Source organism: Bombina bombina, chromosome 3 (assembly GCF_027579735.1).
Source record: "Bombina bombina isolate aBomBom1 chromosome 3, aBomBom1.pri, whole genome shotgun sequence".
In the NCBI taxonomy this organism is placed as follows: Eukaryota; Metazoa; Chordata; class Amphibia; order Anura; family Bombinatoridae; genus Bombina; species Bombina bombina.
Genome location: NC_069501.1, coordinates 789684901 through 789829079, shown reverse-complemented (window position 1 = coordinate 789829079; position 144179 = coordinate 789684901). Strand labels below are relative to the sequence as shown.

The 144179-nt window shown below is 39.1% G+C and overlaps 1 protein-coding gene across 1 annotated transcript; it reads right to left on the bottom strand.

Annotated features, from left to right (window-relative positions):
• Positions 1-32030: 32030 nt before the first annotated feature.
• On the bottom strand, positions 32031-143172 carry LOC128654040 (lysozyme g). The gene is made up of 4 exons (XM_053707690.1): positions 142882-143172; positions 56388-56584; positions 39406-39544; positions 32031-33343 (listed from the first exon to the last, which is right to left on the bottom strand). The coding sequence occupies exons 1-4, from the start codon at positions 142967-142969 to the stop codon at positions 33213-33215; spliced, it is 555 nt and encodes a 184-aa protein (XP_053563665.1). The 5' UTR covers positions 142970-143172; the 3' UTR covers positions 32031-33212.
• Positions 143173-144179: the final 1007 nt, after the last annotated feature.

Below are 144179 nucleotides of genomic sequence, written 5' to 3'. Positions count from 1 at the left end.
GGGTTAATATTTCTGACTGTGCAAATAAGAAAAGATGATTGACAGAGGGTGAGTGAGTAATCTTGAGAATGTAAAGGGTTATTATTTCTCACTGCAAATAAGAAAAGATGATTGACAGAGAGTGACTGAATGATCTTGAGAATGTAAAGGGTTAATATTTCTGACTGGGCAAATAAGAAAAGATGATTGACAGTGGGTGACTAAGTCATTTTGAGAATGTAAAGGGTTAATATTTCTGACTGTGCCAATAAGAAAAAATGATTGACAGAGGGTGAGTGAGTGATCTTGAGAATGTAAAGGGTTAGTATTTCTGACTGTGCAAATAAGAAAAGATGATTGACAGAGGGTGAGTGAGTGATCTTGTGAATGTAAAGGGTTAATATTTCTGACTGCAAATAACAAAAGATGATTGACAGACGGTGACTGAATGATCTTGAGTATGTAAAGGGTTAATATTTCTGACTGCAAATAAGAAAAATGATTGACAGAGGGTAACTGAGTGATCTTGTGAATGTAAAGGGTTAATATCTCTGACTGTGCAAATAAGAAAATATGATTGACAGAGGATGACTGAGTAATCTTGAGAATATAAAGGGTTCATTTTTCTGACTGTGCAAATAAGAAAAGATGATTGACAGATGGTTTATTGAATGATCTTGAGAATGTAAAGCGTTAATATTTCTAACTGTGCAAATAAGAAAAGATGATTGACAGAGGGTGACTGAGTGATCTTGAGAATGTAAAGGGTTAATATTTCTGACTGTGCAAATAAGAAAAGATGATTGACAGAGGGTGACTGAGTGATCTTGAGAATGTAAAGGGTTAATATTTCTGACTGCAAATAAGAAAATATGATTGACAGAGGGTGACTGAGTGATCTTGAGAATGTAAATGATTTATTGTTCTGACTGCAAATAAGAAAAGATGATTGACAGAGGGTGACTGAGTGATCTTGAGAATGTAAAGGGTTAATATTTCTGACTGTGCAAATAAGAAAAGACGATTGACATAGGGTGACTGAGTGATCTTGAGAATGTAAAGGGTTAATATTTCTGACTGGGCAAATAAGAAAAGATGATTGACAGTGGGTGACTTAGTCATCTTGAGAATGTAAAGGGTTAATATTTCTGACTGTGCAAATAAGAAAAAATGATTGACAGAGGGTGAGTGAGTGATCTTGAGACTGTAAAGGGTTAATATTTCTGACTGGGCAAATAAGAAAAGATCATTGACAGAGGGTGACTGAATGATCTTGAGCATGTAAAGGGTTAATATTTGTGACTGTGTAAATAAGAAAAGATGATTGACAGAGGGTGACTGGGTCATCTTGAGAATGTAAAGGGTTATTATTTCTGACTTTGCAAATAAGAAAAGAGAATTGACAGAGAGTGACTGAGCGATCTTGAGAATGTAAAGGGATAATATTTTTTACTGTGCAAATACGAAAAGATGATTGACAGAGGGTGACTGAGTAATTTTGAGAATATAAAGGGTTAATTTTTCTGACTGTGCAAATAAGAAAAGATGATTGACAGAGGGTTACTGAATGATCTTGAGAATGTAAAGGGTTAATATTTCTGACTGCAAATAGGAAAAGATGATTGACAGAGGGTGACTGTGATCTAGAGAATGTAAAGGGTTAATATTTCTGACTGGGCAAATAAGAAAATATGATTGACAGAGGGTAAGTGAGTGATCTTGAGAATGTAAAGGGTTAATATTTCTGACTGTGCAAATAAGAAAAGATGATTGACAGAGGGTGACTGAGTGATCTTGAGAATGTAAAGGGTTAATATTTCTGACTGTGCAAATAAGAAAAACTGATTGACAGATGGCGAGTGAGTGATCTTGAGAATGTAAAGGGTTAATATTTCTGACTGTTCAAATAAGAAAAGATGATTGACAGAGGGTGACTGAATGATCTTGAGAATGTAAAGGGTTAATATTCCTGACTGTGTAAAGAAGAAAAGATGATTGACAGAGGGTGACTGAGTCATCTTGAGAATGTAAATGGTTAATATTTATGACTGCAAATGAGAAAGGATGATTGACAGAGGGTGACTGTGATCTAGAGAATGTAAAGCGTTAATATTTCTGACTTTGCAAATAAGAAAAGATGATTGACAGAGGGTGACTGAATGATCTTCAGCATGTCAAGGATTCAAATTTATGACTGTAAAAAAGAAAAAATTATTGACAGAGGGTGACTGTGATCTTGAGAATGTAAAGGGTTAATATTTCTGAATGCAAATGAGAAAAGATGATTGACAGAGGGTGACTGAATGATCTTGAGAATGTAAAGGGTTAATATTTCTGACTGTGTACATAAGAAAAGATGATTGACAGAGGGTGACTGAGTCATCTTGAGAATGTAAAGGGTTAATATTTCTGACTGTGTACATAAGAAAAGATGATTGACAGAGGGTGACTGAGGCATCCTGAGAATGTAAAGGGTTAATATTTCTGACTGCAAATAAGAAAAGTTGATTGACAGAGGGTGACTGTGATCTTGAGAATGTAAAGGGTTAATATTTTTGACTTTGCAAATAAGAAAAGATGATTGACAGAGGATGAGTGAGTGATCTTGAGAATATAAAGGGTTAATATTTCTGACTGTGGAAATAAGAAAAGATGATTGACAGAGGGTGACTGAGTCATCTTGAGAATGTAAAGGGTTAATATTTCTGACTGCAAATAAGAAAAGATGATTGACAGAGGGTGACTGAGTCATCTTGAGCATGTAAATGGTTAATATTTTTGACAGTGTAAATAAGAAAAGATGATTGACAGAGGGTGACTGAGTGATCTTGAGAATGTAAAGGGTTAATATTTCTGACTGTGCAAATAAGAAAAGATGATTGACAGAGGGTGACTGAGTGATCTTGAGAATGTAAAGGGTTAATATTTCTGACCGGCAAATAAGAAAAGATGATTGACAGAGGGTGACTAAGTCATTTTGAGAATGTAAAGGGTTAATTTTTGTGACTGTGCAAATAAGAAAATATGATTGACAGAGGGTGTGAGTGATCTTGAGAATGTAAAGGGTTAATATTTCTGACTGCAAATAAGAAAGATGATTGACAGAGGGTTAGTGATCTTTTGAATGTAAAGGGTTAATATTTCTGACTGCAAATAAGAAAGATGATTGACAGAGGGTTAGTGATCTTTTGAATGTAAAGGGTTAATATTTCTGAGTGCAAATAAGAAAAGATGATTAACAGAGGGTGACAGAATCCTCTTGAGAATGTAAAGGGTTAATATTTCTGACTGTGCAAATAAGAAAAGATGATTGACAGAGGGTGACTGAATGATTTTGAGAATGTAAAGGGTTAATATTTGTGACTGTGTAAATAAGAAAAGATGATTGACAGAAGGTGACTGGGTCATCTTGAGAATGTAAAGGGTTAATATTTGTGAGTGTTCAAATAAGAAAAAATGATTGACAGAGGGTGACTGAGTGATCTTGAACCTGTGTACATTTGTGACTCTAAATGTGTGTCTGTGTGTCACTAAAAATGTAATGGCTTCTCCAGTTACAATTACATTGTTATTGAAATGTGAATGAGGGTTTGTCTATGGAGCGCATGTGAGTAAGGGAGTGTGTGCCAGAGGTCAGCAATACTTTGCAATGCAATAAGTTTAACCCCTTAAAGGGATAGTTGTTGGTATGAAACTATTTTACATTCTCTCACAGATAAGGTGATAACTTATTAACATTATTTTATTCCAAACATGTTATAGGGGTTTTAAATAAGGACTACCAACAATAGGGGAGCCATATTTTATGGTGTAAAATCCCTGTTTTAACCCCTTAATGACCACAATGTACCCTGTATGTCACTGGTCGTTAAGGGTTTTTTCAGGACATAATAGCACAAGTCTAGCAAGAACACGCTATTAATTCCTTCCCTCCAGCAGGCTTTGTGGAATAGAGCAGTCTCAACGCTGGTGGCAAGACTACGCTATAAAACAATCAAGTCCCAAAAAAAGGCCAGCGACATACAGGGTACGTCGCTGGTCCTTAAGGGGTTAACCATGGACTTTCCCAAGCCAGCACTTACACATGAGCTGTGCTCACCTACATGATACAATGTATAAACCTTGAGCCTACAAATCTGTATACATTTAGCATGTTTCATACGTGTGTAACTGTTTGTTTTAAACAGAGATGTATGTCGTCAGGGGTTTAAAGCAGATGGAAGCGATCCTGATTGCTTCCATCCGCTTTCAAGGTATTGCCGTGATGCCTTAATATTGAGTCATCACTGCAATACCTTTTCTGTGGCCCTCTTTGCATCGACCAACGATGGTGCCGATCGTTGGTGGGTGGGAGCAGCTGCAGGGAGGCGGGTGAGTGGCCCATCACTGGCTCATTTCTGGACATTAGTCCACGGTGCGTGCGTGTATATCTCGAAAGACAGTGCACATTTTGTTAATGTAAGTAAATTGTACATTTGTTTCAAATTGCTGCTGTCGGACACAATCAATTAGATTGATTTAGGCTAAGATACGCTCGAATTTCATCAGTATGTCTCATAACAATACATATTAAGTGCTAGTAGTGTCTGTAGTGCAGCTGCCCCCCCTCATTACCCTACCCCCCTCACAGATCCCTTTCCCATACCCTTTCCCCTCCCATATCCCTTTCTCACAATGGATCCAAGATAGGATACCCATCATTTCCCTTCCTCCTTCCTTCCCCCTCACTTACTTTTTTTTCCCCCCTTCTGTGTTGCATGGCATAGTGGTCCTGCCCTCCTCCCGCCCCCTCCAGCGATGGGCCGCCCACCGCCTCCCCTCTTACACTCCCACCCACTCATCTTCGGTAACTCTGCAAATCAAATTTGGCAGTGCCTCACTCGTGGGGCATGCAGAAATAGTGTCATCTCGCTATTTTGAGCAAGATCACGGCAGGGTACATCACTGGTCCTTAAGGGCATAACGGCCAGCGTTGTACATTGTACGGCACTGGTCGTTAAGGGGTGAAATATATAAAATATAAATAAATAAATTCTAGTGATGTTATCCGTTATTTGAATGAAATAGCCTCTACTTCTTAGAGTTTGAGCTCTCAATTATGTTTGCCTTTAAAAGATGTGCATTTTTTAAAATTAGGTTTATTGCGATGTGGGGGTTTGTCGGTTTATTGGTTAATAGGTTAATTAGTTTTTTTGCGATATGGGGGTTTGTCGGTGTAGGGGTTAATAGGTAAATTAGGTTTATTGCAATGTGGGTCATTGGCGGTTAAGGGGTTAATATTTTAATTATTTTATTTGCCGATTAGGGGTTAATTACTTTATTATTTTGCGATGTGGTGGTTTGCGGTTTAGGTGTTTGTTAATACTTCGTGCGGGAGGCTAGGTTTTTTTGTTATACTTCGTGCTGGCGGTTACGTGTTTTTTATTTATTTCATGTGGGCAGTTACATGTTTATTTATTTTGTGCGGGCGGTTGCTTGTTTTTGTTTTTTTAAGACGTTCAGTTTGCCTACGCTACATCCAGGTGGATTCTTTTGGCTGCCTTGCGTAGCCAACAATCATTTGAGGATGTGTGCGCCACTGGCGACGGCAACGGACGCATTACGAACGCGATTATAGTATAGATTGTTCATCAGGGTAATCCAGTTTTGAGAATTCCCCCCTGTGTTCCTATCTGGTACTTAAGTGGTAATGCTTTAGACTCTCCCCTGTAGTGTTGTCATAACAAAGGGGAAATCATGTTCCATAGTAATTTTTTCTAACTTTTTGCAGGTCTTAAACTTACATGCTTTAATGAATTATTAACATATAATTTATTCAACTATAATGGCATTTTAATCATTCTAATTATTTGTAAAATTGAACAAGAGTTAAACGTAGTGAGTTGTAAACAGTTTAGAAAAATAATTTGGTGCTTGAATATCAAAATTATTGCACACAAAATTGAATCTACCACAAAGAGAGAATGTTATAGGTGTGATTAGCATTTGTAGAATTTCATCATAAAATAGGGGACCTAACACTAAGGAGAAGGACTGAACAGACCAGGCAGACTTGGGAAGACTTCATATACGCTGCGGAATCTGTTGGCGCTCTACAAATAACCGATAATAATAATAATAATAATAATAATAATAATAATAATAATAATAATAATATACTCTACACAAAAGATGCAGATGGAGGAGATAACCCCTTCTTGGCTAGGTGTAACTTAAAGGGAAAGTGTACACCAATTTTCTTATAACTACATGTAATAGACACTACTATAAAGAAGAGTATGCACAGATACTGATTTTAAAAACTTACTTAGAAGTTCCCAGTTTAGCACCGTTGATGTGTTTAGGCTGGGACACCCAGTGAAAGGGGATGGGAAAGCAAAAAGTGCAGACATCCCCCCCTCCCTTCCTGCATATAAAAATATATATTACACAAACAATAACAGCAAGAATTTGTAGACCTGGGTCTACAATTGATACTTTGTGGCTTGGTTTGGAGTCTGAAAATCAGTACAATGTTATTAAAAAATAAGCAAAACAATACATGTTTACAAAAACACTCCGAGATGAGTTAATAAATGGATCTACAAAACATTTATGCAAAGAAAAATCTAGTGTACAATGTCCCTTTAAGCGGACTACAAAATCTCCAGCATCACACACAGACTTGGTAGCTGATTTATTAAGGGCCGAATGTACCTGTTTCCATGCGAGCCTTCAGGCTCGCCAGAAACAGGAGTAAAGGGGACAGTCAACGCCAGAATTTTTGTTAAAAGATAGATAATCCCTTAATTACTAATTCCCCAGTTTTACATATCCAATACAGTTATAATACACGTTTTACCTCTGCAATTACCTTGTATCTAAGCCTCTGCAAACTGCCCCCTTATTTCAGTTCTTTTGACATACTTGCATTTTAGCCAATCAGTGCTCATTCCTCTTTAAATTCACGTGATCAATGTTATCTATATGAAACACATGAACAAACAACCTCTAGTGGTGAAAATTTGTCAAAATGCATTTAGATTAGAGGCGGCCTTCAGGGTCTAAGAAATTAGCATATGAACCTCCTAGGTTTAGCTTTCAACTAAGAATACCAAGAGAACAAAGCAAAATTGGTGATAAAAGTAATTTGGAAAGTTGTTTAAAATTGCATGCCCTATTTGAATCATGAAAGGTTTTTTTGGACTTGACAGTCCCTTTAAGAAGCAGCGGTCTTACACTGCTACTCCGTAACTTGTACATCTCCTCTGAGGTGGGGGACATTAATCCGCACAATCACATAAAATCAGGTTAATTGACACCCCCTGCTAACGGCCAATTTGCCACAAATCTGCAGGGGGCAGCATTGCACAAGCAGTTCACCAGACATCAGCAATATCGGATGGACATGATCTGCTACAGCAGATCTTGTCCGTCCGACAAATGATTAATCAGCCCCTAAGTATATATCTTCCTATAAAAGACACAGTGTGGCCTATTTATTAAAGGTCTGTTAGACCTGATCCAACAGTGCGGATCAGGTCCGAGAGACCGCGCTGAATGCGGACAGCAATACGTTCTCCATATTCATCATTGCACCAGCAGCTCTTGTGAGCTGCTGGTGCAACACCGCCCCCTGCAGATTCGCGGCCAATCGGCCGCCAGCAGGGGAGTGTTAATCAACCCGATCGTACTCGATCGGGTTGAATTGTGGGTATCTCTGCTCACAGCAGGCGGACAGGGTTATGGAGCAGCGTTCTTTAGGCTCACCAGAAACACAAGCCCTCAAGCTCAATTTGGAGCTTGATAAATGGGCCTCATTGCTTTTTATATAATCCTACATATAACTTCTCACATGGGACTATTGCTGCAAACTAATATAAATACATTTATTTATTTTCTTTATTGCAATCTAAATAAGGACAATAATCTACATGTACACATATGTTTTCTACAGGGTCAAGGAAATAAACAAAATGTTTTTTTTTATTACAATGGGCGAGATTACATATACGGCGCCTCCCGTAATTTCACCTCGCACATTGTGGTATTACATATAGGGTGCCGACAGTTCATAAAGTGCCGTAAGTCAGATAAACTAGCGATGTCCAGAAATGTGTGTAAATACTAATTTCTGGAGTCGCTAGTGACTTACGGCACTTTAGAAACTGCCGGCGCCTAAGAAAAATAAAATATATATCAAATCTCCCGTAAACGTCTAACACGCCTCCCAAAAATAAACCTGAAATGTAAAACCCCTATATCCGCCATATTATTATTTTATTTTGTGGGGCTTTTTTATTTTCAAAGGGATTAGGTTTAAATTTTTTATTTTTAATAATTTGTTTTTTATTTTCTGTAATTTTAGCTTAATTTTATTTTTAAAGTAATGTTAGTTTTTTTATTTTAATTTTATTTTAGTTTTAGTTTAATTTATGTAATGGGGTTAGTTTAGGGCAGGGGTGGGCAAGAGGTAGATCGTGGTCTACCAGTGGAGCACGAGTGAATTTTGAGGTGACCGCCTGGAAGTTTTCAAAAGTCTGCATTATAAGAGAAACATTTGTCACACATCTAGATTCGCCACCGTAGATGTATGAGAAATGTTTCTCTTATGCAGACTTTTGAAATCGGCTTTGAGTCTATTATGGTGGTATGTGTACTTTAGCATGTGCAATGCGGCTGTAGTTGAATTCACTGCCCCAGCTTTGGTTACTGCCTGTCCCAAATTCTCCTACCTTTACAGACTCTTCATGCACCAGGCTGAGATGGGTTTGGCAGTTCCAGGTCCTCCTCGGTCTGATATTCTGCTGCTGCTGCTTTCTAGTTCTCTCCTCCGTTACTTGTCACCAGGCTATGCTGGGTGAATGGTCTGGTGTTGTTTTTTTCCCAGGGTCTGTTACTCCCCCTCAGGTTCTTTTACTTACTCTGTACAAGGCTTTGATGCTGCTCTCTGATACTTTCTCTGACACACTAATATTAGCTATACTTTGTGCTAGTTTCTGCAGCTTTCTGCCCCAGAATTTGTTGTCACCAAATTGTGCAGGTCAGTGCTTTTGCTACTATACCAGTCTCTGGTTGCTGTGTAAGGCGGTACAGAACCTGCAGGTCCTGCCGCTGTCACTGTCCCAACTATTTGCAGTAGTCTTCAGCTAGTAGCGGACGGATGGAGAGCAGCCAACAGGACCTGCCCCCTAATCAACCTGAAATGGCGTCCAGCCAATAAAATTACTTTGTAGAATGAGTCTGTCTATGATTGACGGAGAATACCTGAAATAAAATACAAACAACCCCCCCAACAGTAAAACCCACCACTCACACAACCAACCACACAAATAAAACCCTAACTAAAAAAACCTAAGCTCCCAATTGCCCTGAAAAGGGCATTTGTATGGGCATTGCCCTTAAAAGGGCATTTAGCTCTATTGCGGCCCAAAAACTAACCTAAAAATAAAACCCACCCAATAAACCCTTAAAAAAACCTAACACTAACCCCTGAAGATCCAATTACAGTTTTGAAGAGCCGTCATCCATCCTCATCAAAGCCGGGAGAAGTCCTCAATGAAGCAGCAAGAAGTCCTCAACGAAGCCGGGAGAAGTCTTCATCCAAGCCGGGAGAAGAGGTCCTCCAGACGGGCAGAAGTCTTCATCCGGACGGCATCTTCTATCTTCATCTTCTATCTTGATCTAATCAGCCAATAGGATTGAGCTTGCATTCTATTGGCTGTTCCAATCAGCCAATAGAATGCCAGCTCAATCATATTGGCTGATTGGATCAGCCAATAGGATTGAAGTTCAATCCTATTGGCTGATTGCATCAGTCAATAGGATTTTTTCAACCTTAATTCTAATTGGCTGATAGAAGTCTATCAGCCAATCGGAATCTAAGGGACGCCATCTTGGATGACGTCACTTAAAGAAACATACATTTGGGAAGAAGACTTCATTGGAAGAGGATGCTCCGTGCCGGATGTCTTGAAGATGGAGCCGCTCCACGCCGGATGCATGAAGATAGAAGATGCCGTCTGGATGAAGACTTCTGCCTGTCTGGAGGACCACTTCTCCCGGCTTGGATGAAGACTTCTCCCGGCTTTGTTGAGGACTTCTTGCCGCTTCGTTGAGGACTTTTCCCGGCTTCATTGAGGATGGATGTCGGCTCATCAAAACTGTAAGTGGATCTTAGGTTAGTGTTGGGTTTTTTAAGGGTTTATTGGGTGTGTTGTATTTTTAGGTTAGGATATGGGCCACAATAAAGCTAAATGCCTTTTAATGGCAATGCCCATACAAATGCCCTTTTCAGGGCAATGGGGAGCTTAGGTTTTTTTAGTTAGGGTTTTATTTGTGGGGTTGGTTGTGTGGGTGGTTGGTTTTACTGTTGGGGGGGTTGTTTGTAAAAGAGCTGATTTCTTTGGGGCAAAAGGTCCTTTTAAGGGCTAATGGTAGTTTAGATTAGGCTAGGGGTTTTTTATTGGGGGGGGCTTTTTATTAGACATGTGCGATTCGATTCGGTCCGAATCGAAATTCGGACGAATTTGTCGAATTCAGAGATTTGGATCGATTCAAATTTCTGAATTGCGGTAGTGCTGAAACTACCGAATAAATCTGAATCGATTCGAATTCATTCGGTAGATTTGGATGGATTCGGATGGCTGTGTATTACACTAGTATTGTACAGTATACTAGTGTAATACACAGCATATCCCCTTAACACTTACCGAAATCCTGAAATTCCGAATCGATTCGAACCGAATCGCACCAAATTTTTTACGAATCCAAAAGAATCCGAATGAATCCGAAACTAATTCATTCGATTTCTTCCGAATTCGAATCGATCCGAACTGAAATTCGAATCGGTCTGAATCGATCCGAACCGAACCAAATTTTTCGATGCTGCACATATCTATTTTTTATTTTGATAGGGCTATTAGATTAGCTGTAATTAGTTTAAATATCTTGAAATTTGTTTTTTATTTTGTGTAATTTAGTTTTGTTTTGTTTTTTTTGTAATTTAGGTAATTTATTTAATTGTAGTGTAAGGTTAGGTGTTAGTGTAACTCAGGTTAGGTTTTATTTTACAGGTAAATTTGGATTTATTTTAGCTAGGTAGTTAGTAAATAGTTAATAACTATTTAGTAACTATTCTATCTAGTTAAAATAAATAAAAAACTTGCCTGTAAAATAAAAATAAACACTAAGCTAGCTACAATGTAACTATTAGTTATACTGTAGCTAGCTTAGGGTTTATTTTATAGGTAAGTATTTAGTTTCAAAAAGGAATTATTTAGTTAATGATAAGAATTTTTAGTTAAATTTATTTTAATTATATTTAAGTTAGGGGGTGTTAGGGTTAGGCTTAGGTTTAGGGGTTAATAAATTTAATATAGTGGCGGCGACGTTGGGGACGGCAGATTAGGGGTGTATTGCGATGTGGGGGTTTTGCGGTTAAGGGCTTAATAGGATAATTAGGTTTATTGCGATGTGGTGGTTTTGCAGGTTAGGGGGTTAATAGGGTAATTAGGTGTATTGCGATGAGGGTGGTTGACGGTTAAGTGGTTATTAATTTTAGTTTTAATTGTGAATTTTTGGGAAAATATAGGTTAAGAAATGTTAGGTTTATTTTTGGGAGGCGGCTCAGTCTAAACATTATTTATACAGTCACAATGCATAGTGACTGTATAAATAATATAGACACTGACATTTTTATTAATGCTTATTTTTTCTGTGTCAGTGTCTACATTATAGCAAATTAATAACTGGAAGGGATGCCTGTTTTACTAAAAATGTTGTATATAAAGAAATATACTTAAAGTAGATATAATTTAAAGAGAAGAAATTTCGTATTTATTTAGGACAGTAGTTTGTCCAATTAGAGTATGTCTATATCTGTAGTTTATTATATAGAAAATATTTTTGATATATTTAAGTTAGTAGTCTAATAAAATTATAATATTGCTACACCTGTAGCTTACATTTTTATATAAAAGAAGATGTTTCTACTTTTGTAGTTTAAAAAATAATTAGACTGCCCTCTGGGCAGGCTTATCGACTAGTCTATACTGTAATTGTGTTTGTAAGCATCTGTCGCCGTCGGCAGTTGCGCATGCATCATTACAGATGGTGTGTCACCGTCTGTAATGATCTTCTGCTGGTGCCGGTTGGAGGTATGAGCGGGTGGCAGGTGGGCGGCTCAGCAGGAAAGGGGAGCAGTGGGGGTGCCCTAAAAATAAAATAGCGGCTCAGCATGGAAGGGAAGGCAGTGGGAGTGCCCCAATTAAAAAAAAAAGGACATGGGGAGAGAGAAAAGAGAAGGAGGGAGAGCAAAAGAGAAGGGGGAGGAAGAGCAAAATAGTGAGGAGAGAGAGCAAATGAGAGGGAAGAGGGAGAGCAAAAGAGAGGGGGAGAGAGCAAAAGAGAGAGGGGGAGATGGAGAGCAAAAGAGAGGTGAAGAGGGAGAGCAAAAGAGAGGGGGAGAGAGAGAGCAAAAGAGAGGGGGAGAGAGAGAGCAAAAGAGAGGGGGAGAGAGAGAGCAAAAGAGAGGGGGAGAGAGAGAGCAAAAGAGAGGGGGAGAGAGAGAGCAAAAGAGAGGGGGAGAGAGAGCGCAAAAGAGAGGAGGAGAGAGAGAGAGCAAATGAGAGCTGGAGAGAAAGAAAAAGTGAGGGGGAGAGAGAGCAAAAGAGAGGGGAGAGAAAGCAAAAAAGAAGGGGGAGGAAGAGCAAAATAGTGAGGAGAGAGAGCAAATGAGAGGGAAGAGGGAGAGCAAAAGAGAGGGGGGGGAGAGCAAAAGAGAGAGGGGGAGAGGGAGAGCAAAAGAGAGGAGGGAGAGCAAAAGAGAAGGGAAGAGGGAGAGCAAAAGAGAGGGGGGATAGAGAGCGCAAAAGAGAGGGGGAGAGAGAGAGAGAGAGCAAATGAGAGCTGGAGAGAGAGAAAAAGTGAGGGGGAGAGACAGAGCAAAAGAGAGGGGAGAGAGAGCAAAAGAGATGAGGGAGGAAGAGCAAAATAGTGAGGAGAGAGAGCAAATGAGAGGGAAGAGGGAGAGCAAAAGAGAGGGGAAGAGAGAGAGAGAGCAAATGAGAGCTGGAGAGAGAGAAAAAGTGAGGGGGAGAGACAGAGCAAAAGAGAGGGGAGAGAAAGCAAAAGAGAAGGGGGAGAGAGCAAAAGAGAAGGGGGTGAGAGCAAAAGAGAAGGGGGAGAGAGAGAAAAAAAGAAGTTTGAGAAAAGCAAAAGAGAAGGGGAGAGAGCAAAAGAGAGGGGGGAGAGAGCAAAAGAGAGGGGGGAGAGAGCAAAAGAGAGGGGGGAGAGAGCAAAAGAGAGGGGGGAGAGAGCAAAAGAGAGGGGGAGAGAACAAAAGAGAGGGGGAGAGAGCGCAAAAGAGAGGGGGAGAGAGCGCAAAAGAGAGGGTGAGAGAGCGCAAAAGAGAGGGGGAGAGAGAGCAAAAGAGAGGGGGAGAGAGAGCACAAAAGAGAGGGGGAGAGAGAGCACAAAAGAGAGGGGGAGAGAGCAAAAGAGAGGGGGAGAGAGCAAAAGAGAGGGGGAGAGAGCAAAAGAGAGGGGGAAAGAGAGTGCAAAAGAGAGGGGGAAAGAGAGCGAGCAAAAGAGAGTTACAAAATACGTTGTTTCTACATCTGTAGTTTAAAAAATAATTAGACTGCCCTCTGAGCAGGCTTATCGACTAGTCTATACTATAATTGTGTTTGTAAGCGTCCGTCGCCATCGGCAGTTGCGCATGCATCCTCAAAGGAATTTTGGATGCACGTGCAACCACCTTGCGGCGACAGACAGCTTCAGGAGCTCCAACTCTCAGCTGTAACATAACAGCTGAGAGCTGGAGCTGGAGCTGGAGCTTCAGGCATCTGCTGCATATGGAGCTGGAGCACCATCGGTGCTCCGCCTCCATATGAGGACAGATGCCTGATCGTTACAGACGGTGACACTGTGTGTGTCACCGTCTGTAATGATTTCTGCTGGTGCCGGTGGGAGGTATGAGCGGGTGGCGGGTGGGCGGCTCAGCAGGAAAGGAGAGCAGTGGGGGTGCCCTAAAAAAAAATAGCGGCTCAGCAGGGAAGGGGAGGCAGTGGGAGTGCCCCAATTAAAAAAAGGACATGGGGAGAGAGAAAAGAGAAGGGGGAGAGAGCAAAAGAGAAGGGAGGAGAGAGCAAAAGAGAAGGGAGGAGAGAGCAAAATAGTGAGGCGAGAGAGAGAGCAAATGAGAGGGAAGAGGGAGAGCAAAAGAGGGGGGGAGAGAGCAAAAGAGAGAGGGGGAGAGGTAGAGCAAAAGAGAGGGGGGAGAGCAAAAGAGAGGGGAAGAGGGAGAGCAAAAGAGAGGGGGAGAGAGCGCAAAAGAGAGGGTGAGAGAGCGCAAAAGAGAGGGGGAGAGAGAGCAAAAGAGAGGGGGAGAGAGAGCACAAAAGAGAGGGGGAGAGAGAGCACAAAAGAGAGGGGGAGAGAGCAAAAGAGAGGGGGAGAGAGCAAAAGAGAGGGGGAGAGAGCAAAAGAGAGGGGGAAAGAGAGTGCAAAAGAGAGGGGGAAAGAGAGCGAGCAAAAGAGAGTTACAAAATACGTTGTTTCTACATCTGTAGTTTAAAAAATAATTAGACTGCCCTCTGAGCAGGCTTATCGACTAGTCTATACTATAATTGTGTTTGTAAGCGTCCGTCGCCATCGGCAGTTGCGCATGCATCCTCAAAGGAATTTTGGATGCACGTGCAACCACCTTGCGGCGACAGACAGCTTCAGGAGCTCCAACTCTCAGCTGTAACATAACAGCTGAGAGCTGGAGCTGGAGATTCAGGCATCTGCTGCATATGGAGCTGGAGCACCATCGGTGCTCCGCCTCCATATGAGGACAGATGCCTGATCGTTACAGACGGTGACACTGTGTGTGTCACCGTCTGTAATGATTTCTGCTGGTGCCGGTGGGAGGTATGAGCGGGTGGCGGGTGGGCGGCTCAGCAGGAAAGGAGAGCAGTGGGGGTGCCCTAAAAAAAAATAGCGGCTCAGCAGGGAAGGGGAGGCAGTGGGAGTGCCCCAATTAAAAAAAGGACATGGGGAGAGAGAAAAGAGAAGGGGGAGAGAGCAAAAGAGAAGGGAGGAGAGAGCAAAAGAGAAGGGAGGAGAGAGCAAAATAGTGAGGCAAGAGAGAGAGCAAATGAGAGGGAAGAGGGAGAGCAAAAGAGGGGGGGAGAGAGCAAAAGAGAGAGGGGGAGAGGTAGAGCAAAAGAGAGGGGGGAGAGCAAAAGAGAGGGGAAGAGGGAGAGCAAAAGAGAGGGGGAAAGAGAGCGCAAAAGAGAGGGGGAGAGAGAGAGAGCGCAAATGAGAGCTGGAGAGAGAGAAAAAGAGAGGAGGAGAGAGAAAGCAAAAGAGAAGGGGGAGAGAGCAAAAGAGGAGGGGAGAGAGAGAGAGACCAAATGAGAGCTGGAGAGAGAGAAAAAGAGAGGGGGAGAGAGAGAGCAAAAGAGAGGGGAGAGAAAGCAAAAGAGAAGGGGGGAGAGAGCAAAAGAGAAGGGGGGAGAGAGCAAAAGAGAAGGGGGAGAGAGCAAAAGATAAGGGGGGAGAGAGCAAAAGAGAAGGGGGAGAGAGAGCAAAAGAGAAGGGGGAGAGAGAGCAAAAGAGAAGGGGGAGAGAGCAAAAAAGAATGGGGGGAGAGAGCAAAAAAGAAGGGGGGGAGAGAGCAAAAAAGAAGGGGGGGAGAGAGCAAAAGAGAAGGGGGGAGAGAGCAAAAGAGAAGGGGGAGAGAGCAAAAGAGAGGGGAGAGGGAGAGCGAGAGCAAAAGAGAGAGAGCAAATGAGAGGGGAAGAGAGAGTGCAAAAGAGAGGGGGAGCATAAAAGAGGGGGGAGAGAGCAAAAGAGAGGGGAAGAGAGTGCAAAAGAGAGGGGGAGAGAGAGAGGGGAAGAGAGAGTGCAAAAGAGAGGGGGAGACAGAGAGGGGAAGAGAGAGAGCAAAAGAGAGGGGGAAAGAGAGAGCAAAAGAGATTGTAAAAGAGAGGGGGAGAGAGAGAGCAAAAGAGAGGGGGAAAGAGAGCAAATAAGAGCTGGGGAGAGAGCAAATGAGAGGGGAGAGAAAGAGCAAATGAGAGTGGAGAGAGAGTAAAAGAGAAGGGGGAGAGCAAAAGAGAGGGGGAGAGAGCAAAACAGAGGGGGGGAGAGAGAGCATAAGAGAGGAGGAGAGGGAGAGCAAAAGAGAGAGGGAGAGAGAGCACAAAAGAGGGGGAGAGAGCGCAAAAGAGAGGGGGGAGAGAGCAAAAGAGAGGGGAAAAGAGAGTGCAAAAGAGAGGGGGAGAGAGCAAGCAAAAGAGAGGGGGAGAGAGAGAGCAAAAGATAGGGGGAGAGTGAGAGAGCAAATGAGAGCTGAGAGAGAGCAAAATAGAGGGGAGAGAGAGCAAAAGAGAGAGGAGAGAGAGAGAGCAAATGAGAGGGGGGAGGGATAGCAAAAGAGAGGGGAAGAGAGAGCGCAAAAGAGAGGGAGAGAGAGAGCAAAAGAGGGTAAAAGAGAGGGGGGAGAGAGAGCAAAAGAGAGGGGGAGAGAGAGCAAATGAGAGGGGGGAGAGAGAGGGGAGAGAGAGAGCAAAAGAGAGGGGGGAGAGAGAGCAAAAGAGAGGGGGGAGAGAGAAAAAGCAAAAGAGAGGGGAGAGTGGGAAAGAGAGCAAAAGAGAGGGGGGAGAGAGAGCAAAAGAGGGGGGAGAGAAAGTAAAAGAGAGGGGGGAGAGAGAGCAAAACAAAGGGGGGAGAGAGAGCAAAAGGGGTGGTAAAAGAATCCACCTGGATGGCAGGGTAGTGAAAGAATCCACCTGGATGCAGCATAAGCTGTATCCAGGTGGATTCCGAAAATGGCAGGGTGGTGAAAGAATCCACGTCGATGCAGGGTGGATTCCACATGGATCCATGTGGAGAGAGAGCAAAAGAAAGGGGGAGAAAGAGTAAAAGGGGTGGTGACAGAATCCACCTGGATGGCAGGGTGGTGAAAGAATCCACCTGGATGATACAACATCATACCTGAACAATACAACATCATACCTGATGTTTTAAAGCACGTTATTCCAAACAATTTAGGAATGTTAGGTGATTTATGCCCTTCATGGATTAAAACCAGACTCTGCATCAACTATGTAATTTTCCATGGGAGTTTGTCCCCTTGAAACAACTTTTCCATCACTTTTATGGCCAGAAAGAGTCCCTGTGGGTTTTAAAATTCGCCTGCCTATTGAAGTCTATGGCGGTTCGCCCGGTTCGTGAACTTTTGCGGAAGTTCGCGTTTGCCATTCACAAACGCAAAATTTTAGGTTCGCGACATCACTACCCACAACGCAATGAACCTAATAAAGTCTATTAACCCCTAAACCGCCATAGCCCACATAGCCTATTAAATGTATTAACCCTTAATCTGCCGCCGCCAACGTTGCCGCCACTATAATAAAGTTATTAACCCCTAAACCTAAGTCTAACCCTAACACCCCCCTAACTTAAATATTATTTAAATAAATATAAATAAATTTACTATTATTAACTCATTTATTCCTATTTAAAACTAAATACTTACCTATAAAATAAACCCTAAGATAGCTACAATATAATTAATAATTACATTGTAGCTATTTTAGGATTTATTTTTATTTTACAGGTAAGTTTGTATTTATTTTAACTAGGTAGAATAGTTATTAATAGTTATTAACTATTTAATAACTACCTAGCTAAAATAAATACAATTTTACCTGTAAAATAAATCCTAACCTAAGTTACAATTACACCTAACACTACACTATCATTAAATAAATTAAATTAATTAAATACAATTACCTACAATTAAATACAATTAACTAAAATAAATTAAAGTACAAAAAAAACACTAAATTACAGAAAATAAAAAATAAATTACAAGAATTTTAAACTAATTACACCTAATCTAAGCCCCCTAATACTACATTACAAATAGCCCTTAAAAGGGCTTTTGCGGGGCATTGCCCCAAAGTAATCAGCTCTTTTACCTGAAAAACGAAATACAACCCCCCAACATTAAAACCCACCACCCACATACCCCTACTCTAAAACCCACCCAAAGCCCCATTAAAAAACATAACACTAACCCCCTGAAGATCACCCTACCTTGAGCCGTCTTCACCCAGCCGGGCCGAAGTCTTCATCCAATCTGGGCAATGTGGTCCTCCAGACGGTCTGAAGTCTTCATCCAGTCCGGCAAGAAGTCCTCCAGACGGGCAGAAGTCTTCATCCAAGCGGCATCTTCTATCTTCATTCATCCTACGAGGAGCGGCTCCATCTTGAAGACATCCGACGCGGAGCATCCATCCAGACCGACGACTACCCGATGAATGGCTGGTCCTTTAAATGACGTCATCCAAGATGGCGTCCCTCGAATTCCGATTGGCTGATTGGTTTCTATCAGCCAATCAGAATTAAGATAGGAAAAATCCGATTGGCTGATTCAATCAGCCAATCAGACTGAAGTTCAATCCGATTGGCTGATCCAATCAGCCAATCGGATTGACCTCGCATTCTATTGGCTGTTCCGATCAGCCAATAGAATGCGAGGTCAATCTGATTGGCTGATTGGATCAGCCAATCGGATTGAACTTCAATCCGATTGCCTGATTGAATCAGCCAATCGGATTTTTCCTACCTTAATTCTGATTGGCTGATAGAATCCTATCAGCCAATCAGAATTCGAGGGACGCCATCTTGGATGACATCATTTAAAGGAACCGTCATTCGTCGGGAAGTCGTCGGTCTGGAAGGATGCTCCGCGTCGGATGTCTTCAAGATGGAGCCGCTCCTCGTCGGATGGATGAAGATAGAAGATGCCGCTTGGATGAAGACTTCTGCCCGTCTGGAGGACCTCTTCTGGCCGGATTGGATGAAGACTTCGGACCGGCTGGAGGACCACATTGCCCGGATTGGATGAAGTTTTTGGCCCGGCTGGGTGAAGACGGCTCAAGGTAGGGTGATCTTGAGGGGGTTAGTGTTAGGTTTTTTAAGGGGGGTTTGGGTGGGTTTTAGAGTAGGGGTGTGTGGGTGGTGGGTTTTAATGTTGGGGGGTGTATTTCTTTTTTATTTCAGGTAAAAGAGCTGATTACTTTGGGGCAATGCCCCGCAAAAAGCCCTTTTAAGGGCTATTTGTAAAGTAGTATAGGGTAGGGAATTTTATTATTTTGGGGGGCTTTTTTATTTTATTAGGGGGCTTAGATTAGGTGTAATTAGTTTTAACTTCTTTTTAATTTTTTTTTATTTTCTGTAATTTAGTGTTTGTTTGTTTTTGTACTTTATTTTAGTTAATTGTATTTAATTGTAGGTAATTGTATTTAATTAATTTAATTTATTTAATGATATTGTAGTGTTAGGTGTAATTGTAACTTAGGTTAGGATTTATTTTACAGGTAAATTTGTATTTATTTTAGCTAGGTAGTTATTAAATAGTTAACAACTATTTAATAACTATTCTACCTAGTTAAAATAAATACAAACTTACCTGTAAAATAAAAATAAATCCTAAAATAGCTACAATGTAATTATTAATTATATTGTAGCTATCTTAGGGTTTATTTTATAGGTAAGTATTTAGTTTTAAATAGGAATAATTGAGTTAATAATAGTACATTTATTTATATTTATTTAAATAATATTTAAGTTAGGGGGGTGTTAGGGTTAGATTTAGGATTAGGGGTTAATAACTTTATTATAGTGGCGGCGACGTTGGCGGCAGCAGATTAGGGGTTAATAGGCTATGTGGGCTATGGCGGTTTAGGGTTAATAATTTAGTTATTACTTGCGTTGTTACCGCACTCCCATACTCAGCGCAAGGCTTGCTACGGCTGCTTTTTATGGTGAGGTAAAAATGGAGTAAGATTTCTCCATTTTCGTCACGTAAGTCCTTGCACTGGATATTGGATAACGATTTACGACACGGCCCCATGTTAGCTTATGGGAGTAAATATTGCGGGCGACGGGTGAAATATACGATCATAACTTCTATGTTACAACGTATATGAGATACCAAAATCGCGCAAAAAACGGCGATGCTGCATATGTAATGGAGGCCAAGGAGTATAATGTTTTAAAATTAAAAATGTACTCTGCTTCTTGTCTGAGAAGTTGTGTCTCAATATTACCTCCTCAATTATTTAAATGTGCTTTCTTAACACCACAAAATGTAAAGTGTCTTATGTCTCCTTTATGGACTTCTGTAAAGTGTTTGTTTAGTGCAGTTTCAGAGGATTTTTTCTCTATTAAAAGGAGGAGCTCACGTATCCTATCCCTAAGAAATCTGCTCGTCTGTACAAAATATTGTAAATTACATGTGCATTGAATACAATAAATGACATTTTTGTCACTACACCTTATTACATCTTTTATTTTAATAGGTTGTTTGTGTTATTGGATTTTAGTTTTAGTACTGTGTTTGCATGCTTTGCAAGTGTAGCATGGGTAGAATCCCACTAACTTTGTACCTAAAAGATCTACATCAAGGTTTTTTTTTTTCTTTTTATATTCGCTGGGGGATAAGAAGTTTTTTAAATATAATATCAGGATTGTTTTTTACTCTATTACCCAAAATCTGATCTACTTTGATAAAGTGCCAGTGTCTTTTTAAGATCTTTTTAATTTCAAAGTATTTTGTATAGTTTGCATATTGTACCCTCTCTTTATATCTTTCAGCAAGTACTTCGTAATTGTCAATATTGGAATAATTCTTTTTGATGCAAAGAAATTCACCTAGCTGATACCTATGCTATGATGCTGTTTTAAATTTGCAAAAATAAAGACTGATGTTTTTAACTTACCCGGAGTTAAGATCCAGATCTCTTTTCTTCTGTAAGTACAATATCTAATAATTAACTGAGAACATTATAAGAGTGACATGTAAAGGCTTGTAAACTAGAACATCCTAAACAGTTAAGACAAGTCTATAGGAAAGGACAATAGTGAACATATACTAATTACTATAAAATTATCCTGTCTACATCACTATTAATGATCTAGACAGGATAACTTTATAGTAATTAGTATATGTTCAAGTGTAAGGCTAATGAGTGAATCTTTGCACAGAGGACAATCTAGGGTCTCATAACAAACTTAAAGGGACATGAAATCCAAAATTTATTTCATGATTTAGAAAGAGCATGCAATTTTAAACATCTTTCTAATTTACTTATATTATCCAATTAGCTAGAGAGATGTGTAAGAATGATTTAATAAAACTTGAAGGGAAAAAATGAATAACCCCCACCCCCCAGGAGTTAGCTCCTTTACCTTTATTTTGTCATTTGAATTAGCTGTTTTTGCCTGTTAAAGCGACCACCTATACAGATAATATGAATACTGCTGTATTGCTCTATCTCCACTGCTATAGTTGAAAACAATTATAAAATACTTGCTAGGTGGTATTTAGCCCCAGTTCATGTGCAGCTTTGTGTCTTTCACACCCAAAATAAGATTTAAGATCTTGCTAGATCATATTCTTCTGTTATATTCCTTTTTTGTAATGTAAATGTTTTATTACAGTATTTGTTTAAATTTCAATAAAAATACTTAAGATTTTCAACAACAAAAAAAGGTTTATGATATAAGAAATAATTTCTTTGAAATGTTCAAGATTAAGATATAAGGGCATATGTATCACGCTCCGAATGGAGCTTGTGGGCCCGTGTTTCTTGAGAGTCGTCAGGCTCGCCAGAAACAGCAGTTATGAAGCAGCGGTCACAAAGACCGCTGCTCCATAATCTGTCCGCCTGCTCTGAGCAGGCGGACAAACATCACCGCAATTCAAACCGATCGAGTACTATCGGGTTGATTGACACCCCCCTGCTGGCGGCCTATTGGCCGCGAGTCTGCAGGGGGCGGCGTTGCACCAGCAGCTCTTGTGAGCTGCTGGTGCAATGATGAATACGGCGAGCGTATTAGTCGCTGTATTCAGTGAGGTCTGGCGGACCTGATCCGCACTGTCGGATCAGGTCCGCCAGACTTTCATAACTAGAGGCCATACTGTATAATTGCTTTTTAATTTTTTTTTAATTTTTTTTTAAATCAAAGTTTTTTATTTAAGGTATTTAGTAATACAACATTCTTGCTATGTCATCAAAGAAACCATTTCTGCACCACAAAAATAACTATCTATACAGAATGAGATATAGGAGATACATAAGCAACTTCTGAGATTGCACAACGAAATATAAAGACAACATCACAGTGAATTATCCAATAATTGGTTAGTTGAACTTATACGAAAAAGCATAACAGAAGAAAAGAATTATAACAGCCATTCTTAGTGCAGGTATGTTAATCTAATTTGATACCTTAGAATTTTATTTTAACTTATTGCAATGTCTGTAGTACCTCTTTGTTAAGATATACTGCCTGGTAGGGTGATACTTTAAACTGGCATGCTTAGAGCAATAACCAACAATAAGAGAGGTACACTTCTAAAAAAAAAAGAAAACAAGATAGAGTATATAATATCTATTATAATGGGCTAGATATAAAGTATATATAGGGGATTAATACCGCAGAAATATTCACCAAAATGGGTGAATGGAGACTAATCTTAGTCAAGTGTGGGGGGGGGGGGCTTGAGAAGATAATGTGAGCTGCTGTCTTAACTATAGGACAGGTTAAGGGTTCTAATATATTTAGCCCTAAGGCACTAAAGACCGCGCTAGGATCATTAAATGTATGTCGATAGTAGAGACCCCCTGGGGATGGTCGGATGCCGGAAGGGGAGGAGCTAGCAGCATGCTGAACGCTAGCACCAAGCTCTAGTTTGAAGGGCAAGATACATCTCCCGTCTGCGTTTATCCTTGGCCAGTGAGGTATTACCCTGACCTGGATGCTTTTCACAGCAGAGACCGGTATCCCCTATGCAGATTGACTCTGGAGCTGAGTCGTTACGCTAAGGCGTTCTGAAACAAATCTACTCCATTCTGAATACCAGACAAATCCTATCCAACCACAGTCTGAAGTGGAGCTGAGACAGGGCTGCGGTAGCTCAGGGTGGCGATCACGGAGGTGTCCGGGATTGGCGCTCTTTCAACTTACCGCGGCTGGAGAAGCTCCCGCTCAGAAGACCTACAGTCTGTCCCCAGTGTTCCACGACACAGGAAGTGTGCACTCCAGACCCGGAACCGCCAAACAACGACGGATCTGTTTGTTTGAGTGAGCGAGGCTCGGAGCTGTGCTGGACTTGGGGGTAGGAGTAACGTTGTTCCTGGCTGGTAAGGCTGTTTATTCCTCCATAATTTGGGATTGATTATTGATACCCCACTGCACAAAGGAATCTATGACAATTTTTGTCTATTAATTGGCGGCATCTAAGGAAAGGGTAAGGTCCGAAGCCTACCTTAGACTTGTATATTATATGTGGGTTTGACATTGCCCTTATCCAAGTATAACTCTGACACCCTTTTAAAAGAAGCTGGGGAGAAACTAAGAGACATTTGCACTTGTATTCTGATCAACTTGAGAGACATTATGGGCAACCCAGGACTTTTTTCTTGAACAAAAACTAAACTAACTACCTAAAAGTTTGACTAAATTACTGACAAGCATATGGATGCAGTTTTTGCCATTTAGCCCTTACCAGGTCACTGGCATATAAATCTGGGTAAAAAGGGCTATAGAATCTTAACACTGTCCGCTTGGTCTCCCAATTCAGTTAAACCTTACAAAGGGAATTAAACCTAAGTTTTGCCCCTAGAGGGGCCATTAAAGTTTACTGTTACTCATACTGGGTCAGAAAAAACCTCTGTTACCTAAACGTGTGGGAGTCCCCTCTTTTCTGTTTAGTCTGCTTAGATATATTTTTTCTTCTCTTTTTATCTCAGATAATAAATTTAAAGTTTGAGTAGAAGAGGAAAGATTGAACAAGGGTTAAGATCATAGAAGGTTAAAGCAAGAGGTTTTAGTTTAAAACTCTAACTTTATTTTCTAGGTGGAAGCAGATAAAGCCATCGGTATTTAGCGGGCTGTGTTCTCTTTTTTTCCTATTCAAAAGTTAACAACCTGAGATCACTGTATCATTGTTTAGGTGGCGTGTGTATGTAAAAATATTTTATTTTTTATTTTTTTTTATTCACTATGTTTGTGGTAGTTTGAATTCAGGCTCAATATATTGCAAACAGTGTTTTGTTTTTCACTATATATTTTGTTTTGTCCTAGGTGGACTATTTGATACATCTTAATCTTGTTACACGTATTAAGCTCTAATCCAGCAATATAGAAAGCTGGTCCTCTCACCTTATTTTTCTTGTTTTCCTTCTTTTTTTTGTGCTGTGTCTATCCACACAACTTTATCCTGAGGCATTATTTATGGCCTCGCAATAATCACTTTTTAATTGGGCTGATCTAAAACATAGAATAGCAGTGAACGGACATTTTTTTTCTTTTCTTGCATAACATTCACTTAGGGGTTCGCACTTCTCACTTTCTCACTCTTTCATTAACTACATGGAAAGATATATCTCACATTCTAGACTTTTATCACCCAACATGCCACCTAAAACAAAGGACAAAAAGCTCAAACCTAATGAGAATAGCCAAGAAATACAAATTCACAATGAATCTGGTGCGAGCATTTCAGATAACACTACTTTAATACAACAGATCTCAGAGCTTATTATGCCACAATTTGAAGCTCTAAAACAAGAAATGGCATCAGTTACTAATGAAATAAAACAATTCTCGTCTCGTATGGATGAGATAGAATCTCGAGTTTCAGAGGTTGAAGATAGAGCAGTAATACAAGAGCAGAAGAGTAATACATATGAAGATAAACTTTCTCAGCTCCAAACCAAAATAGAAGAGCTGGAGGATAGATCCAGACGCAACAACCTAAGGTTGTTGGGTTGCCAGAAACTCCTGAGTTTCAGGATTTGATAAGTTTTGCAGCTATCCAGCTTCCGAAATTAGTAGGGAGCAACATTGAAAACATAAGAATACCAATAGAGAGAGCGCATAGACTAGGAACACCTAGAAGAAATCCAGATGGACACACAAGACCTAGAGTAGTAATCATTAAATTTCTTAATTTCCAAGACAAATTTCACATCCTCAGACTCTATCGTAAAAATAACAACATTACCATAGGATCAAATAGAATTCTTCTTTTCCAAGATTTCTCAATGGAGACCCAAAACAAGCGAAGGGAAATGGCCCCATTTTGCTCTCAATTAATAAAAGCCAATTTTAAGGCTAGACTTGTATACCCGGCAAAGGTAATTTTGGATAAAGATGGCGAATCTCATAGCTTTACTAAGCTTGAGGAGATAAAGACATATTGCCACAGTTTAGGCCTTTAACAACATACACAATAGTTGGCAAAATAGCCTCAAAAATAATCTCAAAAATTTTTTTTTTTTAAAATAGCAGAAATTATTTTGTCTTTGGTACTGGGAACTAAGATAGATAACAAAGTCCCATTTTACTTCCTGAAAAGGATTAAAGAATCACACGATCTGTGGAAAGGGAAAGGTAGAGGAGTGGGAATATGCGGCGAAGGGTCGAGAGGCCCGCTTTTTAGTAGCCTTTTTTTTTTTTTTTTTCCCTTCCCTCTCTCATGACGGTCGGATTACCTCATGTTTTAATTCTTCCTTGTTTAAATGGTTAAGTTAAAATTTCTTTCCTGGAATACTGGTGGGATATCATGCCCAAGTAAAAGGAAGCAGATAATTAGACATCTTGGTCTTCAAAAACCAGATGTAGCACTTATACAGGAGACCCATCTTAAACCTAAAGAAGCCGCTAAACTCAAAAGTAAGTGGGTGGGGGAGGTAGTGTTTACCCCATATGATAAAGCTAAGAGAGGACTGGCTATCTTGATTAGCAAGCAGCTGAGCTACAATATAATTACAGTTGATAACGACCTCAATGGGAGATATCAAATTCTTGAGATTGAAATCAATGGTTTTAACTTTGTACTTTGTAATATTTATGGACCAAACCGGACAGATAAAAAATTTTGGGAAGATATTAGTTTGAAACTATTTCTAGTGGTAGCTGGCGATTTCAATATGGCCTATTCATATGTTCTAGACAGGTCAAGATCCAGGTACGCACCTAGGAAAGCTAGGGAAACAGATATTCTCCAAAAATTTTGCAAGAAATTAGCACTACAAGATGTATGGCGGGCACATAATCCGGACCGTCGGGAATACACATGCGTTTCCCGCGTGTATTCTTCCTTTTCTAGAATTGATTACTTCTTAATAGCTAAACATATGTTGAAGATGAAGGTATGCGCAGGTATTTGTGACATTGTGATCTCGGATCACGCAGTGATTACATTGGAGATAGGTTTGAGCGATAGAACCCCTACAGGGAATCATAGACTACATTTCCCCCAACATCTTTTTAACAATCTTCACTTCAAAAAATGGATCCAAAATAGATGGTTTCAATTTAAAGCAGATAATAAGGAACATTTAAACAAACCAGATATTTTCTGGGAAACGGCCAAAGCAGTTTTTAGAGGGGAAATTAAAGCCTATATGGCAAAAATGCGGGTTATTTGGGGGAAAAGAGAGGAGCAGCTCTCTAATACCCTAGCTAATAATTACAAGAGATATCTCAGTAACCCTTCGGTCGAACGATGGCAAATCTACAAGGACAGTAAGTCAGTATACGACACATTCTTAAAACAACACTCGGTTTCAGAAGAAACCAAACTGAAGGCCCTTTATTCAGGAGCACAAGGGGTCTCAGCTAAATATTTAGCTAGAATTGTTAAGATTAGGAAGCAGAAAAATTATATTCCAGCAGTCAAATTTCGAGATACTAGAGTAACAGATCCCCTAGAAATAAGAGAGGCCTTTTTTCAGACATATCAAGAATTATATGCAGCTAAGCAGATTAATCTCTCCTCGAAGCAACAGTTTTGGCAAGGGGTGACTTTACCCCAAATTCAGACAGAGGATCTACGTAGGCTTAACGAACCGATTTCAGTGGAAGAAGTTGTCAATGCGATAAAAAGATTAAAACTGGGGAAAGCACCTGGACCAGACTCCTTGCCCGCAGAGTTTTATAAGCTCCTGCTTGAACAGATTCCAACAGTTCTAGTTAATTTATTTAATGAATACTTTATTGGGAGTAAGTCCCAATCCCCCATATTCGCAGCATCTAACGTAGTTTTGATACCTAAGAAAGGCAAAGACTTGGAACTCCCTCTATCATATAGGCCTATTTCACTATTGAATCAGGACTATAAAATTCTTACATATATTCTGGCTAGTAGACTGAAAGTCCCTCTAGGATATATGGTGCATCCTGACCAAACCGGGTTCATGATGGCTAGAAATCCGGTTAAAAATTTAAGGAAAGTTCAGTTGGTCCTCGATTATTATTGGAACAATTTTGAAAGACAGAGACACTCTTCCAAGCCAGATCTTGCACTTCTCACAATCGACGCTGAGAAAGCGTTTGATTCCATTATTTGGGACCATCTTCTCACGGCATTGAGTAAATTTGGTATATCAGGCGCTTTCCATCAGTTCATCAGACAGCTATACGATAAGCCATCTTCCTCAATTATAGTTAATGGAGAAGCTACCGAAAAGATAACGTTAGGTCGTGGTACCCGGCAAGGGTGTCCCTTGTCGCCCTTTCTTTTTAATTTATCTCTTGAACCACTAGCAATTTACCTAAGGCAAGAATTGCAGGGCATTCAATTAGGAAGGCATAAGTTAGTTCTATCTCTTTTTGCTGATGACCTTCTATTATTTCTAAGTAATACGGCAACGTCTATCCCGCGATTACTAAATATTTGCAACCTGTTTAGTTCATTTTCAGGGTACAAAATAAACTATGCAAAATCAGAAATTCTATGGATACGTAAATCTACAAGTCCAAACAACTTTCCTTTTATAGAATACACTCAGATCTCCTATTTAGGAATTAAACTTACTAGTGATCCTAATCTTTGGTATGGGCTCAATTTCAAACAATGCATCAAGGCCCTAGCTACCAAATTACAGAGCTGGAGTAACCTCCCACTCTCACTTACAGCACGAATTATGCTTATTAAGGTAGTACTATTTCCCAAACTCCTATATTTCTTGCAAAATCTCCCACTGCTTTTATACAAGAAAGACTTGATCTTTCTCAACCAGTCTTTCAATCAATTTATTTGGCAATGTAAGAAACCTCGGATGTCCTTACTTAAGTTAACCCTACCAAAAGTTTTTGGAGGAATGGCCTGCCCCAATCTGAAGTTTTATAACTATGCAGCAGTAGCTAAGTTCGCTCTAGACTGGATCACTGAAAAGAATCTCGTCTCATTTTATGAGATGGAATCCTGTCTAATAAAACCCTTCACACTAAAGGCTATTATACATCATACAGCTAGCAAACTACCTGACAAAATTAAACAGTTAATTACCTTTAAATTCATTATACAAGCTTGGCAGAATATTTGTAAGGAGTTGGCAACAGAATATCGGAAATCAGAAGTTCTACCAATTTTAGGTAATCCAAGTTTTCCAGCGGCCTTGATCCCTTCGACATTTAGAGCATGGGCGGAAAGAGGAGTGATTTATGTATCACAGCTATGTGAAAATGATAATTTCAGGCTCCGTTCGTTTGAAAGTATCTCTCAACAGTTTGGACTCCCAAGGTCAAGCTTTTACGCATATTTGCAACTCAGGCATTGGCTTGAGGAATTGAGACAAGAAACAGGTCCTGAGATAAACAACAGCGAGGTTAAGCAAGCCATAACACATTATCGTGAGGGGGTGAACACTATCTCCCAATTCTATGATATGATTATGAAGTCTTTGGGTATTAAGAATATCGAGGCTCTGACGAATAAGTGGCTCGAAGCAAATCTGAGGGTAGAGAGTGAGACCTTAAAGCAAAGTATTAAACTTGTTACTGGAGCCACATGTATGACTGCATGGAAAGAATCGCATTTGAAAATATTAAATAGGGTTTATCTTACGCCAGCTAGGCTGGCCAAATGGAGTCAGGCTAAAAGTAAGTGCCCTAAGTGTTCCAAGGAAAAGGCAGATTTAACACATTGTTTCTGGGATTGCCCGAAAATAACCCAATTTTGGCAGAAGATTAATTTTTGGGCTAACAAGACAATGGGGGTTAAGTTCAAGCTGACTCTAAATCAGATATTCTTCCTATGTAACTATACTGTGGCTGTTCCCAACAACAGATTTATTAATTTGCTTATATTGACAGGTCGGAATTTAATATTGAAAAATTGGAGAAACCATAATCCCCCCAAATTTACAGACTTCCTGAAAGAAACACAACATCAAATGGTGATGGAACAATGTAACTTAAGAGCTACCAATCCGAAACAGATTATCAGATTCTATAACAAATGGAAGAACTATATTCTTGCTCTCCCCGTTGAGATGCAGAGACAGGCGGTCCTCCAACATCAATCATCTAGTTGGGTACAACAGCAGATAGACCGTGGAATATTTCCTAGATTGTGGTTTAGGAACGAATAGGGGGAGTTGCCTTTTCCAACTCCTTCTATTCGTCTTTTCTCTTTTTTTTTTTTTTTTTTTTTTTTTCTTCCCTCCGGCCCCCCCTCGCTTCCCACAAGTCGCCACCCAGATATCAGATCGGATTTTTATTCCAAGTTTTCTATCCCCTAAGTTAGCGAACTCACCATAAAATCTTTGGAGAAGAAAGAGACAAGGGGGTATAGTAAGATAAGCAGAATCAAGGAAGATGAACAGAAAGGGAAAAGGAAAATTCCATGTATGCCAGAGTACCAATGGAGATTAGGTTTCTTATCCCTTTTATCTTTACCTACTCTCTGGTGGCGGTTTCCTGTTCATCCTTTTTCCTTTTCTTCTTGTTTCTCTTTTTCTTTTTTTTTAAACACATATTCACCTTTTTTTGGTAACATATGTTATGTATACTTGAGTTTGTATAGAAGACTTTAAGTAATCAATTAATATAACAAATTGCTAAGTAATCGCTGGTACTCTGCATTCTTGGTAGCTGTATGTTCTTCGATGAAAGGGGAACAAAAAGGAAGGGAAAAGATGATAGAGAAAAAAGGGACAATACCCTACGAATATTAGACATATTGTTTAGCTAAAGTTATGTGTACATATTTAGTTTTTGACCAAAAAAAACATGGAAACCATATCTGTTCATTCTTTATTGTTATTAGTTTTGTTTATTGTAAAAGGAGAAATTTTTTCTCTTCTGGAAATGGATGGTCCAGACTGTAAGGGACTTTACAATCTTACTGGAGGGTGAAGCCCTAAAACCAGTATTCTCTTGAATTTTCATATGGACTCAGACTTATATGCTGTAAATGGACTATATATCTCCTATGTGAACAATAACCATGTTTTCAGATATGTTACTGTTTATTCCATTTCTGATTTATGTATGTTATAAACTGAAATTAAAAAAAAAAAAAAAAAAATGTATGTCGATAAAGAAGTGAGCTAAGCTTACGTTATAGATATGAGCTTATAGGGAACTGATGGTGAACTAAAGAAGTAAACAAATTTCCCCTCATAACTGATATGTACTAGTGGCATTATGCAAGAGATTTATCCACGCCGTCCCGGCCGCAGATAGCATGGAATTCTCCTGAACCCCCAATGGTCAACTTATACTAAGTGTATTGCAATTAGTAGGGGATAATACAGTCTTTAAGATATACATTTTGTCATGAGTTCTCCTGTGTGTGGTGTTAGGCCTATGTAATCAGTATGTATCTCCTAAAATGCTTTTTCATTTTTTTATTAACCATAGTTTACACACAGACATTCAATAACCACTATTTTTGTGAAATGTTTACTTTATTTTAAATGTCAGGTTTTGTTAGTTCAAATAACCCCAAATATTTTCTATTTTTTCTATTATTTTTTAAGAATAAAAGTAACTTAATATTAATATATTCAATTGTATTTATTATAATATGTACAATCAAATATTCGAAAAAAATAACTAAAAAGCAAATCAACATTACATGTAAATCATTAAGATCCAGATTACAAGTGGAGCAGTATTTTACACTCTCGCTCGAATGTTAACTCTGCTAGAAGTAAGGTTTTGCGCATGCCGGGGACCAATCGTATTACAAGTTGAAAGTAAACCGTTTTCGCTTGCATGCTTACCCAGCGCGCAAAAAAAGCCAAACTTAGAATATTGTGCGTGTGATAATGTTTTCCACATAGAAGTCAATGGAGAAAAAAAAGGGGGGAAAAAACACTACTTGTGCACAATCCTGATTTCATATTCACAGTTGCGCTAACCCAACACAAAAATATGAATATTTCACATTCCAATGTTCCTTATATAGAATATGTTCTATTTATTCATAAATACATAGTTCTACATATTTCTGATGGTATTTTTTACAAATATATATTTATACATGATTATATATTGGTATAGATATATACAGATATACAGAGGAATATCTATTTATAAATCCATAGAACATATTGTTCTATGTGCAGAACATTAGAATGTGAAATATTGACAGTAAATACAGTTTAGCACTTTATTAAATATAAATACTGCAGAAATATTTTTCATGTTTTCATCTAATTGACTGCAAAGAGCTCCTATGCACTTAAATATATGCATACAAATTTTTTTATGTGCTTATATGTTTATATTTGTCTGTAAAAACATATATACACATAAATAAATACATATGCACACACACACACACACACACACATATATATATATATATACACATATATACACACACACACACATATATATATACATACACATAAACACACACACATATATATACATATATATATATATATATATATATATATATACACAAACACACACATATATATATATATATATATATATATACACACATATATACACACACACATATATATATATACATACACATAAACACACACATATATATATATATATATACACACACATATATATATATATATATATATATACACACACACATATATATATATATATATATATATATATATATATATATATATATATATATATATATATATATATATACACAAACACACACACATACATATATATATATATATATATATATATATATATATATATATATATATATATATATATATATATATATACACACACACACACACAAGTCCAGTATAATTGGAATACGTTATATATATATGTTGATCTGTCCGTGTTCCCTTTGCTATAACGGTAAAATGACAACTTCAATTAGAGAAAGACTTGCAAACCATAAGTCGGCTATCCGCCTGACTATTGACAAAGGAGATTCGGACTAACCTGTAGCAAGGCACTTTGTTCAGGCTGGACACTCGATCTCCTCACTAAGAACTATGCTAATTGATCATCTCCCACCCCTGAAACGAGGGGGAGATAGAGGAAAATCGCTTCTCAAGTTGGAAGCATGTTGGATTTTTGCTCTGGACACTGTGTCCCCAAGGGCATTGAATAGCAGTGTTGATTATGCTTGCTGCTATCGATAGTTGAGTGCTTTCTGAGGAAGGATACTACAATCAAGACTACATTTCTGGACATTATGTCCCCAAGGTGACTGAATAGTAGTGCTGTTCATGTGTGCTGCAATTGTTAAACTAGTGCCAGACAATAAAAGAATTATGGGGATGAAGACTACAATAAAGATTTGATTTGTTTATTACTATTATGGACTCTTATGGGTATCTAAGTCCTCAGAACTCTTATGTTGATATGGGCATATGTTTCTACCTATTTCTTGGGTCATGAAATTACGGGATATGCTGCAAATACAGATGGTTATGGCTCCATCAGGTCTTGACACAGCAATGTGTAAATCTCCTTAAGTGTTTTATTATGATGCTATATATATTGCACAATATTTATTTAGTGTAATAACAAGAGAGCCTGTTATATGTGCTTATGCTTTGCATCACTATCTAGCTAGAACGCTTGAATGCCATAACCCAAATGTAGCTTTTTTGTATATAAGTACACAATATGTCGGTTTATATGTTGATCCAGAACTCTCATTTCATTATTAATACTGTTTGTTTATGTAATCCTGTATATAATAATGTGGGCTGATCCGATAAGAGTAAGTACAGATATGGTAATTATTCTAGGGTAAATCACTATTGCGCTCAAGCGATCACATTTACTTTCAACTTGTAATACGAGTGGTAAACCCGATGCGCACAAACCCCCGTGATAAACACGTTTTGCTTGCGCATAACTTTTAGTGCTCCACTCATAATCTGGCCCTCAATGTGTTATCTTGAGAACTGCTCAGAGGAGAGATCTCCATTTTTTAATTAATATCCATGATGCTTAAAATACTGTGCCCTAGCAATAACATCATTGGCATAGTCTTGTCCTGTAGTGTGTTTGTCTATATTTTCATCCACCACTTTGTTAGGACCAGCGTTATAAGCTGCAAGAGCACCTGTAATAAAAAATAAAGAGATCAAATAGCATATAGCTTTAATATGGTAAGCAGGACTTTTTCCGAGTTGCTACATTTTTAATAAAATAGTTACAAAAAAAATAAATGTTAAGTTGTATAAATATAAAATTGTACAGTATCCTGATATTCTGTAATTAAGTTGTATAATAGGCAATATGATACAATATAATATAATGTAATAGGTATCATAAACAGACTATTTATACGTCCACTCAAAATGATTTAGGTTCAATTGTATTGCTTATTAATGGGAAATGTAATAATTTATTATTTATCTACTACACAAAGAAAAGAGCTTCGCTATTGGTAAATAAAAGAATATCACAGTTATTTTACTTTAAACGGACATTTTACCCATATGGTAAATCACTTGAGAGATGTATCTTATCTGTAAAAAACTTACTAGAAAACAAATCACATTAACATTTCTATGTTAAAATTAATTGACCTCAAAATGTTCTCAGGTCACCAGGGTAAGGGCTCTTAAATTCCAAAGTGAGTACAGCACAGAGGATAGGGTGCACGTAAGGCCAAGGGCACTGCCACAGCCCTCCAACAATAGAAACAGCAAACAAGGTCTCCAGCACTCCAGTTTAAAAAGCAATTTTATTTAATCACAGCAACGTTTCGGGGTCACAGCCCCTTATTCATGCTTGATAAACATTGACAACACATAGTGGCTTTTAAATACCCTCTGCAAGGCGCCAAAATGCACCTTTGGTGGAGTTTTAGCTCCCTCTTGTGGTTACAAAAAATATTGCACAAAGCCTATATACAATAATGTTATTCTCAATATAAAAAACCCTTCACCATTCTAAAAACAATTCATATATAAAAGTAGATGATTCAGCAGCTAAGAATAATAATTTATTGCTTTATAAATATTAGTAAAATTACACAGTTAATCATGATGTTATATTTATTAAAATCCTCTAATATTTCAGAAAAAGCAGGACAAGTCATAGTCCTTATTTAACCCTCTGGGTTGTAATGTGGCCAACTGGTGTATCCACCACATTTCCCTCTGTTTAAGTAGGCACTCCCTGTCTAACCCACTTCTATTGGGTTCAACATGGTCAATGATTTGCCATCTCATTTGGCTGATGTTATGGCCCTTATCCAAAAAATGACATGAGACTGGTGCCTCTTTATTTTTACATCTAATGTTAGATCTATGTTGGCTCATCCGGTCACGGGCTTTGCGTGTAGTTTCACCTATATATACTAAAGAACAGGGGCATTTAATTAAATAAACTACATGAGTTGCCTCACATGTAAAGAAGCCTTTAATTGTGTATTTCCTACCACTGTGTGGGTGATGGAAATTTTCGCCTCTAATGATAGAGTGACAACTCATGCAGTTGCAACAAGGAAAAGTTCCTACCTTCCTTTTACCTATAAATGTTTGTCGAGTCCTCTTTAGAGAGCCTACATCCGTTCTCACTAATTGATCTCTAAGGCTTTTAACCCTTTTGTAGGCCATTAAAGGAGGTTCTCTAAACTGTACCACCCCCTTGTTGCATTCTTCCAAAATATGCCAATGTTGGAGAATCAATTTTGCAATTTTGTTACTTAATGGGTTGTGTTGGCTTACAAAAACCATTCTATTCCTGCTTTTGTCAGCACTTTTGACAACATTGTTATTTAGGTTCTTTATAGTGTCCTATAATAATTTGCTAGGGTACCCCCTATGCAGGAACTTTTCTTGCATCTCTTTGAACCTAGAAACCTTCTTATCATTAGTGCTGACAATTCTGTTTACTCTGAGGAGTTGACTCCTGGGTAGAGACTCCACTAGTGTCCTTGGGTGGAAGCTATCATATTGTAAGAGGTTGTTTTTGTCTGTTTCCTTACAATGTAGGTCAAACTCTAGGAGCCTACCTGCCTTAATGACCTTGGTGTCTAGAAAAGATATTGATTCTTCACTGAAGTTAACCGTAAATTCTAGGCCCCTCATCTCTGCATTAAGTTCACCAACAAACTGAACAAGGGACTCAACGTTGCCCCACCATACGCCAAAGATTTCATCTATATAACGGAGCCAAACATTATTGTATATAGGCTTTGTGCAATATTTTTTGTAACCAAAAGAGGGAGCTAAAACTCCACCAAAGGTGCATTTTGGCGCCTTGCAGAGGGTATTTAAAAGCCACTATGTGTTATCAATGTTTATCAAGCATGAATAAGGGGCTGTGACCCCGAAACGTTGCTGTCATTAAATAAAATTGCCTTTTAAACTGGAGTGCTGGAGACCTTGTTTGCTGTTTCTATTGTTGGAGGGCTGTGGCAGTGCCCTTGGCCTTACGTGCACCCTATTCTCTGTGCTGTACTCACTTTGGACTTTATGTGCTTTCTACTGCCGAGTTTACTTGCACATTGAGGAGTTGATACAAAAATGTCTACAGGCAATGACGATACACAGGGAATTGATGGGAGCATCATGTTCACCTATAATGATGGGGATGCAGCTAGAATCACAGCACTTATGAAGGGACTTTTTAAGATCTACACCTGGAGAGACTGCATACAAGGAATATGAAATGCTAAGACTCAAACAGATGAAGTGGGAGCTGCACGCTACCACGTTAGCTGAATACTACAGGGTGAGGAGGATCCCTAGGGGCCTACGCATGAATACCAACCCAACCCTGCTGAGTAACAATAAACAATAAAAAATATTCTGATAAGTTTGAGGCGATCTTAAATAAATGCTCCTACGACCTCATAGTGTGGACAGTGGAGTCCCTGCAAGAAGAAATGGGGCTACAGGAGAGTACTATAAATAAACACAAAGAAGAGCTACTTAACTCTATGACGCCGGAGGAGTTTGAGGAGATGGAGAATAAGATCGCCGCCAAAATATCAGAGGAACAGAAAGCCATTAAAGAAACCAAGCAGTCTAAGTTCCAAAGGGACGAAGAGGACTACCGCTTAGGCAGAGTATACCGCTGGCGGAGTAACCAAGGCAACCGGGGGACATCAGGACCCAGAGGAAGACGCAGGCATGGTCAACGTAAGCCACGTCAAGGAGGAGCACAGGGAACGTCTAGCGCACAAGACACGTCATCTCAGGAGTCGTCCCCTTTGGATACATCGAGCAGCGAGGAGAGCACCGGAACCGCAGGTCGGGCAGGAAACACCATGGCCACGGCAGGAGAGATACGGAGGTTGGATCGAAAAAAGCCAACCAAGAGACACTGACACAGAACCTCGTGAGTAGTGATACTACTGGGGTACGAAATGACATTGTTATCAATACCTCTACACATATACTATCTGAAAGTGAATATAATGTGTTAAATAAGGGTTTGTCTTTTTGCCCATACCGGGATAACGATTTTTTTGAAATGGATAAGGATCTGCAAAAGTTGTTTCGTAATATCATATTAAAGGTTTGGTTTCAGCACGAAAACCGCTTGAATAGTATTAATGTTAACAACAGCAATAATGAATGGTCATTGAATAATTTGGGTCTTAGCAAAAAAAGCAAGTTTAACCCTAATATTAACCAACATGGGGTCAATACCTTTATTAATTTAGTACAGAATGGGGTTACTCATTTAAAGGAACAGTACAAACAGAAAGACCACTCAAAAATATGGCATAAAGGTAATAAAATTAACTCGTATAACTTTTCCAAGGGTGAAAAAACTACTTTAGAAGGTCTTAGAAAGAATAGAGACATCATATTAAAGGGGGCCGATAAAGGAGGTGCCACTGTCATAATGAACAGGTCCTACTATATAAGTGAAGCATTGTCACAATTAGGAGATAGGGATACCTATAGGACACTTAAACAGAATCCATTGAGTGTCATACAGAAAGAGATTTCAAGTATTTTACAAAGGGCCTTGAATCATGGTATTATTGATAGGAAACTTATGGATTATTTAAATGTAAACACACCACGTAATCCAATGTTCTATACAGTTCCCAAAGTTCACTAAGATAGCCATAGACCACCAGGGAGGCCCATAGTCTCTAGTGTGGAGTCTGTGTACACTAATATTTTGAAATTTGTAGATAGACTACTCCAACCTGAGGTATTGAAAATGGCTAGTTATATTAAAGATACTAGCCATTTTCTTGAAAAGACTAAAGCCCTTGAGTTCCCATGTGACAAGTACCTCCTGTTCACCATGGATGTGAAATGCCTGTACACATCAATTAAGCATGAAACAGGCATAGCAGCAGTGAAAAAAATGCTAGTGGTGAACAGGGGGTACAGTCCAGGACAAGTGGACTTTGTAGAGGAACTCTTGAGAATTATCCTCTACTGGAACTACTTTTTATTTCAAGATCAATTGTACGTGCAGACAAGAGGCACAGCTATGGGCTCTAACGTTGCCCCATCATACGCCAATCTCTTCATGAAAGAGATTGAGGAGAATTGTGTCTACCAGAACACACTATTCAGACAGTATGGAGCGGTTTGGCTCCGTTATATAGATGATATCTTTGGCATATGGTGGGGCAATGTTGAGTCCCTTCTTCAGTTTGTTGGTGAACTTAATGCAGAGATGAGGGGCCTAGAATTTACGGTTAACTTCAGTGAAGAATCAATATCTTTTCTAGACACCAAGGTCATAAAGGCAGGTAGGCTCCTAGAGTTTGACCTACATTGTAAGGAAACAGACAAAAACAACCTCTTACAATAAGATAGCTTCCATCCAAGGACACTAGTGGAGTCTCTACCCAGGAGTCAACTCCTCAGAGTAAACAGAATTGTCAGCACTAATGATAAGAAGGTTTCTAGGTTCAAAGAGATGCAAGAAAAGTTCCTGCATAGGGGGTACCCTAGCAAATTATTATAGGACACTATAAAGAACCTAAATAACAATGTTGTCAAAAGTGCTGACAAAAGCAGGAATAGAATGGTTTTTGTAAGCCAACACAACCCATTAAGTAACAAAATTGCAAAATTGATTCGCCAACATTGGCATATTTTGGAAGAATGCAACAAGGGGGTGGTACAGTTTAGAGAACCTCCTTTAATGGCCTACAAAAGGGTTAAAAGCCTTAGAGATCAATTAGTGAGAACGGATGTAGGCTCTCTAAAGAGGACTCAACAAACATTTATAGGTAAAAGGAAGGTAGGAACTTTTCCTTGTTGCAACTGCATGAGTTGTCACTATCATTAGAGGCGAAAAGTTCCATCACCCACACAGTGGTAGGAAATAAGCAATTAAAGGCTTCTTTACATGTGAGACAACTCATGTAGTTTATTTAATTAAATGCCCCTTGTCTTTAGTATATATAGGTGAAACTACACGCAAAGCCCGTGACCGGATGAGCCAACATAGACCTAACATTAGATGTAAAAATAAAGAGGCACCAGTCTCATGTCATTTTTTGAATAAGGGCCATAACATCAGCCAAATGAGATGGCAAATCATTGACCATGTTGAACCCAATAGAAGTGGGTTAGACAGGGAGTGCCTACTTAAACAGAGGGAAATGTGGTGGATACACCAGTTGGCCACATTACAACCCAGAGGGTTAAATAAGGACTATGACTTGTCCTGCTTTTCTGAAATATTAGAGGATTTTAATAAATATAACATCATGATTAACTGTGTCATTTTACTAAATATTCATAAAGCAATAAATTATTATTCTTAGCTGCTGAATCATCTACTTTATATATGAATTGTTTTTAGAATGGTGAAGGGTTTTTTATATTGAGAATAACATTATTGTATATAGGCTTTGTGCAATATTTTTTGTAACCACAAGAGGGAGCTAAAACTCCACCAAAGGTGCATTTTGGTGCCTTGCAGAAGGTATTTAAAAGCCACTATGTGTTGTCAATGTTTATCAGGGTAAGGGCCCTGTGAGAAGTTATTCATTAGCTAATCTTTTGAAAAGGGAAAGAAAAAAACAGCCAGTCAGCATTATCAGTGCTGGGTTCACACTCTGCTTTGCTGTGATCATGTATGATTTCATCATCATTTAGCAAAATGTAATAGTAAACTGCCTTAATCCCTCAAAATATACCTCTCTGATAATCTTTTATTAAACATTGTAAAACTCAAACAGACCTTTGAGACGTTGCTGGGAGTTCCAGTGTGGGAATTTTTTATCAATGCTTTCCATCATGTAAATCAATATCCCTGTGGCCTGATTAAGATGTTCTTCACTGTCCCATGATCCACAAAGCTGGTGATATCTTTTGTCAACCTAGAAACAGTGACAAAAAAATGTCAAACTATATTCTATTGGAATAAAGATGCACATATGCTTAGGCTCACATTGTTTAGTGAAGACTAGCATTTTACCATACCAATTAAGCATAAGTTTGCCATTGATTATATACTCCCTAGTATACCATATTCGACTGACTCCAGTCTCCAACATTTTAATTCAGTTTCATTTGATCTATGAAGTGCCTGGCTACAGATAGTCATTTTGTTATTTCCTTACTTTTTAAGGGTATTTCTTATTGTACATAAAAGTTATGTGTTGGAAGGGGACCTAGTTAAACCCAAAAAGTATTTCCACATGAACAAGAGTTACTTTCCAGATTGGGATATTTGTTTCTAAAGCTACTTATAGACTATTTTTTTAAGCTCTAAAATGGACATATATTCATAAACTTTTTTGATAATCTAGCTGTCCTATTTTTCTGCAACATTTTTATGAATATTTATTATGAATGTTTGGATACCTTAATGACAGCTTTATCTAAACAGAATTCTAGTCCCCTATGGCTGAAGATTTGGGCATTAGATAGAGGCTCTAAACAATTGTTAGAAACATTCAGTTTAGATACAATTTTTTGTAATGCGGTTAATGTGAAAATTACAGAATGGTAATGGTGGAGAGAAAGGTCAAGCCTCTGGTTGGTTCCTTTCAACTTTCATTTTGGTAAGTCTTCCTATAAGTCTAGATCTTCCAAGAAATCATATGATCGAGTCCAAAATGGACCTTATGCTCAATCTATTTACATGCAGTTTCCACATTTAGAAAACTGGAGACCTCTTAAAAATATATTCCCTCTCTCCTGTCCCTCAAGATAGAGGGAAAGAAAGGACCTTTTAGGCTGATCAAGATCTTTTCAATTTTCTGTAAGGCCATCATGTTCCCTACCCATAATAGAGGAAATGTCTATTTCTTCCAGTTCTAAACTTGAAATGAATACATTAATGAACATTTCTCTTCAAAATGGAAATTCTTTTCTTTACTTCCACTGAAACTTTAATATCTGATTGTTCATCAGGGTAATCTAGTTGAGGACTCCCCCCACCTTCCTTCCTGGTACATAAGTGGTAATGCTTTAGGTGTCGATTTATTAAATGGCGGGGGGACATGATTCGCATATGCTGTCGGCATTTAACATTACACAAGCATTTCTTGTGACATGCTTCTGCAATGCCGCCCCCTGCACATTCGCGGCCAATCGGCCACTAGCAGGGGTGTCAATTACCCGATCTGATCTGAACAGTAGGTAGCAGACTAGTTAAGTTAAGCAGTCTTAAGACCGCTGCTTCTTAAATCCTGTTTCCAGTGAGCCAAAAGGAATAAGCAGAATCCGCTCCTTGATAAATGTACCCCTTAGTCTCCCTGTTGTGTTGTCATAACCGAGGGGAAATAATTTTGCATAGTAATTTTCTCTAACTTTTTGCAGATGTTAAACAGGTTTGCTAGTCTTAAACCTATATGCTTAATGAATTATGAATAATAAATTAGATGAATTATGAATAATGAATTATAACATAGAATTATTAAAATGCCATTATAGTTGAATACATTATAATTATTTGTAAACTTAAGCAAGAGTTACACGTAGTTAGTTGAAATCAGTTTAGAAAAATAATTTGGTGCTTGAATATCAAAATGATTGCACACTGAACTGAACCTACCTCAAAGAGAGAATGTTATAGGTGTAATTAGCATTTGTAGAATGTCATCATAAAATAGAGAATCCTACACTAAGGAGCAGGACTGAACAGACAGACTTGAAAACTTTATACACACTACACAAAAGATGCAGATGGTGGAGATCACCCCTTCTTGGCTGCGTGTAACTTAAAGGGACAGTATACACCAATTTTCATATAACTGCATGTAACAGACACTATTATAATGAAGAATATGCACAGATACTGATCTAAAAATCCAAAACCTTTTAAAAACGCACTTAGAAGCTCACAGTTTAGCACTGTTGATGAGGTTAGGCTGGGACAACCCCAGTGAAAGGGGCTAGGAAAGCAAAAAGAGCAGACCCCCCTCCCTTTTTTCCTGCATATGAAAAGACAGATTACCCAAACAATAGCAGCAAGAACCTGTAGACCTGGGTCTACATAGATACTTTGGGGCTTGGTTAGCAGTCTGAAAATCAGCACAATTTTATTAAAAAATAAGCCAAACAATACATTTTTTAAAAAACACTGTAAAATGGATCATCTACAAAACATTTATGCAACGAAAAATCTAGTGTACAATGTCCCTTTAAGCTGACTACAAAACCTTCAGCATCACACACAGACTAAGTATATATCTTCCTATTTTTATATATTTGAAGTGAAGCACTGAGCCTTACCTAAAACAAGCAAATCTGTGTTAACTATCTCCTTCCTAGATAGTAATACTGTGTTAAACTTACAATTACGGTTTTAGAGGCCGCTTTTATTTCATTACAGGAAATAAGTAACTTTTAAAGATATTCTTAAACCAACATATAGAAATTAAAAGGAATAGGTGTTTATCCCGTGGATAATTAAAACATATGAACAGAGTTAATCCTTATATACCTTAACTGATATAGCAAAAATATAAGAGGAGAATACATGTACCTTTAAAATAAGTTATCTAGACCAAAATATTTAAGCTAAAACAAATTATTTGTACATCCATAAAATTCGTTATTTTGTATAATTCAATTACTTAGGTACACAATGTTGCTACATATGGTTTGCTATCCAATTTTAAAAGAGTTAAACATTGTGGCTAACTAATTGACTCAGATAATATAATGCTTAAAAATGAGCGCATAGATTGAAAAAAGTGCATAAAAAATAAGTTGGAGAAAAAAAGTGAAAAACAACGTGTAAAAAGTGTAAATATATATATAAAAAATAGTGAAAAGTTTGTATGTTAACAAATAATACGTTCAATCCTTATTGTAATTCTTTTTAGAATCAATGTGCTTCAGTTAAGTTTTCTTCAAATCCGTGACTTTGAGTGTGTTTGTATTTAACGGTCCATTAATAATTGGATCTCTTTGCGTTTGTCTCTTAAATATACCACTTGTTTAAAACAAGCGCCTTGAAGACTTGATATCTGTGCATTTGTCTTTATTTATAACTTAGATTCATTCGTCTAGATTACGAGTCTTGCGTTAGCCTTAGAAAGCAGCATTGAGAGGTCCCAACGCTGCTTTTTAACGCCCGCTGGTATTACGAGTCTGGCAGGTACAGGTGTACCGCTCACTTTTTTTCTGTGACTCGAGCATACCGCAAATCCCCTTACGTCAATTGTGTATCCTATCTTTTTAATGGGATTTTCCTAACGCCGGTATTACGAGTCTTGGAAAAAGTGAGCGGTACACCCTCTCCTGTCAAGACTCCTACCGCATTTAAAAGTCAGTAGTTAAGAGTTTTATGGGCTAACGCCGTAGCATAAAACTCTTAACTAAAGTGCTATAAAGTACACTAACACCCATAAACTACCTATTAACCCCTAAACCGAGCCCCCCACATCGCAAACACTAAAATAAATTTTTTAACCCCTAATCTGCCGACCAGACATCGCCGCCACTTCAATAAACATATTAACCCCTAAACCGCCGCACTCCCGCCTCGCAAACATTAGTTAAATTTTATTAACCCCTAATCTGCCGCCCCCAACGTCTCCGACACTATTTTAAATGTATTAACCCCCTAAACCTAAGTCTAACCCTAACCCCCCTAACTTAAATAAAATGTAAAAAAATCTAAATAAAATTACTACAATTAAATAAATTATTCCTATTTAAAACTAAATACTTACCTATAAAATAAACCCTAAGATAGATACAATATAACTAATAATTACATTGTAGCTATCTCAGGGTTTATTTTAATTTTACAGGCAACTTTGTATTTATTTTAACTAGGTATAATAGTCATTAAATAGTTATTAACTATTTAATAACTACCTAGCTAAAAAAAGTACAAATTTACCTGTAAAATAAACCCTAACCTAAGTTACAATTACACCTAACACTACACTATAATTAAATTAATTACCTAAACTAACTACAATTAATTACAATTAAATTAAATAAACTAAAGTACGAAAAAAAACACTAAATTACAGAAAATAAAATAATTACAAGAATTTTAAACTAATTACACCTAATCTAATCCCCCTAATAAAATAAAAAAGCCCCCCAAAATAATAGAAATTCCTACACTATACTAAATTACAAATAGCCCTTAAAAGGGCCATTTGCGGGGCTAGATCACCCTACCTTGAGACGTCTTCACCCAACCAGGCAGAAGTGGTCCTCCAGACGGCCAGAAGTCTTTATCCGATCCGGGCAGAAGAGGTCCTCCAGACAGCCAGAAGTCTTCATCCAGGCGGCATCTTCTATCTTCATCCAACCGGAGCGGAGCGGGTCCATCTTCAAGACATCCAACGCGGAGCATCCTCTTCCATCCGATGACTAACACTAAATGACGGTACCTTTAAGTGACATCATCCAAGATGGCGTCCCTTCAATTCCGATTGGCTGCTAGAATTCTATCAGCCAATCGAAATTAAGGTAGAAAAAATCCTATTGGCTGATTCAATCAGCCAATAGGATTGAGCTTGCATTCTATTGGCTGTTCCAATCAGCCAATAGAATGCGAGCTCAATCCTATTGGCTGATTGGATCAGCCAATGGGATTGAAGGGATGCCATATTGGATGACGTCACTTAAAGGTACCGTCATTTAGTGTTAGTCGTCGGATGGAAGAGGATGCTCCGCGTCGGATGTCTTGAAGATGGACCCGCTCCGCTCCGGATGGATGAAGATAGAAGATGCCTCCTGGATGAAGACTTCTGGCCATCTGGAGGACCTCTTCTGCCTGGATCGGATGAAGACTTCTGGCCGTCTGGAGGACCACTTCGCCCGGCTTCGTTGAGGACTTCTGCCCGGTTGGGTGAAGACGTCTCAAGGTAGGGTGATCTTCAAGGGGTTAGTGTTAGGTTTTATTAAGGGGGGATTGGGTGGGTTTTAGAGTAGGGTTGGGTGTGTGGGTGGTGGGTTGTAATGTTGGGGGGGTATTGTATTTTTTTTTTACAGGTAAAAGAGCTGATTACTTTGGGGCAATGCCCCGCAAAAGGCCCTTTTAAGGGCTATTTGTAATTTAGTATAGTGTAGGAATTTTTATTATTTTGGGGAGCTTTTTTATTTTATTAGGGGGATTAGATTAGGTGTAATTAGTTTAAAATTCTTGTAATTATTTTATTATTTTCTGTAATTTAGTGTTTGGTTTTTTTCTTACTTTAGTTTATTTAATTTAATTGTTATTAATTGTAGTTAGTTTAGGTAATTAATTTAATTATAGTGTAGTGTTAGGTGTAATTGTAACTTAGGTTAGGGTTTATTTTACAGGTAAATTTGTACTTATTTTAGCTAGGTAGTTATTAAATAGTTAATAACTATTTAATAACTTTTCTACCTAGTTAAAATAAATACAAAGTTGCCTGTAAAATAAAAACCCTGAGATAGCTACAATGTAACTATTAGTTATATTGTATCTATCTTAGGGTTTATTTTATAGGTATTTAGTTTTAAATAGGAATAATTTATTTAATTGTAGTAATTTTATTTAGATTTTTTTACATTATATTTAAGTTGGGGGGGTTAGGGTTAGACTTAGATTTAGGGGTTAATACATTTATTATAGTGGCGGCGATGTTGGGGGCAGCAGATTAGGGGTTAATAAGTGTAGGTAGGTGGCGGCGACATTGGGGGCGGCAGATTAGGGGTTAATAAATATAATGTAGGGTTCTGCGATGTTGGGGGCAGCAGATTAGGGGTTCATAAGTATAATGTAGGTGGCGACGATGTCGGGGTCTGCAGATTAGGGGTTAATAAGTGTAATATTAGGGGTGTTTAGACTCGTTCATGTTAGGGTGTTAGGTGTAGACATAAAATGTATTTCCCCATAGGAATCAATGGGGCTGCGTTAGGAGCTGAACGCTGCTTTTTTGCAGGTGTTAGGTTTTTTTCAGCCGGATCTGCCCTATTGATTCCTATGTGGAAACCGTGCATGAGCACGTGACGTTCAGCCAGCTCACCGCTACCGTAAGCAAGGCTGGTATTGAGGTGAGATGTGGAGCTAAATTTTGCTCTCTGCTAACTTTTTTGCGGCTAACGCCGGGTTTAAAAAAAACTGTAATACCAGCGTTGTCTGTAGGTGAGCGGTGAGCATCAACTGCGCATTAGCATCGCAAGCCTTACCAACAAAAACTCGTAATCTAGCCAATTATTTCCCAAAGGGTTTCATTTGGAAATGAAACTTGCCCCATTTTTTGTCTAAAAAATAGCAAATAAGGTTAAAATAAAACTTAAGTTTATTAAGGAAAATATATTTATATTTTATGTATTCACATTTTATGTCCAACAGGTTTAAAATTAAATATCATATTTAATCTGAATTTGTTTGTATAAATTGTGCGCAAATTGACTCAGTATTAGTGGCAACGAATAAACATTTTGTCATATTGACTCAGAAAGGTTTTATAAATTAGGGTAATAAATAATAATATAAAAGGGTTTGAATGTGCAAGAAGAAAAAACTAAATAATTATGAGGATCACTTTAAGACTGACATATACGTAACAAATTAGAATAGCCAATCAAAATGAAGAGAGGGAGGTTTAAAAATGAAGCCAATGCATCAATCTGAATCTTGAGAAAGCCCTGAAGGGGGTGAAATGTGTGGATTTGTATTACGATGCTTGGCAGTGAATCGCTATCTGGTAAAAGTTAACATCGGAGAATAGGACACAGCTGAAAGGAAAAGGAAGGTCTGATCTCCGCGTACATTGTACTGAAGTGCAGAGTTTTCAGAGACTGCATCCAGCAGAGCTGTGAAAGATTGAAAAAAAGTACTTGCGCAAGTATATAACAAAGAAGCCTAGATTGAGTGACGTTATACAACCGGCCACAGAGAGAGCTAAGGCTCTGAGAAAACACCAGATATATTCAGAGGTAAGATCCACCTAAATGAACATTTCTGGAGGTCTTCAGACTTTAAGATGAGACTATCGCAACCTCGCATAACCTCACATAAACAATAAGGTTTTCTAAGGTGCTTGTTACGAACAAGTAATATATCAAAAAGACAAACGCACAAATATAAAGTCTTCAAGGCGCTTGTTATAAACAAGTTGTATATTTAAGAGACAAATGCAAAGAGATCCAATTATTAATGGACCGTTAAATACAAACACACTCAAAGTCACGGATTTGAAGAAAACTTAACTGAAGTACATTGATTCTAAAAAGGATTACAATAAGGATTGAACGTATTATTTGTTAACATACAAACTTTTCACCATTTTATATATATTTACACTTTTTTCACGCTATTTTTCACTTTTTTTCTCCAACTTATTTTTTATGCGCTTTTTTCAATCTATGCGCTCATTTTTAAGCATTATATTATCTGAGTCAATTTGTTAGCCACAATTTTTAACTCTTAAAATTTGATAGTAAACCATATGTGGCAACATTGTGTACCTAAGTAATACATAGTAGTAATTGTGCAAAAAAAAAAACGGACTGCAACAGCACTACACAAATGTTACGGGGATATCTGTATCTGGTTACTTTTATTTGCAACCTTTTATTGGTTGGAGTGCTTATGCATAAATAAACTTTAGAAAAATTACAGTAAAAAAAAAAAGGATTTGACTACAAACAGGATGCATCTAAATAGCACTTCCTTTTCCCCTGATAAATTCTTAAGGCATCATATTTACATGGAGTGATCATTTAGATGATATGACTAAAATATAACTTTTATTCAAAAAATGTTAAAATAAAATATGTAGAATTAAAAACACAAATAGAATGAGGACATGTGAAAATGCTAACACACTTGGTTAAATGTGAATTGGGGTTGTTATAGCTCTAAAATTAAGTACTTGCAGAATTATGTGCAAAGGAGATTCTAATCCTGGTTACTAAATGAATATATTAGAAATAGAAGTCAACTTTATAGGTATTGCTAATACTTTGCTAGTCTCTATTCATATTATATAAAACTATTCCTTGTACATTCTTATAGGATTCACAAACATACTATGTGATAATTCAGTAAACATATGCTTTAATAATTTGCAAGTTAACGAACAGCAAATTATTATGAATTATACAGTTGTGATATGCTTAATATTAGTGAAATCTAATCTTTTAGGGTTGTTTTTTTTAGAGCGTATTGTCTCTTTAATTGGAACAATTTTAACACCAGTGAGATAATTTACTGGAGATTAGAAGATTGTAAAATATCGCCAGTCTAGCTGTTATTATGTTTATGGGAAATTGTTTAGATTGTAACGATCTCAATGATGATTATATCATGTCAATACATTTGTTTGTAAATGTTGAGATCATGTAATTAGGATTTAAATATATACTTTCAAACTTTCACAGAATTCTGTTAATTTACAAGAAGAGCACTATTAATTGTTTGTGTATTAAATTCTAACAAGACTTGCTTTCTCATTCATAGCTACCCCTTTATAAATAATGGTAGTGATGTTTAGATTAATTGTGTCATTTTTAATAAGATTTCTTATAGTATAATTAATATTATTACTGGGGTCATAATAAAATAATGTTTCCACTTATATAACCTTATGATTTAAGAATACTTCATATCATTCTTTGACACTACTATATCCAGAATATATACTGTTTCGTAGTCATGCAATGAGTGTTAGTCATTTATTTGAAGTTAATATCAGTGATTAGTAGTGCCCAATCTGTATATCAAGTCTAAAAAAGTCTGATGATCTAATGTCGCTATATAGCGATTATGTTTGTGATGTTAATGTCTTTAATGCAGACTGTGCATATACTTTAGTTGATTTCATGCGTTAGAACTGGCCCACAGATCTGTATTAATTTAATGTGCTTTGCATAGAGATTCTAACTATTGCAAGAGGATGTTTAGATTATAGACCAGTTTATATGACAGATCGAGTAATACTTTACAAATAAATAATATTTGGTAACAATTACTATTGCACTATTAATAGTGTTTATATCAGAACATTACAAAGGTTCTTAAACTGAATTGATATGTTACAAATAAATAACTATTAGGCTTATAGCAACTTGTTACTGAATATATTGCTACTCGCTGGTTTTGGGCGGTATAGAGGATTTAAATTTTCCCGCTATGTAACCACTGCGTTTAGACTGCTTTTACTTAAAGCTATCTGGCTTCAGACCTTTTTCAAATGTTTGATCGTTTTATCAACCATAACCCAGCCAAATGTTCACTATGTAATTTAGTGAAATTAACTTATTAGGAGTGTCACATCTATTTGCTAGTTAGGCGTTGGAAAAAGTCAACAACCCTTCCTTAACATGTTTCGCCGTTTGGTGTATCGGCTTTTTCAAAAGGTGACACACGCCGGCGTCTGCGGGGGTATATCACCTTTACTCCACCCCAAATTTCGTCTTTGGCCAATCCCTATCATTCTTGGTTTGATTGACATTTGGATACGTCTGCACTTGAGAGTTAAATTGGAGATCTGACAATGTTTGATGTGTGTACATATCTAATCAGTTTCAGTATTCTTGTGTACTTTATTTAAAGATAGTTGGATTTTTGTATCTAGATAACACTATTTTTAAAGTAACAGTAAGGGCATGGCAAAAATTTTGCACCACTCTCAACATTAATTATAAGGTATCTAAATATCTTACGTTTTTGGGACATATAGATTTCAAACCTGGTTTTAACTATGGAATATTTCATGTCTGGAGAAGGGCAGGCCTGGAATACATAGTACAATTGTTAGACAAGAGGACCGGGATGATAAAATAATTTACACAAATCCAAGAAGAATTTGGTTTACCGAGACATCATTTCTATGGCTATCTTCAGGCAAGACAATTTTATAATCATTTAACGTATAATCGAGATAGTAATTGGGAGTTAGGAACAATTGGAGTGGGTATCCAAATCTATGGGGCTGGTTTCTTTTCAATTGCAACATGGTATAAAATGATTATGAAAAATTTAGGTAAATCACATTTAGAAAATCTAGAGAACAAATGGCAAAAGATCCTGCCAGAGATTTAAAAAATAGATATTAAACAGAGTATAGAATTAGTTGGATACAGAAACACGCGGTGGAAGGAAACACACAGTTACATTATAAATAATGCATATATTATGCCTAAATTATTGGCTAAATGGGACAAAACTCTCAAAGGAGATAGTTTTCATTGCCACGCCCCACAGGCAGATATCACACATTGTTTCTGATATTGCCCTAGGATACTACAGTACTGGAGAAAGGTGGCATATTGGTTAAATAGATTTCTAACACAGATTTTCTCCCCCACTCTTACGTCTATATTTTTGTTTGTTCTCCCAATACAATTCAAGAAAGAAGAATATTGGTTGATAACAACTATAATACAAGTAGCCCGGAATTTAATATTGCAATACTGGAAAGCACAAAAATACCCAAGCATAGCAGAATTTAGACAGAAGGTGATATCTCAACTGATACAAGAACAATTGAATATAGAACCTGATAATGAGAAGCAGTTTAAAGTTTTTTTTGCTAAATGGAGGAAGATTATTAAGGTACAGACAGCTGAGTTTACAGAGGAAATAATGAAACCTTTCTATAAAGCAGGCTACATAACTAGGGAGGATTTGTAAAGATGGTGGCATAAAGTTCCTGTACAGGGGCTGATAGAAGGAATTTTGACAGGGTGTCATATATAAATAAGATATATGATCTAGCTTTTGTTTTGTTTTGTGTTGTTTCATTCTGTGGTTATTTTTATGTGTGTTTAAAATAATGTTTGAAAAGCTCCAATTCAAGTGACAAGAGTAAAATATATTAGATAGAAGAGGGTTTGTTTTCTCTTCTTCTCTTGGAAGGGTGGAGATATGGTTCTATGTGTAACCTTATAGTTAGATTATCTCAATAATATATTATTATTTGACACATACGACAAGTGATTTTGGTATGCTTTTATTTTATGCTCCATCCTGTTATTGTTTTGTGATATGTTGCTTGATTTGGTACATAAATAAAGATATAAAAAAAAAAAACCCACTATTTTTAAAGATATATCGTTCTTATCTCTGTGTATTGTGTGTTTGAGTTTATTATTGGTAACTACATACAAAAAGGGGGGTAAAAGATAGATTCTCCTTGGGTGCTTGCCAGTTATTAACATCTGCAGAAAAATCTTGTTCACTTTTTATATTAACATTATTACTGCAGAAGTTATACTCTCCCTGTCTTGAAATTCGGACCTCTTAGGGTCATTATATTTTAGATCTAAATCTTTTTGTATATTGCATATTAGGTTTCAATTGTTTCAATAAAACATTTTCTGAAACTTGCTTGAGAATTCTTTAGCATCAATTTTGGATTATGTCGAGATAACTGAATACATACTACTATACTTTGTGAGCAGGATCCAGGAGGATAGGATCTTGTAAATATTATTCTGAGGATAGATCTTCAGATTACAAACTTTAAGTAACAAATATTAGATGATTTGTTAATATTTAATTTGATAGGTCCCTTTGTATCCACTAAAGTGATATCTATAAAATGGCTTAACAATAAATAAATATAAAAGTCAAAATAAGTAGATTCATTGAAGGGAGTGTAAAAGTGTCTTGAAGTGTGTTGCAAATTGTGTTGATGTCCAGGAATTCATCAGAAAAATCGAATCCTGGGATTTAGTGTACATCAATTTTATATCTAGTAGATAGACAGAATAAGGTGATGTGAATACTGAAATTAAAGATGTGGAATTTTATTGAGGGTTTCTTTATTATTTATACATCATAATGAATTACAATATTAATAGTGCAATAGTAATTGTTACCAAATATTATTTATTTGTAAAGTATTACTCGATCTGTCATATAAACTGGTCTATAATCTAAACATCCTCTTGCAATAGTTAGAATCTCTATGCAAAGCACATTAAATTAATACAGATCTGTGGGCCAGTTCTAACGCATGAAATCAACTAAAGTATATGCACAGTCTGCATTAAAGACATTAACATCACAAACATAATCGCTATATAGCGACATTAGATCATCAGACTTTTTTAGACTTGATATACAGATTGGGCACTACTAATCACTGATATTAACTTCAAATAAATGACTAACACTCATTGCATGACTACGAAAGAGTATATATTCTGGATATAGTAGTGTCAAAGAATTATATGAAGTATTCTTAAATCATAAGGTTATATAAGTGGAAACATTATTTTATTATGACCCCAGTAATAATATTAATTATACTATAAGAAGACTTATTAAAAATAACACAATCAATCTAAACATCACTACCATTATTTACAAAGGGGTAGCTATGAATGAGAAAGCAAGTCATGTTAGAATTTAATACACAAACAATTAATAGTGCTCTTCTTGTAAATTAACAGAATTCTGTGAAAGTTTGAAAGTATATATTTAAATCCTAATTACATGATCTCAACATTTACAAACAAATGTATTGACATGATATAATCATCATTGAGATTGTTACAATCTAAACAATTTCCCATAAACATAATAACAGCTAGACCGGCGATATTTTACAATCTTCTAATCTCCAGTAAACCATCTCACTGGTGTTAAAATTGTTCCAATTAAAGAGACAATACGCTCTAAAAAAACAACCCTAAAATCCTAAAAGATTAGATTTCACTAATATTAAGCATATCACAACTGTATAATTCATAATAATTTGCTGTTCGTTAACTTGCAAATTATTAAAGCATATGTTTACTGAATTATCACATAGTATTTTTGTGAATCCTATAAGAATGTACAAAGAATAGTTTTATATAATATGAATAGAGACTAGCCAAGTATTAGCAATACCTATAAACTTGACTTCTATTTCTAATATATTCATTTAGTAACCAGGATTAGAATCTCCTTTGCACATAATTCTGCAAGTACTTAATTTTAGAGCTATGACAACCCCAATTCACATTTAACCAAGTGTGTTAGCATTTTCACATGTCCTCATTCTATTTGTGTTTTTAATTCTACATATTTTATTTTAACATTTTTTGAATAAAAGTTATATTTTAGTCATATCATCTAAATGATCACTCCATGTAAATATGATGCCTTAAGAATTTATCAGGGGAAAAAGAAGTGCTATTTAGAATGCATCCTGTTTGTAGTCAAATCCTTTTTTTTACTGTAATTTTTCTATAGTAGTAATTGTATTGAATTATACAAAATAACTAATTTTCTGGATGTACAAATAATTTGTTTTAGCTTAAATATTTTGGTCTAGATGAAACTGTATAGGGACTCTTTATGACAATAAATTTATTTTAAAGGTGCATGTATTCTCCTCTAACAGCTATATCAGTTAAGGTATATAAGGATTAACTCTGTTCATATGTTCTAATTATCGACAGGATAAACACCTGTTCCTTTTAATTTCTATATGTTGGTTTAAGAATATCTTTAAAAGTTACTTATTTCCTGTAATGAAATAGAGGATAGCGAAATTTCTTTTTTCGGAGTGTGAACCTAAACGCTTTAAACGCCCTCTAAAACCGTAATTGTATATATATCTTCCTATAACAGACACATTACTTTCCATATAACCCTACAAATAACTTCCTCACACTGGGCTATTGCTGCAAAATAATATACATATATTTTTCTTTCTTTATTCCAATCTAAATAAGGACAATAATCTACATCTACACATCTGTTTTCTACAGGGTCAAGGAAGCAAAAACATTTTTTTTATCACAATAATTGTTTCTAGTAGTGGTGAGGGCACATTTCCACTAAGCCAAGGGTTCATTTCCAACTGAATTGTACAACCAAACTACATCACACAGATACTTGTGGAGTTTTTGTTTAAATTTGCATTTTTAAATAACCATCGCAAACACTTTCTCTCAATGTTTTTCTCTGCATAATACAAGTAATATTAACCTTACAATAATTGTTGTTATTAGGAAATAGGTTTGCCAATGGTTTACTCACACTTGTTGCATTATCCTGACATAGTAACATAGCATGCTTTTGTTAATCACTGATTTATTAAGATGATTATTTTTGCTATTGCTGTTTGCATGTTGCTTTATTATTGTTTCACTGTTAATAAACTGTATTTAAATGTATGACTAACATTATCCTATGTTAATTACACTTTGGGGGCACGTATAAAAAGAGTATAGGAATATTTTTATTTAGAGAGTGTTAGTATAAGTGTTTATTCTATTTTATTAAAGATACAAATATAATTCACCTAGATTACAAGTTTTGCACTAAACATGGTGCGAAAATAATGCCAAAAAAATTGCGTTATTGCACTCACCATAGCGCTGCCATTACGAGTTACTGATAAGCCTCCTTGTGCTGTGCATTATGGTGCGTTAAGCTCCATATCGCACAAAAGCCAAGGGCTGATTTGACATGCTCGTGCACGCTTTCCCCTTAGACATCAATGGGGAGAGAGTGTTAAAAAAAAAAAACACCTGCAATCGTGGAATGGAGATCGCCGTAACAAAACCCCATTGATGTCTATGGGGAAAAGAAAATTACGTTTAAATCTAACACCCTAACATAAACCCCTAATTCGCCGCACCCGACATCGCCAACACTAAATAAAAAAATTAATAACCCCTAATTCTCCGCACCCGACATCGCCAACACTAAATAAAAGTTAATAACCCCTAATCCGCCGCTCCCTGACATCGCCGACACTAATAAAAGTTATTAACCCCTAATCCACCGCTCCCCAACATCGCCGACACTAAATATAATTACTAACCCCTATTCCGCCGCTCCCTGACATCGCCGACAATAATAAAAGTTATTAACCCCTTATTCGCTGCCCCTGACATCGCCAACACCTAAATAAACCTATTAACCCCTAAACTGCTGGCCCCCACATCGCAAAACACTATAATAAAATATTAACCCCTAAACCTCCAGCCTCTCACATTATAACTACTAAACTAAACCTATTAACCCCTAAACCGTCACCCCCCACATCGCAAAACACTAAATTAAACTATTAACCCCTAAACCTAACACCCCCCTAACTATTGGCCGATTTGATTCTTTAAATTCAAATCAGCCAATAGGAGGAACATTTTGAAACGGGTACCTTGCATTCAACTTCAGTGTACGGCGGTAGTTTTTTAAATTTTATTAGAATAGTTATGTTAGGTTAATTTATAGTTTAAACTTAGTTGTTTTTTTTATTTCACAGGTAAATTTTTTATTTATTTTAAGACATTTATATTGTAATTTTAATGTAAAGTTATGGGATTGTTAGGTTTAGGGATTAATAGTTTAATGTAGTGTTTTGCGATATTGGGGGCTGGCGGTTTAGGGGTTAATAGGTTTATTTAGTTGCAGAAATGTGGGGGCCGGAGGTTTAGGGGTTAATAGGTTTATTTAGTTGCGGTGATGTGGGGGGCCTGAGGTTTAGGGGATAATAGGTTTATTTAGTGTCGGGGAGCGGCAGTTTAGGGGTTAATATATTTAAATAGTGTTGGTGATGTGGGTCGGTGGGAGATTAGGGGTTAATAACTATTTAATAGTCGCGATATGGGTGGGCGGCAGATTAGGGGTTAATAGGTGTAATATAGTATTTGCAATGCAGGAGGATGGCGGTTTAGGGGTTAATAGGTAGTTTATTGGTGTTAGTGTACTTTGTAACAGTCTAGTTATGAGTTTTGTGAAACATTTTTGTTACTGCTCTCAGATGGCGTTATGGATCGTGTCGGTATAGGCTGTAACGCAAGCATTTTAGCCAGACCGCACAACCTGTAATATGGGAGCTATGAAAATCCCACACTCAAACGTCATTTTATTGAGTGCGGAATGGACGTTGCATTACAGGCTAAAAATCGATTGTTCTCCACTAGCCCTATATGTATAACAAAAATATAGTTGCCATAAAGTAAGACATCTGCATGCTCCGGAGCCTTCTTAGGAATGCTGTTTAAAGATGACTTTCAACAAAGTATACCAAGGCAAAAAAGTAAGTTACATAAAGTAAATTGGATTTATTTATTTTTTAAATTGCACTTTTTTCTGAATAATGATAATTTAATTCTGACTTCTATGTCCCATTAAATATGCCATGATGATAAGTCCAACAATAAAGTGTACTAACCTATTTGGCTTTTTAACCCCTTATTACCCTAGCTGCTATACCACAATAATAGCCTAAATGAAACTTAACTGTGCTCTAGTTACAAAAATGTCTTTTAGTGTATTTGTGGCTTCAGCAGAGGGTAGGGAAATTCTCAGCAATACAAAGGTAAAAGAAAATCTAAGAGCAGGAGGCCCAGCTAAATAAGGTACACTTGACTGGAAGGTACACATCACTTCTGTCTCTTTAACCCCTTGTTTAGTGGATAGGACACCAATGCAACCCTCTCTGGCAACTAATGGGTTATACACACATATGAAACAAGCACATCTAGCAAGATTACAGTGTACTACACTTACCAAATGAGCACATTGTAGAGACATTGAACGGTGGGAAGCAGACTGATAGAAAGGCATTTGGGCCCTATTTTATTATTGTCTATCTTGTCATCCTCTAAGCAAATAATGCTTTTCCAACCAGAAGCTCAGGAGGGGTGCTGAAGGCAATGGTCAACTCAATTATCATATAGAATGTAGAATTCCTTACATTAGACAAATCAACTGCATAGTGGATGATATTGCATGTAATGGATTATTATGTATGATACTGATGCAAAATTGGCAAGCAGCCTCTCCACAATCATTTTTACAATGTTATTTCTTACCTGCATTAGACCAAATCCATTCCCATTGTCACCCCATCCATTGTGATGATAACCACCACCACGGGTCTCACGAGAAGTTATTCCACCAAGCAGAGCTGGATCCACTCTATACCTTCTAGCAACCGTTAGAATTTTTGATTTATAACGATTCAGGTTTCGGAGATCATTGTCTGCCATATGTTGAGATGCTTTCACACCTTTAAAAATAAAGACGCATAATGAAAAAAATAAAGTAACACTATATAGAAACCAACTGCACCAACAAGCAAGAGAGCATTTTAGGAGTAAGAATGAGGGATACAAATAACATTGGTGAAATATGTATTTTTATTCTATGGTGCTGATTTTCAACCCCCCATATGGGCCCCAATGCCTCTGTTTATGCGTGGGCCTTCAGGCTTGCTGGAAACAGTTTTAAGACCGTTGCTCCTTAACTCGTCCACTACTTCTGAGGGGGCGGACAACAATCCGCCTGATCGCATACGATCGGGTTGATAGACACCCCCTGCTAGTGGCCTGTGCAGGGGCCGGCATTGCACAAGCATTTCTAGTGAAATGCCTGTGCAATAATAAATGCCGAAAGCGTATGCAGAGGACATAATCCGCACATTGATAATACGGCCCCATTGTATCTGTTGAGTACTGTCAGTGGCATTATGCAGCACATCACAAACAGCACTCATGAGCATGCATGAGAGGCAAATACATATAACCAACATTGCATCATCAAAAAATGATCACAACTTAACCACAACATTTTTGCGCATAATACTATTCTGCAAAATATGTTTGAATTTAAAATTCAGATCTAACGTCTATACTACTTTAAGCTTTTTAGGCCCTTATATTTTCATGTTATTATTGCGCCATGTTATAATATACATTGTTGCAAACACTGTTGACATATAGGCACGTGCATGCTCCAAAGTCTACCTATGCTCTACAACAGTGTTTTTCAACCTTTTTGCAGCAAGTACCCCTGTAGGCATACACATGTTTTCTATGTACCCCAACTGTAGCACAAATGTCGATATTTTACATGAGCAAAAATGGAAATCGTGTATTAATTCATTTCAATCTTGTATCATATATCTTAATTGATGTATTCCAGAATTTAATATTTTACAATATTAAAACACAGATATACAGTCCATTGATATTAATACACAAAAAACTGTAGAATCCTGACACACAGTGAAGACTGGAATCGGGTAAAAAGTTCAGAATTTTATTGCATCCTTTAAAAACATAGAAGGCATTTGCTAGGCACCATAAAAGCAAACATAGAAAAATGGCTACAGTGAAAGAGCCTCAACTCTCCGCATCAGACGCGTTTCATGCCGCTAGGGCACTTGATTACTGATAGGGATAGAGGATTGAGGCAAGTATTTATATGCACATAATTAATTAATTGTTAAATAGATTTTCTGTTGGTAGCCATTAACCCTCACGTTGCCTAACTCACATTAAGAATCATCTGTTACAATGTGTTCATTTTTGAGAATGGAATTACCAATAACATGTTCCAAAACTAAACCCAAACTAAATAGTGTATCATCACAGTACAGTATATATCTACATGATAGTTGGGAACAAATTGTAAGCACATTATTAATACCGTAGAACCGACATGGAAATTAGCATGTGTATACATATATACATATAGGGAATTTTAACCCTTATTGATTTGTTAAGGAAACCATGGTGCAAGAAGAGCCCTAATCACATTGAAGGGTAAAAAGGTTAGCATAGGTAATATTACATAAGGTGAGCATAATTATTTTATGAAAAGATTAACATCCATTTTAGAGTTTAAGCCAGAAGGGACTCTAGTGTTTAAATGGAAAATCCAAAATACTTCCCTTTCATTCATTTTGGAAATTCTGTCACCTCCCCTAGGACTAAGAGGAATTAAGTCAATGCCCTGAACTTTTAGTAGAGAACTGTCAGAATCATGTTCATGATGAAAATGTCTTGCAATTGGTATTGTGGACTCGGGGTCTTCTATAGTCCTAATATGTTCAAGGAACCTATCCTTCAGGGGTCTTTTTGTTGTTCCTGTGTACTGTTTATTACAGCCAAGACAGGTTAATAGATAGACTACATGTAATGGTATTGCAGTTTATGAAGTATCTGATGTCATATTCCTTCTGTGACACTTGTGATTTAAAAATGTGTCCTGGTATAATATGTGAGCATGTTTTACACCTAGAGGCTCCACATTTGAAGCACCCTTTTCTTCTCGCAAGCCAATTGGTATTCATCTGTTTAGGAAGCATGGAAGGGGAAAGTATGTTCCTTAGAGTTTTGGACATTCTAGCCACAAAATTACAGCCATCTTTAAAGGGACAGTATACACTCATTTTCATATAACTGCATGTAAGAGACACTACTATAAAGAATAAGATGCACAGATACTGATATAAAAATCCAGTAAAAAACTGTTTAAAAACTTACTTAGAAGCCCACTGCAAGTGGCAAATAAGACACTCCCCCCTCCCCCTTCTTTTGCATATGAAAAGACCCTTTACACAAACAGGAGCAAGCTGGAGAAGGTAGCTGACAGTATTCACATAAAACTTTGGGGCTTGGTTAGGAGTCTGAAAATCAGAGTAATGTTATTTAAATATAAGCAAAACTATACATTTATTTTAAAAAAAAAACTTTACGGGCTATATAAATAGATTATCTACAAAACATTTATGCAAAGAAAAAATTAGTGTATAATGGCCCTTTAATGATTTTGGATAAAATTGGATCATTATCCAAAATGGGTAAATGTTGCCTAACAATTTTACACACTTGGTTATACTCAGAACTGTATGTAGTGATAAATAACGTTTTTTTAGAGAACTCAAGTTTGCCTTTTTCATTATTCTGATCAGATTTTTTATATTGCAAATGTTTTGATCTTGGAATGATGTACACTTCTAGTTTAGTTTTATTTAATAATTCCATACTATAGCCTCTCGTTGCCAATCTGTTAATAGTTTCTAAGGCACATATTTCATATGTTTCAGGATTGGAACAATTTTGTTTGGCTCTTATTAGTTGGATTTTTGGGTATGGATTTGCGTAGGTGAATGGGATGGCAAGACCTATAATTCAATATTGTGTTGCCAGTAGTGGGTTTACGATATAGCTCCAACTTAATGTTCATGTCTGTGAGATCAGGTCTAAGAGTGATATCTAAAAAGTTAAGCCTACCAAATTCTGAAGTAAATTTTAGGTCCAAATCATTGTGATTGTCATATTCACAATAACTGGATAGACTAAGCGCCAAGGAGATGTGCACCTATGGCTCTGAACAAAGGCTACCTAGCTAGCCGGGGCTTGAATAAATTAGAAATGGAGGTGTGTGTGCAGAGCGCCTAAATAGAAGGCTAGGTGTCTGAGTAATCTAAAAAGTGAGATAAAATGTATAAACCAAATAAACCTTGTCCTGAATGTTGGTAAACGGCAAGTTATGAATAAAACTTGAATACATCAATATATCAAATATATTAAAATCATGGATCCATGATGAAATTAAAAACAATAAAATACAGATATGTCAATAATGTTAGCAAGCAGACTTATCAAGCAACGGTTGTAAAATATCCTGTTGGTAAAACTTGTAATAAAGTCAATCCTATAGGTGACCTTGTGATTATAGGTGTGGGGATTTTTAAATGTTTGAATGAAATCCCAACAATAAAAAAGGCAAATGTAGTGGATAATGTCTTTATGGTGCTTTTATGTCGAGGTATATGTGAGGTTAATAAATATATATTTTAATCATATATTTCAAGATTAATAAATCTGTATCTTTGATCAGATATTTCACTGATCAGTAGAAAATAACTCATTGCATTCAGAAGAACTGACTTCAAACAGGTTTAATTCTCCCTCACTTTTTAAATTATACAGGAAACTCTTAAGGATTACTTTAAAAGAGTCATTCCTAGCTAAAGTGTGAACATGAGGCCCATACCAAATTTGCTATAATCAACTTACAGTTTGAGACAGGATGAGTAATAAAAGACAAATTAAGAGGATAGATTGTCAGATAGGTGACACCACACAAAATGGATGGAGACGAGATGTCTGAAACACCCTCTTGGAAGTGGTCAAAATCATAGGGAAACAGCTTTTATGCACATAGGTGTTCGTTATCCCTAAACATCAAATACACGTCTGCACTGCTAGCTAAACAGAAAATATGCTATATTAAGACTTTTACAACTACTCGTGGATTGACCCCATGTGGGGCAGTGAAGGCCTTGGGAAACAAAAGACAAATGCTATGGTGTGAATCTAAAGTTACTGAAAGGGCAGTGAAGACATTAAGATAACAGAGAAAATACATGACTTACATGTTTCCAACAACTGTATTTAGATTTCAAATAAAATATACTAGGAAAATAAATACAAGACATGCATATTTTGAAAGCATGAATATCTTAGACTCTGTGTATTTAAGAACATGAATAGATTTGTATGGACCTGAAGAGAAGTGATTATTAACATTTATTTTTATTTCATATCTACATAGACAGGATTCATGTATTCAGAAAGAAATACACAGAAATGTAACATGTTATATTTGAATGCATGCCCCAGAATGTATTGGGAAATTGTCTAATTCTCTATTATTACATGGGTATTTGCTAAGCTTGGGAGGTAACTGTTTTGATCAGTCAAAAATGTTTAATAACCTCTGGATTGTTTATATTTTTCAGACATATAATCTCAGATCAGCATGAAGAAGGTTCATACATCCTGGGCTTATTAGAAACATAAAATATGGCATATTCTTGTTGGAATACAGTACAATACTGAATTAAATACATTTTACAAAGGGAACAATGCATAATCTGCTGCATTTTATATCATCTCAGATCTACATAGAAATGAATGTGCATATATATATATATATATATATATATATATATATATATATATATATATATATATGTTTTGAAAACATAAAAGATCTTACTTAGCCTCTGTGTTTTTAAGAATATAAATAAATACTTGTGGACCTGGAAAGAAATAATTAATGACACTTATTACTTTATTTCAGATGGAATGCCTGCGTGAGATGAAATAAGTCATATCATATGAATGTGCAATAAATGTTTATAAAGTTTTAAATACATCTTTTAAAATATAGTGAGATGAAGATATGGAAGTTACTTTGATGTGATATGACTATGAAATATAAATTTTCTGTTAGGCTAAATGAAATATAAATTATTTAAATATAATGTTAGATGTATTTGATGTTTCATATCAAAATGATCAGAAAATTAATTAAGATATAACTTATCCAAAACAAATATTGTGAATAGTTGTTGCAGTAAATTATGATAAATGAATAACCCTTTCATAGAAATACTGATTTAGGTTGTTCAAATGTTTAAAAATGATATTGCTGTGTCTGTTTGTAATGCTGCCACCCGGTGTTGCCATGAGAGAACTACAGCCAGAAAGCCTTTTAGCTGTTGGGAATGAGATATTCCGGTTATCCAATGACAAGGGACAAGGCTCCGTGGGCGTTTCCGTAACAACAATGTATACTAAACCAATTATCCAATGACAAGGGACAAGCAAAAAGGGCGTGAACGAAACAGGTCATCTATGATTACATATAATGGGAGTAGTGAATGCACAAGGGACAGTTGTCTGCAACTTGCTGAAACTAGTGATCTGATTTTGGTTGCGAGAGACCTGGGAAAATTTCACTAAGCAAGGAGCTCAAAACGTAACCTTGATTTGTGCAAAAACCTTCCTTCGAATGAGATGACCTAAAGACCGCTACGAATTGGTTCAAAATTGGTGAAGTATATATTGTTCTAATTTTAAAAAAAACTTGAAACAAAAAGGGAACTGGTGAGAGCATAGTCAACTTGTATTTAATAGATTTAGAGAACAGTCTGCATTTTTACTAGTATTCAGCCTGTGTATGATTAAACAAATTTTTGCTACTAAATTGTTTCATCTATGCAAATATATAATAATAATTCAGAAGTGTACATTGTATTTTAAATTGGTAGTCACATATATATATATATTATCCTATTACTTAAGAGCCCAGTTTAAAATTGTATTGCTTGGATGTTAAAAGATTTGTAAATAAGGTTGGTTTTAAAGATAAGCGTGTATGAACTTTGCATAGCATATTTAAATAGTTTTTAAGCGCATATAATATTATTTCATTTCCTTTTATTGCAAATATATTTCAATATGTTTATGGATATTAACTAAATAAAAGAATTCAGATATTTATATTAATTGTATGGTCTAGTAGGTGCATGTTGATTAAGGGTTTCTATTTTTAAGGAAAATTATTGCCATAAGCTGATATATTATTTGGATAGCACTACTAAGATTTTCATAAATATACTGACATAATAATTGGAGTCACTGCTGAGATTTATTAATATTCATCATATTTGATATAATATATTTGTGGTAAATAGAAATTATTATAAAAGAGAGAAAAATTTTCATATTTCGATATTAATATTTTGAAGATATAATTTTTGAAGAGTTGAAATGTTGATTTTCATATTTCAAGATTGATATTAATATCTTGAAATATTATTAAAGATTAATTTTTGAAAAATTAATAAAAATATAAATTTTTCATATTTAAAAATTAATCAAAAATATTAATTTTTCATATTTTCAAAGTTAATCAAAAATATTAATTTTTCATATTTCGAAATATTAATTCTTCATATTTCAAAATTAATACTATTTTAAATGTAATTTTTTTTCTCTCTTTTTATTGGCAAAAATTGTATTAGCGTTTTAATTTAACTGAATACTAAACCAATATAATAATGTCTGTAGCCAGAAGTGACTCATTTAATTCTATACATAGCGATGAAAATGGTCCCATTACCATACCTATTACTAAAGGTGTAATTATTTTTTCCACTGCTATTCACAAGCAGTGAGAATATAGGGAAATGGTTTTGGAGCTCAACTGCAGGACGCCAGAAGGAAGTAGATATGTATATATTAAAGAGTAGTATGTATCAGCTCCTTGCATATAAGCACTACTGACCACGTGCAATAATCAGCAAGGAAGTGAATTTTAGTCTTGTAGTAAACCTCAAGAAAATTAGAGGTGCAGGAACTGGACTCAAGTAAATAAGTTCACAGACAAAGTAGTAGTAATTCCAGCAGGAAAAAAAGTGTCTAGGTTATTTGTATCCTTGAAATAAACACTGTGACAATAATAAGATCGTTGTAGCATGATCAGCATATGTAACAAACAATTGCTAATGGTATACTCAAACTATACAGGAATCTCCTAGTAAAGGTATTGAAATAAACTATACAGTCTTACTTGATATCCGGATTCACCTAAGTAGACTCAGATCCTAGGCAAAGAGGTGAAGCAAAAGTCTCTCCTACAGCAGCCGTTGCAGAGTGGCTTATGCTGCAGCCTCAGAGCTGCAGGAACGCACAAGCTGTAGTGTGGAAGGAGTTCAGAGCGTGTCAGATGTATCACGCTGATGCTCAGTATGTTCCAGTTGTTACAGAAGCATTAGTTATTTTGTTGTGAAGAAACTTATTTCCCAGCAGCAATGCCTGAACCAGCCAAGCCAGCGCCTAAGAAGGGCTCCAAGAAAACTGTAACAAGTATCATTTCATAAAGGGTTAACTCTGTTCAGTTTTGAGAAAACTATTTTCTGAGGCAGGTTTCCTAGCATATTGTGTACTGTAATTAAGTTTGTGATAAGCATTCACTGCTAGGTGATAAGAAGGACTCAATTGTTTTCTTGTGTGTACTTGTTATCTGCGGTGGCCTGTCCAAGGGCTTTGTCTAAATGTGTGATGGGGGATTTTATGCTTCCCCCCCTGGGAGTTCCCTGTGTGCATGTAACCTAAATAAAAAGCAGGCTGGGCATCCCAGTCCTCAGTTCTTGGTTGTCCCTCAATCGCAGCGTTGACTCGTTTTTGTGGGCAGAAGGGTATCCTAGCTGTACTACAGCTAAGGGGGATTATTCTACATTTGCGAGACTCATATAGAATACTATGGAAAGCAGTTTCTCCCCTCTTCAGCAATAGGAATCCAGGCTACTAAGCGGTCCATCTCTCAGCGAGACTAAGGGTAACCGTAACATTTGGCGGCAGCGGTGGGATTTTTCCTGGATTTCCTAGGAGAGGTACAGAACGGATGGAGAGCGCTTACGAAAAATTGAAGCGTACAACCCTAAAGGATTTACTTGAAAGCAGAGGGGGGTACGCCAGCAACTGGCCGAGGAGAGAGCTGGTCGCAGAATTTACCGAACTGGATCAGAGCTTCACAATGGCGGAAACACCGACCACGATTAGTGACGAAAAAACCAGGATTGTTCGGGAGAGGCTCTCACTGTACGGGCCGAACCCCTCCATGGAATTGGTACAGCAGTTGATGGCGGAAGCGGACAAGGATATACGAGAGACTCGAGCCCACGAACTCAACCTAGCGAACGCACACCGCAATGCTGAAGCCCCGCAGGTAATCATCCCTGTCGAAAATGCTGGGAGGCCCAAGATACCCTATGCGGCATTTCGACCCTTCCTAGAGAGCGAGACAGGGATTGATGAATATTTGGCGGACTTCGAAAGGCAATGTGCCCTGCACCAGATTCCCAACAGGGAGTGGCCCACGATATTGTCTGGGAAACTATCCGGGCGAGCCCTGGAAGCCTTTCGTACTCTGGGTGCTGAGGAAGTGACACAGTATGAGCTAGTTAAGGAGACACTGTTGCGATGGTACGCAGTAACTCCGGACGCGTATCGCCGACAGTTTCGGGGCACGAAAAAGAAGCCTAACGATACCCATATGGAATGGGCGCACCGAATGCGGAGAGCGGCAAATCACTGGATGAGCGGAAGTAAAGCGGTGACTGGTGAGGAAATTTTACAATTGTTTCTCTTAGAACATTTTTATAATGGCATGGAACAGCAAGGGAAGGAATGGCTGCGAGACAGGCGACCTTCTACCTTAGAAGAAGCAGCCAAATTGGCCGATGAACATTATGACTCCCGTCTTCACGAACCCAGAGAGGTTTACCGTGCACCCCCTCGTGCTGAATTCCGAGCCCCGGTGCCCGCAGGGCCCGCCCGACACTCAGGACCACCCAATAACAGCTCTGAGCGTCCCAGACCGACTTGCCACCGATGCAAGCAACCAGGGCATTTCATGGCTAGCTGCCCCCTTAATACGCACCAGACACCCAGGAATTACAATTACCCCTCTGGGGCATATCGTCCGGCCCGGACCCTCTGTGTTAACCAAGAGGCCCCTATGGAGGAATATTTGGGGCCGCTTCACGAGGCGGACCCTGTATATGCTGCCTCAGATAACCGCCAGCACCATCGGCAGAAGGTATGGCTCGAGGGGCGATCTACCAAGGGATTGAGAGACACAGGGGCTACTATCACGCTGGTACAGAGTCATTTGGTGCCACAGCACAAGCGATCTGGACAGACTGTGGCCGTTAGAGTGGCGGGGGGGGATGTGTACAAAATTCCAACAGCTAAAGTGCATCTTGATTGGGGAGCGGGAAAGGGGGCTGTGAACGTGGGCATAATGGATAATTTACCTGCCGAAGTACTACTGGGCAATGATTTGGGCCCCATGACTTCTGCCTATGCTCCAGTATGCAACAACGAGGCGGACCCAGTGACTACACGGGCCCAAGCCCGGACGGAGCGAGAACTCTCACCAGTGCGGGAGACACAGGTAAGACCTACCCCGACCTTGCCTGACATGTTAGGCCCCATACCCTGGGACACCCCAGATGCTTTCGAGACAGAGTCTAAGACTGACCCGACCTTACAAAAGTACAGGGAACGAGCAGAGACCGGAGGGGGCGGGGCAGATAATGAAACATTCTTATGGGAAAAAGGGAAACTATACCGCTGGACAGAGAAAAGGGGACAGCGTAGGCGACAGCTGGTAGTGCCCCACAAATACCGTCAAGAAATCCTCAAGATAGGCCACGACATCCCCTTAGCAGGCCACCTAGCTGTAACCCGTACCCTACACCGCATTACTCACACGTTCTTTTGGCCAGGGGTACACGCTGACGTTAGAACTTACTGTAACACCTGCGATGTGTGTCAACGAGTAGGAAGGCGAGGCGATCACCCTAAAGCCCATCTAGTAAATATGCCCATTGTAGAGGAACCCTTCAGCCGGGTTGCTATTGACCTAGTGGGACCACTGGCTACCCCTAGTCCCTCCGGTAAGCGCTACATTCTTACCGTAGTGGACTACGCTACCAGGTACCCAGAGGCTGTCGCCCTATCCAACATACAAGCGGATACGGTAGCGAATGCACTAGTACAGGTGTTCTCCCGGGTAGGATTTCCAAAAGAAATCCTATCCGACCGAGGCACCCAATTTACGGCTGAATTGACCCAACAACTCTGGCAGGTTTGCAAAATTAAGTCCCTCCTGAGCTCCCCATACCACCCCCAGACGAACGGGCTGTGTGAGAGGTTCAATGGGACCCTCAAGCAAATGCTCAAGACGTTCACTCAGGAATACCGAGACTGGGAACGCTTCCTGCCGCACCTCCTTTTTGCTTATCGGGAGGTGCCCCAGGAAACGACAGGGTTCTCTCCCTTCGAGTTGCTCTACGGAAGAAAGGTACGGGGACCCCTAAACCTGATCCGGGAGCACTGGGAGGGAGAGATGGAGACTGACGGTGTCCCCATTGTGCCATACGTGCTGGAACTTAGGGACCGAATGGAGCAATTAGCCAAATCCGTGCGGGCTAATCTCCAGTCGGCCCAGAGAAGACAGAAAGTATGGTACGATCGGGGGGCCCGAAAGAGAATCTTTACCATAGGACAAAAGGTGTTAGTACTTAAGCCGGTGAAGACAGACAAATTGCAGGTGTCCTGGCAGGGCCCCTACCAGATCGTAGAAAAAAGGGGAGACACCACTTATGTGATAGCTAGCTGCCACGACAACAATCTTAGAAAGACATTCCATGTAAACATGCTCAAGGAATATTTTGAGCGACCAGAGAACGTGATGGCCGTATGTTGTTCCCCTCAGGAAGGCCCCGACAGTCTACCCATTCCAGACCTATTAGAAAAGAGTCTCCCCACAGGTATAGTGGCTCAGGTTCAGATAGGAGACCGACTTAGCCCCACTGAAAGGGAGCAGCTCAACCAACTCCTACAGTCCAAACACCTCACCTTCTCCCCGAAGCCAGGGTACACTACTTTAACCACCCACCAGGTAGATACTCCGGGACAAGCTCCCTTGCGCCAGGCTCCGTACCGAATCCCCGAAGCAGTTAGGATAGGAATGAAGAAGGAGATCGATGAGATGCTCCAACTCAGGGTAATTGAGCCCTCCGATAGTCCCTGGGCCTCCCCAGTTGTCTTGGTGCCCAAGAAAGATGGGACCACCCGGTTCTGCGTAGACTATCGGAGGCTCAATGAAAAGACCATGACGGACGCTTACCCTATGCCCAGGGTAGACGAGCTACTCGATCGTATAGCCAGGGGAAATTACCTGACCACTATTGACCTCTGCAAAGGTTACTGGCAGATTCCCCTGGCCCCGGAGGCTATCCCCAAGTCGGCATTCGTCACCCCATTCGGCTTATATCAGTTTAGGGTAATGCCGTTTGGGATGAAGAATGCCCCAGCTACATTCCAGCGCTTGGTGGATAGGCTCCTGGATGGCTTCCAGAGTTTTGCTTGCGCCTACCTGGACGACATAGCGATCCACAGTGAGTCATGGGAGGACCACTTAGCTCACATACGAATGGTTCTGGATCAGATCCGGGCTGCTGGCCTGACTCTGAAGCCAGAAAAATGCCACTTTGGGATGGCCGAGGTACAGTACCTGGGTCACCGGGTGGGGTGTGGAAAGCAGCGACCAGAGCCGGCCAAGATAGAAGCTGTCGCCAATTGGCCCACCCCCATCACTAAGACTCAGGTCCTAGCCTTCCTGGGCACGGCAGGGTACTATAGACGGTTCGTACCAGACTACAGCACACTTGCCAAACCCCTGACTGACTTGACCAAGAAGAACTTACCTCGACAGGTCCTGTGGTCTCCCCACTGTGAAACGGCTTTCCAGGCTCTCAAAAATGCTCTAATTAACGCTCCTGTCTTGGCGGCTCCAGCCCTTAACAAACGTTTTATCGTCCATACAGATGCTTCCATGTTCGGGCTGGGAGCCGTCCTCAGCCAAGTAGGCGAAGATGGAGGGGAGCATCCAGTTGCCTACATCAGCCGGAAGCTCCTGCCCCGCGAAGTCAGCTATGCAGCGGTCGAAAAGGAGTGTTTGGCTTTGGTGTGGGCATTAAAGAAATTGACTCCCTATTTATATGGGCAGGAGTTCACTCTGGTCACCGACCATAACCCGTTGGTGTGGCTGAACCGGGTCTCTGGAGATAATGGCAGGCTATTACGTTGGAGTTTATCGTTGCAACCCTTCAATTTCACCATTACTTACAGACCTGGGAAACAGAATGGCAACGCCGACGGGTTGTCCAGACAAACCGACCTCAGCCCCGCATAACCAGCGGTCTGGACAGCCTTAGTCTGCCCCGAAAAGGGGTCAGACCGTGTCTGCCAGAGTGTTCCACAGAAAGGGAGCACTGTTACAGAAGCATTAGTTATTTTGTTGTGAAGAAACTTATTTCCCAGCAGCAATGCCTGAACCAGCCAAGCCAGCGCCTAAGAAGGGCTCCAAGAAAACTGTAACAAGTATCATTTCATAAAGGGTTAACTCTGTTCAGTTTTGAGAAAACTATTTTCTGAGGCAGGTTTCCTAGCATATTGTGTACTGTAATTAAGTTTGTGATAAGCATTCACTGCTAGGTGATAAGAAGGACTCAATTGTTTTCTTGTGTGTACTTGTTATCTGCGGTGGCCTGTCCAAGGGCTTTGTCTAAATGTGTGATGGGGGATTTTATGCTTCCCCCCCTGGGAGTTCCCTGTGTGCATGTAACCTAAATAAAAAGCAGGCTGGGCATCCCAGTCCTCAGTTCTTGGTTGTCCCTCAATCGCAGCGTTGACTCGTTTTTGTGGGCAGAAGGGTATCCTAGCTGTACTACAGCTAAGGGGGATTATTCTACATTTGCGAGACTCATATAGAATACTATGGAAAGCAGTTTCTCCCCTCTTCAGCAATAGGAATCCAGGCTACTAAGCGGTCCATCTCTCAGCGAGACTAAGGGTAACCGTAACACCAGTGTTTGACTGCTGGCAAGATGTTTTCAGTGTTGCGCTGCGCAGCGTGGAGGAACGAAGCTTGTTTTGCTCAGCTCTGCAGAGCGGAGGAATTACGGAGAGGTGAGATAAGAGACTACCGCGGCTGGCAAGTGGAATCAGGTAGTTGAAACCAGCCTCTGAAAAGAACACTATCCCAAGAAGTGTTTAGGCAGTCCTGTATTAAAGATAGGAAGGGGAGATTAGATATTAGCTGTTATTAGACTTAGATATGGTATCCTTGTAATCCAAATAGGGTAGGCTCAGAGAACAGTAGCTTGCAGGCTACAATAACAAAATACTAAGCGCTGAGTGCTGTGAGGCCAGGTGTTTTATTAGTTAGGTAGGTTGAGGTAGTTGAGAGCTGCTGGGTCCTAAAAGGTATGGACTCTGACATCACCCCCACCTCAAGCGAGCTGTCCCACAGCTCGAGGTGCAGGACGGTATGGATGTCTCCGATGGAACAGAGACACTAGATGGGGAGCATTCAAATTGGAAGCTGGTTCCCAGGTGTCATCCTCAGGTGGATAATCTTTCCATCGTATCAGGTATTCCAACACTGTACCCCAAAATCTGGAATCCAATACTGAATGAACTTCATAAGAATCAGTCTCCGCCAGAGGTAGAGTAGGTGGTAAAATCAGGTCAGTGTCTCGAGTGGGACTGTATGGCTTGAGCAAAGAGACATGAAAAGTCGGGTGGACTTTCATAGAAGGTGGTAAATCCAAGGTCACAGCATTTTCGTTTATGATTCGACTGATAGGGAAAGGTCAAATAAAACGGGAAGCCAACTTCTTGGACGGCACTTGTAGACATAAATTTTTTGTTGAAAGCCAAACCTTGTCGCCTATGGCATACTTCGGGGGTGTTCGTCTTCGGAGGTCGTAATAATGTTTTTGGCTTCCTTGTGCCTTCTTGATATTCTGGGTAATATTAGAAAATGCTGTAATAAGGTTTCGGCTATAATCTTCCAGTTGTGGAGATGTGGAAGAGGTTTCAGAATTAATGTTAAAGGTGGGATGATAACCATAGGAGGCATAGAAGGGAGACAGTTTAGTAGATGAATTCTTTAAGTTGTTGTAGGCATATTCTGCCATGGGCAAGTAGTCCACCCAATCTTCTTGTTGTTGGTTACAATAACATCCGAGGTATTCCTCAAGCCATTGATTCAATCGCTCAGTTTGGCCATTAGTCTGTGGATGGAATGAGGTAGTATAGCTGTGGTTAATCTTCATCAAAGAGCATAGTTTAGTCCAAAACCTCGACGTAAATTGGGTGCCCCTGTTCGTGATTATCCTAGAAGGAGTTCCATGAAGTCTTACGATATGTAGTAGGAATAGGTTAGCAGTCTCAGCAGAGGTAGGCAACTTAAGATACGGGATGAAATGTCCCATTTTGGTAAACATATCGTTTACGACTAAAATAGTCGTTTGTCTCTTAGAGGGTGGTAACTCGACAATAAAGTCCATGGAGACTTGCTCCCAAGGTCTTTGGGGAATAGGAAGAGGCATTAAAAGTCTGTAGGGTTTGTTTCTTTCTGATTTAGAAGAAGCACATATCAAACAAGAAGTTACATAGTCATAAACTGACTTCTTCAATTTTGGCCACCAGTAAGTCCTTTGGACTAGATCTGTTGTGCGATTCACACCAGGATGTCCTGACAAAGGTAGATCATGATGGTGTCATATAAGCATAGTTCTTAGACTGGGAGACACATATATCCTATCATTATGATAGTACACTCCAGATTTTTGTGAGAGTAAGACTAAAGGTAATACCTTGTAGTTTTTTGTAGGATGCTAATAACTCTTCCTTAAAACAAGAAGACAGGGCGATAAAGCGATCTTCAGGTATGATTGAAGTTGAGTTGAACTCTAAGGTTGGTTTGGTGTGTAATCTGGATAGAGCATCTGCTTTTCCGTTTTTGATTGCAGGACGGTATAAAATGTGAAAGTCGAATCTGGCAAAAAATAAGCACCAACGGACCTGTCTGGCAGAAAGTTTTTTTTTTATTGCAGATATTGGAGATTTTTGTGATCGGTGTAGATGGTGATGGGGAATTTTGCTCCTTCCAAAAGGTGTCTCCAGTTTTCTAAAGCTCTGCGTATAGCTAACAGTTCTTTGTCCCCTATCGAGTAGTTCATTTCTGCTGGACTCATGATCTTGGAAAAAAAAGAAACAGGATGTAAAGGTTCGGAGAGTGATTGTCTTTGCGATAAAACTGCTCCAGTAGCGTAGTCTGAGGAATCGACCTCTAAGATGAATTGCAGATTGATATCTGGGAAGTGGAGTATAGGTGCAGTTGAGAAACTGTTTTTTAGAAAATTGAAGGCTGAACTTGCTTCTTTAGCTCCGAGAAAAAGGGATAGATTTACTAGTAAGCTGAGTGAGAGGTCTAGCAATCTTTGAGAACCCTTTAATGAACTTACGGTAGTAGTTCGAGAACCCAAGAAACCTCTGCAGTTCTTTTTTATCCTTGGGTTGTGGCCAATCTAGAAGTGTTTCAACTTTCTTGTGTTGCATACTGATACCCACTGGTGATATTTCATAACCGAGGAAAGAGATCTGTGAGCAATGGAATTGACACTTCTCCAACTTAGCGTATAGTTTATGTACACGAAGTCGGGACAATACCCATCGAACATGTTTTTTATGTTCTGCAAGAGATTTTGAATAAATAAGGATGTCATCCAGATACACCACAACGCAAAGGTCCAACAAATCTCGGAAAACATCATTGATAAAATGTTGGAAGGTTGCCGGGGCATTGCAAAGGCCGAATGGCATCACAAGATATTCGAATAATCCATATCTCGTACGGAATGCTGTGAGCCATTCGTCACCTTTGTGGATACGGACTAGATTATAGGCCCCTCGGAGGTCAAGTTTCGTGTATATGGTGGCGTCCGAAAGGCGTTCAATCAAGTCCGGAATTAATGGGAGAGGGTATCGATTCTTTACTGTTCTTTTATTTAACTCCCGATAATCTATAATAGGCTGGAACAGTAGAACCATCAATAACTCTGACAGCAAGAGGTTTTGATTTCAGAACAAGAGGAATTTTATTAGTGATGACAAGATTGGAATCGATGAAGTTCCCAAAAGCACCAGAGTCCACGATGGCGTTAGTAGGTAGTCTTTTGTGGTCCCACTGCAAAACAAGGGATAATCCACAGTAAGTTATTGGGTTATGTGAGATATGAGTAGATTTGATAGAAATAAACTTACTTTTCTTGTTCTTCAACAAAAGCAGGCAATCCTGTACAGTGTGTGATGCATCAGCACAATACATGCACAAATTATGAGTCTTCCTCCGAAACCTTTCTGCTGGTGTGATAGGACCTCGAACAACCCCAATTTCCATAGGTACTGGTTGTTGGTTAGGGCTTTGGGAAGTGCTGCGTACTGGAGGAGATGTCTTGGGTGAAGTATCTGTGTGGTATCTCTCATGTCTCCTCTCACGGAGTCTTCTATCAATTTGGGTCGTAACCCTCATCAAGGCTTCCAACGTGGGTGGCATGTCTATGCGAGCTAATTCATCCTTAAGGGACTCAGCTAATCCTAATCTAAATTGATTTCGGAGAGCAACAGGACTCCACATAGAATCAGAGGCATATAGTTTAAACTCTGAGATATAGTCCTCAACAGGCCTCTTTCCTTGTTTAAGCTCTCTCATCATGGACTCGGCAGTCAGTTGAACATCCTTGTCCAAATATAATTCATCCATATTGTCAAAGAAGGAAGACAAGGAGGACATTATGGGATCTTGGTGTTCACATAGATTGTCGGCCCAACCTCTCGGTTCTCCACGTAGGAATGACACGACTGTGAGGACTTTTATTCTGTCAGTTGGATAGCTGCGTGGCCGGAGGCTAAACAGGAGATGGCAGGCATTTTTGAATTGTTTGTAAAACTTCCTGTTTCCAGAAAATGTTTCTGGCAAAGAGACCTGTGGTTCAGGTAGGGTGTCAAGTGCTGCCTTTAGCGCTATTGAATCCTTTATGATGTCACATAGGGATTGGTTTTCAACCTGCAGGTCTCTGACCGCTTGTGCGATCTGGTCTACCCTCTGGGTCAGGTTGTAGAAGAGCTGTGGTATCTCTGCTGGCTCCATAGGTTTTATCAGGCTTAGTATTATGTAATAATTTTTTCCACTGCTATTCACAAGCAGTGAGAATATAGGGAAATGGTTTTGGAGCTCAACTGCAGGACGCCAGAAGGAAGTAGATATGTATATATTAAAGAGTAGTATGTATCAGTTCCTTGCATATAAGCACTACTGAGCACGTGCAATAATCAGCAAGGAAGTGAATTTTAGTCTTGTAGTAAACCTCAAGAAAATTAGAGCTGCAGGAACTGGACTCAAGTAAATAAGTTCACAGACAAAGTAGTAGTAATTCCAGCAGGAAAAAGTGTCTAAGATCGTTGTAGTATGATCAGCAGATGTAACAAACAATTGCTAATGGTATACTCAAACTATACAGGAATCTCCTAGTAAAGGTATTGAAATAAACTATACAGTCTTACTTGATATCCGGATTCACCTAAGTAGACTCGGATCCTAGGCAAAGAGGTGAAGCAAAAGTCTCTCCTACAGCAGCCGTTGCAGAGTGGCTTATGCTGCAGCCTCAGAGCTGCAGGAATGCACAAGCTGTAGTGTGGAAGGAGTTCAGAGCGTGTCAGATGTATCACGCTGATGCTCAGGATGTTCTGGTGTTTGACTACTGGCAAGATGTTTTCGGTGTTGCGCTGCGCAGCGTGGAGGAACGGAGCTTGTTTTGCTCAGCTCTGCAGAGCAGAGGAATTGCGGAGAGGTGAGATAAGAGACTACCGCGGCTGGCAAGTGGAATCAGGTAGTTGAAACCAGCCTCTGAAAAGAACACTATCCCAAGAAGTGTTTAGGCAGTCCTGTATTAAAGATAGGAAGAGGAGATTAGATATTATCTGTTATTAGACTTAGATATGGTATCCTTGTAATCCAAATAGGGTAGGCTCAGAGAACAGTAGCTTGCAGGTTACAATAACAAAATACTAAGCGCCGAGCGCTGTGAGGCCAGGTGTTTTATTAGTTAGGTAGGTTGAAGTAGTTGAGAGCTGCTGGGTCCTAAAAGGTATGGACTCTGACAAAAGGTCAGGTCCTTAAGAAAGATATCTTAAGTTACATTAAAGGGAAGTTTAATATTGCGGTTGAATTAAATGATTTTATGGATACGCTTGAAACTAGGGCTAAAAATATTACCGTTAATAATAATATGTGGAATGAAGAGAATGAATTCTTCCAGGAATTATTAATGATTAATCAATGCAAAACTCCCAAAAAGCGAGAGGAACTAATACTAAAATCTTGGCCCCTCTTAATATGCATGATTGACGAAATGTCGTTTTGTGTCACAGACAAACAATTGCAAATACAGGAGTTAGAAAATAGTATTCGTTCCTCGCGCAGACGCGAAGAGGGTTTAAAAATAGCCAAAAATAAAATGGATGAATTTGCCCAAAACCTAGCCACCTTAGATAAGCATAACATCGACTTACTCGCACAGATACAAGATTTAAATAAACAGCTTGCGCAAAGCCAGAGAGAATTAAGCAATTTAAAAAGGTCAAATCGCCATAATGAAAACCCTTATATTAACAGTGAGAATAATGCAGATAATGCTAACTCCTTTAGCGAATGTGTCAGGGACGAGGTACAAAAACATATGGAACAGTATAGACAAATGACCCCTAACGGGTCAGAAATAGATTTCCCAAACAGACAATCCCCTCATGATGTAAATCCAGAGGACTGCTGTAGCGCAGCTGGTGCGGGGGAGAGAAACTCTAACAGAGAAGCCCAAAGTAAGTCTGATAAAGTCTATGATTCCCATAAAATAATCACCTTCGTACAACGCGCAGTACCTATATTCTCCAATAAGGGAGCAACATCTGTAATTGATCATTTACAGGCTTTTGAAAATGCGTTAGCTATAATGAATGTTACAAGTGAGAAATTGAAAATTGAATTTCTGCCCTGGATATTTGACAGTAAGCATCACAAATCCTTTGCTTCACTAAAGGATATGAATATTCATTCCTGGAATGGGATAAAACGACAATGCAGAAAAGAATTCGGGCAATATCGCACTAAAACTTCCGGTATATGGTTTAAAGTGTCGTGCGAATCAGAGTCCAATCGAATTCCTTTCTGTATTGAAAAATGCGTACAGTATGGCTGAAGATAATCCCAAATTTGATGGCTCAGAATTTGTAAATTTATTTTTTGAAGCACTGCCTACACCCATCAAAATTAACTTAGCTAGAGATTTTGATGTGGACTGCTCATTGGAATGGCTGATCAAAGAGAGTACAAAATTATACTCTATTCAGCAATCCAGTGAACAGGGGGTGAAAAAGGAGTCAAAACCCAAAATTGTAGCAGAAACTAGGGTATAACCTAGCCCCCTCAATTTGGAGTCTAAAAAGAAAACTTATGCAGAGGTGGCCAGTCAAAACAGGCCATCTCCACAGAAGTTTAACTCTGCCCCCTCCCCTACACAGGTTGAGGCGCAGGGAGACTATAACCAAAGTGGGGGACATAATCAGGTGAATAATTACTCACAAAGAGAATACTCACCAAATAATTGGTATCCGCGCAAGGGTAGATACAATAGACGGCGAAGATATTCTCAAGGTAACCAGACACCCCAGGTATATAATGCTCCCCAAAGTACTAATACTGAGCAAGCTGAACCCCAGGGGCAACCACGCCAGAATAGAAATAGCGGCCCTGATTCTGAGGGAACCCAATGGTCCAGGAATCATTATTATGGGGCACCAAGAGATAGGCCCAGGGGTAGAGGTAACTTGTACAATCAGGTAGATATGCTGTTTACCCAGTTAAATCGATTGAGCGAACAATTCGCTAATATGAGTCAAATTTCTACGGCTCAGCAACTGAACAATACTTTTTTAGGGGTGCAGCCAGTGGTCAGCAGTGGACCACAGGCACAGTCATAAATACTGCAGCATCACCTGAGAGGGAGGGGAGAGATATGCAAAATGTAATGATAAATATCAATGATACTAATCATGTTCTCTCCCCACAGATCGAAAACTGACAATTTAGCTGTGATGACAGGCAACCTCATCCGGGAAAAATTAACAAACCTCTTCCCTTGCAGCACTCTCTTAACCTTATCTCCACAGATGCAGTACACAAGAATCCAGCCGAACCTGTCATAGAGGAGACCGGTAGGTATGAAGCTTCTTCTGCATCGGAAAGCATGGCAAACTCAGGTAACACGTGGCGAAGCCAAAAATGTATGATAACTTTAAATGTGAAATGGTAGAAACTGCAGGAAGATATTATGTATTAGTTGAGCTGCAAGATTCAGTCTCCAACCCTATCATGGGATTAATTGACACTGGATCCCAGGCAACTATCTTATCCCACAGGTACTACACACAGCTAAATGAGCTAACACCCCACAAACCTAAAATAAAAGAATTTGACGGTTCTCTAATAGGTGTTGGGGGTGACTCCCTAAAAGTCTACGGTACTGCCTGGTTAAAATTTAAATTGGGGAACAGGGTCATAAGACACCCTGTCATTATAGTGGATCTGCCAACTGATCGTTTAATTATTGGTAGTGATCTCCTGAAGCGATTAAGCACCATAATTGATTGCATAAATAATGTAATTTGGTCACAAGTTAAACGATCAATTATGAAAAATCTGGTATATCTCGTACTCGACATAGCTGTCACGTGGTGGAAGAGAAACCAGATGCTGTGGAGATTCATTTCAGGAATAACTCTGTACCTGAAATCACTATTCTACAAATAGATGATCAGACTCCTTTTATTGGCTCTGATGGTAATACTTTTAAAATTTCGCCCGGAAACATAGCGAATATCTCCCTAGATAGCGACGTATTAACCATATCACTCCACAAGGGGGATCATAAAATCCCTAAGGGGGAGGCCACGCTCAATACCTCACAGGGATTGAGAGAGTTAAAGAGGATCTATTTATCCCTATACAAGTACATGACCTTGGTAAAACCAAGTATGCTAAAATAAACTTAAAACAGGAAGCTAGCTATATAAGCGAAGGTTTATTAGTGCAAATAGCTGAACCTAAAGTGATTAAATATCTTTCTCCCCAAGACCACTGTGTCAACGGCCTGGATGACAGGTCTGAAAGCTATAACATCACAGCTAAGTGCTTATTATCTATCTCTATTGGTAATAAGTCAGTGAAGCACCTGTTTTTAGTTTTAAATACTCCCCATAATCAAATATACATTGGCAATGATATCTTACATAGATATGCCATACAAATAGATTTGATTAACTCTTGCCTCTGGAGCAGGTTAAAGGGGGACCCTGAAGTATTTCAGGATGAAAATGCAGCCCTGAAATCAAACCAGCAATTGCCATATGCTGTGAATATGCAGGTATCTAGCGATGTTATAATTCCTGCTGGGGCTGATAAATTTATTTTGCCCTTACAGGTAAAGAGAGGTCAGAAATTAAAAACTTCTGAAACACTGATTTGCCTCTCCCATAGAATACAAAATCTGGGTGTCACAGTGACTTACACTCCTATGGTGAATATTGGAACTGTTCCAATACATATTGTTGTGCATAACATGACCCCACAGGATATAACATTATCCAAGGGAACTACCATAGGATATGCACTGGAATCAAGTTATTACACTTTTGGATTCCAGAATAATGTAATTGGGCTAATACCTGAAGGATACTTAACTGAAGAACAATTAATAGAACAATCCTTTGCATCTATGCCAGAGGGTCTATTTAATATTCAGTCTATTTATCCCTTCAGCTCAGAGGAAGGCATCTGTAAAATTGAAGAAGCCTCTCTAGTGTTTGATCAACCAATCAAACAGCAAGATTACCCCAATACCCAGAGCCATGGGAGCAAAGTAAACTATAACCAAGGGGATCTCACCTCTAGGTTGGAAGAAGCCTATGAAATAGAACAGCCTGAAATCTTTCCAGGATTTCAGCAAATAGTCGAAGAGCAAATATCCTTAGCTAATGACTGTTCCAGCGATGATGAATGCCAACAGCTGCGAGAACTCCTGATGGAGTACAAGGATATTTTTGCTAAGGATTCTTATGACTGTGGTACTACAGACTTGCACATTGCAAGGATACAAACCGATCCCGATGCACCACCTGTATTTGTCAAACAATACAGACTTCCCTTAGCCTCATATGATTCTCTGGCAGAGATCATAGGGAATTTGGAAGAAAGAGGTATTATACGACAGGTGCACAGCTCTTATAATAATCCTATTCTAGATGTCCTTAAGCCCAATGGACAATGGCGTTTGTGTGCTGACTTAAGACAGCTAAACAAAACGAGTATACATGTCTGGCTGGCCCGTACCATACATTGACCAGTGCCTAGCACAAATGCAGGGATCCAAAATATTCACTGCCATTGATTGTGCACAGGGATATTGGACCATCAAGGTACATGAAGAGGACCAATATAAGCTAGCATTCTCCTTCCAAAAAGTCCAATATGCATTTCAAAGACTTCCTTTTGGATACATAAATTCTGGACATGAATTTGCTGTATTCATGCATAAGGCTATGCCTGATGCACTGGAAAGGGGGACCTTATCTTATGTTGATGATGTTTTAATCAAAAGCACAGACTTTGAAAAACACATTGCAGAGCTTAAACACGTCCTCAGCCAACTTAAAAGGGCAGGTGTCAAATTATCCCTACAAAAAGCTCAATGGTGCCGCACTCGTGTAAACTTCTTGGGACATGAAGTTACCTCTAAAGGATTAAATCCCCAGAAGAAAAAGGTGGAAGCTATAGTGAATTCTAAAAACCCAACTAAGTTAAAGGAATTGAGATCATTCCTGGGTATGACAAATTATTCTCGCAAATTCATTGATAATTATGCGGAATTAGCTAAACCACTACTACTTCTTCTAAAGAAAGATGTGAAATGGCACTGGAGTGAGTCTCAAGGGACAGCCATCAGAGAGCTGAAGAGAAAACTCACCCAAGCACCTTGCTTAGCGTACCCTGAAGGTGGTAAACCTTTCTTCTTAGAGACAGGTTACACAGATATAAGCATGAGTGCTGTTTTATACCAAAAGCATGATAATTTGAACAAAGCCATTGCTTATGCGAGCAAAAATCTATCAACAGTAGAAATAAAATTTAGCGATTGCGAAAAAGCCCTCTTATCTACTGTATGGGCTCTACAAAATTTCCGCAGCTATATACAGGGCGAGAAAATTATTGTAGAAACGGCCCACCAGCCTTTGCTATATTTGCAAAGTGAGAGAATAAGAGATGGGAATTTGTCTAATAGCCGCATAACAGCGTGGACTCTTTCCTTGCAAGGTTGGCCATTAGAAATTTGCTAAAAGCAGAATAAAAAGAATCCAGTCGCACAAGGGCTTGCTGAGCTCCACGACTGTACTGCTAGAGATCCTGGGGAAGAATTATCAGAAGATGATTTTCTGGAGGAACCCATATAAAATATACAATGAGGACCATTGTCAAACATTACCTTGGGTATATGTTGATGGTTGTTCTTACCATGCCACTATTGATAATGAGCGCAGATTAGTCGCTGGCATTGGTATAACTGGGACAAATGGATTCCCAAATATATCTATAGGTTTTAACATTGGACCAAGATCCAGTCAAGTTGCAGAACTAACTGCTGTTTTCAAAACCATTGAAATGGCTATTGAACATGGTATTCATGAATTTGTGATCATAACTGACTCAAATTATGTGCGTGACAGTTTTGTTGAATACCTGCCAACTTGGAAAAGAAATGGCATGCAGAAAAGCAATAACAAACCAGTCAAGCATGGCAAGTTGTTCTGCGAGATTGATAATCTGGTGGTATCCAATGATTTAACCATATACTGGAAAAAGACCAAGGGTCATTCCAGAGTTCTAGGTCCGGATAAGGAAGGCAATGACCTTGCGGATTTGTTAGCCAAACAAAGAGCCATAACTGGAGAACTCCTTAATATTGACCACTTAATGTGTGCAATTCAGGTAGAAGCCATTACCAGAAACCAGGCAAAACAACAGAGTGAGCCTAACTTGGTACAATGGAGTCAGGATCCTCCTAGTGAGGACCTGATCACTAGTCAAAAAGAAGACCCCATTGTAGGCATCTTCTATAAACACATAGAAGATCCTGAAAGCAACCCCATCTCAAAAGATGATTGTATTGGCAAAGAAGATCTGAGAATCTTAATAAAATCTAGATCACAATTCAAGTTACAGGATGGTTTGTTAATTAGAACCTCCAAAACTGACATCCAGCAGTGGGTAGTACCCACCAAGTTCAGAGGTCTAATGCTTCAACATGCCCATGATGCTCCCACATCTGGTCATCGTGGTGCAAAACTCACATATGAAATATTACGCGACTACGCTTTTTGGCCACACATGTTGAAAGATGTTCAAACCTACTGTCAAGGGTGTTTAATCTGCCCACAGTTCCAACCCACTGCACCAACGCATAGAGCGCCATTGCAGAAAAGGGGGATGGTAATGCCATGGTCAGATATACAAATTGATTTTATTGGTCCGGTAACAAGGTCATCAAGAGGTAACAAGTACATGTTAACAGTGACATGCCTGTTCACTAAATGGGTAGAGTGCATTAATGCACCTAACAATAGTGCTGAAACATGTGCAGCATTGCTCATCAACCATGTATTTTCCAGATTTGGTTTGCCCCAAAGAATCGAGTCAGACCGGGGGACCCACTTCACTAGCGAAGTGATGACCAAAATGTGGAAAATACTAGGGGTAAAAAGAAAGCTCCATATTGCTTATAGAGCTGCCTCAAGTGGTGGTGTAGAGCGTTACAACCAGTCCATTGTTAAAATCCTCAAAAAGTTTGTGAGTGAAACGGGTAAAGACTGGGATGTAAAACTACCTCTAGTCTTAATGGCATTAAGAGCAACTCCAAGTAGTGCTACCAAAATGTCACCTTTTGAACTGATGACTGGTAGAAGAATGGTTCTACCTCAGCATCTACTGTACCGTACATCAGACCAAAACTTGATAAACGCTGCCAATACACATCAATATGTGGAGAACTTAAGAAAACATCTGCAATATGCCTTTGCATTTGCTCAAAGGAATTTAGAAAGAGCCGCAACTGCCACTAAAACCTATTATGATCTCAAAACATCCAAAAAGAAATATGAAATAAATGATAAAGTTTATCTTTATAACTTTGGAAGAGATCAGGTTAGGGAGAAGAAATTTCTACCCTCATGGAAAGGTCCTTTTGTCATTACTGACAAAATATCTCCAGTTGCCTATAAAATACAGATTTCCAAAAATGAAAGTTTCATAGATAAATGGGTCCATATCAATCAATTGCGAGCGTGTCATCCAAGATCCCAACTACAAGTTATAGAGGGAGAATGAAGTGTCATATCCCAAACTACACTAAAGACATACCGTAGTTTGAAGATGACTGGCTCAAAAATAACGGACTTTCTACTTAAAGGACTGCCTCTGATGTATACGGTTAACGTCCTCACCAAATACCATTGACTTTAGGCCAATTTAAATACATGTGTCCTACATCTATTTAAAATTGGAAGGGGGATTTATGTCGAGGTATATGTGAGGTTAATAAATATATATTTTAATCATATATTTCAAGATTAATAAATCTGTATCTTTGATCAGATATTTCACTGATCAGTAGAAAATAACTCATTGCATTCAGAAGAACTGACTTCAAACAGGTTTAATTCTCCCCCACTTTTTAAATTACACAGGAAACTCTTAAGGATTACTTTAAAAGAGTCATTCCTAGCTAAAGTGTGAAAATGAGGCCCATACCAAATTTGCTATAATCAACTTACAGTTTGAGACAGGATGAGTCATAAAAGACAAATTAAGAGGATAGATTGTCAGATAGGTGACACCACACAAAATAGATGGAGACGAGATGTCTGAAACACCCTCTTGGAAGTGGTCAAAATCATAGGGAAACAGCTTTTATGCACATAGGTATTAGTTATCCCTAAACATCAAATACACGTCTGCACTGCTAGCTAAACAGAAAATATGCTGTATTAAGACTTTTACAACTACTCGTGGATTGACCCCATGTGGGGCAGTGAAGGCCTTGGGAAACAAAAGACAAATGCTATGGTGTGAATCTAAAGTTACTGAAAGGGCAGTGAAGACATTAAGATAACAGAGAAAATACATGACTTACATGTTTCCAACAACTGTATTTAGATTTCAAATAAAATATACTAGGAAAATAAATACAAGACATGCATATTTTGAAAGCATGAATATCTTAGACTCTGTGTATTTAAGAACATGAATAGATGTTTATGGACCTGAAGAGAAGTGATTATTAACATTTATTTTTATTTCAGATCTACATAGACAGGATTCATATATTCAGAAAGAAATACACAGAAATGTAACATGCTATATTTGAATGCATGCCCCAGAATGTATTGGGAAATTGTCTAATTCTCTATTATTACATGGGTATTTGCTAAGCTTGGGAGGTAACTGTTTTGATCAGTCAAAAATGTTTAATAACCTCTGGATTGTTTATATTTTTCAGACATATAATCTCAGATCAGCATGAAGAAGGTTCATACATCCTGGGCTTATTAGAAACATAAAATATAGCATATTCTTGTTGGAATACAGTACAATACTGAATTAAATACATTTTACAAAGGGAACAATGCATAATCTGCTGAATTTTATATCATCTCAGATCTACATAGAAATGAATGTGCATATATATATATATATATATATATATATATATATATATATATATATATATATATATGTTTTGAAAACATAAAAGATCTTACTTAGCCTCTGTGTTTTTAAGAATATAAATAAATACTTGTGGACCTGGAAAGAAATAATTAATGACACTTATTACTTTATTTCAGATGGAATGCCTGCGTGAGATGAAATAAGTCATATCATATGAATGTGCAATAAATGTTTATAAAGTTTTAAATACATCTTTTAAAATATAGTGAGATGAAGATATGGAAGTTACTTTGATGTGATATGACTATGAAATAAATTTTCTGTTAGGCTAAATGAAATATAAATTATTTTAATATAATGTTAGATGTATTTGATGTTTCATATCAAAATGATCAGAAAATTAATTAAGATATGACTTATCCAAAACAAATATTGTGAATAGTTGTTGCAGTAAATTATGATAAATGAATAACCCTTTCATAGAAATACTGATTTAGGTTGTTCAAATGTTTAAAAATGATATTGCTGTGTCTGTTTGTAATGCTGCCACCCGGTGTTGCCATGAGAGAACTACAGCCAGAAAGCCTTTTAGCTGTTGGGAATGAGATATTCCGGTTATCCAATGACAAGGGACAAGGCTCCGTGGGCGTTTCCATAACAACAATGTATACTAAACCAATTATCCAATGACAAGGGACAAGCAAAAAGGGCGTGAACGAAACAGGTCATCTATGATTACATATAATGGGAGTAGTGAATGCACAAGGGACAGTTGTCTGCAACTTGCTGAAACTAGTGATCTGATTTTGGTTGCGAGAGACCTGGGAAAATTTCACTAAGCAAGGAGCTCAAAACGTAACCTTGATTTGTGCAAAAACCTTCCTTCGAATGAGATGACATAAAGACCGCTACGAATTGGTTCAAAATTAGTGAAGTATATATTGTTCTAATTTTAAAAAAAACTTGAAACAAAAAGGGAACTGGTGAGAGCATAGTCAACTTGTATTTAATAGATTTAGAGAACAGTCTGCATTTTTACTAGTATTCAGCCTGTGTATGGTTAAACAAATTTTTGCTACTAAATTGTTTCATCTATGCAAATATATAATAATAATTCAGAAGTGTACATTGTATTTTAAATTGGTAGTCACATATATATATATATTATCCTATTACTTAAGAGCACAGTTTAAAATTGTATTGCTTGGATGTTAAAAGATTTGTAAATAAGGTTGGTTTTAAAGATAAGCGTGTATGAACTTTGCATAGCATATTTAAATAGTTTTCAAGCGCATATAATATTATTTCATTTCCTTTTATTGCAAATATATTTCAATATGTTTATGGATATTAACTAAATAAAAGAGTTCAGGTATTTATATTAATTTTATTTGTTGTCTTAGTAGAAGTATATTGATTGTGGGTTCAGTCTAAAGGAAGATTGTTAAATATATTTATATTAATTGTATGGTCTAGTAGGTGCATGTTGATTAAGGGTTTCTATTTTTAAGGAAAATTATTGCCATAAGCTGATATATTATTTGGATAGCACTACTAAGATTTTCATAAATATACTGACAACTGTGTATAATTTGAAAACGATGTAAAACACAATGTGCTGAATAATATCCACAAATTGCAATAATAAAAAATAAAAGAAGTGAAAAAAATGAATCCAGAAAGTCAAAATTTAAAATCAAAATGACAGTGTCCAAAAATCTAGTCAGTGAAAAATAAGTCAGTGAAAAATGAAAAATTAATCAGTGAAGAAATAATAAAAAAAAAAAATGCCAAACTTGTTTCCTTGGTGGTGAGAATCCCCATGATGAATCCCAGTGGCCTCTAGAATTCCTTACTAGACTTCCTGGGATATTCTGTGGAATTAAAAATTGGTAGTGTAGATTGTTTCAAAATACAATGTTGATATCAGAAATATGCTTACCAGCTAGAAGTCAACGCATTTCGGCCTTATACAAGGCCTTTCTCAAGACTAATAGCTGTTTGTGGCTGGTAGCTATAAATACTGTTCTTTGCATCATTTGCATATTTTGGGCACCGGTCAAAACCGGAAGTAGTATTTATTCAAATCTGTTGTTTATCTTGTCCTTTTAGATCCCTTAGAAACTTTATATAAAACCTTTTTACAATATTTACACAGTGTTTGTATTTGTATGTTTTTAGATAGGATCACACTTGATTGAGTGTCCCTTAGGTATCAGCGTTTGCCATAATTCCTCGACTGTGATTGGTTATGACGTAATATCTGCTTTTGCGGCTATTAGATGTGAGTTTATTTACTTTTTGTGAAGCCCATGTGTCTAACAGCTGTGTGCTGTATCGGTCATTTCAATGCGACTCAAGACTATTTGTATAATGGGATTAATTCGTATCACAATTCTTAGTTTAAGTTGGTCACTGATCGTTATCTAACACAAATTCTTATTTGAACTCAAGGTTTGGGGTTCTTAAATCAATGATGCGATCCTATCTATAAACATATATACCCACATATGTAAGCCTTAACCCCTTAGTGACCAGAGCACTTTTCCATTTTCTGTCCGTTTGGGACCAAGGCTATTTTTACATTTCTGCGGTGTTTGTGTTTAGCTGAAATTTTCCTCTTACTCATTTACTGTACCCAAACATATTATATACCGTTTTTCTCGCCATTAAATGGACTTTCTAACAATACCATTATTTTCATCATATCTTATCATTTACTATGAAAAAAATTATAAAATATGAGGAAAAATGGAAAAAAACACACTTTTTCTAACTTTGAACCCCAAAATCTGTTACATATCTACAACCACCAAAAAACACCCATGCTAAATAGTTTCTAAATTTTGTCCTGAGTTTAGAAATACCCAATGTTTACATCTTCTTTGCTTTTTTTGTAACTTATAGGGCCATAAATACAAGTAGCACTTTGCTATTTTCAAACCATTTTTTTTTTTTCAAAATTAGCGCTAGTTACATTGGGACACTGATATCTTTCAGGAATCCCTGAATATCCATTGACATATATATATATTTTTTTAGAAGACATCCCAAAGTATTGATCTAGGCCCATTTTGGTATATTTCATGCCACCATTTCACCGCCAAATGCGATCAAATACAAAAAATCGTTCACTTTTTCACAAATATATTTACAAACTTTCAGTTTCTCACTGAAATTATTTACAAACTGCTTGTGCAATTATGGCATAAATGGTTGTAAATTCTTCTCTGGGATCCCCTTTGTTCAGAAATAGCAGACATATATGGCTTTGGCATTGCTTTTTGGTAATTAGAAGGCCGCTAAATGCCACTGCGCACCACACGTGTATTATGCCCAGCAGTGAAGGGGTTAATTAGGGAGCATGTAAGGAGCTTTTTGGGGTATTTTTAGCTTTAGTGTAGTGTAGTAGACAACCCCAAGTATTGATCTAGGCCCATTTTGGTATATTTCATGCCACCATTTCACCGCCAAATGCGATCAAATTAAAAAAAACGTTAAATTTTTCACAATTTTAGGTTTCTCACTGAAATCATTTACAAACAGCTTGTGAAATTATGGCACAAATGGTTGTAAATGCTTCTCTGGGATCCCCTTTGTTCAGAAATAGCAGACATATATGACTTTGGCGTTGCTTTTTGGTAATTAGAATGCTGCTAAATGGCACTGCGCATCACACATGTATTATGGCTAGCAGTGAAGGGGTTAATTAGGTAGCTTGTAGGGAGCTTGCAGGGTTAATTTTAGCTTTAGTGTAGAGATCAGCCTCCCACCTGAAACATCAGACCCCCTGATCCCTCCCAAACATCTCTCTTCCCTCCCCTACCCCACAAATGTCCCTGCCATCTTAAGTACTGGCAGAAACTCTAAAAGAAATAAAAGGAAAATTTGGGCTTTTTTGTGCATTTTTTTTAGCATATTTACATATGCTTCTGTGTAGGATCCCCCTTAGCCCCCAACCTCACTGATCCCCCACCAAACAGCTCTCTAACCCTCCCCCTCTGACTTAATGTGCGCCATCTTGGGTACTGGCAGCTGTCTGCCAGTACCCATTTTAGTGAAAAATATGTGTTTTATAAAAAAAATGTCCCTATTCTGTAGTGTAGCTTCCCCCCCCATACCAACCCCCCACCCCTTCCAGATCCCTTAGATGCTTTTAAAAAAAATGTTTATTTAATTTTTTTCTTACACTTTATTTCTAACTTTTTTTCTGTAGTGTAGCGGTTCCCACCCGCTCCCGCCCCGTGTGCGCGCCCCCGAAGGCTCCGCCCCCGATCCCGCCCCCCTCCACATTACAGAGCTCACCGATGGCCGCCCACCCGCCTCCCAAGTTGGCTCCCACCCACCAACGATACCGGCCATCGATGTCCGGTGCAGAGAGGGCCACAGAGTGGCTCTCTCTGCATCGGATGGCCAGAAAGTGTTATTGCAGGATGCCTCGATGTCGAGACATCACTGCAATAACAGGAAAGCGGCTGGAAGCAAGCAGGATCACTTCCAGCTGCTTTCCAGACTGAGGACGTGCAGGGTACATCCTTGGTCGTTAACTGACATTTTTTTAGAGGACGTACCCTGCACGTCCTCGGTCGTTAAGGGGTTAAATAGCTGAAAATAGCTTGTACATAACTTACCTAAGGCTTACATATATATATATATATATATATATATATATAAACACACAATAATATACTCCTTGGGTAATGTAGAAATAGTGGGTATAAGCTCACTAAAGTCGTGAGGGGAAATATGTTTATAACCAGTATGTGGTGAGAGTCTAGCACATGAGAGTTGTTATATCCTCCAAAACATAGTATGTCTTCTCAGATGAATGTTGTTAATATGTATATATATTTCTGTCTCTTAACATCTATAGTCAGTATATTTAGAAGGCCGGCCGATAAATAAATATCGTCATCTCGTTCAGACTGGACTTCATTTAAGGTGATGGAGGTTTAGAAAAATAGATTAATTTAAAGGGAAATGGGCATGGAATGGGGGGAGAAGACTTAAACCCTATTCTCTATAGCACCTTGTACTTAGAGTCGTATTGTCAATATATTCAACAGTCTATCCAAATGTATTAAAAAGAAAAAAAAAGGTACAAATTGTCTGCAAAAAATCATGTCTTAAGAGAGTCTAGCTATTGTGTGAGGAGTGGATTTAACAAATCGTTATTATAAGAATATTCTGTCTTCTCTAGTATTAATATGTGTGTTTGTATAATAAATGGAAGGAAACTTGTTCTTCTTGGAATTCTCCTAACTTTCTTGGATCATAACACCTCTTAAAGCTTAAAGAGGAGATCAACGCATCTTTTGAGGTTCCAGAAAGGATTAGAACGGACCTAAGATGATTCCCTCTCTATTATTGCTGAGAAGACATCTTCCGTATGGGAGTGATTGTATGACCCTAATGTAATAAGGGGGAGTGACCTCTTATATAGGGTCTTTATCCAACAATGAATTTCCATCTCCATTGTGATGAAAATGAGGGGAATTCAGAATAAATGAGAGGAGGGACATTTCTACTTGTGTAGAGTCTTATATGACTGTAGATCCAATGTGAATAGGACTATACACTATACAATGTACTGGAAATGAGAGAAATAAAGAGACCATCAAAAGGACATTTCTACTTGTGTATAGTTTTATGTGACTGTGGGTCCAATATTCCAGTGCGGTATAATCTCCACTAACTTGTCGTGGAGAGATAATTAGAGATGCGGGTTGGATGGAATTAATGATCGGAAGTGACCTCACCTATATTTGCCCTGAACCCATGCCTTACTGATAGAGGGATCCAAATTCTCTTCCCTGAAAACTAGTAGGGTAAAACATGTAAACAAGGGAGGTTTGGATGTATGTCTGGATATATGTCTCTTATATGTGGAAAGTTTATATCTGCATATTTAAAAGATGGGTGAGGTCTTCTTTGTTGTTAAGACATTTCGGATATAGACAATCTAGGTGAAATATCCATTTGGACTTGGCCATCAGGAGTTTCTTTTCATAATCACCACCTTTCCAATTCTTTCTGACCCTTTGTATACCTATGAAACTTAGGTCTTTGATATTACAGTGATGTTTAGTTGAAAAATGTTTATATAGGGCTGTATCCATGTTAAGTTTTTCTATGAGCAGTATACGTTCTCGTATCCTATCTTTCAAAGATCTTGATGTCTGCTCAACATACTGTAGTCCACATGTACATGGCATCAGGTATATGACCCCTTTAACTTGGCATCTTATAATGTCTTGGATTTTGTATTCTTCTTTCGTGTGGTTAGATTGAAATTTCTCCATTTTTTTTTACTGCATTTGCAGGCTTTACAGCTTGGGCATGGGGAGAAACCTTTAATTCTTTTTCCACAAACACTATTTGTTCCTAGCCTCTTGTTCTTCTGTATACTTGGTGCCAGTCTGTTCTTTAGATTGTTTTTTTTTCTATAGATACATTTTGGTTGTTGGGATAATTTATCTGCAAAAATGTTGTCTTCTTTTAGCAGAGATCAATGTCTCTTGAATATTCTTTCTATGATATGCCTGTTGCTGCTATATTCCATTATCATGGGAACATTTAGCATTTCTTCTTCTTTCTCTGGTCTATTTCTGTCTTTGTATTTAATAAGTTCTTTTCTTTCAGTCCCTCTTATTTCCTCCATTTTAAGATCTTTTGATAAATTTGTTTTTCAGTAATAGGGATTGTTCTTCCCACTTCTCCGGGTTGGAGCAGTTCTTTCGAATCCTTACAAGTTGGCCTTTCAGGATATTGTCTATCCACTTTTCTTGGTGGCAGCTTAATCTATGTATATAGTTGTTGCTGTCAACTTATTTAAAGTGTGTGGATGTCTCCAATTTGCCATCCTTTACTTCTATCTTTGAATCCAAGAATGTAATTCCAGTTTGACTCCATTCGTGTGTGAACTTCAGGTTGAATAAATTCTTATTCATAACTTCTTTTGTATATTTGAGATCTTCAGTTGTTCCCTTCCATATAATTAAGATGTCATCTATATATCTACGGTACAGGACCAGGTCCACGCTGGCAGGGCATGATTCCCAAAAGATTTTCTCCCATTTGCTCATGTACAGATTTGCATAGCTTGCTGCTAACCTGGTCCCCATTGCCGTACCGCAGATTTGTTTGTAATACTTTCCTTTATTACAAAAGTAGTTATGGGTCAGAATATACTGTATTCTGTCCAAGATGAAGTCACCTTGTTCTTTGGGGGCCTCTAGATCATTTTTTAGGAAAAAGTTGATGGCTTCTAGTCCTTCTCTATGTGGAATACTGGGGTATAATGATGTCACGTCACAGGTGGCCAGTATATAACCTTCTTCCCAAGTGAAGTTCTCTAATAGATTCAATACCTGTGTTGAATCCCTTAGGAATGAGGGGAGTTGCCTGACATATATCTGAAGGTTCTTATCAACATATTCAGAGAGGTTGCTAGTCAGTGATCCTATCCCGGATATAATCGGCCTACCCGGCAGATTATGAAGTGACTTATGTATCTTTGGCAGATGGTAGAGTACTGGGGTTATTGGATATTTCATGTCGATATATCTAAATTCCTTCTTGTTTAACACTCCCAGCGTCTTTGCCTTTCTTAATAAGTCATTTAGTTCTTTCTGAAAACTTTCCACATGGTTGTTTCGAAGTTTCTGATAGGTCTTCGTATCACTAAGTATACGATCATTCTCTCGGGTATAATCGTCTCGGTTTATGATCACGATCCCTCCTCCTTTATCGGCTGGTCTAATCATCAGCTTGTTGTTGTTTTCCAGTTCCTTAATTGACATTATATATAAGACATAGCAAGTTTTACCAACAGGATTTTTTACAACCGTTGCTTGATTGGTCTGTTTGCTAACATTATTGACATATCTGTATTTTATTCATGGATCCATGATTTTAATATATTTGATGTATTGATGTATTAAAGTTTTATTGTTAACTTGCCGTTTACCAATATTCAGGACAAGGTTTATTTGGTTTATACATTTGATACCACTTTTTAGAATTCTCAGACAACTAGCCTTCTATTTAGGCATTCTGCACACACACACCTTGATTTCTAATTGACATTTTCACAGAAAGATAAAATTGAATTGTCAGCATCATCCCAAATAAAAATCAAGTTGTCGATGTAACGTCCGAAATTCACAATATTGTTGCGAAAAGGGGTTACTATCTCCAAAGATGTGTACGACCTCCCACTACCCCATGTAGAGGTTGGCATAGGAAGGCGCAAATTTTGCGCCTATAGCCGTGCCACATCTTTGGATATAGTACCTCCCTTCAAAAAGAAAAAAAATATGAGTGAGTAAATATTCTATTGCTTGTGCTAAGAATGCAACAGTCTCCTCATTATAGTTTGATTGATGTTCCAGAAAATAATGTAATGCTTTTAATCCTTTAAAATAAGGAATGCTGGTGTATAGGGACGCTACATTGAGCGACAACAGTTTGTAACTATCCTTCCATTCTATAGTATCCAAAGATTTCATAAGTAAAGTGGTATCTTGCATAAAGCAGGGTAAGTTGGTAACTAATGGTTGCAAAAATGTATCGACCAACTCACTGAGGGATTCATTTAGGGACATTGTTGGACTCATAATCCATTTTGTCCCTATCATGTGATTTAAATTCTAAATCGAATTTAATGTTTTTAAGGGTTTCTTGGACTTCTTGCATTTGATGTATAATGACTACCCTCTGTTCCCATTTATATTCAATGAGAATGTCCATAAGAGTCTGTGAACATTTTGAAAGTGCAGCAGTCCATTTAGAAATTAATTCAGAACATGTCACATGAAATGAGGGAAATTTGCGTATTGATATTAATACTTAAATGCAAATAATTTGCTTCTTCTAGATTGTAAGTCCCCACTTTAAATAGGGCCCTCAATTCCTCCTGTATGTTTTTGTAAAATGTTGTCTTGTCTCTTACAAGTTTTATATCATTGTTTTATCTAAATGAATTGTACCGACGAACAGCAATGCGGAATATGTTGACGCGTTATAAATAAAGTATAATAATAATAATAATTCTTACATTAAAAAAGAGGAAAATAAAATGTTCTGCATGATGAGGAACGTAGTATTTATGGTACCATCTTTCTGTTTTTAATAACCATTTCATACACAGTTTATCTGTCTCGTTTTACTTTGACACACTTTAGTATGATGCACTTTGCCTATTTCACTGTGGCACATTTATCTGCCACTTGTCTCTGTGACACTTCAGTCAGTAATATACTTTCTCAGTTCATATCAGTGAAGCTCTAATATGTCACTAACAAGCCAGAATCTAAGGTTTTACCAATTTGAGGTGAATTAGTGATTGAGCAGTGGTCTAACTTAGGCAGGAAAATACTCACACTTTGCCCTGTTAGAGTGTTCAAGGGCAGAAATGGGAAACACAGCTTTCATTGATATGTCATGTTTATAATAGCTACATGAGGAAAGAATAATGAATGCCAATCCCTGAAGTACCCCTTACTAATGCCCCAAGTACCCCCAGGGATACACGCACCACATTTTGAGAAACTAAGCTCTACAACAAAGGATGCCAAGAAAATAAAGAACATTTGAATATTGGGGACATTTATTTTTAATTGCATGCTCTGTCTAAACAATGAAAGTTTAATTTTGACTTTCATGTCACTTTAAATATTTATATAACTTCAATGAATATGTTTTTTATAAATGATTCACGTTTTGTAATACTAGTTATAAAAAGCATTTTGTGCATAGTTGAGGAAGTAGATAACTTGAGTCTATTAATTACAGCAAGCCAAAAGCTTATAATGGACTCAACATGAACTGAGCGCTAATTATTGATTTTGGCTCTCATTGACTTCAAACAGAAATCCAGGAGTTTTGTAAATTGATGAATGATGTAAGCCATTAAAACACCATCAGTGGGGGGGCGGAGCTAACTGCCTAGCTGAACGGTCGCAGCAGGGAGAAGCTCTTCTCAGAAAAGTGCTCAAAAGTTAGATTCTTGCTAATTATAGCCTGGAAAGTAATTATTATCTGCACAGCATTAACCCCTTACACTAAGGGACTACAATCCAGGTCTCTCCCTGTGGCTTCCAGAGTTTAGTGAGGAAAGCGATCTGGGCCCAGCAACCTAGCGGCCTTCGCCCTGTGGAGAGTTCTCTGACACAGCTGCCAGACCATCGACCAGCTCTCACAACTAAAAACCAGCTCCGGAGGGTCGGGGATCCACTCCGGAGCTATAGTGACTTCAGGCAGAGGCACTTCTTGTTGACTACCGCTGTCCCCCTAGTATAGACAGGGGTGCGCTTCTGGCCTGCACCCGACATAAGAAGAGGACCGGAGACACCCTTCTACACCTATCTACAACTTTCCCGGACATCCCACAATCAAGACAGGCGCCCCCCCATCTCGGGAGGGCAGTGAAACTATCTGGGTAAGAGGTTCAACGCTACAGCTACCTGCACGGAGTGGCGCAAAATGCCGCCATTATACCCTCCCCCACACCAATCTCGCACAGCAGCAGGCTCCGGAGGGTCGGGGATCCGCTCCGGAGCAGAAGACCTTGCTGCATCTTCCACTTCACTCACCAGTCTGCTGCCGACAGCAGCCTCAACCAGCCTGGGGAACCGCTGACTTCCTTGTGGGGCCTACGCTGCTACCCGGTACAATCCGGCTACCTGACCGCTTCCCCCACAACACGCTGCCCACACTGAGAGTCGGCACTTGTAAGAAGGCCCTGATATAATGGGCGGTGCCGACAGGAGACAGCCCTAGCAGGTGCAGGAGGCCATAGAACAACAGGAGCGCCTCGGCCCAGTCGGCGGTCCTGGGGGCAAGCGGAGTCCTCCAAGGGAGGTAACACCAGGCCATCCTCGGTTCGAGCTGGGTGACAACTGCCTTTTTTTTTTCTATATATACACAACCTGTGGCCTCCCTGGGGATACTGTCACTCTATATGATACCCCTGTTTGCTGAGAGGAAAATCCAATCCTACCCCTAAGGTATCTCATAGTGCCCTGGGACCCTCCAACTATAGTGCAACAGTGACATCGGGCCCTTGTGTAAATATTATTCTAACTGCCTGTGAGAATATAGGTATCTGATCCCAGCTTGGTTTTTGGCTTCAGCAAGAATCCTTTAAGACACAAGACACTGTTGGGCTCTATGAGATCTGAGACCCTTTTAGGTCCAGCTCTTTCCTGCTAACTTGCTGACCTCAATTTTCAAGCAGACTACACCCTATGGACTGTCCTGTCCTCATATAACCACTCAACTTCCCTCTTACTGCCCTTTGCTGGGTGAAGCTTACCCTTACATAAGCTTTGTAGTGACCCCCCTCAGTCACACTAAAGGCCCATACCACAGTAACTTTCACAGGCCCATCTGCAGCACCACAAGGCCCATAGGGCTAGAGCCCCTCTCTTTATTACCCTGCAGGGGCCCTACCCGTGTAAGCCTGGACACACTACATCACTATATCACTTAATTTGCAAATTTTAGCTGCTGCGTCAGCTTAGGTGTCTTTGGGCCTCCAACCCAAAGTGGAGTGTTATTTTACTTTGCTGCTTACCTAACCATATTCTTTCCTTATAGGTACTCTCTGCAATAGGGGTTATTGTTGTTAAGTGGATAACTGTATACTTTAGATATCATTTCTCAAGACTCCCCCCTGTTAATTTTAGTTCCCCATCATTTTGTCCTAACCATTTGCAGGGCCTTTCACATCTAGTTTTATTCTGAATATCAGTGCTTGCTGTTTCAGGTCTCTCCTGCATTGTATTTGCTGTGGTACACCTGCGAGTCTCACTGAACGGGACTGGCTGCTTTGGTCCCCCTCGCGCTTCCCCCTTTCCGGCCCAGCTTGTCCACTTTCCTTTTCCCCTTCCTCCTGGTCGTATCCCCTTTCCCTGAGGCACGTGGGGGCTCTTGGGAGCCGCTACAACCACCATCAGATGGTCCACTTGTTGGGCCTTCTCTATCGTTAAAATATATGTTAAATATTATGTACCAGGTATAATTCATGCCCGAGGGCTGTGCTAGGCCCACTCTTACAGTGTAACATTTACAGTCAATGCTCTAACTAAGTGTAGAAGTTTAACTTATGAGATAACCTAGATACCTCTATCTGTCTATGTAATTAGTCCAGTGGTCTAACAACTTATCTGTATATCAGTGGTCAGGGCGGGCCTTCACTGTAAAGTAACGAACCACCCTTCGGTTCTCCTACATTGCCAAGTATGTCGCACTCTGCCAGAAAAAATGCCAAGTCCCAAGCGGCTTCAAAAAAGACTGTCCTGGATCACTTCTCTCAGCCACGCAAAATGCCTACTCCCATGAACAAGGAAACTAGCGATCCTGAGTCGCAGGATGAGGGTTCCCAATCGAGCTCTCAGTCAGTAGCCCACCTCAATCATTACATTACTGAAAGTACTTTACAGAAACTCCTAGCGGCTCAGACCAAATCTATTACCACTGAGATCCAGAGAAGTTCAGCTGAACTTAAAAAAGACATTTTGGAAATAGGCGACCCAGAGGCAGAACTTTTTTTCACTTTCTGCGATGAGATTTTTTTTTTTAGTGAACATTTTTCTGCAGGTTATTTTTAAATAAAAATCCATTTTTCAATTAGGCAGTTACATTAAAGCACCAGTTCAAATGCAATGCGTTTGTTAACTGAAGAATAATTTAATTTTTAAAGTTTTATACTATATTTCAGCAGTTAAAAAATGGATTGCAAATTAGCTGCAGACAAAAAAATAAATTGTAAAAAGAGTTTCCTTTTCTCTTGGTCTAACATAGAAATGTAATAATAAAAAAGGTGCATTGCTCATAAGAATGGCTTATAGTCAGAAAAAACAGCAGAGTGGGAAAGGCTAGGGGCTGGGATTGAAAACAATCTGAGACCCAGTCAACAATCAATGGACTGCTGCTTTGCAGATCTACTGTATATTTGACTGTTCACTTTAAACAGCACTTTGCTGTGGATGCGCTTTAAGGAAAACTTACACAGTGCAGCCAGAGCATAGCACTGTTTCAAGAGATCAGCCTGATGTGAAGCAGTGCTGGAAAGTTAAAGTACTAACAGTTCCTGTATCTGTCCTGTTCTTTCTGCAGACATGTTGCATTTTCTGCGATGACATCTCAGATCACTTTATGTTCTGCCTTGGGGATCCTCGATAGAGTAGACTCACTCGAACGACAACAGGATGACCTGGCTACTGATCACTCGAACCTGCTAGCCTATGCGGAAAATCTGAACGAACAAATTTCTCAACTTGAGCTAAAGCTAGCAGATGTGGAGGACAGGGCTAGGAGGAACAATATCAGGTTCAGAGGCAACCCGGAGACAGTCGCCATGGGTGGCTTACAGGAATACCTCATCTCTCTGTTTACTGCATTCTTAGGCCCGTTGGAGGGCAACATGCACACTATGGAAAGGGCCCACAGGGCTCTCAGTTCACGTTCAGTATCATCAGACAAGCCGAGAGATGTGGTGGTTTGCTTCCATCATTTTACCTTTAAAGACCGGTTGATGCAAGCGGCATACAGCAAACCCACCCTACCTGATAACTTTAAAGATATTCAACTCTTACCCGACCTCTCGTCCCATACATTGCAACAGCGAAAACTCTATGCCCCAATTACCACACAACTGAGGAAAGCAGGGGTCAAATATAGGTGGGGATTCCCCACTAAACTGATTGTGACCAGGGACAACCAAACCCACGTAGTCTCCTCTCCCTCAATGGGGGGCACCCTGTTGGCCAACTGGGGCCTCCAGGCCGCCCCTGACAATCAGCAAGAGGTCCGCTCCAGATTGCGGGTCACGGCTCCTGAGTGGACTATCAAAGAACAGAGGCCGAAATGACCAAAACCTAACCCCCCTGACCACATTCAGAGGCCGCAAGCCTCACCCACCTGAAGGTATTGCAATATACTTAGTTATCAATGTTATTCTCATGTATTGTTGTTCGCTTACTTGTTTAATGTTATTGTAACTAGCTCTAGTTAGAGTTTGAGTATTTCTATGTTTATTTTAGTACTTTACTTTTTGCAGAAGAGCGGGGCTACTAGCACTAGTTCCTCTACCTGCCAGACAGTGTTAGCTCCCCCCCCAAATTCTTGGTGCCCATCCTAGGGCCCCACATAGGTGGACTATTTCCACTTGTTTTCCTCCATCCCCTTCCCCCCCAACCCAATCTCTGACCCCTATCCTTCCTCCATTCCTGTACAAGGTTTCTAAATGGCCTCCCTCAGGTTCCTTACCCATAATGTTAGAGGCCTTAATACTGTGGGCAAGAGATGCCTTCTGTCCCGCTCCCTGCGCCATCATAGAGCTGATGTAGCTTTTCTTCAGGAGACGCATCTGTTAGCGGACTCCCCTCCCCTCCACACGTCTAGGGACTACCCAGTTTTTGAGGCGTCTTCCTTTACCAAAAAGGCCAGGGGAGTAGCCATACTAATACACAAAAGGGTGGCTTATGAGCCCCTCTTTATATTTAGAGACCCCCAGGCCAGATATCTCATTCTTATATGCAACCTAGACCATGTCACATATACTCTGATTTCAGTCTATCTCCCGAATTCGCTCCAGCCCAGGTACCTAAGGAAAATCCTCCTGCATGTCGATAAAGTTAAGCAGGGCAAGGTAATCCTTGCAGGTGACTTAAATATGGTTTGGGATGGGAAGCTAGATAGGAAGACTAGCCCTTCTAAGAGTCTTTCCTCCAGCCATGACCCTACCAGTCGTAGATTCAGGGAACTTATGTGCCAGTTTACCTATTTTGATATTTGGAGGTCCCTACACACTCTAGACAAGGACTTTACCCACTTCTCCCACCCACACACTACATACTCTAGGTTGGACTACTTTTTCTGCCACCCCACGGATCTGGATCTGATCCGCTCCATGAGCATACATTCCTGCCCGTGGTCGGATCATGATCTTGTCGCCCTAGATATAGAATCCAGTCACACTACTAAGGCTAGAGCCCCTTTGAGGCTGCCGCATCATCTCCTTTCGGATGTCCCATTCAGGGAGGAGATCAGGAAGGAGATCCGCTTCACCCTCCAGATAAATGATACCCCGGATTTTAGTGAAAACATGATATGGGGAGCGTTTAAGGCTACCCTTTGAGGCCTCTTTATCCGCAAGCAAGCTCACCTCAAGATGCAAGCAGGCCTCTCCCTATCCCAGGCACATTGTAGACTGCGGGTTCTCGGAACCCAACGACGGACCTTAGACCCCGTGGCATACATATCCGAGGTGGAAGATATTAGGCGGCACATCTGCCAGCTGGAATTTCATATTACACAATCCAATCTCCTCTGCTTGAAACATGTCCTGTATTCCAAGGGTAATAAAGCAGACTCTTTACTTGCCAACAAAATTAGGCAGCGTCTGGGTGCCTCCCGGATCCATGAGATCAAACAGGGCGCACAATCCTTTAGACTTCCCTCCCTAATTGGTCAACAGTTTAATAAGTTTTACTCTGAACTTTATAATATAGGCGACGAGACGACACCCGGGAAAACCCCCTCGGAAGCCATAAGCTCATTCCTCCAGTCCTTAAAACTCCCCACCCTTGATAAAACTCACATAGAGTGTATCGACACCCCGATCACTGGACAAGAGGTTAAGCTGGTCATTAAGAAACTGAAGTCCCTTAAAGCCCCTGGGCCTGATGGCTTTACGGCTATTTTTTACAAGACATACCTGGAATAACTTATCCCTATACTCACTAGATTTTTTAACAAGGCAATGTCCACTGGGAAATTTGACAGGGAGTTTTTAGAGGCCTCTATCATTACTATCCCTAAACCCAATAAAGACCCAACCCTTTGCGCCAATTACCTACCCATTTCGCTCATCAACACAGACGTTAAAATATACGCCAAAATACTAGCAAACCGGTTAGCAAAATTGCCCCCAACACTTATTGACGCCGACCAAGTCGGCTTCATCCCAGGGAGAGAGGGCCCGGACAATACCAGGAGGCTCCTTGACATCCTCCTAGAAGCCAAGAGATTAGATAGGCCACTTGCGGTGCTTTCTCTTGACGCTGAGAAGGCCTTTGACCGCGTCCGATGGGAGTACCTATGGCGGGTCTTAGAGAACTTCCAGTTTCCCACGCAAATCATACTTGCAGTGCAGGCCTTGTATTCCTCCCCAGTAGCCTCAGTAAGAGGATTGGGGTTTGATCCCACCCCCTTCACTATCACCAATGGCACTCGACAAGGTTGCCCCCTCTCCCCGATTCTGTTCGCGCTGGCCATGGAACCTTTGGCCGCGGCGATTAGGGCGGATGAGAAGTTATCGGGAATTACCTTGCATGGTACGGTCCATAAAGTGGCCCTATTTGCCGATGATACTACTCTGTTTTTTTCCAGACCCTTGAGAGAGATCCCGAGACTCCTATCCCTCTTTGAGACGTTTAGTGCCATGTCATACTATAAGCTAAATCACTCAAAATCTGAATTATTCACAAATGGGTTCCCTGAAGAGGTATCCAGAAGCCTATGCGAAAAATCCAAGTTTATCCCTAGTCATAAGTTTATCTCTCATCTCGGTGTTAAACTGTCCAACTCACTCCCCCAAATTATCGATGATAACTACAAACCCTTATTAGCCGAGCTTCGGTCCCTGCCTTCGAAGTGGAACTTCAAATGCGTCTCCTGGTTAGGCCGCATAGCGGCCTTAAAAATGAGCTACCTTCCTAAGTTTACGTACGCCTTACGCTGCCTCCCAATTAGGGTGCCCAGAACCCTTCTTACACAGTTCCAGAGCGCTTGTACTAAGTACATCTGGCAGGGTAAGCCTCCTAGAGTTGCCCACAACATTCTACAATACCCTAGAATGCACGGTGGAGTGGCTTCCCCTTCTATCTTTAGGTACCCGGATGCCGCTATGCTCACCCACATCTCCCAATGGGGAGTCAAGGGGTCAGATTGCAAATGGAAGACAATTGAACAAGCCTCCCTACCACATAATCTTGCTCTGAGGGACATAATATGGACGCCACCCCACTGTAGGAGGAACCTAGGATCCACAAACCCGATTATTCGGGAATGCCTGTCTACTTGGGACCGTCTGCGACATAACCCTAAGGTAGCTCCCCACCCGTCACCAATTACTTCCATGGCCGGCCTCCTGTCAGGCCTACCCGATTCACACCCGTCCGCTTGGGCTAAGCTGGGTGTTACAAGAGTGGCGGACCTTTGGTCTACCTCACCTCAAGTGGCCTTTTCCCCCTATAACCAACTTGATGTCTCCCCGTCCACCCCACCGTACTTTGAAGTTTAAATATTCTAGGGTCATTAGCCTCCTGTCAAGGTGGGGTTTCAAACCCCCTTTGCCCCGGCAGCTTATTATTTGGGAAGCTCAGTGGCAACAGGGGCTTAGGCTGGGCAAACCATTATCCTTACATTATACCCTTATGGAAGGTGCGGCCCCTGCGGATAAAGCCCAACATATTCAAAAATGGGAACGGAGGTTAGACTTCACGGTTCCACTCATAGAGTGGCAACGCACGCTCTTATTAACGAAGAAAACCATCCATTGCATTACCATTCTTGAAACCTACATAAAGGTACTCACGCATTGGTACTATGTCCCAGCTCGACTCGCAGAAATTTTTCCTGGAGCCTCCCCCACCTGTTGGAGAGACTGCTCACATATAGGGGACATGATCCACATTTGGTGGAGCTGTCCCAGACTCAAGCCCATCTGGAATAAATGCTTTTCCACATTAACCAGCTTAGGTATCAACCTCCCTAGAACGCCCGAGACGGCCTTATTCCACTTAGGCACATGTAAATTACCCAAACACTATGGCTCCCTAAGTGTCTATCTCCTATCGGCAGTTAAACTTAACATTGCGAGATCCTGGAAAAAATCCCTCCCCCCGGCTTGGTCAGACATTGTTTCTACTATGGCTTACATATACTCCATGGAGAAAAACATTTACTATGCCTCTGGCAGGTCCGATTTCTTTGAATTAATCTGGTCCGACTGGAAAAGTAGGTTTGACACTCTCTGGCTCCCTAGCTTCGATACCTAGGTGAAAGTATACCCCTAAACTCTTTAGCAAAACCCCTGGCCTTATCCTTGTATACCTGAACTGACCCCTCCCATGACCCCCCCCCTTCCCCTAAAGGCCTCCTAGCCTACCCCTCTTTCTCATTCCCTTCTCCTCTCCTTTCCTCATCCCTTTCCCAATATTACCTTACTGCTCATCAGGATACCGGTATTCCCCTTGAATAGTCATTGACGTCATGATTGTATTACTTACTCCTTTTGTCTTGGTGTATTTACATTTGATGTACAATTGTCTCGTACAATTGTTGTATCACTTGCTTTCTTGTTATAAAAAATCAATAAAAATTACAATTTGAAAAAAAACAACACCATCAGTGTAAACTTGGCAGATATTGTGTAAGGTGATCTGATTAGGTAGATTTGAAAAAAGCTGGAGGAATGGACTGGTAAATGGCAAATGAGAATTTATTGTAAAGTGTTATATTTTGAAAACAAAAATAAGCATGCTTCCTGTTAATTAAAGGGAGTATGTAATTTTAAATAACTTTCCGAATTTATTTTACTATATAATTTACTTTATTCTCTTGATGTGGCTATGTATGCCGCCATATTGTAACAGCACAGCAGTCATATGACATGTGTGGCATATTTCCCTATAATGTATGCTTAGAGGAAGCACAGCTGCAGCTTTTGCTCACTGTTATGCAGTTTATGTTGAGAATCTGTTACTTAAAGGGGCATGAAACAGCATTTTTATTTTTTGTATTTTTCATGATTCAATTTAAGAATGTGATTTTAAACAACTTCCAATTCACTTTAATACATTTTGTTTAATTCTCTTTCTATCCTTTTTGCAGGAGCAGTTATGCCCTAATGGGAGCTCTCTGAAGACATCTGGTGAACCAATAAAAAGAGGCATTTTTGTGCAGCCACTAATCAGAAGCTAGCTCCCACAGTAATGCATTGCTGTTCCTGATCCTACCTAGATATGCTTTTTAACTAAGAATACCAAAATAATGAAGCAAATTAGATAAAAGAAGCAAATTGGAAAGTTGTTTATAATCACATGTTCTGTCTGAATAATGAAAGAAAAAATTTGGGTTTCATGTCCCTTTGAATACAATATTTTATTAACATTCGACTAGATTACGAGTTTTGCGTTATGGAGCGTCCTCTTCATACGGTCACCACCGTACACTGAAGTTGTGTCATGCCGCGGCGCCCTAGCCGTTGCTAGGGGCACGGCGTCTCCTTCCCTGCTCGTTGCCAGGGGCTGAGTCAGGTCCAGATGCGTGCGGCGCTGATGTCATCGCCGCATGCTCCTCTCTTACTGATGCCGGCCCGGACGTCTGTGGTGCGAATCCTGTGCCTATGTAAGCATATTCAAATGATCTATCACATCCCAAGTATAGGTGTTACTTTGTGTCCTCCTGGGAGTGATAGATCATTTTTCTTATTGCCTTGCTGTGTTTTCAACCCTGCCTGTCTGACTACTCTGCCTGCTATACCCCTGAATTGCTGGATCAATACGCTTCTGCTGAACTCTGCCTGTCTGACTACTCTACCTGTTTAACGCCTAAATTGCTGGACTGATATATTGCTGCTCAACCCTGCCTGTCTGACTACTCTACCTGTTTAACCCCTAAATTGCTGGACTGATATATTGCTGCTGAACCCTGCCTGTCTGACTACTCTGCTTATTAACCCCTGTTATTCTGGATTTTCTCTCTGTTGCCGAACCCTGCCTGCCTGACCATTGTAGTGGTGTGACCTTGGACTGCTTTACCAATGCCAAACCCTGCTTGCCTGACAATTCTAGTGGTTTGTCCTTGGACTGCTTTACTGTTGCCAATCCTGCCTGTCTGACCATTCCAGTGATTTGCCTTGCCCTGTTCTGCCGTTGCCATTGGGGACTGTCCTGCCTGTGGTGAGTGCCGCTCTCCTCATCTTACTACCTTTCTCTGCTCTGGGATATTCCCTATCACGCCGGGATAATAAGACTACTGGCCGAGTTCGGTCTGATAGAGGGGTATCCCATGAGCATTACATTATACTGCGGCCATGGAGCCAGATGAGGTGGCACGAGCTGTTTATCTTCAGGGACAGATGTTGGGAACCCATACCACACAGTTGCATAATATGGATTACAAGCTGGAGGCTATTACTGCTCAACTATCCTTACTGGATACAGCAAGGAATACCACTCCTGTTGTTTCACCGCCATTCCATACTCCTAGTACTATGACCACTTCCTCTGCTTCTGGAAGTATACCCCGGATACCGTTGCCTGACAAGTATGAAGGTACTACTGATTGCAGGGGTTTTCTAAACCAATGCAGGCTGCACTTCCACAATGATCCTCACACCTTTCAGTCTCACCACTCAAGGGTCACCTTTATCATTTCCCTACTGAAAGACAAGGCCCTAGCCTGGGTCTCTCCCCTTTTGGAACAGATTGCTGCACTCCTGCATGATGCTGATGATTTCATATCTGCATTGTCTTCTGTGTTTGGTACTTCTGGCCGTACCTCTGCTGCAGAATTCTCTCCTGGACCTTCGCCAGGGCAATAGGACTGTGGCACAATTTGCCATTGAGTTTCGCACCTTGGCACTTGAAACCACTTGGGATGGCAGTGCTCTCAAGGCAGCCTTTAGGAGGGGTCTACATGAACGCATCAAAGATTAACTCACTTATCGTGATATCCCTTCTTCTTTGGATGACTTTATAATGCTATGTATCAGCCTGGACTCTCGCTTCCAGGAGAGACAAGCAGACAGAGACAGATCAAGGAGGGTCCTTACCTCCTGTCCTCCTATTCGTCCGGTTTCGGCAGTGTCCTCTACCCCTTCAGCATCTCCAGTTACCTCAGTGGAGGAACCCATGGATCTCTCCTCCTTCAAGCCTTCAGAGTCTGAAAGACAGAGAAGGAGGAGATTGAGACTATGCTTTTATTGTGGGTCCAACACCACCAACTAAAGGACTTTGACATCCGGCCTGAAAAAGCCACTGCTTAGGGGATCACACAGGGGTGCCTCTAAGCATGATCTCTACTAAATCCCCTCACTCCTCTCGGATCCTGGTACCTGTTACCCTTACCTTCCTTCAGAATACTGTAAACATTAGCCTCCTGAAGCCATAAATGCTTTCTCTTGTCTGAAAAAGGCTTTCTGTTCTCCTCCTGTGCTCCGCCATCCTGATCCTGACCTACAGTTCACTTTAGAGGTTGATGCCTCAGAGATAGGGGCTGGAGCAGTTCTAACCCAAAGGGATCCTTTGACTTCCAAGCCACACCTTGTAGCCTTTTTCTCTAAACGCTTTACTCCTGCTGAGAGGAATTACGACGTGGGTAATTGTGTACTCTTAGTCATTAAGATGGCTTTGACTGAATGGCGTCATTGGTTAGAGGGCACCACCGATCCCATACAGATTCTCACTGACCACAAGAATCTGACTTACCTAGAGACTGCTCATCAACACAATCCTCAACAGGCCAGGTGGGCCTTGTTCTTTTCCCGTTTTAACTTTGTGGTCTCTTATCTTCCTGGAACCTCGTCAGTTCCCTCACTCCTATTGAACACATCATACCTCCCTCCTGTGTGGTTGCTCAACTAAATAACACCCTACTGCAAAGATTACAACACACCCAGTCTAGTAAACCTCCTGGAGCTCCCGTGGCCTCCGATATCCTCTTTGTTCCTCTGAATCTATGCACCCCTGTACTATCCTGGGCTCATGATGGTAAACTCTCAGGAGTACAACAAAAAAGTCTCACATAGAATATGCGTGTGGAAGAGATAATAAGTATTACAAATGATAAAGGCCCACTGGTAAATATGGAGGTAGGACAAACCTAAACAGTCCCTTCTAAGCAAGGAAGCTTCTATTCATTCAAATGTCAAAGCTTACCATCCTGTTGCCCAGGAACGTAGCACACACCTGCAGGTAGGAAGCAGGATGGTCAGGGCTCTTTTGAACTCCAGCATTTTGGGTTCCCCAAATCTCCAAATGCCCTGGCTTGACTTTTTAAAACCGCCTCTCCCTCCTTTACTATGTTTGCGGTGTGCGGCTGAAGATGACCGGCTTGTCCCACTGTGGTGAACCCGGAAGTCAACAGTGGTGCCATCTCTCACTCTGATTGGATCACTCCACTTTGACACCTGGAGGTGTGTTGGTCTCTGGACCAATCCTCTCTGGCACTCTGGGGGGGGGGGGGACTTGGGTCAATCCTGATAGGTCCCAGTACTGCTCCACTCCAGTAGACCTTGGGACTCTTGGTAGAAAGTATGTACTCCTACTAACAGAAAAAACACAACTTTAACCTATCAAAGGCTGAAAGGGAGGCATTGGAGAAATTGAACTCCAACCCTGACCTTGTCATCAGGGCTGCTGACAAGGGTGGATCGGTGGCCATTATGGACAGGGAGAAATTTGTCAGTGAGGCCCTTAGGCAGCTTCCCAATCAACATGACTACAGTGAGTATCTCCTTGTGTCTAATCCAGTGACAACAATTTTTAACCACCTTCCCAAAGTTCATGTCTTTGGAAGATGTTGTCGGTAGACCCATTGTTAGTGGCATAGGGTCTCTACTTGAACACCTGTTTGAATGGCTAGATCAGATTCTTCAGCCAATGGTGACAAAACTTTGGAGCTATGTACGAGACTCCACTCATGTCTTGAATTTTGTTTCCAATATAGTATGGGACAAAGAGTACAAATGGTTGACAGTTGATGTCAGGGCACTCTACTCCTACATTCCCCACGAGAAGGGTTTGCTGGCAATAGCCTACTATATGGAGAAGTACCATGGGGATAATGTGGATCTGTGCGATTTCGTTTGGAGAGTCACTGACTTTATTTTACGACATAACTACTTTGAGTTTGAGGGGGTTTTCTATCTCCAGATCTGTGGCACTGCTATGGGGGTGAGATTCGCCCCCTCCTATGCCAAACTATTTATGGGGTGGTGGGAGCAGGTTCACATTTATGGAGATGGGAACCCCTTCGACTCAAAGGTGGTTTTGTACAGGAGATTTATTGATGATCTCCTGTTTATTTGGAAAGGTAATCCGGAGGATCTATACTCCTTTGTCCAATATCTGAATGTGAACGATTTGGGAATTAGTTTTACCCATGAATGGAATCCTCACATTATCCATTATTTGGACATTACACTGACAGGAACTGATGGCAAATTGGTTTCTACCAATGTTTACAGGAAGCCCATATAAGGCAATACCCTTCTGTACGCAACTAGCTGTCATCCTAAGAGCGTGTTTAAGGGTATAGCCAAAGGCCAACTTATACGCCTTAAATGAAACTGTTCAGATGACAGCTATTGCAGGGAGTCTACAGGTCTTGTAAAGCATTTCTAAGAAAGAGGATATAATAACCATGTAATCAATGAGGCTGTAAATTTGGTTAAGAATTGCAAGAGAACTGACCTATTGAGCAAAAAGAAACCAACCGGTAATGCTCAGAATTCAGGGGGGAAAATATCCGGTTCATTACGGATTACTCTGAATAATATCACAGTATTTGTGACATCATTAAAAGACATTTCCCGCTCCTGAGGGCTGATGATGGTTTAGCAAATTTATCAGGAACGAACTGTAAATTTGCCTACAAAAGAGGCAAAACTTTGGGCAACATATTAGCCCCAACCAAATTTCCTGAGAAGGCACAAACTGGGTTCTCTTGGATAATTAAGTTTGGTATGTACAGATGCCACAATAGAACTTGTGTGGCCTGTGAAAGAGTAGAAACAGGGGAATGGTTTAAGTCCTCGGTTCCAGGACATACCTTTCAAAAACATTCCTGTCTCAACTGTAGGGCTAGCTTTGTTGTCTACCTAATCACCTGCGTTATCTGTGATAAACAGTACGTGGGCCTCACGACTCTTGAAGTGAGATCAAGGGTTAGAGAGCATCTGTCCATTATTAAATCAGGAATAGCCAGTACACCCTTGGTACAACACTTCGCACAGATACATGACAAAAGTGCTGACACCTTCAGGTGGACCTGTATTGAAAAAATTCACTACTCCCCCTAAAGGGGGGGAGATAGGGAAACATTACTAGGGAAAAGAGAGGTTTTCTGGATTTTAAAATTACAAACTAGATACCCCAAAGGCTTAAATTCTGTTTATGACCTGAAGAATTTTTGGCAATGAAGGTTGACAAGACTTTTTTGAGCATTACTTCAGGGATTAAAACCTAGCATTTTTGGAAATATAATAGGGGTATTAAGGCCATTGTCTAGTAAGGCCCATATAGGATAAATGTCCAACGAAGCCCATTTAACAAAATATATGACTTGGGTCATGTGTCCTGTTTACTTTAATATTCTAGTATTTATTATACTTGTCTGGCAGATTAAGCACCTTGCATATATGCTCACTAAGGGGAGATGGGGACAATGATACAACAGAGTCAAGTTGTCCACTATTGTATGTATGTATAGAACAATAGTGGCACTATACTATTACCAAGAAGGGGGAGTGGCCACTAATATGCACCACATAGAATGGCAGCGGTATGGCCAACCCTATCTTTTTGTTTTTAACTAGAATAGTTCAACCTAAAACTAAAATTAGCTGCGGTTTGGGAACATTGTCCCCAATCAACAGTTCTAGAGTGCATAAGTCCCATATCAAGAAATATGTTACTATTGTCATTAATAACCATCTTTACTCTATAGAGTCACAAAGAGTATTTAGGCAATTTGTGGAATTTTTTCATGGTTTACTCTGTTAATAACATAATGAGGTTCCCCAACTTGTCGCTTTAATGGTTAACATTAATGTGAATTAGAAAGCATTTATATTTATGATGTTTCACAATAATAGATTACTGTTATGTGAATAATTTTCTGTGTGATGTTTGTACTGCTGCCATAATGCATCAACATAAGCGCATATGTTGTCAATTAGGAATTAATTGAATGTCCAATAGGAGGTGGCTTTTGGTTTTAAATAGCTGCACATTTTTACTTTTGTTATCAGCTTCGAATACGGCAACTGCCCAAAAGCGTCAGCTGTTGTGTGCTGACCTCCTGTTCACAGCCTGAGCTTCCAGGTTTTTATTGAATTTATACTAATAAAATATGGAACTGTTTTTATACTCCTGGCTGTTGCTCCTTTCTTTCTGAGCCTTGAGTAAACTCTCAGGACATTCTGGTTTGACTAGGACTTTAAGCATCTTTCCCAACACTTATGGTGGCCTACTATGAAGTCTGACGCTCAGGATTATGTGAAATCCTGCACAACTTGTGCTGCCAACAAAAATCCACGATCCTTGCCTCCTGGCTTGCTCCAACCATTGTCCATTCCCAAACATCCATGGACACACATAACAATGGATTTCATTGTGGACCTTCCTCCTTCTGACCACCATACTGTTATCTGGGTTGTGGGGGATCGCTTTTCCAGACTGGCTCATTTTGTACCCCTAACCAAACTGCCTTCTGCCCAAGAACTGTCATCTCTTTTTCTCTTGCATGTGGTACGGCTTCATGGCATTCTAGTGAACTTCGTTTCCGACAGAGGTCCAAAGTTCATCTCCACCTTTTGGAGAGCCTTTTGTAAATTGATTGAAACCACTGTTTCCTTGTCTTCTGGCTACCATCCTCAAACCAATGGACTAACTGAGAGAGTAAACCAGGATTTTGAAGCCTACCTTGGAGCCTTTGTCAACGCTCGCCATACCAACTGGTCTGAGTTGTTACCCATAGCTGAGCTGGCAAGAAACACTCATTGGCACTCTTCTCTTAGATGTTCTCCATTTCAAGCCGCAGCAGGGTATCAGCCTTGTGTCTTCCCTCTTTCTGCTCAGTCCACTGGGGTTCCTGCTGCAGACCGACACATCACTAGACTCACCACTCATTGGCAATGTATTCACTCTCAGCTACGTTCAGCTGTCTCTAGATATAAAAAGTTTGCTGATCGTCATAGAGCTTCTGTACATGCCATCCCAGTGGGTGACCGTGTTTAAGTCACTTCGACATATTCGTCTATGTCAACCCTGCCGCAAATTGGGGCCTAGGTTTATCAGCCCTTGCAAGGTCCTGAAGAGTCTCCTGTTGCCTACAAAGTGGCCTTACCCAAAACCCTACACATACACCCAGTCTTCCACATCTCACTACTCAAGCCTTACATCAAAAATAGATATACCCAGCTCCAAACTCCTCCTCCTCCACTCCTGGTCCGTGGTGACCCTGAATATGAGGTAGCTAAGATCCTGGACTCCAGATACAGGTGCAGACAACTGAAGTATCTGATACACTAGAAGGGTTACTCTGTTGCAGATCGTTCCTGGGTTCCAGCCCATGATGTGCATGCTCCATCTTTGGTCTCCAGATTCCATGCTGCTCATCCTTTGAGGCCGGCTCTGGTTCCCAGAGGGAAGCCTTGAGAGGGGGGCTACGTCACGCCGCTCTAGCAATTGCTAGGGGCACGGCATCTCCTTCCCTGCTCGTTGCCAGGGGCGGAGTCATGTCCGGATGCATGCGGCACTGACATCATCACCGCACGCTCCTCTCTCACTGATGTTGGTCCGGATATCTGTGGTGCAAATCCTGCGCCTATGTAAGCATATTCAAATGATCTATCACTGCCCAAGTATAAGTGTTACTTTGTGCACTCCTGGGAGAGATAGATAATTTTTCTTATTGCCTTGCTGTGTTTTCAACCCTGCCTGTCTGACTACTCTGCCTGCTATACCCCTGAATTGCTGGATCAATATGCTGCTGCTGAAATCTGCCTGTCTAACTACTCTACTTGTTTAACGCCTAAATTGCTGGACTGATATATTGCTGCTGAACCCTTCCTGTCTGACATCTCTACCTGTTTAAGCCCTAAATTGCTGGACTGTTATATTGCTGCTGAACCCTTCCTGTCTGACTACTCTACCTGTTTAAGCCCTAAATTGCTGGACTGATATATTGCTGCTGAACCCTGCCTGTCTGACTACTCTGCTTATTAACCCCTGTTATTCTGGATTTCCTCTCTGTTGCTGAACCCTGCCTGAATGACCATTGTAATGGTGTGCTATTGGACTGCTTTACCATTGCCAAACCCTGCCTACCTGACCATTCTAGTGGTTTGTCCTTGGACTGTTTTAATGTTGCCGAATCCTGCCTGTCTGACCATTCCAGTGATTTGCCTTTCCCTGTTCTGCCGTTGCCATTGGGGACTGTCCTGCCTGTGGTGAGTGCCGCTCTCCTCATCTTACTACCTTTCTCTGCTCTGGGATATTCCCTATCATTCCAGCTCAATGTCGGGATAACAAGACTACTGGCCGAGTTTGGTCTGAGGGGTATTCCACAAGCATTACAAGTTGAATGCAAGGTAGCCATTTCAAAATGGCGTACCTTGCATTCCTATTGGCTGATTTGATTCTTCAAATTCAAATCAGCCATTAGGATGAGAGCTTCTGAAATTCTATTGGCTGTTCAAAACAGCCAATAGGATGAGAGCTACTGAAATCCTATTGGCTGATTTGAACAGCCAATAGGACTTCAGTAGCTTTCATCCTATTGGCTGTTTTGAATTTGAACAATCAAATCAGCCAATAGGAATGCAAGGTACGCCATTTTGAAACGGCTACCTTGCATTCAACTTCAGTGTACGGCGGTGACCATATGAAGAGGACGCTCCACACAGGATGTCTTCCAGGATAGCCCCCTCCACACCACCGGGATGAAGATAGAAGACCTCCCCAAAATGGAAGGAGGTGTCGCTGCCTGGATGAAGATGGATGTCCGGACTTCAGGAACCGTGTGTAGATTTTATGGGGTTAGTGTTAGTTTTATTTTTTGGGGTGTTTTTTTTTTTAGATTAGGGATGGGCACTTGTAAAAGAGCTGAATGCCCTTTTAAGGGCAATGCCCATACAAATTCCCCTTTAGAGGCAATGGGTAGCTTAGGATTTTTTAGAGTTATTTTTTTTTTTATTTTGGGGGGTTGGTTGGGTGGTGGGTTTTACTGTTGGGGGGACTTTGTATTTTTATACAGGTAAAAGAGCTGTTTAACTTAGGGCAATGCCCTACAAAAGGATAATTTTGTTTATTATTTTTTGTAAGCTTAGTGTTTTTTATTTTTCGTAATGTAGTGTTTATTATTTTTTGTAATTTTAGATTTTTTTAAATTTTTTCATAGTGTTAGGTTTTTTAAATTTGTAATTTAGATTTTTTTAAATTGCTAGTTTTTTTATTTTATTAGAATATTTATGTTAGGTTAATTTATAGTTTAAATTTAGGATTTATTTTTATTTCACAGGTATGTTTTTATTTATTTTAAGATAGTTATATTGTAATTTTAATTTGAAATTAGGGGTGTGTTAGGTTTAGGGGTTAATAGTTTAATTTAGTGTTTTGCGATGTGGGGGGCTGGCAGTTTAGGGGTTAGTAGGTTTGTAGGTTTATTTAGTGGCGGCTATGTGGGGGGCCGCAGGTTTAAGGGTTAATCATTTTATTTTGTGGTGGCGATGTCGGGGAGCAGCGGTCTAGGGGTTAATCATTATATTTAGTGGTGGACGATGTGGGGGCCCGGAGGTTTAGGGGTTCATAGGTTTATATAGTAGCAGCGATATAGGAGGCTGGAGGTTTAGGGGTTAATCATTTTATTTGGCTGCGGCATGTCAGGAAGCGGCGGATTAGGGATTAATATCTTTTATTAGTGTCTGCAATGTCGGGAGCAGAGGATTAGGGGTGTTTAGACTTGGGGTCATGTTATGGTGTTAGGTTTAAACATAACTTTTTTTCCCCCATAGACATCAATGGGGTTGCATTACGGAGATTTTTCATTCCGCACTTTAGGTGTTATTTTTTTTTTCTAACACTCTCTCCCCATTGATGTCTATGGGGGAAAGTGTGCACAAGTACATCAAATCAGCCCTTGGATTTTGTGCGGTATGGAGCTTAATGCCACCATATCGCACAGCACAAGGAGGCTTTTCGGTAACTCGTAATGGCAGCGCTATGGAGAGTGAAGTAATGCAACTTTTTGGCATTAGATTAGCGCAAAACTCGTAATCTAGGCGATTTGTTTTTACATGGAAAAAAAGTTTATTCTTCAAGCTTTGTCACACTTTAACATTCCTAAGCTGTGTAGAGTGCAAAGCAACAGACAGGGTTATAAATGTAAATAACAAGCTCCAGAGAGGGAGGGGGGAGAGAGGCAGGCTGAGTAACTCATGCTGCATATACTTTTACCTGGAGATTTATTCAATAAAATATTTGCTTTTATTTTCCTACATCTACATAGTAAGAAAAAAACTTTTAATGGGTGATGCTATACATACTGTATATATGTCATGTAGATGTATTGAATAAGTCTCCAGGTAAAAGTATATGCAGTATGAGTTACTCAGCCTGCTTTCTTCCTCTGAGCCTCTCACCTCACCCCCCCCCTCCCTCTCTCCAGCCTCCCTCTTCCGAGCTTGTTATGTACATTTATAATCCTGCTGGGTGCCGTGCCTCACACAGATTAGAAAAGTTAAAAAATTTTACATAGAAAATTATGTTAATAATATGTTGTATTCCAAAAAGAGATTCTAAACATAAACTGCAGCACAAGCTCTGCATAACAGTATAAATACATTATAGGGAAATACGCCATGTGTGTCATGTGACTGCATCAAACTTCACGTGACTGGTGTGCCCCAGTGTAACGTACGTTACAATATGGCACCACACATAGGAGAATCAAACACCTTATTAAAGTGAATGTAAACTTTCATCAATTAGTGCCCGTTTTTTTAATATACTATTAAAAACAGGGGCACTTTCATTTATGAAAGTTTACATTGCACCATATTTTTACAAATACTTACCTTTTAGTTCTGCAAAGCCGGATCGCCAATCCCCCGCCTGCAGGTCCTCTGTAAATACGTCACCAATGACGAAACCGGCCTCCTCCAATCACGGCAGGGCCTCATGAGATGGACACTCTGCCGGGAAGCTGTGATTGGAGGAAGCCAGTTTCGTCATTGGTGACATATTTACAGAGGACCTGCATGCAGGTGATGCAGATCCGGCTTTATAGAAGTAAAAGGTAAATATTTGTAAAAATATGGTGCAATGTAAACTTTCATCAATGAAAGTGCCCCTGTTTTTAATAGTATATTAAAAAAACGGCACTAATTGATGAAAGTTTACATTCACTTTAACATTCTACTTTAAAACAATCTTTTTCAACACTTTGGGGTTAGATGAACAGTTGAAGTAGACAGCAGTGATTACCTGATTTAATAAAAAGCAGTTAGTTTTAAGGATTTTTATCAGGTGCTCTGTCCCTTTAAATATTGAAAATATAAGTGAAAAGGTTTAGTTTCTATTAAGTACTTTTGTTTCTATAAAGTAATTGGCTTGTCATGTTTGAATTAGTCTTTTATTTATCTCTCTTTGTGCAAATAAAGCTGTGTGGAATTCCTGTTAGATTATCCTATGTTTCACACAGACTTTTTATTGGCTGTTTTATATCGGTTTAGGAATTTCGAAAACCAACAATGTTCAGGATTAAATTACAGGGAAAAAAAAGACAAAATGAATAATGATGAAAGTATATTGCAAAGTTTTTTTTATCACACATAATTAAACATTTTATAAAATAAATGATTTTCTAAAAGAAAGTTGATTTTGGAAGACCGTGATGTTTATATGTAAAATATTCTTGGATCCAGCAATGTCTGGGTGTGTTTGTGTGAAAAAATATTAACAAAGAAAAAGGAAAGCGCCAAAAAATAAGGCTCTGGTGTGTGGGATAAAATTAAGATTTACGCATAGATCACAATGTACCACAGGGGTACAGTTTACCCTTGCAAAAGCAGTTGTGTATCTAATAGTACAGAAATATGTGTTAAACAATAATAAATCAATGTGATATTAAAAAACAATATTGAACATTACTTATAATTGTGTCCAAAAGTTCATAAAATATCATCATTGTGTATGGTAGTGTAAGATAGATATTCTTATGTGTCCCCTAATTACTCCAAAGGATAATAAATCAGTCTCTAAGCTGAAAATAGCAAAATCAGAATAGTCTAAAAAAAAGTTTACTAACATAGTAGACTTTGTTATAACAAAATGAAACCTACTAACAAAATTGTGCTTACCAATAAGTAATAAGGCATGCATCGACCCCAGGTAGCTGTTGTTTTCGTGTTTCTGCTCTAACAAGAGCCTATTTTTAAGGCTGGTTCATTATCCTTTTGAGTAATTTGGGGACACATGAGAAGATCTATCCTACACAATAAAAATATCTTATGAACCTTTGAAGACTATTATACAGTACATTTTCAATATTTTTTTTATCACATTGATTTATTATTTTTTAACACATATTTCTGCACTATTAAATACACAACTATCTGCAAGGGTAAACTGTACCCCTGAGGTACACTGACATATGTGCATATATTTTTCTCTGGAAGAGAGTGCTATTATTCATTTTATTGTCTTATTGTATAAATTAATCTTATTTTTACCCCACACACCAGAGCGTTATGTTTTGAAGCTTTTCTTTTTCTTTGTCCTTTTTGCAGACTAAGGGCTCATTCCCATTGAGTTGGTAAAGGTTGGAAACTGGTGATAAAAATCTTTACCTCCATTAAAGTCTATGGAGATTTTTTATGTTACCACCAGTTTCCAAACTTTACCACCTCAATGGAAACTAGTCCTAAGTCAGGAAATCTGCTTGAGGAGAGCTGGTGTTTTAATAAAGATAATGGTGCTTGATTATAATTTTAATTTGTGTGAAAAATACTTACATTTGTGAGTATCTGTCAAAATTAGACATGGAATCAGTAGGATCCGGCTGTTTTACTATAAAAAAGGGTTGGTTCTGGAAGGACCCAGTTCATTTGTGTCAAATAGTATTGGATCCAGAAATGTATGGATGTTTTTCTATGGAAAACACTTAAATGTATGTGTATCTATCAAAATTAGATTTGTATCTATCAAAAGTATACATGGATCAGGTAGGATTCAGCTGTTTAAAAAAAAAAAAAAAAGTCGGTTCTTGAAGGACAAAGACGATTTTGTGTTAAATAGAATTGGTTTCAGAAATGTCTGGATGTGTGGATAACACTGAAATGTGTGTATCTGTTTAAATTGGACATGGATCCATCAGGATCCTGCTGTTTTTCTAGAAGAAGAAAAAAAGAGTTGGTTCTGGAAGGACCTAGATGTTTTTGAGTAAACTATTGTTGGATCCAGAAGTATCTGAATGTATTTGTATGGAAAACACTTAAATGTGTATGTATCTGTCTAAGTTAGACATAGGTCTGGCAGGATCCGGCTGTTTTTCTATAAAATAGAGTTGGTACTGAAATGATCCAGATGATTTTGTGTCAAATATTGTTGGATCCAGAAGTGTCTGGATGTGTTTGTGTGGAAAACATTTTAATGTGTGTGTATCTTTCTAAATTAAGTACCCAACAAAAAAGATTTCCAGAGAAGCGCTAAAGCAGCAGCGGACAGTACTAGCATCAAATAGTATATGTAAAAAGGGCAATAGGGAGGCAATTATGAATCCAAAATAAAATGTACAATTTATTCACATAATAATAAAAACGTGAAAAGACTAATATGTAAAATATCCAGATATCAAGTGGAGCTAATTACCACCAATAATACTCAAATTTCAAACTCAGTGTAAGAAATGTCCAGATAAAGTGCTCTGTGAAGTATATAAGTATATAGTACAAAGCAGCAATTTTGATGCAAAAATGCTCCGGATTTTGGAATTAGAATAGTTCATCTTAGTAGTGCATATGTCGTCACATTACCTGGTTTCCTTCATACGCCCGGGTTATCCCAACCATGCAACTCGGGTAACGTACCTTACTACCGTGTCAATCTCTCCCCGATCTGGACAAACCTCTATCTCACCAGATTCTACGTTGCAGTGGGAAGTCACGGTATTACCCTTGTTTCAGCCTGGACTCCGTTTGTCTCCTCGTAGTTTCGAGTTCTGTGTACGTTACGTGCGGTGGTCACGTGTGATCTCTTAACCAATTGGTGTCCTAGATTATTGGCTTTAGTTGCGCAGTGAAAACTTGAGAGGGTATCGATGTATGTAATATTTAACTCTGCACAGAGTGCCCTCTCAGACTGCATACACTTTTAATAGAGTCCCATCAACGTGTTTTGTCTTAAAAAAAGGCTTTATCAAGATGGTCAATTGCCTTTTTCTTCAATCTTAAATACCCTTCCATTTCCTGTGATTGGTTAATAGTAAAAATCTTTCTTAAAGGTGGTATGGTTTTAAAGGTGGTAATATAGCATACAATATGCACGTTCATGTAGAGAATATTGATATGAACCCGCACAAATAATATAATAGATTTCATAAATTTCAAAGAAGGACAGTACAGCTAGCCAAATATATATAAAATCAAGGGATTCAGGTCAAATTCAGAATTTAACCCTAAAGGGGATTCATTTATCATTTCAGCCTCTTTTCAAGAATGTGTTTGTGTGGAAAACACTTAAAGGGATACTGAACCCAAATTGTTTCTTTTATGATTCAGATAGAGCATGCAATTTTAAGCAGCTTTCTAATTTACTCATATTATCAATTATTCTTTGTTCTCTTGCTATCTTTATTTGAAAAATAAGGCATCTAAGCTAAGGAGCTAGCCAATTTTTGGTTCAGACCCTGGACAGCACTTGTTTATTGGTGGGTGAATTTATCCACTAATCAGCAAGAACAACCCAGGTTGTTTACCAAAAATGGGCTGGCTTCAAAACTTAAATTCTTGCTTTGCAAATAAAGATAGAGAATGAAGAAAATTTGAGAATAGAAGTAAATTAGAAAGTTGCTTACAATTGCATGCTCTATCTGAATTACAAAAGAAAAAGTTTGGGTTCAGTGTCCCTTTAAATTGATGTTTATCTGTCTAAATTAAACATAGATCCAGCAGAATATGGCTGTTTTTCTATAGATAAGAGTTGGTTCTGGAAGGATCCAGGTGATTTTATGTAAAATATTTTTGGATCTAGATATGTCTGGATGTGTTAGTGTGGAAAACAAAATGTGTGTATCCATCTAAATTAGACATGGAGGGGGGCGGAGCCTGGGGGAGCATGGAGTCAGATGCTTAGTTTAACAGCTCCGTGCACATCTGAGGGTAAAGGAGCAAGCAAGCCTCATCTCTCCCTCAAAAACCATGATTCCAGAGGGTGTATTATGCCCTGACATTCAGAGCACCTATAGGAGCAACAAAAGAGGATCTGGAGCACATTTTTGTGAAGATATCGCTATATTCCCTGTGCAGAGAGTGCGGCCGTTCCGATTATGAAAATTAGGCCGTCCTGCAAAGCCAACACATATAGGAGTCGCCAGACTTGGTGAAATGATCACTCATAGCTATGTGAGTACCTAGCAGAATGCTATTTGAAGAAGGAGAGTAAGCAGAGCCCCCAAGCTATTTTGCAATACTGCTAAATGTGTCCCTGATGTGGCTCCTTAATAGATATGCAAAGCAGGGTCAATAGCTAGAACTGAAGGCCAGTGCATAGCCCTGATAGAACAATATGGCCAGTAAGACGCCCTAACATTTTATCTAAGTTGAAAGATCCTTGGTATTGGGGATTTCAGTGACATAGGCTACAATGCAAATATTTTGAAGACACCTAGTTATACCGCTACACTGGCTGAGGACTATATACCGATAACACCTCTGGATTATTAGGAGACTTTTGAGCTGGGAGGTAGGGAAACTTATTTCTATCCCTGATCCTTGCACTGATCTTACTAAGGTTCACTTATCTCTATAACGGGGAGACAGATTACACCAGTGCTGCAGTGCACTAGCATACATGGCTGCTAGAAAGCCAACTAAACCTTTCCAAGGGGGTAAAACCTCTACTCCACATCACTTTTTTAGGCAGATGAAGGGGCACAAAGCTACAGAGGCCGAGATAACTGATCAGGAGGATGATGCAGATTTAAATATAAATACCAAATCTTCTAATGACGATACAACCCCTGTCACCAAGGCTGATATTAAAATGTTGGTTTCCAGGCAGGACATCTGAACCAGTTTTGATAAACTCTGGGAGAAGATGGATGCAATGCAGTAACAAGTAGTCTGGCAGACATTAAACAGGGTATTCAAGATCTGAGCAACAGGGTCTCTACCTTAGAGGATAGTGAAAATACAGTTCTAGAAGAGGTTACTTCCATATCCCAACAGGTGTCGTCACGCCAACAAGAGCTAGAGTCTATCCAAGATAGAATGGAGGACTATGAAAATCGCAGTCGTAGATGCAATATTCGATTGAAAGGGATTCCTGAATCCGTAACCCAAAATGAACTGGATAGATATCTGACTCAATTATTTCAGGCCATTACAGGTCATTCAGAGGATGATTGCTTCCAGGTGGAAAAAGCTCATAGGGCTTTAAAAGCGAACCTAAGGGCAAAGCCCCACCTAGGGATGTAATAGTTTGCATGTTTCGCTTTCAGGAAAAGGAGGCTATACTTGTGGCCTCCAGGAAGAACCTGGCTTTCAAGTTGCAGGGATTAGTTGCCCAGTTCTTTCAGGACCTTTGCTTGTGGACCCTACAGAGGAGAAGTGCCATGAGACCGCTTACACTGCTGTTGAGGAAAAACCAAATCAATTATAGATGGGGATTCCCCTTTGATCTTATCATTATCCACAATGGGATTACATTTACCATAAAAGAAGCTCGGATATCCGAGATATTTGTACCTACCTGGGCCTGGAGGCTCCTCTGTTGCCTTCTGACCCGTCTGAGAAAGGGGTCATGGATCAGAATAAAGCACACTCTCTACCACAGAGACAGAACTGGACAAAGATTTCCAAAAAGAAACAAAAGACCTGATGTACGGACCGGCTAAGGAGATATGCGAGAAACCTAAGGTCTCTACATTTCCTGGGATGACATGTTTCAGATGAGTATAAAATTACTTTTGTTGATATAACTGTTGATAAAGTGTGAGTCTCAGATGTGACTTTCCTTTTGACTGGTTGCAATGGCTACAAAGAGGGAAAGGTGGCTGATTAGAAAATTTGGGATCTGGCAGATCTACTGGAGACTGAGCCATAAGATCTAACTAAAGAGTTGCAACTTTGGGTCTCTATATGAAGAGGGAACTTATTCTGTATAAGTATAATAATGAGGGAAGGAATGGGGGAACTGATTAACATCAGAGGGGAGGTGATAGCACAAGACTTTCATGCTACACATGGCTCCACACTCAAAGTTAAAATGTCAATCCAAAAAGTTTTTATTGCACGTTTGTTGTTATACATGTATTGAAAGATACCGTTGACAAATTTACACTGACAGGGTTTGGGCAATAGGCTCATATATCGTCCTTATTTTTAAATTTAAATTGTTGAACTGCTTTTGTTGTTTGTTATTGTTTTGTTACTGTGGTACTAGGTGCTACACTAGAGGAGTGGGCAGGGTTAGGGTTGATAGGCAGATAGGAAAGGCTTGACCAATGGCTCAGAGCATTAGGATTATCTCACACAATGTGAGAGGCCTAAATACAGATGTGAAATGAAAAACAGCACTCACCCAATACCTCAGAGCAAAAGCAGATCTTCTAACATGTCTGTTACAAGAAACGCACTTTACCGGCACAGTAATTCCTAAATATTGGTCCCTTTCCCTTTACACCACCACTCGATGACTGACTCGAAAAAAAGGGGAGTTTCTATTCTTATCCATCTCCCCAATAAAATACAGCAACAGCAAAACTAACTCACAAACAACATAGACATAACAATATTGCAAAAGCCATAAGGGACTCTTTAGCCATGCACAATATCCTGGACTCGTGAGAGGCTAAATATTTTTGTCAGTCAGACACTGACACCCAATGTCATCTCCTCTTCTATACAATCATGTGTATGGTCAGATCATTTACTCATACAATTAGAACTGTCAGGTATTATCAATACACACAGACAACATTTATGGACCTTTGACCTAATGATACTTAAATCCCAACCTAAACAACAGATAATATCCAAGAGTCTAGAAGAATACTGGTCTTTAAATAAAGGGACAACCATTAACTCCATCAACACATGGGGGGCACATAAACCATATCTTAGGGGTTTATTAATAAAGGAAAAGTCGACAGTTGTTAAAAAAATTGAGACAATTAATAAACTACAGGCAGAGATAAGGGACTTGGAGATATACCACCCAAAAACACTATCTACGTCTACTTTTCAATTGCTTCAAACAAAAAGAAAGTCTCTAGCCAAAATCCTAGATTCCAATTTGATCAGAGCTATACAGAAATTAAAAGCCCATTATTACATGTATTCTAACAAGTCAGACATATATCTAGCCCATAAACTGTGAGAAAGGGTTAACTTCTCTATCCCTCTATTACAAAAAGCTGATGGTACACATACATCCCACCCCCAAGAGATAGCCAATACATTTGCGGAATATTACACCTCTCTTTATGATGGTAAAAAAGTGGAACAGACCCCCCATACACAGGTACTACTCAATAAATGTGTGGCTAAAGCTAAACTTAATAAATAAAGCAAACAGGATAGTGAGGAACTGAAAGCTGACATTACAACAGGGGAAATCAAACTGGCAATTAAAGATCTGAAATCGGGCAAAGCACCGGGTCCTGATGGTTTCCCGGGAGAGTATTATAAAATATTTAAGTCAGAACTAGTTCCTCACCTGCAGAAATTCTGAAATGACGTCATGCGGGGCAAAGTTATACCGTCTGAAGTGTTGAGCACTAAAATTGTAGTGATCCCTAAGCTAGGTAAGAACCCAGAGAAGTGCCAGAGCTATAGACCAATATCCCTGATAAATCAGGATGTTAAAATCCTCACCAAAATTATGTCCAATAAGCTTAAGAAATTGGCCCCACTTCTGGTCCACCCGGACCAGGTGTGTTTTATATCAGATAGGGAAGCGACAAATATTGTGAGGAGAATGATAACCCTGGTAGACTACTTAAGGGGGAAAGGAACGCCTTCTCTGCTCCTTTCTTTGGAAGCGGAGAAGGCGTTTGACAGAATTGACTGGATATATATGTCCTCAATCCTGACAGAAATTGGTTTCGGGGGGTCTTTATGAAGGCATTAAATGGAATATATTCTAACCCGACGGCAATCATTAGGGCAGCGGGATTTTAATCCAAGACTATAGATGTTTTGAATGGTACCCACCAGGGTTGCCCCTTGTCGCCAATACTGTTCACCCTGTGCATGGAACCACTAGCTGCATGTATTAGACATTTAAGGTGTAATAGTTAAAGATTTTGAAGATATCACTTTTTGCGGATGATGTTCTTCTGATTTTGACAAGAACCCTAATATCTCTACCCAATTTATACCTTACAAGACTTCTCACTAATTTCAGGTTATAAGATCAACTTAGATAAATGCGAAGCATTACCTCTAAATCTTCCGCCACATACAAAAAACTGACTGAGGCCAACTTTGAATTTGTCTGGGCTAAGAAGTCAATTACATACTTGGGCATCAAACTATCAGACACATACCACAATCTATATGATCTGAATTATGTCCCACTATTTAATAGAATCACTAGAGATCTGAAAAAATGGAGAACTTATATATTTTCCTGGTACGGTAGGCTTTTGTCGATTAATATTCTCCATAGAATCTTGTATCTCTTCAGGGCACTTCCAATAACAGTATCTAGATCAGACTTACATAAACTACAAGCTTCCCTAAACAGTTACCTAAGAGAAGACAGAAGAGGGAGAATAGCCTTGCATATATTATCTCAACACAGACAACTAGGAGAAGTAGGCCTCCCAAATCTGACAGACTATTTTCATGCGGCCAGACTAGCACAAACCTCTTTATTGGGCAAGAATGATCATAATATTTTATTGATCAGACTTGAGGTGGATCTAGGGGGATATGAATCTTCGGCAGACATGTTATGGGATTCAGGACACACATTTGATAGTTTACTTACAGAACACTTGCTACAGCTGATACAACTGGGGTCTGGAAATCACTTACTGGGCCCTTGAATCTCATTCACACAAACTCTAAATTTAAAATTTCTTTTACACCCAGATTTGCATAAACAAGTGGGGAAGTGGCTTAACAGGGGACTCTATAGGGTAGCTGACTTCCTCAACGGTAATCATATACAGACGTACTCACAAATTCAAGATAGAATCCAATCACTGAAATTACACTGGTTCCTTTATCTTTAGATTTCCTCTGCCATACATAAATATTGCTTTCCCTGGTCCCCACAGACACCCACAGCATTAGAAGGTATTTGCACTACCCCAAACAGACTGAAGAAATTGATCTTGATACTATATTTAAAACTCCAAATACTTCGACAATAGTAGATAAATGGGAACAGGACACAGGACTGGACCTCCCACAAAACAAATGGGACCTGAATCTGCATGACTCAAGTAAGGGACTGATTAATGCTGATCTCAAAGAAGACTGCATCAAGACAGTCTTTAGGTTGTACCTAACCCCGGAGAAAACATGCCATTTCTCCCAAGATGGTACAAATCAATTTTATAGAGGGTGTAGGGCAAGGGGGACCTATATACACATGTGGTGGGAGTGCCCCCAGGATCCGAGCTATCTGGCAGCAGCTCCAGAGACTTCTAGGCAGAATTCTGCAAGCACCTATTATTCTGACAGTAGCTTAGGCTCTCTCGAATCATAGAGTTAAACTATACAACAAAGCAATTAACACACTCATCAGGATTATTTGTACTGCTACTAGGGTCTGTATAGCCAGACACTGAAAGGAAGGGGCACCATCCTGGTCTGAGGTACTAGATAAAATAGAGCACATATATACTATGTCAGAATTAGCTGCCTCCATACAAAGGACTAGGGAACAATTTATTAAAATATGGTTTTATTGAATAATGCAAGAGCAGGAATAATAGAGGAATCATCTGAGGTCAAATGCTATTGTATAAAAAGTTAGAAATCCCTAGAGAACTAACGCTATTCAGATTTTCAGGGCTCACTTACCAGATACCATTCTCCTCTAAGAAAGAGATGAGACTTGATTTAGGCAGATTAGTGTGTAGTTGTCCACTAATAGTACCACAGAAATGTTTGTTAGGTTGAGAATGTTATTTATGTTTTATAATATGTTTTAAAATGTTTGCAAAGAATTTGTATGATATCACGATACAAGGTGTAAGATAAGTGGATTTCAATGTAACATCTTAAGGTATATGTAAAGGATGAAACTGGGTCCTTGGGTGACAAGGCTGAATTTGTTTGCTAGATAATTATGACCTTACTGATGGGTATATGTGAAATTTTTGCTATGTTGTATCCTGAATTCTTTGCTTCTAATAAAGAAATATTTTAACTAAATTAGACATGGATCAGGCTTTTACCCACACCCAAAAAGGGTATCCTATGACAGCGTCACTTTTAAATACACTGTGCTCTTCAGTAGAACCATGTGTATTGTATACATAGGATGGTCATTTAATATTGTGCCCATGGTGTTATAATGGGCATAATATTATTGAATCTAGAATAAGCCCTTTACAATATCTATATCTATTAATTTTTTTATAAATCTCTATGTTAAAAAGTTAAAAACTACTCGTCATGTATTAATGTCATCTGATATGCATAATACACTCAATTTGTTGTTATTTTAATTATTGATACTATTAATTGTATTCCTTTAAGCACTCTGCTTTGTAAATAGAACTGTATCTTTAAATTGTATGAGAGCGGTGTGCCTATTAAAGGTAGTTGCGTAACAGCTGTGTTTATCCCTGACAAAGTGCCGTTTAGCGGCAGGAAACGCGTTGGATGTTAGCTGTGGTGTGAAGAGTGGTGTGTACCTTTTGCTTTTCACTTGGAATAAAATATCTTGGAACGATTTAACCAGTTCGTCTACCAACTGTTTATTTTCTCATTGGTGGAGTGCCAACCATGTGTACTGCCAGCCTTTGTCTATGTGGATTTGGATGTACTGGACTTTATGCACCCTTTAACAGTGGGTGTGGCTACTATCACTATCACTTAGTATGGGTGTCTACATACGTTTGGTCATATTGTGTGTGTGTGTGTGTTTGTATGTATGTATAGGTGTGTGTGTGTAGATGTGTGTGTATATGTATGTATGTGTGTATGTATGTGTGTGTGTAAGTACGTATGTGTGTGTGTGTGTGTGTGTGTATGTGTGTGTATGTGCATGTGTACTGTAATTCCCCATCAAAACTATTTATTTTGCCTCCACCAAGGGGGGTTCAAGGAAGGCCCCCCCCCAACCCGCTGGCATCAAACCCAAGTGACCCAAGTGAACCTTGGGGAATGATGTTTACAAGGGGGTTGCCCCCTTTGAACCCCCAAGTGGAGGCAAAAAAGATAGTGAAAATGGGGGAATTGCAGTGCATCATATATATATGTTTGACTCGAAGCGCATAGGATTTATGATCTTACATCGGGCTTTACCCACAGCCGCTTGGGTAATGTCAGTTTTACCCGGATAATCCTAGGACTTTACCCGCTATATATATATATATATATATATATATATATATATATATATATATATATATATTTATATACAAAAGAACAACAGGATGGCACTTAGAGGAACAGAGGATGAAAAGATCAATATATCTTTGTAATAGGCCTGAATATTAAACACAGTATGCCATATAAAGTAAAAAAGTCCAACAATAGCTAGGTGAAGCTAACAAAAGTTCAGTCAGTAATAGGTCTCTTCATATACAGCCACCACTCAGATGTACACTTACTTCAGATAACCTCTATCGTATGAGGTAAGGATGTGTCAGTATCGCTGAAATGCTTGGTACCCCCAGGAGTATAGATCTGCTGGAATTTCAGGGCCCCTTGATACGAGATCCAAACTAAAGATGCTTTTCAATGTTCAGAATTCGTCGTGCCACTTGTATTTTCGGGCAGTGGCGTCGCTACAGGGGGGCAAGGGGGGGGCATTTGCCCCCCGATAATGGCTTGCCCCCCCACCCGCCCCCCCGCCAGCCCCGGCACTTGCATAATGTTGGTGGTGGAGCAGGGGCGTATACGTATTACTGCCTAGGCCAACAAGGCCGGTGCCTAGGGTGGCAGTTTGAGGAAGGGCGGCACTTTTTGCAGCCACTGAAGCAGTGGCAGCTGAATTAACTCTCTATTAGTTATAGTACACTAGAAAGTTAATTCAGCTGCCGCTCCTTCAGATGTTGCGGTAAACTACATTTCCCATATTGCACCTAGCAGCTATAGCTCTAAGTAGTTTGCCAGCAAGCAACACATGTCACGCCCACCACCCGGCCAGAGTAGACCTGTCTGTAGAGTACAGAGACTCAGGCTAGAGAAGACCGACGCACCGCACATGCATTGACAGTGTCTTGTGTTTGAGAGAATAGGTAGGAGGGCAGGGTCTGGGACTGGGTGCAAACAGAGGGGGGATGATGGCCATAACTGTGGTAGCATCGCGCGGCTGCCATGTGACACATAGTGACAGACTCGGTGGTTGGCTGCTCGTGGACCGGACCGGTGTTGTCCTTGTGGTCGGAGTGAGTTGATAACTAGTAAGTACTAAGATTGATGATCAGAACTTGTGAGGGGCACTGGCAGTGTCACAGCTGCAGCTTCAGGGACTGGGACATGCGGTTACGCCGGCGCAAAATCACACTCACACATGTTTTAATAAAAAATGTGATCAGAAAACATTGTGGTGTTCAGAAGAACAGCACAATGTTTTCTGATCACATAGTTTTTAAAAAATTAGTTCTGCTGCTGCTGGGAGTACAAAGATTCAAGCAGGGATCTGCGCCCAGCAGTGGTGGTGTCTAGCATGGAGCACAGGGATCTCCTATGGCTCCTGAATATCGTATGTACTCATTGTGTCCTGTAGGCAGTGCCAGGATCACCTGATCATGTCTATTGTGGAGGTAAATTGTAATCACCAGCCTGAATGAATAGTAACTATTTGTTTCTGCTGCACAAACACATGGAGTACAGACAGTGCAGCCTTTAGAGACACAGACATGACAAAGTATGCATACTAGAATAAATAAAGCGTCTCTTCAGGTATTTTCTAAAATGAAGCAGCCAAGCAGGCATTTCATAGATTAATTTTTATTTCATTGTATTGACCCCTATAAGTTAACAAAAACATTCATCAATCATCTAACCTCTCAGTAAAATAAAACGTTTATTGATAAAACTTGCAGTGGAACTTTATTTCTACACAGCAGTGACCTATATAGTTAGAGGTGTTGTTTTCCTATTTAACACGTGTCAAAAATATGTCTATGCAGCCTATGATTGTTATTTAGCTTTTTATTGTTTTGAAGAAGCATAGATCCTCATTTACATAGTATTGTGATGGATTCCTATCCTATATAAGGCATTTATTTCATTTAGAGGGTCAAACACTAATAGAAATGCTGCTGTCTCCAACAGGATGTACATATGTTTTTGTATAAGCCTGTATGCCTAGCCAGAAGTCTATCCAGTAGCTCAGGAAAAGGAAGTTAGTTCACACTGACACCAATGATTTGCCCCTGCCTTAAAATGATAGGCCTGTGAGTACTTGTGATGTACAGTTTATGACAGAGAGGCAGTAATAATCTTAAATTAGTGAATCTTGGGCTGTTTGATATACACTTAATAGTCTCTGACTACATACATTAATATAAATAACTGTGTACAGGCTGTAATATTTTAATTAAACACATAACACTATACTTAATATATACATGACCATTATGCACATACAATTCTGCAAGCTTGCTTTTATATCAATGAAACACTGTTATATGTATAAAATTTATAATACTTTAATTGATATAAAAGCAAGCTTGCAGAATTGTGTGTGTATAAGGCTCATGCAGGATAACTTAACATAATGTCCCGGGCATCAGGTGATATAATTCACACATTCCAGATATATATGACCAAAAATAATATGGAAAAAAAGGCCTAAAACCTTAGGTGGGCACCAGGGGCGAATTTTGGCCTAGGCAAACAAGGCACTTGCCTAGGTCAGCAGGTTTTGGGGGGGCAGCACTTTTTGGTCCTACTACCTACCCACACTTACTACACACTGCACTACACACACTTACTACACACTGCACTACACACACATTAAAAACCATGTGCACTTGAACATGAACATTTACTTGGGAAATGCCATGGAAGGAAAAAAAGTGATGTTACCTTCTCACCAAAAAATATTATGGCCAAAAAAGGCCTAAAACCTGTAAGTTGGGGGGGGGGGGGCAGCAGAATTTTGGGTGCCTAGGGCAGCACAAAACCTAAATACGCCACTGTGGTGGAGTTTTTTTTTTTTACTGTTGTTTCTGAGCACTGTGCACAAGCAAGCACACAGCTCATTGAGACAGACAGCTTGCAACTTCCTACATTGCAACAGTGGGCGTGCCGTGTGGGGCTTGCTTGTTGCACTAAGCCGCATATCAGTGTGCTGCGCCTGCGCACATTGTGGACTGGAGTCTGCTGCGAGGGAAATTGTGGGATCGATGGATCACTGAATGGATGATGACTCCTGATGCACAAAGTGAAATGAGCTGATCCCGTGAGTGAGTGACACCCGACCCAGTCGCCGCCCAGCCCACCGTCCAACCGGTACATTGTGTAGAGATGAGGTATGAGGGCAGCCACTGAGCCGCAGCAGTGGTCTGGGGGCGGGCAGACGCACGGCCAGGGGATAAGGGCCCAGGGGGCATCGTAGTCGCACCGGCGTTACTTTGCACAAAGCAGCCTCCTCAAGTCCCCTAAGGAAAACCTTTTAAAATATTTTAAAAAACTTAACAGTCAGTCATCAGATAAATAGACCGGTGCTGTGTGCAGTGGGACTCTGGGAGGAAGACTGGCTCAGACTCAGATCAAATGTCTGCAGGAGTTCTTAGTTCATCTCAAAGGGTAAGCACGGCTAATGAAAATCAGGAGGGAATGCGGAGGCTTTACCCAAATGTTACTCCAGGTTTGCATTAGGGGATAAAGACTGACATGTTTGTTAATTAAAGCCCAGCACTTTCAGCGTGAAAAATGCCAGAACATAACTTTACGGTAGTCACTTTCAAGTAAGCCAGCAAAAGCGTATTCATGACCTACTGTCTGTATGTCAGAGAATGACATGTGTGATCCAGGGAGTTAACCAATAAATTTAGCACAAATAAATAGATAAAAAATAAAATAAAAAAATGCATAGGTAAACAGTCATACAGACACATATAGCACATTATATTGGTTAAAATGATTAGATCAGACAGGAAAAGACATGAGGTATGGATTTTCTGTTAATAGTTATAATCTGAAAGTCTAACCCTACTAACCTTTTAGGTGGATTAGATAAAATGACTTGCAATCTATTATTTAATTAAAAGAATCAAGCTGGTGACTGCTTTTAGCCCAGAGGACAAGTATACCCAAGTATACCCAGTCCCCAGTAGCCCATGCACTGCAAACGGAGTACAGAGGAAACCCATACAACTTGTGAGTAACACCAGCAATACCAATTGCCCACCAATTGAAATGCAAACTGAGGTCCTTTCAGGATTTTTTGTTGCATAAAAAAATTTCAGCTAATTTTTGTTTATTTGCAAAAATAAAATAAAACTATTAAAATTAACAACACAATATACAGGATTAAACAGTTATGTATTGATATATATATATATATATATATATATATATATATATATATATATATATATATATATATACATATATATATATATATATATATATATATATATATATATATATATATATATATATATATATATATATAAAAGTCCAACAATAACCTGCACAACGGAGCGCACAAATAATCCTCTGTTCCCTGGAGATAAAGACGGCTCTATTTAGAAAGGGGAGGGCGGGATATTTAAATCCCTTACTTACAGGCTATGGCAGCTGTTGGTTCAGCGTGTCTGTTTGCACACGCCAGAAAGCAAAATCCATGATCCACAGAAAGAACCAAAATAAGCGCTTCAAAGCCAAAGTTGATGAATAAAAGAACTTGAGTATTTTATTAGGACATCTAAAAACAAAGAATGTCCACAAAGGACAAAAGGTAATCCAGGTTAGTGTAGCAGGCACACAGAGCAGACATGTTTCGTGCTCAGGTAGCACTTGATCACTGCTTCAAGCAGTGATCAAGATTACCTTTTGTCCTTTGTGGACATTCTTTGTTTTTAGATGTCCTAATAAAATACTCAAGTTCTTTTATTCATCAACTTTGGCTTTGAAGCGCTTATTTTGGTTCTTTCTGTGGATCATATATATATATATATATATATATATATATATATATATATATATATATATATATATATATATATATATATATATATATATAAATATATATTTGTGTATATATATATATATATATATATATATATTAATATATATTTGTGTATATATATATATATATATATATATATATATATATATTTTTATATATATATATATATATATATATATATATATATATATAAAAATATATATATATTAATATGTATATATTAATATGTATATGTGTATACAGCTGCAGGTCTTACTCTAATAGTGAAATGCTGTCCTGGTTTCACTATGTGCTGCTTCACATTGTATATTGCAGAGAGTTGGTTTTTAAAGGCTTGAATCAGGGGCAAAACTACAGGGGGTGCAGAGGTCGCAGGTGCGACTGGGCCCCTGAGGGTGGGGGCCCAGCTTAAAAAAAAAATATATATATTTTTTTTTTATAATTTTTTTTTTTTTTTTATAATTTTTTTTTTTAATAAAAAACGTTAACCTACCACTGCCTGCACTGATATAATGTGAGTGTGACATGACTACAGGGGTTAGTGTTTCTGTTTTACCCATTGGTGTTTATGTGTGTATGGTGTGTGTGTGTGTATGTATGTGACTGTGTGTGTATTTATGCATGTATGTGTGTGTTTGTGTATGTTTGTGGAACCAGCAAATTACAGACCTTGTTACTATAGCATGGGGGGGCAGGGGGTAAACAGTGTCACTATACAGTACCACTATATACAGTAAGGGGGGCTGGACCATGTCACTGACTACTGTGGTCACTTTATAAAGTACTGGGCTGGTAGGGTCAGGCAAGCCATCTCACCGGCAGATTACAGACTGTGTCACTAACTCACTATATACAGTACTGGTGGGTTAAACAGTGTCACTATATACAGTAATAGGGGGTCAGACCATCTCACAGACTGTGGGCACAGGGTACCTCCTTTTGCAGACATGTAATCTGATTCACATTTTTTTTTCTGTGTTAAAATGTAAAAAAAAAAAAAAATGTATTAAATTCACCTTTTTTTGGAGGGGGAGGGGTGGTGGGGGGGCCCTTCTTAGATTCTTGCACCTGGGCCCTGTGGTTTCTAGTTACGCCTCTGGCTTGAATGGTAGGGGGCATGCTGTATTTTTACAAGAATCCGCTACAGTTGCACTGCTGTGCTGTGTGTGTTGAATGAGAGTGTGTGTGCTGAGGTATGTGTGTTGTATGAGGGTGAGTGTGTGTGTGTGTTATATGAGGGTGAGTGTGTGGTGTGTGTGTAGTATGAGGGTATGTGTGGTGTGTGTAGTATGAGGGTGAGTGTGTGGTGACTGGTGAGTGTTGTATGAGGGTGAGTGTGTGGTATGTGTGTAGTATGAGGGTATGTGTGTTTTGTATGAGTGTGGTGTGTGTGTGTGTGGTATGAGGGTGAGAGTGGTGTGTGTGGTATGAGGGTGAGAGTGGTGTGTGTGGTATGAGGGTGAGAGTGGTGTAAGTATTGTATGAGGGTGAGTGTGGTATGTGTTGTATGAGTATGGTGAGTGTGTGTGTTGTATGAGGGTGAGTGTGTGTTGTATGAGAATGAGTGTGTGTTGTATGAGGGTGAATGGTGTGTGTGTGTTGTATGTGGGTGAGTGGTGTGTGTATGAGGGTGAGTGGTGTGTGTGTGTTGTATGAGGGTGAGGGTGAGTGTGTGTGGTGTGTATGAGGGTGAGTGGTGTGTTTGTGATGTATGTATGTGTGTGTAGTATAAGGTTGTGTGTTGTATGATTGTGTGTGTAGGATGAGGGTAAGTGTGTGGTGTGTGTGCTGTATTAAATGTGTGGTGTGTGGGTGCTGTATTAAAGTGTGTGGTGTGTGTGTAGAATGAGGGTGAGTGTGGTGTGTGTCTGTGTAGTGTGATGGTGAGGTGTAGTATGTGTGTTGTATGAGGGTGTCTGTGTGTGTTTTCAGACCAAACACAAAAATAGGGTCACAAAGGTATGTGGTATCATGGCACTGGGTCTTTGGGGGAAAAAAGTTTGAAGAACCCTGATTTATAGAGCCCTGGTGTTTGCTGAAATTGCTAGCTTTTGAGAGTTTTCCTCTCTTTCTCGGGTCTGAAACAATACCTGAGGGAGAAAGGAAAACTCTTGAAAGCTTGTCTTTTTAGTATTAGGTTAATACAATAAAAAGGTATCATTGCATACCGCATTACTCTGGTATTTTGGAATCTGTAACACTGATGAGTTTAACAAGACTGCTGCTAGGCCTGTTGCAGACACTGGAAAACAGTTCAGCTGGAAAACACAGAGGTAAGCAGGCTTTTTGCACGTGCTGGAAATCAGTTCAGCTGGAAAGCACACAGAAAAGCAGGCTGTGGTTCTGTTGAAACAATGGGAGGAGAGTCCACGATGTTGATGGCAGCAGCTGTGAGACTTTCAGCAAGTAAAAGCTAAAGTAACTTGCAAAGTTAAAAAATATGCTGAAAGATATGCCAAACAATGAAGGTAAATAAGCAGCAATCCAAAAACTAGGAAAGTACTTATTTATACAACTTAGAGACAAAACTCTGGGACCCAGAGTTTTGCCAGGTCCCAGAGTTTTGTCTCTAACTTGTATAAATAAGTACTTTCCTAGTTTTTGGATTGCTGCTTATTTACCTTCATATACGCTGACTCTTAGGGGCCTAGTTATCAAGCCGTCAACCTCAAATACGCTTGAATTCCGCAGCGTATTTGTGGCGAGGCTGATTCGCTTTAGTTATCAAAGGCTCGAGACCGGCAAAAGTAGAATTTTGTGACGTAAACTTTGATCCGCCGGACTCAGTCCGACACAGATCGATTCTTACGTCACTCCAGATGTTCCGCACACAAGTGCGGCACAATCTCACTACTTTTGCTAGTTATCAAAAAACTAGCAGGTACGCTCGGCACTTTTACGGCCCAGCGTACCTGGTTTTCAAAGCGCCAGCCTGGAGGCGGCGGATCCCATAGGAATCAATGGGAGTCTGACCATAGCGAAAGTACAAGTTCGCTGCTGACAGACATCCCATTGATTCCTATGGGAGCTGTCTACACCTAACACCCTAACATGTACCCCGAGTCTAAACACCGCTAATCTGACCCCCCCTACACCGCCGCAACTACATAAAGTTATTACCCCCTAAACCGCCGCTCCCGGAGCCCACCGCAAGCTACTCTATACATATTAACCCCTAAACCGCTGCTCCCGGAGCCCACCGCAACTATAATAAATGTATTAACCCCTAAACCGCCGCTCCCTGAACCCGCCGCAACCTATATTAAATGTATTAAACCCTATCCTGCCCCCCCTACACCGTCGCCACCTATAATAAATTTATTAACCCCTAATCTGCCCCCCCTACACCGTCGCCACCTATAATAAATTTATTAACCCCTATCCTGCCCCCCACTGTAATAAAATTATTAAACCTAAGTCTAACCCTAACCCTAACGCCCCCCTAACTTAAATATTAATTAAATAAATCGAAATAAATTAACTCTTATTAACTAAATGAATCCTATTTAAAACTAAATACTTACCTGTAAAATAAACCCTAAGATAGCTACAATATAATTAATAATTATATTATAGCTATCTTAGGATTTATATTTATTTTACAGGTAACTTTGTATTTCTTTTAGCTAGTTAGAATAGTTATTAAATAGTTATTAACTATTTAATAACTACCTAGCTAAAAGAAATACAAAATTACCTGTAAAATAAATCCTAACCTAAGTTACAATTTAACCTAATACTACACTATCATTAAATTAACTAAATAAACTACCTACAAATAACTACAATTAAATACAATTACATAAACTAACTAAAGTACAAAAAATAAAAAAAGCTAAGTTACAAAAAATAAAAAATTAAGTTACAAACATGTTAAAAATATTACAACAATTTTAAGCTACTTACACCTAATCTAAGCCCCCTAATAAAATAACAAACCCCCCCAAAATAAAAAAAATCCCTACCCTATTCTAAATTAAATAAATTTCAAAGCTCTTTTACCTTACCAGCCCTTAAAAGGGCCATTTGTGGGGGCATGCCCCAAAAAGTTCAGCTCTTTTGCCTGTAAAAGAAAAATACAACCCCCCCCCAACATTAAAACCCACCACCCACATACCCCTAATCTAACCCAAACCCCCCTTACAAAAACCTAACACTAATCCCCTGAAGATCATCCTACCTTGAGTCGTCTTCACTCAGCCGAGCCACCGATGGAACTGAAGAGGACATCCGGAGCGGAAGAAGTTAATCCTCCAAGCGGCGCTGAAGAAATCTTCCATCCGATGAAGTCATCATCCAGGCGGCGCTGAAGAAGTCTTCGATCCGGCCGATGTCATCTTCAAAGAGGCGCTGAAGAGGTCTTCTATCCGGGCGAAGTCATCTTCCAAGCCGGGTCTTGAATCTTCCTTCCGCCGACGCGGAACCACCTTCTTCACCGACGGACTACGACGAATGACGGCTCCTTTAAGGGACATCATCGAAGATGGCGTCCCCTCAATTCTGATTGGCTGATAGGATTCTATCAGCCAATCGGAATTAAGGTAGGAAAAATCTGATTGGCTGATGGAATCAGCCAATCAGATTGAGCTCGCATTCTATTGGCTGTTCCGATCAGCCAATAGAATGCGAGCTCAATCTGATTGGCTGATTGGATCAGCCAATCGGATTGAACTTGAATCTGATTGGCTGATTCCATCAGCCAATCAGATTTTCCTACCTTAATTCCGATTGGCTGATAGAATCCTATCAGCCAATCGGAATTGAGGGGACGCCATCTTGGATGACGTCCCTTAAAGGAGCCGTCATTCGTCGTAGTCCGTCGGTGAAGAAGGTGGTTCCGCGTTGGCGGAAGGAAGATTCAAGACCCGGCTTGGAAGATGACTTCGCCTGGATAGAAGACCTCTTCAGCGCCTCTTTGAAGATGACATCGGCCGGATCGAAGACTTCTTCAGCGCCGCCTGGATGATGACTTCATCGGATGGAAGATTTCTTCAGCGCCGCTTGGAGGATTAACTTCTTCCGCTCCGGATGTCCTCTTTAGTTCCATCGGTGGCTCGGCTGAGTGAAGACGACTCAAGGTAGGATGATCTTCAGGGGATTAGTGTTAGGTTTTTGTAAGGGGGGTTTGGGTTAGATTAGGGGTATGTGGGTGGTGGGTTTTAATGTTGGGGGGGGTTGTATTTTTCTTTTACAGGCAAAAGAGCTGAACTTTTTGGGGCATGCCCCCACAAATGGCCCTTTTAAGGGCTGGTAAGGTAAAAGAGCTTTGAAATTTATTTAATTTAGAATAGGGTAGGGATTTTTTTTATTTTGGGGGGGTTTGTTATTTTATTAGGGGGCTTAGATTAGGTGTAAGTAGCTTAAAATTGTTGTAATATTTTTAACATGTTTGTAACTTAATTTTTTATTTTTTGTAACTTAGCTTTTTTTATTTTTTGTACTTTAGTTAGTTTATGTAATTGTATTTAATTGTAGTTATTTGTAGGTAGTTTATTTAGTTAATTTAATGATAGTGTAGTATTAGGTTTAATTGTAACTTAAGTTAGGATTTATTTTACAGGTAATTTTGTATTTCTTTTAGCTAGGTAGTTATTAAATAGTTAATAACTATTTAATAACTATTCTAACTAGCTAAAATAAATACAAAGTTACCTGTAAAATAAATATAAATCCTAAGATAGCTATAATATAATTATTAATTACATTGTAGCTATCTTAGGGTTTATTTTACAGGTAAGTATTTATTTTTAAATAGGAATAATTTATTAAAGTATAGTGTAGTGTTAGGTGTAATTGTAACTTAGGTTAGGATTTATTTCACAGGTACATTTCTCTTTATTTTAGCTAGGTAAGCTATTAAATAGTTAATAACTATTTAATAGTTATTGTACATGGTTAAAATAAATTGAAAGTTACCTGTAAAATATATATATAAATCCTAAGATAGCTAGAATATAATTATTATTTATATTGTAGCTATATTAGGGTTTATTTTAAAGGTAAGTATTTAGTTTTAAATAGGATTCATTTAGTTAATAAGAGTTAATTTATTTAGATTTATTTAACCTCTTAAGGACATATGACGGAATTATTCCGTCATAAAACAATTGAGCAAACTTAAAGCTGTGTCCTTAAAGGGTTAATTAATATTTAAGTTAGGGGGGCGTTAGGGTTAGGGTTAGACTTAGGTTTAGGGATTAATCATTTTATTACAGTGGCGGCGGCGTAGTGGGGGGCAGGATGGGGTTAATAAATTTATTATAGGTGGGAACGGTGTAGGGGGGGCAGATTAGGGGTTAATAAATTTATTATAGGTGGCGACGGTGTAGGGGGGGGCAGGATAGGGGTTAATAGGTTTAATATAGGTTGCAGCGGGTTCATGGAGCGGCGGTTTAGGGGTTAAACTATTTATTTAGTTGCGGAGAGGTGCGGGATCAGCAGGATAGGGGTTAATAATTTTATAATAGAGGGCGACGGTATAGGGGGGGCAGGATAGGGGTTACTAGGTATAATGTAGGTGGCAGCGGTGTCCGGGAGCGGCGGTTTAGGGGTTAATACATTTATAAGACTTGCGGCAGGGTCTAGGAGCGGCGGTTTAGGGGTTAATATATTTATAAGAGTTGCGGCAGGGTCTAGGAGCGGCGGTTTAGGGGTTAGTAACTTTATTTAGTTGCGGGGGGCTCCGGGGGCGCCGGTATAGGGGGTAAAACAGTGCAGTTTAGTGTGAGTGCTTAGTGACAGGCTAGCAATAAAGCTGGGAAAAAGCCGAAGGGCAGCGAGATCAGATGAGTGATAACTGTCACAGTCCGCTGCTCATCGCCCCGCGGCTTTTTGACAGCTTTATTTGATAACTTAGGCGTATTTTTTCAGGTCCGCGGCGGCGAAGGTAGGCGAGCTTAGGCGGACGTATTGGGCCGGCGAAGCCAGAAAAGTAGACGGCTTGATAACTACCCCCCATAGTGCTTTTATCAATGAATAGTTTGTTATAGTAGCTAAAACAACGTTCTATAGATTTCATTAAAGGGACACTTACCCCAATTTTTTTCTTTCGTGATTCAGATAGAGCATGCAGTTTTAAGCAACTTTCTAATTTACTCCTATTATCATTTTTTTGTTCTCTTGCTATCTTTATTTGAAAAAGAAGGCATCTAAGCGTTTTTTCTTGGTTCAGGACTCTGGACAGCACTTTTTTATTGGTGGATGAATTTATACACCAATCAGCAAGGACAACCCAGGTTGTTCACCAAAAATGGGCCGGCATCTAAACTTACATTCTTGCATTTCAAATAGAGATGCCAAGAGAATAAAGAAAATTTGATAATAGGAGTAAATTAGAAAGTTGCTTAAAATTTCATGCTCTATCTGAATCATGAAAGAAAACATTTGGGTTCAGTGTCCCTTTAACATATGGGGTTTTTTTACATTTATAATAGTTATATCTTTACAGCAGGAGCTGAGAATTAAATCCCTATATACTCACATGATAAAGTAAATTTTACTTATTTAGACGTAATAATGTCACCTCAATAATACCCTATTCCATTAGTATTGGACTGTTTTTCTGGTTGTCTATGGTACATACTTATGAAAGGGAAATTAGTTTCTAACAATGACTCTTCTTACATATGTATATACATAGTAGCTTAAGAGAATGATACCAGTGCTATGGCAATCACCTTTACCCCCTTGCTGTGTTAATGTTTAGACTGGGCAGGCTTACAATTCTTATGCACAGGAAACTTTCTAAGCATTATTAAGGGCAACGTTTTGAAATATGAGGTTTTGTTACAAAGTTCTGCTCTTATATAACCCACAGATTCAATTATTTTACTGTAATAATATACCCTGTGTGGCACTTACTACCCACCACGTGTCCCCTCAAGTGCGTCAACCAAGGATGGAATAGATAGTTGACAACCATATGTATTCACACAAGTTAAGCATACTGGGAGTCTGCTGCCTGCGGCCGAGGTAGCGAGTTCCCCCTTGTCTCTGTTCTTGTCAGTCTAATTTAATTTAACTCTGTTTTTTAGCAACTGCTCATAATTGATTATCCTCAGTAACACTTTAATTAGCCACTCTCTTCATACATACCCTTATACTCTTATTGCCTTGTTATTAGCCCATAAACTGAATTATTTACAGCTTTCCTAATGATAACTAATCTGCAGCTAACATTTCTAGCAACTCTTATATAACATAATCACAATCTCCCTGTTCATATGTTCTAGGTAAAGGAGTAACATCATCCCCTTTTGTATTTTTTAACCATTTATTGGTGATATTAGCGGTAAAAAAATATTATTCTAGCTCATCTGTATTTTTTCTAGCTTATTATTATAATAAAGGAAGCTAATACTATCTTCCTCATCACATAATACATTTGCTCCAATAGCATTTAGTTACATAAAAAAATCCCCTACATAAAAAAACCCATTAAACCTGAGGTTTTCAAGATGAGACCCAAAAGCGGTCTCCTTATTTCAGCATACCTTCTTCTATTTATACCCACTTTCAAAAATGTTGAGGTCCAAGAGTGGCCTACTGAGTTATTATTGGAAGGTTTCCATACCTCCCAACATTTCAAAATTCAAAAGAGGGACACCCCCCCCCCCCGCAAAAAAAAATTAAATGTGGTGGGCGGGGCTTAAAAATCATAAGACCAAAGTAATATAAATAAAATTCTAAATAAAGTCATATATTTTAATATACTTAGGCAGCAAATCAAACACAAGCTCAAACCACTGGCATGGCTATTTGAGCTATGTATTTAATTAGCCTTTGCAAAGCCATTGCTAAATATTTTTATCTTAATTGGACATTTAATAATAAATTCTTTAAAACTGCTCTCTGCATTCACCATTAATATTCTAGATTCTGGCCTTTAAAGTCAGCAAAAATGCACAGTAGCACACTACATAGCATACACTTACACATGCAGATACACACACACACTACATAGCACACACACTACATAGCATACACTTTGCATGTATAAGTGTATGCTATGTAGTGTGTGTATTTGCATGTATAAGTGTATGCTATGTAGTGTGTGTATCTGAATGTATGATACACACACACTACATAGCATACATTTATACATGCAAATACACACACTACATAGCATATACTTATACATGCAGATACACAGACACTGCATAGCATACACTTATACATGCAGATACACAGACACTACATAGTATACACTTATACATGCAAATACACACACACACACACATTACATAGCATACACTTATACATGCAGCATACACTTATACATGCAGATACACAGACACTACATAGTATACACTTATACATGCAGACACACACACACTACATAGCATACACTTATACATGCAGATACACACACACAGTTATGGATACTGATAGACACACACACTACATCATATATGGGTATCTGTAATTCACTGTATGGGGTCCTGGGGTTGGCAAGCACATTAGCTGGCAGTCTGCGGCTGCCACTGTTCGTTACCCTGGTATTAGCACTGCTCATTGTATAAAACTGAAGGCATGCTAGTATTATCACCAGGGGTATGATATCATCATTACCAGAGGTAGGTTAGAGAGGTCACCATTACCCATGGTCAGAGTGTATACAGCCTTCTTACTCCTGCTTAACCCACATACCATTCCTTTTCCACAGGGAATCTAACAGGTATCTAACCCTGTGAGAGCAAAGCCAGCTGCTTCTGAGTATGGGCCCAATAGAATTTAAAAAAAAAATAAAAAAATGTATTGCCTGGGGCAAATCGGGACAGATGGCTAGCAACTCGGGACAGGGGGATAGACCCCTAAAATCAGGACTGTCCCGCGAAAATCGGGACAGTTGGGGGGTATGGGTTTCACAATAAACAGGCAGTACATACCAATGTTGTTAACTAAATTTAGTAAGTTTCCTTTTACTGAGCCACACGATACAGTGCAAAGTATTTTTTTATCTTATTCTAATACATTTTGGAGCTTGTTGCATGTTGGGGCTATATGGTAATATTAAGCATACTTTTACTGAGACACACGATGCAGTGTGAAATGTTTGTTCTTATTGATGGAACATGTCACATGTTTGATGCTGTATTGTAACATTCTTTGATTAACAGTATAACTGTATATATATATATATACTGTATGCCTGATCTATTTACCTCAATAAAAAAATATATAAAATAAAAAAAAAAACACATAAAAAAGCCTACCATTAAAAAAATTAAAAAAAAGAATTATGCGTATTCTAAAACCTCCAAAATAAAAAAACCTATACTAACACTAAACTACAGAGATAGCCCTTAAAGGGTCAGTAAATTCACACTTTCTTAAAGCTTAAGCTATGTTCCTCTCAAACATTACATTCGAACCGCATTGTTTATTTTAAATAAATATTATTTTTAAGAGGTTTTATTAAATTTTACTTTTTCCAGTGTAACCGTTAATGGCCGTCCGTTCTCCAACCCCTCCATGACATCTCTAATGTGGGTGGTATAGACCAAATCTGTACTTCCCACATGCTAATGAGGTTATGCCCAGTTTTCCTCCCACTGAAGCTCGCTCAAGCTTCTGTCTCTACAGAGCGGCTTTGTATGACATTGCTATAGCGCATGCGTCAATGTCGTAGCTATACATCGATATGATAATAAATTATGTCATCGTGCGTGTGTTCACTAATCTTGTACATAGCGCAACAGATATAATTACTTTTTCATATTTTTCTTGTTTTCTCTTCCTCCTCCACATATTCAGTTAGTTTTTCTTCCCCTTTTTTATTTATTCAATTACTCTACAAGAAAATGTTTTTATCCTCTATAGCATAGATGTTGTAAACCCATAGGGCATAATCTCTGTCTTCTTCTCCCCAGAAATAATTGGAGATAGGACTCCTCCCCCCCCCCTTTCCCGTTATATCGTCCTTCAGGACACCACATGCAAGCCACGCAAGCTAATCACATACCACATACTAGGCAGGCATTGTTGAGAATACTAATAGTTAACAGGGGGGCCACTTAGAGATACACTCCATCTAGCTACTTCACACACTAAAAATCTGCATTAGTGCTCTTTACTATTACCTTCTATTATTATTTATTGATGTTTCTATATTTCAGCTTTCTACTAAAGTGACATGTCTATGTAATAATATTGAGCCCGAAATGTTATTAATTTCTTTTAATAATTAGCTCTATTTTTTTTATAGTGGTTTATCAATTCAGTATATATCAAGACCAGTTTGGTCATTTGTATCATGTGCCATTATTTATATTGTGTTCTTTTAAACTAGAATCATGTGTTCTATTTCTGAACATATATATATATAGCTATTATCTACATTAGAAGACTGTACATTGAATATACTGCCTAATGACAACATTACTTCCAATTGAAAACACTAACTGTAGTATCATATTTCCAAATCTTTATATTTCTAAGTATTTATCATATGTTTAATTCTGTTTTAATATGCTTTCCCCTGCTGGACAGCAACAATGTAGGTGTGAGCTATTGCTCTGATTGCCAGGTACATTTAGGTGTGTTATCCTTTACCCACTAGCCTATACAGTTTATTCTATACAACTAGGTTTAATAAGAACACACCTATCTTTACAACTCCCATTGGCCCCTAACACCTATAAATTGTCCTCCAGCAGCAGGAACCAATATCTCTGATGAAGCGCATGTGCTCATGCGCGAAACGCATAAGATAGGAGCTTACCTGATGTCTAGCATTGAAGCCTGCTCCTAATAAAACCTTTTGCATTCACTCAAAGACTCAGCGCTTCCTTTTCTGTCAAATTCTTCACAATATAAAAAAAATGCAGCGGTTTGGAAGGCGGACAGTGAACATACAAGGGGTAAAACTTTTGCGATCGAATACATAGTTTTAAAAAAAGTTTATAAAAAGTGATGAATGAAACTTATGTTGAATACATGATGCAAATGTAATTTTGATGTTTAAATTTTGGAGTATACTGTCCCTTTAAAAGAGCCTTTTGTAGGGCATTGTCCTAAAGTGTCAGCTCTTTTTCTGAAATGAAAAAGTCTGCAGACCTCTACAATTAACCCCCCAAAAAAAGTCTATCTAAAAAAAAACTACTCTAAAAATGGTCTGTTTTGGGGTAAATTAGGTGGTGTTGTTAGGGGTTTAATATGTTAGTTACTTTGCGATGGGTGGTGTGGTGGCTTAGGGGTTAATAGTGTAGTGGGTTATTTTGCAATGGGGTGGCGGTTCATTGGTTAATAGTGTAGTCGGTTACTTTGCGATGGGGGATGTGATGGTTTAGGGGTTAATAGAAAAGTTTAGTGCAAATGTTTTTTCCAGCTAAACTAGGTTGCGTAAAAAGTTTGAGCAGTAAATGCAATTGTGTTCTGACATTGCCGTTCAACGCTGCCCATCAAAAATATGGTGAGAGTAAAATACTGCGATTTTGGGCAAACGAAATTACAGTAATTTAAACAGCGCGCCCCTTGTAATATGGATTTGAGCAAAAAAAAAATAAGCGCTCCATTCATTATCTGGTACTTTGTGTATAGTGTTTAATATTTCCTTGCTCTATGTTTTTAACTCGTTTGTATTTTCACCAAAAATAAGTCCTATTCTCACATTTTCATTTTTTAAAGAGATACTAAACCAAAAAAATTATTTCATGATTCAGATAGAACATGCAATTTTAAGCAACTTTCTAATTTACTCCTATGATCAATGTTTCTTCATTCTCTTGCTATCTTTATTTAAAAAGCAGGAATGAAAAGCTTAGGAGGCGGCCCATTTTTGCTTCAGAACCTGGGTTATGCTTGCTTATTGGTGGCTAAATGTAGCCACCAATAAGCAAGCAATATCCAGGGTGCTAAACCTAAAATGGACCAGGTCCTAAGGTTTACATTCCTGCTTTTTAAATAAAGATAGCAAGAGAACGAAAAAAAATTGATAATAGGAGGATTTAGTATCCCTTTAAGTTACATTTAAGTTGATAATTGTATGAGTAAAAAGTATTTTTTATAATTGATATTTTTACAGCAACAATAAATGAAACAAAAAGAATATGGCTATAAAACAAAAGTGCTAATTTTCATGTTTACTGAGAAAAAAAGTTCAGGGAGTACTCACCTGAAAAGGAAAGGTTGTCATATCCTGCGGTTTGAGCTGATGCTCCTGTAGTAGAAACAGTCATTATATCAGCATGCCGTAAAGCCATAGCTTCCTTGTGCTGGATCACCGGTGATATATATCACACAGACAAAAATCTGTAGCACACAAAGAGCAGAAATGTGCTGATTATTGTTTCTGACCTTCACTATTCCTTTAAACAGCACAAATACTGTTTTCTGGGGAGAAACAAGAATATTATGCAGTTCCAGGAAATAAGAACAAGAATATCATGCAGTACCAGCTGGCGATAAGAACAAGATAAAATAAGAACGAATCATCCTGCAAAATACTTTCATTCACTGGTTTCACTTTCACTATTACACAGCCAACCAACTACTGTTCTGTGTTCCTGTAAGTAATAGCACTCATAATGAAACTGAGGATAAAGTTGTTTTCTTGGAATTTATAAAATTTAGTGCCAGATTACAAGTGGGTTTATCGCGTTGGGTTTACTGCTTGTATCAAAAGTTGAAATTAAACACGTAAGCGCAATCGCGATTTATGCTGGAATGATTACCACGTCCTCAGAACCCTGGTTAACTGCAGCAAAAAGCAAAAAAGTATCACAAAACACATCAAAAATACACGCAAAGTACAGTTACACTAATAACAGTATCTAGTAAAAAATATTTTTTTAAAAATATTTCACAAAAAAGTTATATAAGGGCTCAAGGATATGAGGTTTCAGGTGAAAAAATAATGCAGGCAAAGGGCTTTAACATTATAGATATATACATGTTTAAATATAAATATATATATTTATACATGTATTTATACATGTATTTATACAAAACACGGGTGGGGTCAGCACTCTCAGGCTGGATCGGGTACACATCCAATAACCCTGCAACATGCACAGCCCTGGGTGCAAAACAGCACTCTCATGAAGCTGCACTGTCACTAGAGTCACAGGCATTTAACCCCAGACAGGCCTGGGTGCAAGGCCCAAACAGGGAAAATTACAAAAAAAATACATTAATATAAACACACAGATAAAGTCCAGCACTCACTCACAAGCTCTCAACTAAGATAAAAAGCAGCAATGGAAGAATTAGTTACCGCATCTGGCCATATGGCAAAAGCCCAGGTACCTCGTCAAGGTCTCTTCCAAATAAACCTGGGTCCCTAAACAGCCACACAATGCAGGCTCACAATCAAACAACTGTGAAAAAATGGAGGGTGCACAGGCTTATGTCATCTCCCCAAACATATACAAAACACGGGAGGGGTCAGAACTCTCAGGCTGGACCGGGTAC

What these genes read in the sequence shown, in the direction of transcription:
- LOC128654040 (XM_053707690.1), bottom strand. Translation starts at nt 142,969, where the DNA reads ATGGCTTTACGGCATGCTGATATAATGACTGTTTCTACTACAGGAGCA. An exon ending in TGACAACCTTTCCTTTTCAG is followed by an intron (nt 56,585 to 142,881) that starts GTGAGTACTCCC and finishes TTATTTTTAAAG; the next exon opens with GTGTGAAAGCATCTCAACAT. An exon ending in ATGGATTTGGTCTAATGCAG is followed by an intron (nt 39,545 to 56,387) that starts GTAAGAAATAAC and finishes CACTGTTTCTAG; the next exon opens with GTTGACAAAAGATATCACCA.